Raw genomic sequence first — 144,179 nt, 5'->3', positions numbered from 1 at the left:
GCGGAACCAAAGATACTACAGAGTTATTAGATTGAACATAAGTGTTGTACAAAATTAAATCAAGACCAGACGTTCCTGAAACAACGTTCAAATTCATATCATCTAAAAATTAAATAGAATTTTAGCCTTGATTTTAGAACAATAGTTTATATCATTTGAAAGGTTTGTATTCGTCCAGTCAACTTTGGATATATCAAAATTACTAATAATCACTATTTCATAGTTCAAAAAGTTCACTTTGGAAACAATATCATTAAGATAGTTCATAGAACTTGTAACTGAATAAGTTGGATGAAAATAACAGCATGCAACTAATATTTTTCCCATTAAACGTATCAATCTCAATCCAAACACACTCAATTTCAAGTTCCAAGTCAAATCTCATTTGACAATTTATATTTGTTTTAACTACTAGCAAAACACCAGCACCTCTGCTACACTTATCACTAATATAATTCCTACCGGAACGAAAACATTTATAATTTTCTGGAAAATAGTCATCAGTATGTTGTTTATGATTAAACCATGACTCAGTTACAGCACTAATATTAAAAGAACAGTCGGCAACAGAGGAAAAAATATATATTACTTTTTGATCTAAGGCTTGGAACATTTTGATACAAAATATAGACTTCCATATTGAACTAATTATTGTTATAAACATTATTTATTTGATTTTCAGAATTAGTTGTTACAAGTTTGCCATAAAACGTACCGATTATTATGCCACTGGGTCAAGTCGTAGGATCATTAATAATCCCAAAGTCAGCTTCGAACACTTCAGCATTAAAAGAGGCATAGGTGTCGTATTTAGCTTTTAATCTAGTACATTTGACATGGGTTACATTTCTATCACTCACAATAGTCTCAACCTGCACTTTCTTTTACTGATGAATCAAATCTAATAACAAATAATACCCTTTTTCTACTTTTAGCAACCAAATCAATTTTGTCAGAACTACTACCAGAAGTCAACTTACCTTGAGTTTTATTTAAGCCAGTACTGAAATTCCCTCTATTATCTGTCCCTCTTAATCTTTTGTTCTCTAATCTCCTTTTATTACGTGAAATAACTTGAACCTCTTGATCTTTGTTCGCATCAAACTCAACTTCTTCCTGATTACAGTCTAAAAATTGTATATTCTCATTTCTAGTCAATTCTGGGAAATGATCAGGATCACTTATATTAACAACCTTAGGATTTTTACGAGAAGGTTCTACTGACACATTCCTCAAACAATAACAGGATTTATTCAAAACTAATTTATTAAGTTTTTCATTTTCCGAACTTAATTGCATTATTTCCTCTTTCAAACTTTCAAATTCCCTTTGAAATACTCTCTTCAGATCGTTCAGTTTATTTTCAAAATTTTTCTCCAAAGAATCTTCAAAGTTTGACTTTTCAAAATCTCCAAAGTTACCATCTTTCTGTGATCTTTCGGAAACCCTGTCACCTTGTATACAGTTATTACATAAAAATTCAGATAGCTCAATGGAACTACTGTCCATTTCCGAATATAATTCAACACATGCAAAATGACATTTTATTAAACAAGTATTACATTTGATGGACCTTTGTCTACCATAAATGGGCTAACTACAAAAAGGAAAATTCTCGCCGGTAGGAGCCATAATACATTGTCTATTGAGTAAGTTATATATTCATATATACAAGATAATTCTACACATTATTGGCCCTAATGTGAGAACTGAAAGAAATTAGACAAAGTGAACAAAATTACACAAAGTTACACAATATTCACAAAAATTCGCTTCTCGACCTGCATTAGGATCTAAAAAGGATCTATAATAATAATAATAATAATGATAATAATAATATTTTATTATTATTATTATTATTATTATTATTATTATTATTATTATTACTAATTTATAGGTTATATGAAGGTTAGTGAGAGTCCAAGATATCAAACCAACATACGCCGCTGATGTTGAGAAACATGGGGGAAACGTATACAGTGGTATAATAGAACTGTAGGGTGAAGGATTTTAATACGATATTCAAGTCAGATAGCGTGTCATTCTATAATATTCAGTCGCCGATGAAAGTAGCTGATATTCATGGAGTGTGTTCATTTATTAGAACAAGGCATAAAATCACTTTGTAAATAGTGAGAATAGTCTTTGAATGTAATACTCTAAATGTGCAAAGTAATTTTCAAATGAGATTGGTTCTACGTGTAGTCTATTTTGTAGTTTTCGCTAATGTTTGCTTTCAATGACTATGCGTAGGTAAGTAACATGCTTTAAGCAGTTGATGATTCCATCAATGATGAGAGCTATTTAATTTGGGTTTCATCGCATATGCCCATGCATTTGTGTAGACTGATAGAGTTTTTTGTTAGAACTAACGATGAGTTTTAAATGACTACATCATTGTATAAATTAATTAAATGACATGCTATAAGGTACGATTAATGCGCTGTACAGTATTCCAGAAGCATTGAAATGCATGTTACAGACGAACTGAAAAGTTTTAAATTTGATGGAAGAAATGACATGCCAGTGATGTGAAGGAGGAATAGCAGAGATGATAGTACTGAGCTCTGAGGAACGCTAGAACTTAAAAATGATATGTCAAAGTATTGATATTAATATAGGCAAGGTGGGATGTTAGGAAGGTTGGAATACTGTTGAGTTATGAGCCCAATACCTTATTGAAAACCTGTTCTAGATGAGATAGTAAAACGCATGAGGGACAAATGAATGATTGTTAATAGTAGTGTTTACTAGAAGAACTTGACGTAACAAGTTAATGATAGGACGGAAATCATTTTGGTGAAAATGACAGTATATTATTAGTATCGGGATGGTCACGAAGTCAATTGACAAGAAAATATTGGAAGGATTTAATATAGCAAGAAGCAAATTGACTTGCACAATAAGATTGGATCGCCTGTGAGGGTTTACTTGGCCGAGGAAAGAGTACCAAAACATGTACTAACTTGTGATGTTTTACACTTGTTTGTAGGTAGGTAGTACCATCGGATGTACATTGTTGTGCTGTTGGAATTAGGGGTGTTCGATAAGGCTGAGGACCTATTGAACTTCGAGAGTGAAAATTTATCGAATTGTCATCGGTTACTCGAAACCATTCCAGTATTTGAAATTATCGAAGTTTCGGGTATTATCGAAATTTCGAGTATTATCGAAGTTTCGGGTATTATCGAAGTTTCGGGTATTATCGTTATTTCGAGTATTATCGAAGTTTCGGGTAGTATGGAAAGTTCGAGTATTATCGAAGTTTCCGGTAATATCGAAATTTCGAGTATTATCAAAAGTAGTGATGGGCTGTTCGGTTACTTCACCTCTCCAATAATTTCTTCTTGCAGCCAAACTAGTCAAACAACATTTTTCATGTGATAAGTTATTGCAAAGTTTTATTTGTGAGAAGAAAGGGAAGCGTACAGAAAGCGATTGCTTTTTCGTCCGACACACACACAAACACGCACACGCACACACAGGAAGTTCAATTTCTTCCTGAATTTTATCTCTTGTTTGTTATTTGTTGACAGATATTGTATCAGTGTTGTCAGACATACGGTCGTAAACGTACAAATAGGGTAATTTGCTCTTCATACGATATAGTATACGCCCAACACCTCAACCATATTAATCGCGTACGGTGTTGCTAAAATCTTGTAGCAAAATTTTATTTTTAAACCAAATGTGTTATCTTCTGTCGTGTTTGCTTTCTGTTAATGGCCACTAGTTCACACATTGTCGCAATCAGATATGTTGATGCTTTGGGCGCGAACTCCCCCTTTAGCCTTTCAGTAAAATAAATGTTAGTCAAATCAGTGGCGATTTCAGGTAGTTGTTCAGGAGGAATATTCCCCCACAAACATATCTCTGTTCATGTTCTCCGTGGCTTACCAGTATTTTTGCTACTTTCACCCTCCGTGTATTCAAAATCTCCCGGGGCAGGATTACCATAATTTCTGTATATTTTTAAGAATGGTGTGTGTTTATTGAGAAGTTAAGAAAAGTCTAATCTTAAGTTCCAAAAGTGCTTATGCTCATTTTCTATACTTAAAATATAGTTTTAAATTATTGTCTTAATTATTTTCCTGAGTAAAGTATTCTTGCGAAGAACACCTTATCGCTATTTTAATTTTTTTCATAAATATCAGCACAAGACTGAAATGCAAGCCAAGCACTTGACCAAACATAGCGAAATTTCCCAGTCTTCCATTTTCCCTTAAATTTCGGGCATTAGTTAATCTCAGACAATTTTCCGGACACAGGCTTGAATCTAGGACGTATGGTAAGCCTACCGGGGGAAACCTTGAAATCATCACTAAGTTTAATGAAGATGAAAAACGGAAATAAATATATTTCCTCGACAGTGAATATACAGTGTAGCATATGTTCTATACAGTCAGTTTGTATATACATTATGATGAATCCACACACTAACGGATTCAGAAGCGTCGTTTGCTGAAGGCAGATTGCTTCCTGGACGAATATTGTAGGTTTTAAAAACGTAAGAGTTTTGCATCAATTCAGACTAACGTGGTGCATTATTTTATACAGTGTGTTTCAAAACAACACCGCCAACGTTTGGGATGCAATTCCTGACATAAGGTTGCATATTACCTGATTTTAGCGGATACCACCAGATTTTCAGGTCTTATATTCGGTCCCGTTTAATCATCTCTTAATCACGTAAAAGCACCCGCTTTTTTTGGATTGGAGAAAAATCTAAGACGTCTTGGTTGATAAAGCGTTGTTATAGTCAACGTAAACCGCTACATTTCTTTGTCAATCTCAATCGCGAATGGGCAGATGGCAGAAACAAGATGAACGTAGAAATTGCCAAATTATTACTACTGGTTTTGTACAATATGAGAGACGTATCATGCGTAGAATTTTATGATAAGATTTTATGCAATCGAGATATTTTTTAAAAAAGAAAAAGTTAAAGGGAATGAAAAATGTAAAAACATTTGGCATAATCAGACACATTTTGGTTCAACCCATGAATACTAATATATGATCTCATGGCTGCGTATTTCTTTGATAACATTCTGTCCAGTTCAACTGAACAAGTCTATGTTGTTACGTAAACTATATGTTCAACTAGTCTTTATATATTCAGAAATGATTGCAAATTGAACTACGGTATCCTTAGCATTTTATTTAGATTAGATTCATTATTAGTACTTTTTCTTTTAAAATGTTTATACTGTATTTCATATATTGTGAAACTGTGGTAATTTCGTATGTTAGTACGATTTCAAGTAGCAATCTTTAAAATTGATTAGAAATTTTATAAGAGATGGACCAAGACTTTTAAATATGTTTAACTTTCTTAAGATAAAAGTTTAGAAATTATTTTGTATTTCTTAGAGAGAAAACCGTATGAGCATCGGCCATATATTGCTTTTTTTTTTAAAAAAAAAAAACAACTTGTCTTAAAGATATCCTTATTAGAGATATCTTACTGTAATACTTACTTTACAATTCGAGACTCAAATTTGTTGAACTTAATAAAACATTAAAGGCAAAAACTAAATTTGCTTTACTTTAGTTTTGTTAGAAAAGTACATTTGAAGTGTCACTTAAAGAAATCACTAAAAAAAATTGTCAGAAGGATCGTCAGTATTTGTAATACCAAGTTCACATCAGTACTTACGGTTTAGAATCCCCCGCTTTTCTAATTTCAAAATATGGCAACCCAAAGTTATCGTCGGATGCCACATACAGACAGATAGGACAGCCTGTAATAGGGAGCTTTGTACCCAAAATTCTCAATGTTTGTTTCACGAGAATCTCAAATACTCGAAGGCATTCGTCTTCAGCCTTATCGAATTTCCTTACCTCTACCTATATCAGTAGCTGTCTCTATACAGAACTTTAAATTAAACCCTCGAAATCATATGTAAAATTATTTTTCTGCCTGTCCCGTTATTGGCGCAATCGGTAAAGTGACTACTAGTAGACTAATGGGGTCTTGGATTCCAATTCCATTTAGGTGATGCATGTTTTCTCTTCCTTTTTCTCTCTTCTGACAGACTGCTTAAACCATGTACAGATCTGTGGGGAAAAAAACTTTTCCTTCACTTCATTGCTAAGGAGAGAAGTTTTAAAATGAACATTCTTCATATATGTAATACATATTATATACAACTAAGATAACTTCGAATACATTGTTTCTTCCGAACACTCCGATAATCCCGAACTTTTCAAATATTCAAGCGACTCGACAAATGCGATCATACTGATATATTTCTGTATTTGCTGCTTTCAAACAATTCGAGACTCTCGAACAGTTCGAGTGTCTCGAAGTTGTCTAATGTTTCTTACATTTCGAGTGCCTCGAACAATTCGAGAGTCCCGAACATTTCGAGAGTCCCGAACATTTCGAGAGTCTCGATCATTTCGAGAGTCCCGAACATTTCGCGAGTCCCGAACATTTCGCGAGTCTCGAACATTTCGGGAGTCTCGAAAGTTCGATAATTCGATAAAATTAAAATTCTTTATTGATGCAACGGTTTTGAAATTTTATCGAATTGTTATCGAATACTCGATTATCGGAACAGCTCTAGTTGGAATACGAACAAACTTGGTTCTAAGTCTAAAGATGTGAACTTTTTTAGTAATTAGTAATCAGGGTTTAGCAAATTCCTTCAGAATGTCTTTTGCGTCCTAGCTGTCTGTTCTATCATCATACCTTTGATATGTACAGTCTGTTCCGTGTCTCGCGTAACAAATTCACGAGTGTAATTATACTAAAACCTTTGTGATTGTTCTTTTTAATTTCACCTGTACAAAAGAGTGCAATATTTCGTCCAATACAATTTTGCTAAAACGTAGTAAATGCAAAGTTTTCAATTTTGGGCAATTATTTTTTAATGAGTTTAAATACAATCTACACGATTTTTATGTTTAATTTACTAAATGTATTGTAATTTTCAAATGTATACTATAACTACTTTGTGAATTAAACCTTTCAATTTTGTAACGACTAGACAAGAGTTGAAACACTTTTACAGTAATGACATCATCTATTTCGAAAACTGCTTTAAGATTACTATGCTGTGCTGATGTATGGACTTAATAACAGGATACACCAGCATATGTTATGTTACTAATACTTTTCTCCTTCAGTTGGTACATAATTTAGGTTACGTTTTGTACCACAACTATTGTACTTATTATAGCATTTTACATGTATAATACAAAATGACATGAATATAGTTTATGTTCTAGTTTCCAATCCTTGCTTAGTGATATGCAAACACACGTTGATGGGTTCGAAAACTATATCTTCAACTAGAAAATCTCAACAGAGTGTGTCTTTTGGAGGGCAGGACTAGATTATCACGTTCTGGTGTTCTATGCTTTACTTCCGGACCAACTATCCAACAGAAAAATTGCAATATAATTCTAAAAAATTCTACTTACCCAATTATTTCTATTGTCCATTCTGTTTTTATACTTCAAGAAATTTCTTTTATTTTGATTGAGATTTTAGACTCCTGTTTCTAGTTTTAGGGTAACAAAACTTTTAAGTGAAATGGATAAATCATTACAAGATAAACAGTATGAAAAATAAATAATTGACGAAAAATATTAAAAGATAGAAGGAAGCAAATGTAGGTTGCATGCCACCACATCTTTCAGTTGTTTTAAATGCAAATTTCACCAGTGTTGCAACACTTAGCTAAGAACAACACAAAATGTTGTAAACTAATTTTTTATTATCCATTAGCTGATTACTGTAAAATAATAACAGTGTAACCTCAGAAGTATAGTCAACTGGCACTTTTTACAAATTCCCGTTCGAAATTGGGTAACTCGTGAAATAAAATAAGCAACAATATAGAAAGAAAGTAGCGTTTCTTTCCAAAGAATTTCTATAGTGCCAGGATACAGCTTCTTTCATGATACTGCAATTAATTCTCTTTGCATCAACTTGCACAGTCAACATGTTAATGTGGGTCTGCCGTTAGGTAATATGATAATTTAGAGACTATATGTTACTGGCAAGTAATGTATAATACTATTAAGATTTTCAAAAGAACAGACGCAACGGTAACACATATGTACGTCACAAAAGATTTTAAAGATAGTGTCCATGCTTGTAGATTAAGTATATTGAACTTGACAAGATTTACTCAATCACTTCATGGATCTTTCACTCTATTATTTGCAGCGATGAACTAAACTTAGATAGTTTAAAGTAGATAGATAAACTAGATAGAGTAGATAAAGTAGATAAAGTAGATAAAGACTAAATAGACTAAATAGACTAAATAGATAAAGTAGATAGATAAAGTAGATAGATAAAGTAGATAAACTTAGATAGATGATCGTAGAAATCAGAATGTGTATTCATAGCTTTATTACATACTTTATAGGTGCTTATGGCTTACCACATGGATTGCAATGCTAGTATTTGCTACTCTAGCAGCACTGTCTCTCTGGGAAAAGTACTTCTATGGTTCAGTAACGTACGAAATGGTAGGTGATGCAGGAACATTTAATTCCAACATTCCAGCAGTAGCAGTGTGTTCTGAGGGATACGTCTGGAACAGAACGTGAGTATGGAATCAAAATACATTCTGTTATACCGAATATGAATTTGCATATTATTTAATCAATTTCTGCTAACATAACAACTTTCTTTTTTAAAAAAAACATGTGACAGTGTACACTAGAATCCCGTTTCTCGAATTTTAACATCCCTTCCAGTAATTTAGTTGATTAAAATATAGCTAACCTCAATCATAAATTATGATTATAGGCGCATTGTATTATGCTACTCGAACACCTTCCATAACACGGTAAACTGATTCCAAGAAACTCTCGTGATATATTTGAAATACGATTCTCGTGCTATATTTAGAATGGATTTAAATTGAATTTTTCATGACCAAAGTTATGGTAATAGAAATTTCGAAAAGAAAAAAGAAACATAAACCATACATAAAACCCTTCAACCATTTATGATTTAGAGAGAAACGAAACAAAAATATTTCCGCATTAGTGAAAATTACTTCCTGATAAAATTACCGGCTACATTCTTTCAATCATCCTTTCTTCGTCTTTTATTCAATAGATCTTTGTAGTACTTAATTGTATTATCCAAGCTCTGTCTCTTTTATACGCTACTTTCTAAATTTGGATCGCCAAATATAACTTGTTATGTAAAGCCCCATAGAATATTTAGTACTTCTTTAGACCTGCTTGGCAGTGTGAAATATGCTTTGAAGGTTGGGATTCAACAAAATTCTAAGCAGAGTCATAACTAATTCAAAGAAACTGGCAGAAACACTGAAGTTAAGTCTATAATTTTAACATGTAGGGGAAATGTGAGTAAAGCAGCCATCTTAAATAATTTTAATCTTTTCAGTTCTATATTTTTTCAGTGCTATATTTTACCTGCTAACCAGTAGGTAAAAATTTTATAATGTACTTCCGTCCGTAAGTTTTAAGATATATTTAAATGAACTTGTTTTGAAAAATTTTTAGGGAGTAATTATTTATAATATCAAGTCATACAAAATGTCCTCTTTATCCGACCTAGTCGGACAAAATGTACACACATCCAAACAATGTCTGGCTTTAGAATGTCAAAAAAGAAAGAACTCATAGACCTACAACATTTAGTTTTATTTGTAGAAAATAGGAAGTAAATTTACGAAAAGAGATTATATAAGAAAAATGAAAAATATCATCAAATAGGCCTACCACAAGCCTACAATTAGGTCTATATTGAAATATCCTTTTAGGACACATTCGCAAAAATATCGCATAAAAGATATGAAAACTATAACTACAAGCCTATAATGAGAACTACTTTGTATCGTCCCATTAGGCTAGTTATTTTAACATGTAGCCTACCTTAATCCTCAAGGTTTGGGATATTCATCGTAGTCAAATGGATGGGTGAGATGCAACACGAAAAGAATCCACCTAGATTCCCCTTTTATGAGTCTAGACACATTCAAAACGCTTTTCACTACACTACAGTACTCAATGGGCTTAACTAGTTTGTTTTTTAAAGTAACGAGCCATAATAGTTTCCATTAATGTCTACAAGCGGCAAAATCATTCTAGAACAAAAAGCCGAAAATTTATGTAGGGAATAGTTTTCAATTTAGTCCCTCTAAACTAGATTTCAGTGAAATTTATTCCTTTTACGTTTCACCTTTTCAAATAACCACATTCATTTTTCAGTTGAACTAATACAGAGTCCACTCGCTCTGACCACTTTACCCGCCTCTGTCTCTGACCCCTTTGCCCGGTTGCACCCTTTACTCTACATTTCTTCTTTCGCTCCGAACAACAAAACTTAAACACTATTAGATAATAGAAAAATATTAAGACGTATTACATTTAATGATAAAAATATTATATAGTCGTCAAGTTCTATATAGTTGGGAGAAAATCATTGTCAAACTAATGAATATCCTTAGATCAACAATAAATAAAAAAGTTTTTTCATACAAGCAGAACAACAATTACATCTCTTTGTCTTCTAGATGTACAATGGCAACTAGCGCAACCAATTGGCCCTACTTGCGATAGGTGTCAGGTGTATACATGCGAGAAAAGTGCTGTTGAACACTTTATCCGCCCTGGCCACTTTATACTCCCTTCCCTTATATTTTACCTTCTCAAGAAAAGTCAAGAAATTTTTTTTACCTAAATATAATAACCAATCTCGTAAAGCAGAACCAGAAAGGGCATCTTTCCAAATTGACTTTCTTGCGTGTTTTTTTTCACCAATGTAGGTCATTTTTCACAGGACATTTTTCACCCATGTAAACGAACAAATATAGACAGAAATGAATTGCTAGAAGACTTCTTGCAAGACTTCTCACGAATGCTGACTCTAACAGCTACCCAGTGAGGACGCTTTTCTACACAATCTCAATTTCATTTATTGCCACTTTCCCGAATATGTTTCTGGTTTCCAGAATCATACTCTATTCCAGTGTCACATGGTAGCCGGGAAAGTTTCTCCAATTAAAATTAATGAAAAGCTAGCTCATGTCTTTCATTCCACAAGAACGTCTCAACGGACTAACCAAGTTGACAACAAAATGGGAAGTGTTCAACATCATAGATGTAGAAAATATATTAAGAGGTATTTCCAAGCACAAGGTCAGAAAAATAAAAAAAAAATAAAATCTGTATTTTAGGAGAACCACTCAGAAGAAAAATGTGCCTTCACCCTCCTCTCAAATGATTCTCTACATTTATCTTGATCTATTACGATCAATTTATTTATTTTGCATTTCTTTAAGTTTACTTATTTTTATTTGATTAAGAATAACTCGTCCTCTTATTTCTTTACAAGAACCATATAGTACATTTTTGTAAAGAGTTGGTCGTACTCTACTGAAGTATCGAAGAAATATAGCCTACTGCTTCGGGCAAAAGGACAATCTATTTTACGCAGCTAGTTTAAGCAGCAGCATGGCAGCGCGGAAAATTTTGTCCCTATTTTTCACAGGCTAAAAGAGAACGCGCAGTCATTGTGTCCAGGGAATAAAATGTAGCAGTGTATATGTTAGCAATTGAGGAATTAAATCTTGCGAAAGATGTGAACAAACGCGTGGCAATAGTAAAGCGCTATTGGTATACTAGCAAATGCTAGAACCCACAGCATTTTCTAGGAAAGGTCTTATGTAAACGAATACGGCTTAGTAGTTTAAAGAAAATGTAACCAATATTATAAATATGAATTAGAGCATACCACTTGACATTATAGTATGAAGGCAAACAGTGTGTATGATGGCTGAATTCGTGAATGTAATAGCTCGAAAAAGAGATTTGAGACTTTTGAAGACTTAGCACGAAGGCTACCATAGCGTATACCAAGTTACAAAAGAACATTCAAAGTGGTTGCCAAAATATATCTTACGGAAATCAGGTGAAACAAGAGGAAGTGCGTTAACAACAAATCAGAGAACGGACATTTTTCTGTGGTTACTGGCTGTTTGTTGCTTTGTTTCAATTGGGCGTGCTGCACACAATTGTAGAGAATGCAAATGTATGGATAAAATTTCAGGCAGGTAATTACAGCAATGTACGACAAGTAGCTTGGGTGGAGTTGTATAACTGAACACGTGCATTAGGTGCAAAAGATTGTACGTACATAATACTAGCATTCATCGGGAAGAATACACAAATTGCAAGAGAAATGTTACCATTAATATCCAAGTAGGTACTTACGTTTATTGGCGCCTAATGGCAACTATGCTTGGCGATAAAGTCCTTAAGAAGCTAGTATGTACAGAATGATGAATCAATACCAAAGTGACGCTGTACTATTTTGAACCACAGATATAGCATTTTGCCTAGGATGGTTACCACGTATGAAGAGCCTAACACACCCGAAGCAACGGAATATAATGTGTTATTGACAACGAGCGTATAATTATTGAGAGTTCCACTGGACAATTATAAACTACATTTCCTATTGTACAAAATGTCATATGTATACAATTACGAAGGTTCCTGCCGTAGTCGTAAGTAGTGTTGTGTTGCATAACGCAGCGTAAGGAGAAGAGCCTAGATAACACGAAAATCTTATGAGGATTTCACTAATTAAGCAGGATATACTGATGACCTTTACAGAATAGTAAAAATTTCCGGTTCGTTTACCCTTTTGTAAAAGATAACTTGTTTCTTTTGTTGTTGAAATTTCCGTTGCTCTAATGGAAGTAACGTTAGCAACTTCGACATCATCAGGTGTTACTTTTTCAGTTTCTTGCAACGGCGTTTTTACTTTCTTTAATGGGAGTTGTGAATCAGTGGTCCTGATCAGCCTCAACTCTTTGGATGCCGACGACGCAGTTCTTACGTCTGATATACCCATGCTTATTCTCACTACGCAGAATCGAAGATAGAAAATACTTCATTCTGTGTGTACCTTTAATAATAACTTTACATGTGTGTTGTACGGTTCACCTTCTGTTTAAAGCATTACTCTTCAGCCGAGACGAATTAACTATATGTAGAGCTTGTTTCCATTTGAAGACTTTGGGGCAAAACCCAGTCAAGTCCAAAAAAGTGAAAGTGTAAGGGTGAAAGCTTCACAAGGATTTCTCCTCATCCGATTTGTTTCACACTTGGCACCTATATACTAGACCGAAAATGATTCGACACGATTTTTTGGTTTCTTTCGAAAAATATGATAAGGGGTGCAATTAGTCCCTTTTCGAAAAAGATTCTCCTTGATTAAAAAAGCCACATTAAAGAAACGAAACTCTGCCGGTGCAAAGATGACTTCAAAATAGGAAATACAGGTTTTGTCATTTTTGCGAGAAAAGGGTTACAGGTGCATTGCCCCCTTCGAAATGACAAAGGACCCCACATAATTCTTACTGAAATTGGACTTCTGTGGAATTGCTTGAAGCCGTGATTTTTCGTAACAACCCAAGATAACGACATTCTGTATTTCGGTAAAATGACTGAAACCGTGATATGTTTTAGATATTGTGACCGTGAGAAAAAGTCTTAATGGATACAACCACCAATCACTGAGCCTTTTTCCACTATCATTCCACTATTTCCAAAGCAGCCGAAGATAGTGATATTCTTGATTTTGATTAAAATAACTGAAACTTGATATGTTGTAGATTTTGAGATCCTGAGAAAAAGTCTCAATAAACACAACTGCCAATCACTGACCGATTGGCCATTACAGGACCACATTTTGAAAACAACAGAAGGTACGTTATTCTGGATTTCGGTAGAAGTGCTTGAAACCATGATATGTTGTAGATATTATGATCCTGCGAAAAACCTCAATTTACAAAACTATCCGTGACTGACCGTTTGGCCACTACAGGATCACTTTTGTAAAAGAGCTGAAGGTAAGGGTATTCTGTATTTCGATGGAATTGGTTAAAATCGTGATATGTGGTAGATATTGTGATAGTGAGAAAAGTCTCAAGAGGAACAACCACCTATTACTGACGGTTTGATCACTATACGGCCACTTTTATAACGAGCGGGAGGTAACTTTATTCTGGATTTCTGTGCAATTACTTGAAACTGTGATATGTTGTACAGCGTGGTCCGGAAGTGGGCATACCACTAATTGGTGTTTTCTGACGGTTTGAAGTTTTACCCACATTTGTTTGGTAACATTGCTTAGCATTGTCTGGTAACATTGCTTGACACTGCCTGGTAACATTGCTTGGCATGGAGCACCAGGATGGAGCACCAGCACACTTCGCGATTCACGTACGCAATTACCTGAATCAGATGTTTCCTGGTCACTGGATTGAAAGAGGTTGTGCATCTTCACCAGCTCCCTCTGCCTGGCCTCCAAGAAGTCCCGATCTACCGACACCAGACAATGCCCTCTGAGGTTTCATAAAACAACTAGTAAGAAACACTGTTATTACACTACGTAGGTATTACGAACAGCTAAGGAACACGCCTTTAAATACATGAATCCGGAGTATCTCCGCAAAACATCTGCGAGAACTTAGCGCAGAATTCAGCTGTGTTATGGTGATCATACCAATGTTTGTGACTCTTCAGACTATTAAGACTTCAAGGTAACTGTGTACAAACATTCTATCATAACTAATACTATACTGTTGAAACTAAAGGGGGGTACGACCACTTTCGAATCCAGGGACGCATTTTTTAAAACAGAAGCAGGTAAGGATACTCTGCAATTTTGGTAGAATTGTATGAAACCCTGATAAATCGTATCCCACAACCCGGAAAAGGAGTGGGGTGAGTACCTCATGAGCAACTATCTGCCGTACATCGTCGGACCGATCGCTACTATGGCGGTATACAACGGATTTCGAGCGGGAACGAGGCGGGACATCGAGTCAGTTGAGTAACTGTAACCACTGGCGGACTGATGACAGTTTTGTCGGAGTATCCGAGAACGCGGTACTGCGACGGATGTAGCTTTCGGACCATACGCTGATGGCGGCGGTTGTCCGTCCTTACGGTCGTGTGGCGGGAACGGATCGGCTTTGAATTACCCTCAATTCTTCTCTCTTCGCTTGGTGAACGTCATTTGCTCTGGTTGTCATATGAACAGAAACCTCGGTAACGACTGCTGACCTAGGATATAAGGGCAACAGGTGGCAGCACAGTACTCATGTAACTATTGTCAGACAGTTCGTTGGCTTACAAAACTATTTTGTGACCGGTTACAGCAGAACATGTTACGTTATTTATTACTTGGTAAAATGTCAAATACTGTCTAAAGCTTTGCTCATTGTAAACAATCACCAATGCTATCAGTCGTTATACGAGGAGTGGAACCAGACCTCACCGATGAGGAAATTTGTGAGGAATTACATCAGGAAGGATTCCCTGTAAAACGATGTATCAGAATAAAGAACAATAACGGTGCAACATATCTTGTGCGGGTACTCACAGACCAGCCACAGTTGATCGACCAATTGTTGTCTAAAGGAGCATACATTTATAGACGACGCTATAAGGTCGAACCCTCTCGTACACTACCTCCTTTACCGTTACGATGCGAGAGATGTCAAATGTATAATGCACATCCCACATCCGAATGTACTAACGATATTAGATGTGGCTATTGTTCATTGCAGCATCCTACCAAGGATTGCCCCAATCAAAATGCACCGCCACAGTGCAGTACATGTCCTGAGAAACATCCGACTTAAAGCTACAGATGTAAGGCCAAGCCACCACCTGAGCCATCCAAACCAGAACTTGTTGCTCCCATAAGGTCTGCTGATCGTCCAACTCCACCTGCTAATTCTTTACTCCACCCTGTTACGGTTGAAGATCTGCTCCGCTTTCTTACTATTAGTTTACAGAACATCCACCCGTTTCTTCGCACTCACATTCTCAACCAAATCATTCATGCAGCTAAAATCTTGTTTAATCTTCAACTCAATGCCACCTATTGTGGACCAACAGTTAATTTTCAAATCCAACCTGTCGAAGTCTACGTTTAATATGGCTGCTTTCATTTTCTACCTTTTCTGTTATTTCGTTATGGCTTACAATTTATTATTTATGAACATCCGTTCTCTGCTGACACATCAAGTGCTGTTCACGCAATTATTACAGGAAGAACAAATTTCAGCGTTTGCGCTCAATGAAACATACCTGGCTCCTTACCTCCAATGTTACATACCAAAATATAATTTACTACGCCATGATGCTCCATCTGGACCGCGCTTATATGGAGGTACAGCTATCGGCATTAGCGCTCGTCTACCATACCGCACTGTTACGATGGCTCAAGCTTTCAATATTCCTGAGTACAATATAGCAACTATTTACTTTCGAGGTCGCACAGTCACATTTGCCACAATCTATGTTCGCCCAGGAAAGATTATCAGTTATGATTTCTTTCGTTTCATCGATACACAATCTCGGCATTATATCATCATGGCTGACTTAAATTTTCATAGTCGAACACAGCGCGACAAACAGCTTTTCCTTGACTTTATACAAACTTCCACAACAGGGGAATTTCACATCTTGCCATAGCCTACGAGACCAGCTAGCAATACAACTCCAGACGTAGTAATCACCTCGTCTTCTCTATCTCATTTTGTAAACATTACTGTACTGGACTCAATCGGCAGCGATCATGTTCCTATTAAACTGGAATTGCAATGTACAGTGAAGCCAACAAATCCTTTACCAGCTAGGAAAATCTATCTATATCATAAGGCTAATTGGGATCTATACCGATCCACCATCGTTGACGCAATTAGCGCACTTACTGTACCTACCTCGCAACATAGTCTTGATCACGTCATCACGGACCTCACTGCCACAGTTCAAGATGCAGCGGAACATTCAATTCCTTCTACTCATTTCCATCCGCATAAACCTGTCTTGCCGCCAAAGTATATTACATTAATTTCTGCTTCCCGTCGCGCTTATCGCGAATACCGAACAAGCGGCAACTTGGAGGCACTTCGCTTACATCGTCAATATCTCCGAATAACACATAACTACATAATAGCTTATAAGAAAAGACAGTGGATTCAAACGTGTAACACTCTTACCACAGAAACTCATCCCAGCAAATATTGGCGTAAGTTCCATCAACTTACTGGTCAAACGTCTAGCACGCCCTATCCTATTATTCACAACAATCAAGCTCTAAATTCTGACATAGAGAAGGCGAATATTTTTGCTGCATTTTTCCAAGATATCTTCACTCCACTTCCTGGAGGGTACACGCCGCAACGCCTTCAATCTTCGATCAACCGTCATGCTGATCCGACCTCCGCTCATTTACAACCATCTGACCACCATGTTCTGGAATCTAATAATCCACTTACTCAGGCCATAGACTCAGATGACATCAGAGCAACTTTAGCAACTAAACGCAGTACGGCACCTGGATTCGACTCCATTACATATGCTCTCATCAAATATGCACCTCCTTCTTTTATTCTGATTCTAAGTCATATTTACACTTTCATTCTTCGTACTGGCTTCTTTCCGCTTGATTGGAAGTACTCCAAAGTTCTTTTATTCCCTAAGCCAAAGAAACCACCATCTGACGTCCAGTCGTATCGCCCGATCCATTTAACAAGTTGTCTCTGCAAAATATTCGAACGTATTCTCGTTCGACGGCTTCACAGACACCTTCTACTGAACGATCTTCTGCCGATCCATCAAGCTGGTTTTCGACCGCATTTCAGTACACTAGATCAGTTATTACGACTTACCACGGCAATTTATAACCAATACAACAAGGGTTTTCCTTCCTGCTTAATTACATTTGATTTGGAGAAGGCATTCGATAAAGTCTGGCGTCCTGGCTTAATATACAAATTACATAACTATCTGCTGCCCGTATCTTATATACGCTTAATCACTACCTTCTTAACCGGACGTATCGCATATATTTCTATTAACAACGCTCTATCTCACCCCATTTTCTTACACTCTGGCGTACCTCAAGGTTCTTCTTTGTCTCCATTGCTGTACTTACTTTACGTTGCCGATCTCCGACTCACTCCTCACGTTCAAGTCTATCAATTCGCTGATGACACAGCATTTCTAACAACAGCTCGTACTATTCAGCGCATCAACAGACTACTGCAGCCAGCTATCGATACATTTGCCTGTTGGTGTCACGTGTGGAGACTCAGTATTAACTCTGCGAAAACACAATCTATCGTATTTCTACCACCTCGTAGACGATCCAGAGTGTTTCGCAATCCGAATCTATTACACATCCATGTGGACCACACACCCGTTCCTCTTTCATCATCTCTTACCTACCTTGGGGTGATATTTGACACGAAACTCACATGGACTCCGCATCTTAAGAAAATTGTTATTCAAGCCAAGAATAGACTAAATCTTCTTAAACGCTTAGTTGGTACAAGCTGGGGTTTACGACCACAAACTGTCCTCCATACTTACAAAGCCTTTATGAGGGCTACTCTAACTTATGGCCATACAGCTTGGGCCGCAGCCCCCGACAAATTTTACAAACAATTATGTATAATGGAGCGACACGCTTTCAGACTGGCTTATCGAATTAAATTACCAAGCCCAACCAGCTTCTCTATGATCTCATAGATTTTCCACCATTGCTCACCCATCTAGAACGGCTTCGTATCCGCTACATTATGAATCGTATTGGCTTACAACACCCCATGCTTCTATAGATGTACTACGCTATGACCGAGACAATGATGCACCACCACGATACGTCGATACTCCGCTCCAGCATTACCTCACATTGTACCACTTGCAGATGGATCCTGCCGACCGAGACCCAGAAGTATTTGCCATATATCATCCACGCCATCTGTCATCCTCCATATATCCATCATATGCACAGTAATCACCTACTAATATGGGCCTCTCCTGTCTACATCAGTTCCTGAATAGCCCCAGGAACAGAAGATAACTGCATCTGTTCACTAACAAAACCTAGTGTTGTGGCGTCCAGTACAAATTCATCCTCATTTTCATCATCATCTCAAAAATATTATTTCTTTGCATTGTTCTTCCTGTTACTCTTTTTCTTCTCTGTTCTTAGATTCACGCACTTCGTTTTCATGCACTGAAAATTTTGTTATTTTCTTGTTCCACATTCTTTAACCCTCCATTCACTTATTCTCTTTATGTTATTATTATTATTATTATTATTATTATTAGATTTGTGTCACCTGTTAAAATTTATCTCTACTGTATGTATATATGTTATTTACTTAAAATAATGAATGAATAAAGGAAAACCCCTTAGACCAACCGCAATTTTTGTAGCCTCTGCAATCCTAATACAACACTTTCCCGAAGAAAGGGCGCAACCCTTTAAACGGGTAGACGACTAAAAAAAAAAAACCTTCCACATCCCACCCATCGCCGGATAGGAATGGAATTTTTTTTTTAAATGGTGTTAAATCTTTGTATTTTAACCATGTATTGGTGTAAAGGTTTCAGCCATTAAGTGCCAATACGTTGTTGCCAAAATTGAAAGTAGATGGTTAAAGGCAGCATGAAGAGAAATTATTTTTTTTGGGGGGGGGGCAGTCCGCCGTGGTAGATCCGATTACGTCTTGCACATGGGAAAATACGTGGGGGGATTTCAGCAGCTGGGTATCGGCTAAAGGCGGGGGAACAGCGTTATTATGGCGGATACCCGGCCGGCAGGACGAAGGCTAAATTAGTGTAATCGAGCAGGTGGCCCGGCGGCGGCGTAAGCTAGCGGCTCGCCATTCGTACGTCGATGGGCCTATGGCGGCCCGCTGGCGGAAAGCTTATGGGGTAGCGGCCAACATCATTTGAGCATAGACAACATTGAGATGTTCATCTTGCGGGACGAAGGAAAACCCTGGAAAGCCCTAGACATTTTTCTTCAGGATCATGACATTTCCAACATATCACAGTTTCATTCATTTTCATCGAAATCCATAATACCACCATTTAAGGCTGCTTTTAAAAATATGGCCCTGTAGTGACCAAACGGTCAGTGATTGACCGTTACGCCCATTAATACTTTTTCTCAGGACCACAATATCTGCAACATATCATGGTTTTATTCATTGTTACCGAAATCCAGAATGTCGTTATCTTGGACTGAATTCAAAAAAGGGGCCCTGTAGCGGCCAAACGATCAGTGATTTGTTTTGCCCATTGAGACTTTTTCTCAGGAACATCATATCTACAATATATTACGGTTTCAGGAAATTCCACCGAAATTCAATTTCCGTAAGGATTGTGCAGTCCTTTGTCATTTCGAAGGGGGGCTTTGTCCTCTACAACTCTTTCCACGCAAAATGACAAAACCCGCATTTCCTATTTTGAAGCCATCTTTCCAACGGCAGAGTTTAGTTTCTTTAATGTATCTCTTTTAGTCAAGGGAACCCGTTTTAGAAAAGGGACCCTCTGCCTCCCCTTAACCCATTTTCCGAAAGAAACAAAAACATACGTTTCGATTTATTTTTGGTCTAGTATATAGGTGCCAAGTTTGAAGAGAATCGGAAGAAAACCATTGTGAAGCTATCTCCCTTACACTTTCACTTTTTGGACTTTACGGGTTTTTGCCGCAAAGTCTTCATTTGAACTGTTGCTTGAAATAAGTTCTGTGAAATTTATAAGATCTCGAATCACCGTTTTACTTCTAGACAATATGAACTGATTCTTTTTTAGATTCTTTTCCTATCTTCCCTTCTTCATTATTCTTACTAAGAAGAAACAAATCTGAACTATTTCCCTCACTCTCTGTCACTTTCTCCCTCTCGTCACTGAAAATATTTCTAGCCTTTATTTATATACCTACTGGGTTAAAGAGTGTAATCATAGTGTCCATATTATAGATAATTAAGATTCTTTTGCCTTCTACTCATCAAGGAAATTCCACCAACAATGGTTTCAATCATTAATAATGACGAAGTTGATTCACAACAAAAGTAAATAAACTTTATTTTCAGAAATTGCAACCAAATCTTGAAGAACTGTTCCTTTAACAACGAAGAACATGATTGTTGCACACATTTCTTTGCTATTCAAACGGACAAGCCCAATTGTTACATTGTGAACTCCATGCAGACAGGGTAAGTCTTTTTAGTACTAAATTTGATATATAAACTGGTTATATTAGCAAATAATTCTTACAAAATGCCATTTAACCATACTCAGTTCTCCCACATTCCTCTAATGGGATATCACTTGGTTACCGATAACTTAACATGAATGAGCTTCATATGATAATGTTAAACAAATGTGACAAAAATAGCATAATTGACAATATAATTTTGACATTAATAGAAAACGGCTGACATTTGAAAACAAACACTACGTATTTATCCTTCTTTTTACGAAGAATTGGTTTTCCGAAGTGACCCAGAAAATATCTCGTAGTTACCAACCTAAAGTTACCTTGTTCTTAATAAGTATCTGTTTCTTTTTTTGTTGTTTTGTTTTCTCCCTGAGGGAAGTTGAATACATTAGTTTCGGATTTTATCTGAAATAACAATAAAAACGTTTGATAACATCATTTTGTTAAAGAAAAATCGTTGCCTTTTGCCTATGCGAAATGGCAGCAAAATAGCTAATAGCCAACTGTCATTTTCTTTGAAGTACTATTCTCATATTCATTCATTGCAATTTTTTTTTTTTTTTTTTTTTGTTATTTGAACGTAAAAACTTCTTTTCAACTGTACGAAAAGAATTTGACGCACACATATCAAGAGAAGCTCATTCTTACGGTTATTGCATATGGTTATTTCTTTAGTTTAAATACAATTCAAAATCTTGAATTCAAATTTGCTTGTATCAAATTTTCATCACGTAATCTTAGACCTTAGCAAGTACTAAATATGAAATATAATATTTCTTTAAATTTACTTGCAAGTGTTCTTTTGCAGTACATAAACAATTTCGAAACACTGGAAAACAACTTCTTCACATTCATCATCATACAAGCAAGATGAAAATTAGATATGTAATTACAATAGTCGAGTCAAAATACGGTTTGACCTGGGCAAAATTGCAACCTTTATTTCACACCTGTATTTTGTTCAGGTACCTCACCTGATGAAAATATTCGAAATCCGACAAAATCGGACCACGGGAATACCCTCAAAAACGTTTCAAAATGGCGGACCATGGTTTTTCGAAAAAATCGTAGACCTTTACGTTGGCGGCTCTTGTAGCCCTTTTAATTGACACAGAACATAAATGATACCTCGTTGAAACGCTCATAGACCACAAATTCCAACGAAGTTACTTTTGTACCCATTATGCCCAAGCCGTAGAAGAAGAAGAAGAAAATCTATTTTTTGTTTTTTAATTGATATTTCTTTGACCCTGGCAACACTGTACGTCCTCATACGCCGGCAGGAAACTTCCTACGCGGACCAGACATTGGCAACAATAATATTAAAGAATGAAGGACGTAGATTCAACACTAAGAGAGATAAAAATTCGGAACCGTGGACCAAGGAGGATCACTGTATATTTTTTACTGTGGTCTAACTTCTGTTTCTTAGATCTAGCATCCTCCCTAAATGTCACAGAGACATGAAGCGTACCGCGTTAGAGAGCTTATGGAACCCCCTTGCCAACGACGTATCGTTTGTGCCCCCTGTGCCTAACCTGTAGAAAAAGAGGAAGAAGAATCCTTTAAAAAAATTGGAAAAATCTACACTTTTACCTTTCTTGGGCTCTGGCAACCCTGATAATCGTTCTACGCATGAAAAAATATTGTTTCTTTTTTTAAATTAAAGGTCGCTTTAATATAAGTACTATATATAAAACAAAAATATTCTTAACCAAAAGAATGGGAATAACGAAAGACCTTGGGAGGCAAATTACACATCTACATGGTCATTGCCTACGCTAACACTGTCCTCACCATATTCGTTTAAACAGTTAAAACATTCAGTTTCTTGGTATACACCACAAGCAATAGCAAATAGGTCATACCATAATACAGTGTACAAGACAATGCGTTTTATAGAAACATAACACCTATATATAAAGCAAAAATATTCTAAAGCAAAAGAATGGGAAGATGAAAGACTTTGGGAGGCAAATTACACAGCTACATCGTCATCGCCTACGCTAACACTGTCCTCACCATATTCATTTAAACAGTAAAACATTCAGTTTCTTGACACACACCACTAGCAATAGTATATGGAAGAGCATGGTTTCTGCAAGTACAATACGTTCTTGCACACCCGGTAGCGCAGTTGCATCCCATCAAACACGATGGTTGATGTGCCATATTTACGAATCATATACTCAGCAAATGATGCAGCGATATTGTCGTATGAACTGCCTTTACACCATGGTAGTTTATGTAACTGAGATCCTCCGTCTAAGACATACAGAATAATGTCTGGCTCCGTTTCCTCCCTGCTTGCTGAACTCTAGTATCCATGGGCCAGTGGGGCTTTGTCTGCCTTACGCATCATGCTGGGTGACTCAAATAAAGCTGGTGGATAGGCACATAATTCATGCGCTAAGGTCTCCTCTAAAGATGTGCTGCCTGCATTGGCGACAACTAACAGTCTTTGAAACAAAGGATTCGAATCGACGGAGATATTGCTGGTGATTTAAACACTACTCGGGGATGCTAGAGTTTTGACTTTATCTTCACGTTTCCACTTCACAGTGAACAGGTCTTTGCCAGGTAGTTTCTTCACAAGCTCTCCTCCAACTGAAAATAAATTATGGACGTTGACCGAGGAATCCACTGTGACGCCAGTGGCAATGTTTCTCAACGATTCGTCTCCGTCAAGTGGTGAAATGGGCTGCAGTCCAGCAAGAATTCGACGTATGTCACTGATATCACGTGACATTCTTGACGTTTCTGCTTCTTTATGTTGTTCGCTAGTGACATATGCTGTATGAGTAACAGTTTACATCGCCAGATTGTACTCGGAGTATTCTCGCATTGAGAGCACCCACATAGATCGTTGCATCTCCGACATTCCACTCCCAAGTGTTAGACCTCCAGTGGATTTTAGCGATCTCATCAGAACCTGCTCTATGACTAGATCAGAGGACAGCCCAGCCCAATAACGGTTGCTTCTTCTAATAACTTTGAACCCATTTTGAAAGCTTTCGTGAACTGTTGGATTAACCGATGGCAGCGTTAACATTGTTTGCAGGTACAAGCACGTCGACTTCACATAATTGAAGTGTCCTGCTGCAGCGAATATGGAAATGCACTCTGCTATAGCATCAAGGTGATCCTCCCAGCTTCCTGTTTGGTCTGCTGCCACAAATTCCCTTGCTGTAGTCAACATGCTCTGGTATGCAAGCCACAACTTACTTGATTTTGATGTATTAATAAGTTCTGACTTTCGTGCTTCTATTTTTTCCTCTGACTTCTTGAAGAAGAGGTGAAGAACTAGCTCCAGTTACAGTAATCTCACCCGACATCAGACTCTGGGAGAGAGAGTGAGCAACGTTGATAGTTATGTGTGTTCCGTTGTCAGTCTCAAGAAATACATTCTCCACAAGCAATGCACTTAATGCGAGGTCAACCATCATGTGCGCACGGAAGGCTGTTGCTACGGACTTGCCACTAACATATGTACAACCGAATTTTCTCCATAAACCTTATGCAAGATTTCACGTAAGCCTGAAACATCAATCAGAGAACCAATTGCTCCTAGAAGGTTCATCAGAGTATGAAATGAGCCCAAGAGGAGAACCGTGTCCTTAATACTGGTGTTATGTGCTCTGTCATCCAGGATACGTAAAGCTTTCCAAAACAGTGGTTGTCTAAGGTGATGATTGGTGTGACTATATTTTCTCGCAAGATTATTCAGGTACACTAAAGTGGAATAGAGGCATGACATTTCAGATGGATTGAGGTCAATAATCGGTAAGCAAAGAACAGTGGATTTCCCTGAATGATGAAGAGATGGATCTGCGTGAATGACCTGTATCTTTCCTGACCAGTTTGGTGTGCGTGACGGAAAGTGCCAGGAAAGTTTCCACAAAATATCCAGGGAGTTTTCGTCCGGTGATGGTGCTGTTACGAGTTCACAGTTGACCTTTTCAAGAATAGCCCTGGCTTCAGTGTATGCGTGAATGGGAACACTGGCAAGGGATTTCACATCAGCATCAGAGACGGGCTTTCGAAGAATGGTTAGACTGGTAGTAGTGGATGGAGTAATGACCGCCAACATGGAATACCATGGAATGTGCCTAAACCACTCAGCCTTTGGGGATTATGGTCTACATTATCCTCTCCAAAGAGGAGAGTTTGGTCTGCTGGCATGTACTTGCAGCACAGCGTTCAAACCGCTGCACTTCCGCGTATGAAGAGCAAAATCCCAGGTGATGCAGCGTGTCAATCAGGTGTTTCGATCGATAGTGATGGTGCAGCTGCACAGCAACACCTAACTGCAGAGGAGCTAACATATATCTTGGTCTGGCTCCTTGCATCAAACACTGGCCAATCGATGCTATTTTGATTTCATTGTCCTTTCCGGCAAAAAAAATTGGTTATAGAATAGTTTAAGGCTAGGTACTGAAGGAATTCCTGAATGGTCAAGTCGCTGGGTGAATAATATGTATCACTTCCAGTTTGTAGTTTGGATTTTATGTCACTTTTGATCAGTCGAGCTACGGTTTTTATTAATCTATTTTTTCCTTTCCACCATCATACTCTCGTGGTAAATCACGATATGCCCGTAGAATGTGATTGGCAGTTTCTCGAAGTGTAATGAAGTCGTTTTTTCCACCGTCACAAGAAATTATGATTTTTTCACCGAAGTACTCCATTAGTTGACGCTTCATGTGCCGTCTGTCATATGCAATGTGATCAGTCCCTACAAGAAATGTGCCCATTTTTGTAACAAGTTCTCCCACAGTTAGTTGCTCATCATCGTGCTCTTCCAAGTAACTACAGATGCGCTGAAATGCTCGGATTCTCTCATCATTTCTAGGTCGGCCAGGCCGGAATTTTTTTGACGCTGACTGATTATCGGTGCAGTATTGTTGAGAAATTGTTTTCAATGTTCGAAAGTTGATACTACATGATCTGTGATAGACACAAACTCCTGTACGAAGATCAGATGAGAAGTACTCAATTCGACCTCGGACTGTTTGTGACCCGGTATCGTTTCGTTTATTGCAACACTTTAAAATGCTGTGTGGCAATGCTTGTGTTTTCACTCGCACATTTTCTGATTTCAACACGTGACGGTCATCAAATAAGACAGGCGTTCCGCAAAAGAGGCAGTCACTGTTCCTGTTGAAGAACCCATCCGACGAGCGAGTAACTCGTTTTTGAATCGGCGATGACGCTTTTCTTTTTAGGGCAATCGCAATATCTTTTTTATCAATATAACGTGTTTGACAAGAGACATGAACCACCATACTTGTAGCGGCGAGAATGTTACTACCGCGAGCCTTACTGGCATTGTTCACTCCTTCACCTCCATTTTATTGAAGTGTGATGAGGTTATCGTCAGGATCTAGGCTTCTGCAGATGATACACAAACGTGTAAGGGAATCAGCCATGGTTCTTCAGTGCCTAGGTTCATGCAAGACTATGATATGTACAAAGGCTTATGGAACCCCATTTCGAAAGACGTATGATTTGTGCCCCCTATACCCAAAGATTATCAGGGTTGTCAGAGCCCAAGAAAGGTAAAAGTGTAGATTTTCCCAATTTTTAAAGAATTCTTCTTCTTCTTTTTCTACAGGTTGGGCATAGGGGGTACAAACGATACGTTGTTGGCAAGGTGGTTCCATACGCTTTCCAACGCGGTATGCTTTATGTCTCTGTGACAATTACGAAGGATGCTAGATCTAAGAAACAGAAGTTAAACCACAGTAATAAATATGCAGTGACCCTCCTTGGTCCTCGGTACCGAATCTTTATCTCCCTTACTGTTGAACCTATGTCCTTCATTTTTTAATATTATTGTTACCAGTGTCTGGTCTACGCGTGGGAAGTTTTCTGCCGGCCTATGAGGAAGCACAGTGTTGCCAGGGTCCAAGAAATATCAATTTTAAAAAATCGAATTTCTTATTATTATTATTATTCTACGCGTTGGGCATGATAGGTAGAAAAGTCACTTCGTTGGAATTTGTGGTCAATGGGCGTTCCAACGAGGTATCATTTTTGTCTCTGTGTCAATTAAGAGGGTTACTAGAGCCGCCAACGTAAAGGTCTACGTTTTTTTTTCGAAAAACCATGGTCCGCCATTTTGAAACCGTTTTTGCGGGTGTTCCCTTGGTACGATTTTTTCGGATTTCAGATATGTTATTCAGTACTAATTCCTGAATCGAAAACTGTTTAAACAGCTTCTGTTGCAATTTTGCCCAGGTTGAGGGTAAAATTGCTCTAGATTTCCTGGACTACAACCCATACTATATACAACGAAACTAAATTGAATCTCGTGGTCTACTATTTCGACGATTTAGCACGCTTGGAGAGCGTACTGCAACCCTTCGGCCTATTTGTTGGAATGGTTTCGCTCATATGTAGTTGGCCTGTAGTTCCTCACTTTTCGGACTAAGTCCTCGTATATACTGTGCACCGGCATGATTTGTACTTTAACTGTGATTCATGTAAACAATGTAACCTTTATTCTGTAAGACACTTGGATACACTACTTCGCGACAAGACTGAAGCTCTGTTACGAGTTACCTACTGGTTGAGGCGGATTGCTGCGGTGCTAGTTCTCCCATGGTCTGTAGACTGGTGCCCGATCATTTCAAGGCAGCTCCACTCCCGCCCATGCTCGCACTTACCCAGAATCTTGGGATTGGCTTTGATGAGCTACTGAATTTCATGGCATGACCACAGCTCGGTAGCCCCAGGCGAAGCACAAGGGGTTTTGCTCAATCCATGTCCTACCTACCTTATCGGTCCACGACAACCGCATTCACGTGTAGAGGTACCCAGGTCCGCGACCAGTCACAGAGGTTTGAAGGGCCATGAATATATTAGGGGGACCAAGTCATTAAAAATTCTCTTACAAATAACTAAATTGTGTTTTTAGTATCTACAATAACTTTTTAAGTTCTGCAGGGTTCACGGAAAGTTTAGAGAGCCATGCCCCTAGCCCCCCTCTGCTTGGGACTGGAGGGACTGGAGGTACTTCATACACGTCGAAATATTTCCGCATCTCATCCTGACTCCAATGATACGTGTGAAGTCACCATTTAAGCTTGACGCCAGCCCATATCCCACACAGCTTCCTCCGTTTCACTGGGATTTGAAACCGTTACACGGAAACTTGGGATTCGCACTTTCTCCCAGTCGTTGTTCAGTTCCCCTGCTGGAAGGATCTGACATTCCCCTTCCAGTAGGATCGTTCCAGTAATGTTGGACTTCTCTTAATTACGGTAGAGGTACACTGTGCTTTACCAGAAACAATGACTGAGGTAGACCTCTCTCAGGAAGACATATTCATTTGGGAGCAGAGGAGGCTTGCTCCCCTGATAGGTACACCCAGCTATATGATTCTACCTACTTTTTAAATGTTTAGGTACCATGCATACGTCTTAGCTAAGCTACATTCTGACCCAATGGTACGTGTGCACCACCATTAACTGGAACAACCGCATGCTACTTAGGTAGGGTCGTTCTGTCAATAAAGAACTTCCTCTAATTACAGCAGAGGTACACCGTACATAATCAGGTAATGACTAATGTAACCTATCTCAATTTAAGGACAGAGGTCACTTTGGAGCGAATGCTCCCCTGGTAAGGTCGTAGACCCTGCACCGATAAGAATCTTCAGAGAAGAAACCTGTGACGATGAGTCTACTATCTCACTTAGACCTAGATACAGCCACCTGCAAAGCGAACCAAGAGGAAAAAACGGGCATCTTTGGAATTTAAAAGGTGTTTAACGCTTGGGAACATACGTGAAAATAGATTTGTTTATTCGTGCGTCACAAAAGTTGATATTAGAATACTATAGTGCACTGATCACCAGTTGAATTAGATACACCTACCTAGTACCGTGTAGCACCACCTTTCACTCTGATAACGGAACTAACCACCGCAGCATGGACTGCTCGAGGCGCATGAAGTGTTGTTGTATCATCTCAATCCGTATCCCCTGCAAAGTCTCGCATAGAGCCCGGAAGTTGTTCTGAAGAGGGTCCGCTGCCCGAAGGCGTCGTTCCATTATCGTCCCAGGTACGATGTGATTGAGGTCCAGTGACCTTGATGGCCAAGAAAGTGTTGCCTGATCAGAGGAGTGCTCATTAAACCAGTCTGCTGCCATCATAGATCGTAGGCCGGCGGATTGTCCCGCTAAAAGAAGAGGTCACTTTGGAGCGAATGCTCCCCTGGGAGGGTCGTAGATCCTGCACCGGTAAGAATCTTCAGAGAAGAAACCTGGGACGAAGAGACCATTATCTCACTTAGACCTAGATATAGCCACCTGCGGGAATTTAAAAGGAGTTTAACGCATGTTGCAGTCGAGCAAATGACAGGGCATGGTCATTCAGAAGATAGCTAGCGTTCACCGGTGTGGGTGTGTCACACCTGTTAGAGGCCAATTTCATTCCAGGTAAACATACCCTAGTAAGAAATAAACAAAAAATATGATTGATTGAGTGAGATTGACGTTGACTAAGATTGATTGAATGAGGGAGGTAGTATAGAGCTAGTAACTTATTTTGATAGGCATGATATAAAGACAACTAATTTATTATAATTATGTATCACAAACTGAATATAAACTTAACCAACACCAAGGTGCCTATGAAAAGAATAATAGTATCATGATATCTTGAGAGGTTCACATTCTCGTTTACACTTTAGGACTGTCTTATGTGGTTTTCACTAAAGTTACTAACAGAGTTCTTGAGAGCGTACTTACAATATTATAGCGTCCATTGCAACCAGAAACTACACAACACTTTTCTGAAGTCACTGTCTCGAGTAAGCACGACTAGACACTAGGAGGCGTGTGGTTGACAGATCTTTAAACGAATTGACTAAATTGTCTAAGGTTTTTATAATAATTTCATTACACTTTCATTTCTACCTTTCGTGGAAACTAGAATTGTTTGTGAAATGATTTTCGTTTTCACTTTTCTAAAACCGTCTGTGTTAAAAACAAAGCATGTTGTCACTTCTATTTTAAAACGTTTTCACTCTCCTATATTGTTTTTGAAACTTGGAGATGATCCGTTAACTATATACTTCTATTTATTTGTTATTATTTTTTTTAAAATCTCAAAATGAGGAATGTCTTAGTAGGTGAGAATACCAACCACCACTGGCCTGCACAGTTATCTGCTGGCATGATGGATATATGCCTCGTGCTGTTGGCGACGCAACCCTAAGCGTCCATCGACATGTACTAATGTGAAACGTGACTCATATGTCTAGGAAACCATTTTCAACATTTCCACTGTCCAGTGGCAGTGTCCCTGAGCCAATGATAGATGTTGTTTCCTGTGGGCTGTTAGAAGGCGTAATCGCATGGGTTGATGGCTTCTGTGTCCCATGGCAAGTAGGTGGTTGTGGAAAGTGTGGCTGAACACGGTGTTGTTGTCCTGCATTGAACCTTTCCGCGATTTGACGTACTGCGGCCCGTCTATCGGCTGTTACAATGCAGGACAGTCGGCGCCTACCCCTGTCATCGAAATGCTCCTGACCACGGCAGTTTGCCCGTGAGGGTACGGTTTTGCTGGAAGCGAGGTACTCAAGATACACCCTTGACACAGTTGAATTTGAAAATCTAAGTGCCACAGCCACTTCCGAAATCGAACCACCCAATCATCTGGATCTCACGATTTGACCACGTATCAAATGCATTCAGGTCCTTCGTCTTGCCTATCATACACTTCACTGACACGGATACCGAAAATGGAAGTACACAGCAGCAGTACACACATGATGCTTTTTATTCACATGCACTGATGGAGCTTCTGCAGAGCGGTTTCTGCAATTGTCCTGCTGGCTTTAATTCAACTAGCGATCAGTATATATTTACTTTATTCAATGTGAGTAAGTAATAGTTGATTTTCATTAAGAATTATATGTACGCTGCAGCTTGGATGGATTGAAGATTTCAGTCAATTTCAGTACAGAAGCTATATGATACGGGAACGTAAATCGTAACATGGGATCCTAACCACATTAGCTTCCACCGCGAATCTAGACTAGTTATATTGTGCGAAATATCCATAAATTCCATATAGCTACAAGTAACTTCTGATTTTAGATGCACGTGTACATCTTCGTGCGCATGTCTTCACGACTGCACTTGAGTTGTTCAGAGGCCAAAACGATTAACAAAATTCTTTGTTGGTGCTTAGATCTACACATTTTTGACTTGGAAAAAGTACAATCGTTTCAGAGGCAAAATCGATTAACTCCATAGTTTAAGAATTTGTTACTAGAATGCGTAAACGTTCTGATCACTCTCATTTGAATACATTTATCTAAGTTACTAAAATGCTCACTACTGAAAAGCTTCGTTTGAAAGAGCAATCGGTTTGACATCTGAACAGCTGGCAATGTGTGTCGGTATTTTGCCCTGAGGGCATTCACAGGTTGAGATATAATGAAGGTGAATTTGTGTGGTATCAAGTCACGGGAAAGCGCTTAAAGTACTTTGAAAAGAATTTTGTAATATAGTTATGACTTACCTTTAATTGCTGTTCTCTTATATTCATAGCACTTTGATTGAAATAGTTCAGGTTACAAAATTTATACGAGAAGTGTAATATTTCATATGGGTTAAGTTCGAAAGATAAAACTTTGTATATGAGTTCCTCATTACATATAAATAGACATTCGTCCAGTGGTTACGAAAATAATGCTTGAAGAAGGATCAATTTCTATAATTGTATCCCAACAATGAAATCAATGCCTTCTTTGTTTATAGTCGCATCGCGTGAGAAAGACTGAAACTTCTAAAGTAAACTTCATATCATAATATCTACTTCAACTTGGGTTTATATTATGGCACATTGATTAAAAGGCATATTATAAGGAGGTTTAAAATTCATACTGTATACAGATGGTGATCAGAAAAATGGAAACACATGAACGAAGTTGCAACTTACCAGATTAATATGGTGTCGGGCCAGCTTTCGCCTTCAGAACAGCCTTGATGCGACGTGGGATGAGGCATAGAGGTCGTGAATGGTAGCAAGTGGAATTTTACACCATTCCTCGTGCAGGGCATCGGCCAGTTCAGTGAGAGATAATGGAGGTGGAAATCGTCGCCGGAGTCGTGTTTCCAAGACGGACCACAGATGTTCAATTATGTTGAGATCTGGGGATTGGGCGGGCCAGGGGAGGTGTTGCACTTCATCCCGATGTCCCTCAAACCACGCTGCAACAACGCCAGCTGTGTGAATGGGTGCATTATCATCCTGGAAGATGGCGACATTGTCCGGGAACAACATCCGGATCATAGAATGCAAGTGGTCTCCTAAAATTGCGACATAATCGTTGGCAGTGATTCGTCCGCTAAGTGTGACCACAGGACCCAATAAAAACCATGATATGGCGGCCCACAGCATCAACGAGCCGCCGCCATGTTTCACAGTTGGGCGGAGACACTGCAGATCATAAGCTTCTTTGGGCGTTCTCCACACATCAACACGGCCTGTGGTTGGGAATAGGGTGAAGGATGACTCATCCGACCATATCACACGTTTCCAGTCCTCAACGGTCCAAGTTACATGGTCGCGGCACCATTTGGGGCGTGCGAAAGCGTTATGGTGCCTGATGAGAGGTTTGGAAAGTGCAACACGACCCCGAAGTTCATGTCATGTAATTCGCGGCGGACTGTGATTGTCGAAACAAGGTGGGGGAGGTGCTGATTCAGTTCCTCCGTCACTTGCTCTGCAGTGGCACGACGGTTCTGCGTGACAATGCGCTTTAATACCCTGCGTGCCCTGTCACTCATGATTTTCTTCCGCCCACTGTTCCGCATCCTCGATGTGGTTTTCCCGTGTGTTGTGTATCCGTCATCACCTTCGACACTGTCCCACGCGACACACCTAACACAGTAGCCACTGCCGTCACACTCACTCCACATAACCGCACACCAACAATTTGTCCTCTTTGAAAATCTGAGAGGTTTCCCATTTTACACTACCTCCGTCTGCTGCAGCCACTGGACACTGCTGTTCCACTGCGCCTGACGTAGTATGGAGACCGACCTAAGACACCACTACCAGCGGTCCGGCGCTGTGGGCGCCACGACACCACTGCCAACCCATACATCTGACGTGTTGCCAACTACAGGCGTTTCCATTTTTCTGATCACCATCTGTATATATATATATATATATATATATATATATATATGTGTGTGTGTGTGTGTGTGTGTTAATTTGTCACATATTCTATGGTTTCATTTTTCAGTTTATATAATCCTGACGATGAACGTACAATTGCAGTAGATGAGAGTATTATACTTAGCTATGAAGTGAGATGGGACGGACAACGGATTTATGTATGTATAACTTCATGAATTTTGTAGTATGGCATATTGACATTAGTGCATAAATATGTCTGTGGTACTTTACATGGAACAACGTTGTTTATCTTAAGCTGCCAATATATTTTGACACTTCATAATACATATAGATATAAGATTTTTCCGTTTAGTATATTAAATAAATTAAATATTGTCATTATGAATAGGATTATAAAGGACAGTAAGGATTTTATCTTTCTCGTATTATCAATGACACAGTCTCAAATAAAACTGTACTTAAACCAAGCAACCACTTCCATAGAAAGGTTTATGTTTGACATTCTATTGAATGTACTTTTAAACAAGTATACTATGCTACTAGGACATGCAGCCAACACAAACTTACAATTACAAATTCTAGTGTAATTCAATTACCTTATTCTCGCTTCACTCTACTTTATTTTAGTTCGAAAAGCAATGTTTAAGAAGGGTCGAAATAACCGAAAGAACGAATGAAACATACATCACAAACGTTTTATTTCTTTAGTAGTAATGACGTGACCTGAGGAAAATTTGGACTTTGACCCCGACCTTTGTGACGTCATAGGTCAAATGTCAATGACCTTGGCCCGGGGTCAATGACCTGGGGGTACCTAGGACCACCCCTCTAAATTTTGGCAGGGGTACCATGGCCACCCCCTAAATTTTGGCAGGGTTACATAGGACCACCCCCTTAAATTTTGGAAATTGCCAAATCTAAAAATTCGGTATGGTAGCCTAGGACCATAGTATGTACCCCTATCAGTATTGGGTGTCTATGTCGTTCCCTTTCATGGGTAAAAAATTGCCAAAAATTCAAATTTCGGGGTTTTTGACCTAATTTATCCCCTTTGATGAGGTATTATTACTCTATATAGTTATATGGGCGTATACAGGGGTCCATTACCTTTCATAATATATGGGTATATTAATGCACCCCTTGAAAAATTTGGGAGGGGTAACTTGGCCCGGGAATGCGGCGTAGGATCGACACTGCGTAGCATCGAAACTGCGTACGATCGAAAAATTCAGCTCAAAACCTGTTTCGATCCTACGCAGTTTCGATCGTACGCAGTTTCGATCCTACGCAGTTTCAACGCTACGCAGTTTCGACCGTACGCAGTTTCGATCCTACGCAGTTGCCCTGAAATAATTTAAGTTTTAATCATGCTCTCAAAAAATATATATATTTTTCTCTCTCTTTAATTTGTTTAATCTGTGCAGCTATAAATTAGGGTTATATTCATGGACTCCACACGACCTAAACTGCGTAGGATCGAAACTGCGTACGGTCGAAACTGCGTACGGTCGAAACTGCGTAGCGTCGAAACTGCGTAGGATCGAAACTGCGTACGGTCGAAACTGCGTAGCGTCGAAACTGCGTACGATCGAAACTGCGTACGATCGAAACTGCGTAGAATCGAAACTGCGTAGATTCCAAACTGCGTAGGATCCACACTGCAGGTAGGATGGACAAGTTACAGGCGTATGGATTGAGAATCAATTATGATTTGTAATGATGACTATGTCAGAAGTGTAATACTAACTTTGAAACAGTTTCGACGGAATATAATGTAAAATAGTTATGTAATATGGAGAATTTAAAGTAATGAAGATTATGATGTATGATGAATATTGAAGGATAAGAATAATAATAATGTTTAACGAATATTTCGATTGTAAAGATATTATTTCGTAAAGGCTGTCAGAAAGTTAGAGAAACAAAAGTCAGATAAAGATTCATATGCTGTTCTGTGTGGACTTGTCTGCGTAATATGAATGAAAATTTATATGATTTTATGTACAGCTTAATGACCTAATCACCAGTTATTTATATGTATGTCAACAACGTTACAATATTGTACTTCGCTTTGGGAGTTTTTCATTTGTACACTGAACCTCAAATCAATTTATAATTGGAACACGTACCCGTGGGAGTAGGAGCATTTCAATGTATTCCGTTACATTTCACAAAAATATTTTTAACCGTAAAAGATTCGAAATTAAACTACTATTCAAATAGAGAATATAATTACGAAAGTTTACAATTATTACTGGAAATCAATGCTGTCATCCATTTTGAACATTTTAAAAGAACATAGTTTCTAATGTATTGAAATTTCATATCTTATGAATAGTTTGAAACGTTGTAAATAGTTGTAAAGAACCTGGAGAAAATTCATCAAAGTCCTCCTACAATGGGGAAGCCGTGTTAGACATGGAGTTAGTGGATGCAAATGGTGGCATTGGAAAAGTCCGGGTCTCCCGAGCACAGTGGTGATATCAGAAACTGGGCCCCAGCCATGAGGCTCCAGAAAAATGGGGTCCCGAAGTTTTGGGCGCGGGTTGTTTCTATACGCCTATTAAACATGGAATTGTATGTGGGTGGTGAAGTTGGAAATGTTCGGGTCGTCTGAGCACAGTGTTAACGTCAGAAATTGGGCCCTTGTCTCAAAGGTCCAAAAATGGTGTCCGGAAATTTTGAGCTTGGCTTCATTATATTTTTCTTTTAAGCATGGAGTTATTGGATACATATTGTGGTGTTGGAAAGCTCCGGGACCTGAGATTCCAGAAATGAGATCCGAAAAGTTTGGGTTCAGGTCTCTTTTATTTGCCTATTTAACATGGTGTTGTACTATAGTGTTAGCGTTTGAAAGGTCGGGGTCTATTAACGAAAGCGGTAATGTCAGAAATTGGGCCTTGGCCTCGAAGCTCCAGAAAATGTGGTTCCGAAATGTTGGGCTCGAGTCCACTCTATTTCTCATTTAAGCATGGAGTTGTTGCATACAGATGGTGACGTTGGAAAGATCCGATTCCCCTCAGCACAGTGGGGTCCCAGAAATGGAGTCCCAATGTTTTGGGCATGAGCCCCTTCTATACGCCTATTAAACATGAATTGTTGTACGAAGCTGAAAAACTTGTATCTTCCTATAAAAAAAAAAAAAAAAAACTGGAATCTTCCTTACAATTATGTATTAGATAATAATCTGAGCTCCTAAACACGTATAAAAGATACCGAAGTTATATTTCAGCAAAAAACAATTACCATAAAACATCTCTTTGCATGTGTAATGACTGAAATGTATTATAATTTGCTTCCCTCCCAAATAAATAAATAAATAAATAAATAAACGATTACAGTCGATAATCGTAAATCTGGCAGAATCTATTTTCCGAAATCTAAAACAAATCACACAGATTGTTTATTGCTTGTTCGAGATTGTCCACATTACATTTTCGGTCGCGATTGTACATCACATTTTCGGTTTTTCATTGTATGTAATTAACTATACCATAACAGAAATTCCCGCTACGAACAAATTACACGTTAGGTATACGCCTATGCGTCTCGTCTCGAGGACTTCTGGGCAGCAGTGGCTTAGTGGCAGAGGGTTCACACATGATGCGGGGCCCTGGTTCTATATCAACTTGCGCAAAGTGGGGTTTGTGGTGAACAAACACCGTGTGTGAGGGTTTTCTCGGAGTTTCCCTTTCCCACAACTCTTTCATTTCACCATTCCATTTATTCTCATCATCTGCGTCTCCTTTAGTCTACCCAGGATGACAGTCGGACATAAAACTTAAATATTGCATTTTCATTTTCACATTTGGAGACCCTGTATCTGTGTTCCTTGAGTGCCCCAAATGCTAAATAATAATGGGTTGGAAGGCCCATGAAGTTTAGTACCTGGTACACCCATTATCTCAACTTGCCCAAAAAGTTAAGGGCTCAGGTTAAGTTAACGCCCCAAAACTTTAGTTTTCACACCTTATTAACTATATTGGCCCAAAAGATGAAATTTGTTAGCCCATCGATCTTTATCTCGACTAGCCCAGAAAGTTGGGAGGCTCTGGTGAAGTTAGCCTCCAAATTTTCGGCGCCTATATCACATTAACTATGGGAGAACGAAAGCTGAAATTTGGTAGCCCATCCAGCCCGTAGACAGTACTATGTAGGCCATTCATTCTCTGGACCAGCCCAGAAACTTGGGGGGGGGGGAGCTCACGTTAAATTAGAGCCCGAAATCTTTGGCGCACATATCTCATTTACCCTTTCGGGACAAAATCGATTTTGGGGTTTTTGGTAGACTTTCAGTTAATGATTTATTGCCCAAACATTGTTAGCCCGATTGATATCGTTTACGTCTTGTATTTTAGAAGAGGGACATGGCTATTTTTTGGTGTAAGTTAGATTGCAGTGTTGCTAACGGGAGGGATTATTGAAAAAATGTAGGAGTAAAAATTTTTTAAAAAAATTCCCTAGCCGAATTTCATGATTTTTTCTAGCTGGCAACACCGAAGCCACATGGGTTCAAGTCACCTAAAAAGAATTTTCTGGTATGTTGACAAGGTACAGTAAAAACCTGAAGTCGCTGGCTGCCATACAAAGAGAGAAAGAAAAAAACTCTCTCATAATACACATGAAATTTTGGCACTTCTTACGCGTCAGAAGCAAAAATCAGCATACATGGTGGTTCACCGGCTTCCCTAATTATCCAATCGTGCTCCTCTATGGTGCGTTTTGTAGGCCAAGAATGATTCCAAACAGTTGTACGTTGGTTTGAATATAGCCAAGGACACTGAAATAATAGGGGGGAAAGGATAAATTTCCCAAAAATTTTTCACAAACAATTACAATTAACATTTTCTGTAGCTGGCAACATTGCTACCAGTCAGAAGCAAACAATTTTAAAGTAATCTTTGGCCCACCAATAATATATTCAGCTAGTATCATGATGATATCTCTCAAATTAAGCGTTTTTCCTAGAAAGTCAGTATTATCCTTAAAATTATGTAATATGGTATACTGTAAGACCGGAATTGTAGTGTCCCCAATTATCCAAGTGAAACTTTTTATAGTGCGTTGTGTAAGTCAAGGATGAGGCTTCCAGAATCTGGTATGTTCGTTCCAATGTAGCCAATAGAAGAGAAGGAAATAAGAGGCAAATTTTAGAAGGGAAAAAAGGGATTTTTTAACCAAAAAAAGTCTGGAAATAAATAGTTCTATGGCTGGAAATACTGCTAAAAGACAGATGCAACTATCTAAAAATAAACCTTAGCCCACCACTAATATATCCTGAAAGTATCATGTCGATATTGAATAAACGAAGCTAGTAATTAAAAATTAATAGATTATGGTAAATATAAAAGTGAGAAAAATCAAGGATTAGAACCTTAATACGAAAATGAAATGAAATCTTTGAGTTTCACGTCCTACGGTTATGCCGGTTAGGCTAAAGTAGACGCTGATGATGAGAAATGAATGACATGGTGGAATGAAAAAGTGGAAGGAAACGGGAGAACCCCGATAAAACCCACGCACACGATGTTTAGAACCTAAATACGAATTTATGGTGCGCCTCTTAATTACGCAATTGCAACGATCTGTGCCCAAGTTTGTTCAGTAAGGACCGATGTTTGACTGACGTAGTTCACTTGCGCTCGGACGTATAGGTACGGAATTATAAACATAAACTTCGAAAATTGACAAATCTGAAAATAATTTATCTTCGCATTGAATTTGGACCCCTCCTCCGAAGTAAATTCATGTGTAGGGTACGTACCACCGTACTACGATTTTTAATTTCAGTAAAAATCCCTTTGTTTTCTTGCCCCCAGGATAACTATATACTCTGCTAGTTAATATTTTCTAAACATTTGGAGTGATGTATCGTCATATGTATAGATTAACCTCTTGCACATAGAGAATGTTTCTTTTCCAAGATTTAAATAAAACTGAAATGTTTTCCATTTCCATACAGAATTCAATTCACCTAAGATGTCCAAAGTTTGTGCGCTCACCTGCTCAGACAATTACTTCCTCCACCAACGGTTGTGCTCGATGTGGCGGCCACGAGCCTGGACTATCGCCCTGCAACGCAATTGCCACTGAAGCATTGCGCGTAGAAGGTGTGTGAGGGGAATTGTAGACCACACCGCTTGACAAGCTTTCCAAAGCCCTCTATGGTAGTGGGACGCCTTTGTGTGAGTCCTTGTTTCAGAAGGCCAAAGGCGCAGAAATCCATTGTCTACGCATCTGGTGACTCCACAAGTTTGAACGAGAAGGGTATAACATACACATCAGTCTCCGTGGCCATACGCCAATAATACGCGACAGAACTGCGAACATTATGACTGGATGCTTTGACCATGTGGATCCACACCTTCTGGGTGTCCCTGCCATACAACTGTGGGATGCGTTCTGTATAAGGGTTCCATGATGTTCGTTTGAAAGTAGTCTGCATTTATCTTGCCCTCGAAATTCACACGATGCATTGGCAACTTCCCACTGGCGCAGAAACCTGCCACCATCATGAAGCAATTCGAAAACTTCTCGCGACATTCACGGACGGACTCGCCGCGGCTCTTCGCATCATGTGGTGAATAAAAAATGGCCCTGGGCTTATTGGTGTCATCAAGGTAGATCCAGGCTTCATCCAGAGTAACAACCCACTACCATTTGTCATCTGAGAGGTACTGTTCATACAACTTTCTTGAATCTCTCTTGAATGTACCTTGGTGATAACTTATGGCCCATCGCCTTATGTCGTGTTTTTTTTTTTTTTTTTTAATTTGCAAATTGTCCTTTGTGAATCAACACATTGTGCTCTGAGACTTTCTGCATGAGATGGCACGTTTGCTTTGGATTGGTGGGTTCTTCCTCACAACTGCTGCCCTGATGTTTCTCACAACGCATGGTTTCCTGGCTGGACTCCTTTCTTCTTCACTCTCACGACTTGATCTTGACATTTAGGGCCGGTGCTTTTACAGCGCTATTACCCTTCCTACTTCACACTTGATGATGTTGTTGCTGATTGCCGCACACATTTTCACAATCACTGACTCATTGCATTTTGCATCGGGAAGTGCACATATGTGACCTTCGCAATAAGGTGTCACTTTAACAGAAATACTAGCTGCTCACCACAACAACTTTCACAGCGGTGTACGTGACTCACTACTGGATTTACGGGCTACTGACTTGTGATTCCTTCTCCTACGCTGTGCTCGTTATCAGCTCTGTAAACCACCTTGGGTGAACTGACCTGTAGTATATGAAGGACTCAATGGGAGGGGTTACAAACCCCCCTCTTCGGTACGCCACTGCCTAGGTATATGACATATTTAAACGGGATGTGTTGAGTAATAGAAAAGATCTTTTCGCAAACTCTCTCTAATGCATTTTCTATTTACAAATTGTGGTTAGGTCATTATTAGGTAAGTAAATGTAGGCTCAGAAATATGTCTCCATCATGAGACATAACAAAATGGAACGAAACTTTATTCAGCCGGCCTGTACACGGCATTGAACCAGAAAACAGAAAGTCAGCACCAATATCGAATGGTAATATTTAAACTAAACACATGTGAGCATTGACATTCATTTATGAAATACTAGCTGAAATGCCCGGTGTGCACAGGGAAATATAGTTATAGGAAGGTCTCAAGGTATACTTGAACTTAATTTCTCCTTCCTGAAATATTTTATTTTTGACAAAGTTTAAACCACTCCCAATTGAACCCCGCCCTAGGATCCGCACCCAATAAAATTAAATATAGGCCTACTACAGTCTTTTCCAGACTATTATGTCCTTGATGAATTTACCTAGAAGGAACTTACATATTAAGTTTAATCTTCCTAACATAAGTATCTCGACAGATATTCTCCCGAGTTCGATCTCCGGTGGGGTAGATCCGCGTCTTACATAGAGTCGCTGCTGAAAGATGTATTCTATACATCACCCCACCTCGTAAGATATTATAATTTTTCATTACTTCTTACCCCCTTTTCCGTTTTTAACCTTTTCCTTCCCCTCTTTCTCCCCTCGCCGCAAGATGCGCACCAAAAATTCTGTATAGTCTACGTTTTCTTCCAGACTACGATATCTTTAATAAAGTTAGTAGAAAGGAGCTTATATATCAAGTTTCATCAACGCCTTAATCTTTGACCTTGAATATCTCAAAATATCCCCTCTTCAATTTATTTGAAAATATATATATATATATATATATATATATATATATATATATATATATATATATATATATATATATATATATATATATATATAAGTCCAATAGAGTAGCACCGACATGACAAATATAAAGATGGCACACCAGGGGCATCGTACAAAAAATATTTATCCACATCGCTGCATCACCGAAAATCACGAAAAAAGCACTTTAATGCATCTTAAGTACCATTTACTCTTATAAGCTTGAAAATTAATTTTACTAACAAGGGATGTAGCTGGACTCGGACGGAAAAATCTAAATGAAACCATGTAGGTTATATAAATTATTGGGCACAAAAACCGTGAGGTCAGCCATTCCCATGTAAAAGTCTGTGTTTGTCGACAGGCGGCATCTTTGTGTTCGGATATGGGGTGAACTAATCATCTTGATACGCCTTTATAACTTTTAAGCGAATAGATATATAACGCTGGGTTTCTGCACATACAAATATCAGCAGGGTGACATTTTCTGGCATACTCTTCAATACCACCAAATTAACAGTGTTGCCAACCCATCACAAAGTTATTTTTTTTTAATGGCACTACGTCAGGTTATTATAAATTTCAAATCTACATTCAAAGCAAAAACAAACCAAACCAAACTTGTTGTTCATTGTTGCAAACCGAGGACGCTACAGCAGCACCAATATTCAGGAACGTGAAAATTTTGGAGGCCTCTACAATACTAATAACTGAAGTAAGACGGACGGAACAGTTGCAAGGAATTGCATTTCCAAGGACTATTTCGAAAACAAAAATAGTGCTTAGATACGTACCATGTCTAATTACGTAGATTCTTTTTAAAGGTTGCGAGGATCATAATACTGTTTACGGCAATTTGATAATTCAAACCGTTCTGGAGGTATAATAATTATTGTTAAAGTTACCAATATTTCCTAAAATAACGTAGTCCTAGTTGCGAGAAATTTTGAAAATGACATTTTTCTTCCCGATCAAAATGTAATGTTGAAAAGCCTGTCAATAATTTTCAAAATGTACAAAATATTCCTCTCACACACAAATTCCACATAAAAGTTGTGCAATTCATATTTTCTTTTCTCAATTTAAAAAAAGCATTACATTTACCACATTAATAAAATATTGTTCACGAAACCAGTCAATTAAAAAAATAATAAAATTTACAATTAACCATATTTGCAGTGTAAAAAAACATATTTACAATATTTACCATAGCCAATTACACTCGGCATCATTGCTCATAATTAGGGATGCGCACGAGACGAGTCGAGACAGGATTTTCCTTACAATATTCGAGTCGAGACACGGCTCTTCTAATAGAGAAATATACATTTTTCGAGTCGAGACATCACTTTTACAGCACATTTTCAAGACGAGACAGCCACAAATCTTGTCTCGTGCGCATCCCTACTCATAATTCAAATACGTATTAAAGTAAAATAAATTGAAATGTCCCTTAAATTTTTTAAAAATCCACATAAAATATACATTCACTAACATAATGAAAATGGCAATTTAACATTTCAATCGTAGACTTCAAAGCAGCAAAAGCAATTTTCTTTTGGGTGAATTTAGGCACCCCAAGTTTTGTAAACACGTTTCTTGCAACATGTGTTTTAGCTCCCCTGGATCCTATGACCAAGGGGAGAACCTCAAATCGCTTGTTATCATGGACCTAATGTTTAAGTCTTTCATACTTAGTTATTTTCTCTTCTTTTGCCCTTACATCCATGTCATTTCCTTCAAACGTAATGATAATGTCAATTACATACTAACACAGTTATTCTCAACAATTAGGTCTTGTTTCAATTGTACATTCTCAATATCAAACTCTAGCTCTTTACCCGTCTGATAGCCTCTTAACGCGCAATGTCTTTCAATAATTTTAACAATCTGGTTATGCCTGACTATACGTCTGTTGGCATGATAAGTGATTTGGAGATACGCTCAATTTTTTGAAATTCTTAGAACCCCACTTCCTCCCCCTCTTCCCCATCGAATTTCCAAAAACCCTTCCTTAGTGGTACCCTACGTCATAAATTATACATACTGTGCACATTTCAAGTTCCTACCTTAAGCGATTTGGCCTGTACGAGGATAAGTCAGTCTGGGGGGGGGGGGAGGTTGTTCATGCAGAACACCAATGTAATGTATTTCTATAAAACTGCATATAAGACAAAACAACTGGAAGTTCCAAACAATAAGTAGAAGAGATTTAAATTCAAACAGATGTACTGATGCCATTAAAAATTAAAACAACATTACACTACTACAATTATCCGTATTTACAGTGATCTCCATATATATATATATATATATATATATATATATATATATATATATTTATATCAAAGGCGCCGACTCAATGGAGCTTAGGGGGACCGGAGCGAAATATGACTCTAGGGTAATTAGGGATGTCTCAGGGAATTTTTGTAAAAATATACTTCTGTATAAAGGAATATTGGACATTTTCGGTATTTTTGGCGTGGTTATTTTTGCACGTAGAAGATTGAAATTGTGCACAAACATTCAGCCCACCGAGTAGTATTTACCAGATTTTTTCAGATTTCTGCGTTAAAACACGGGGGTTAAGAGGGGCTAAAAGTTGAAAAAAGGGATAATTAGACCAAAAAATCCCTTTCTTCGGGATTTTCCCGCCTTAGATACACGATGGAGACATGTGAGTCATACCGTCTGAAAGGCAGTTCTATTCTGAAGAGAATGATGGGCGAAACATGACCCTAGGGTAATTAGGGATGTCTCAGGAAATTTTTTACTTGAGATCATGGTCTTTTGCGGTAATTTGGGGCATTGTGGGGATTCTTGATAAAATTTCTCCCACCCTTAGTATTCAAGATAGAAAGTTGAAATTTGGCACACACATTCAGTCTACCAAGTCTATTTATCAGATTTTTTTGAGATCTCTACGTTCACACAGGGCCGCTCCAGAGGGGCCCAAAGTGTGAAAAAATTCTCCCTCCGAAATTTTCCCTTTCGCATCAATTTTCCCTCTTCTGGTATATGATATGGGCATGCAAGTGATACCATTTGAAAGCCAGCTTCATTCTGAAGAGAATTAGGTATGAACCATGATCCTAGGATAAATAGAGATGCAGTAGCTGCTTGACTGAAAGTCTAAAAAATACCCCAAAAACCCCGGATCACGTAAGGGATAACAGACTTAGGGTTCAGAAGAATTACAAAGGCTAGAAACTTAACTTCTAAGAGGAAGTCAATAAGGAGTTTCCAACTACCTAAGATCAATTTCCTAGCTAGAGACTACACCGAAATGATTCACTGGAACACTGTTACACTTTCACCTCAGCCTTTGCTGCGGAAATTTACCGATCACAAGATTTGGTCACCGATCACGAGATCAGGTGAAACAGCGGCTGAGTGGAACTTTGATAAATTCCCGTGTCACACCAAAGCATTAGAACGATGCGTGTAGCTGGTAACTGAGGCGTCACAAAAAGTTGTCGGTTTCAATTCCAGGGATGGTTTTATAAGATATTTAATGCCAAGTTTTCAAGCAAATCATTTTTCAAACTAACAAAAGAAACTAAAGACAAGTAAAAGACTGTATTTCATTACAAACTTAAGTATTACACAATCAGGAAAAATGTCTATTTCAATGGAAATTTGTCTTTTTTAAGTGTTTTTATAAGTGTAATACGCTGCTAATAAATTGTAAAATGTATTCCTTATACATTTATTTATCTTTTCTATAATTTTCTCTATTGAAATATGACTATAGGAACTTGTTATAGAAGTTATCTGAATTTTCTCCATGTATTGGAAAAGTTACGAAAATCGTATATTTTTTTCAAGGTTTAGGGTCGTTACGCTACAGCCAGACGTAAAAAAAAAAAAAAAAAAAAAAAAAGAGAGATTTCTTTTGCATTTTATTTATCTACCATAGGGGCAAGTTTTCCGCAGAATAGCGTTTCAAACAAAGAAAAAAAAATATTTTTTCGGCCCACCCTAATATATGAGGGTCACTACGAAAGTTTTGAGATGTGAAATAACTTAGATACTTAAAATCAATTTAACACTTACATTTTCTCAAAGTATTCACCATTATACACTTTTGCATCCTTGAAAACCACTCTTGGAAGCAGTGTTGACAGTATTTTTCTTCAAGTTTTGAAAGTTCATTCTCGTAAGCCACTACAGCTTCTTCAGGGCTGCAAAATCTCTTCCCACGCATGCGATCTTTGATCCTGGGGAACATAAAAAAATCACACGGGGCGAGGTCAAAGCTATACGGTGGATGAGTCATAAGTTTGACCTCCGTAGATTCTAAAAACTGAATTGTGATGTTGGCCGTGTGTGCGGACGCGTTGTCATGATGAAGCAGGATCCCACGCAATCCAGTTCTTGGACGCCGTTCCCGAAGCTTCTGGAAGCTTCTGGATGGAAGTTCTTAGACACTTTTGTTAGGCAAACAGTGCTGTGCCACTGAACAGTAACAGTCCTTTGTTCTTCAAGTGGAACAGTTGCAACATGGTCAGATTTGGAGAAGAAAGTTGCGACCATCTTCTTCCCCCACATCGCGGTCGCTTCACTTTCGTGGGTGGATTTTCGTCTGGAAATATCCAAACTGTAGACTGGCGTATATTTTCAGGGTGAAATTGATAGATTCAAGTCTCATCACCAGTAACAATGTCAGAGACGTGTCGAGAATTGCCTCCATCAAATCTTGCAAGCATTTCTTCACACCATTCCACACGCATGCGTTTCTGCTGTTCAGTCAAAGTGTGAGGCACCCAACGAGATTAAACCTTCTTAAGCCGAAGATGATCATGAAGAATTTTTGTTCTGGCTGGCGATCCAATGTTCACTGTAAATTCAATATCCTTGAAAGTTGTTCGAAGATTTTCTCGAATCATTTGTTTCACATCGGCAATGTTTTCATCTGACACAGCTGTTGCCGGACGTACAGCTCTCTCTTCATCTTTAAGCTATGTCCGGCCTCTTCTGAATTCACCAAACCACCGAAAAATTGTAGAAGGGAGGGGCAGGAACCACCAACCTTTCAATTACTAGCCGCGTGCTCTTCCGACTTAGCCACGGATGCGATGAAGAAACCGTCGCTTGTAGAGGGATAAATTCTTGAGGTCTTTTGAATTTGGCTAATCAGAGTGCTCCTTTAACCCGCGTATATTCGACGATAACCGTTCGGGATAAAATCTGCTCGCCTTGTAGACCTAATTTTATAACAAAATGACGACTGTCTATTTACTTCATTTTATAGTTCTTCCATATTCACTTTCAAATGATCGGCGCCAGTTGCCATCTAATAAAGTTGATGCGTTTGTTGCTTCTAGTACACAACCGCTTTGAAAAAGAAGCAATAAATGCATCAAATGTGGGAGATGAATTTAGAATACCTAAATGATACATGCCTAGCACATCTTGTGCTGTTAGGGTTTCTTCAGAAACATTTTGTAAAACAATTGAAAACACATCGCGCGGTTTGTATTTTGAAATTTTGCGTATACTTGGATTTGTTTAAGTATTTCTTTCTACTGTGTTTGCCTGTAGCTTCAGTTCATAAGCCTTTATAATTAGATACCCAACATATTTGGCAATCACGCAGAAAACAACACCGAAGATTCTACACTTGTGTTAATTTAACACACAGGCTGTGTGTAATTTCAACTAGCGGCATTTGACACACAACTCCAAACGGAGAGTGAGTTGTTCTAACCACTTGTTTGTGTTATATTTTAACACAATCGTGCTAACACATAGGCATGTCGTTGAAATAATACAACGATTTTTTACAGTATAGGCACTTCCAGTAGAACTACAACGATTAAATTTGGCAAAGTTTTTAGCCTCCTGGGACTATATAGAAAATTTCCAAAAGTGAATATTTTCCATTTTTAGCAGCTTTAAAGAGACAAAAAACTGTGTAATTTAAATAGACTTTTTGGATGTACAAAATCTCATATTTTAGGTACCGTAATTGAAATCGGAATAAAAACTAGGAATTTTGGTATGTTAGTAGGTTTATGAGGCGCGAGGCCGTAGGATGAGAAATTTTGTATCTGGCGACAAATTCCCACCTACTTAAAACTAAACTGATTATATAAACATTCAATTGTGCCAATTGCCAAGTTCATAAAGAAATTGAAAATCACAGCAACTGGGTAAGTAAGAAAATGCTAATCCAAATGTCAATTGAAAGAAACGGAAGTCTTTTAAGTAAATATTGGCAACAACGCATTCTAATTTTAGAAATTGGTCAAAAGTTAGCAGGTTTGGAAAAAAAATACAGTTTTTTTTAAAAAAAGAACAAAACGCGTGTTTAAAACATGAAAAAAGTGTTTAAAATGTTTTAAAGATGTTTTAAAACACACACGAAAAAGTACATGTTTTAAACATTTTGAACAGTTTAAAATATGATTTTAAACATATTTCAAAATCGTGTAATCACGTATTTATTAAGACTTTTTGCTCTTTCAACCGATCTTTTCATTTATTTAATTCTCTTTAAGACTACACAGTGTTGGGTACAGAACATTTCCGTATAGATTAGTAATTCTCAACTTATTTCATATAACGACCCCTTTTATTACACCCTCTTGCCAGTGACTCTCATACAGTAAGTATTTTCTTGGATATAGTAAGCTTTTAAGGTAGATTTTAAAACTTATCAACTATAGAGGTTTCACACAATCTATCAATATACATGGCAAAACAAAAGTCCTCACCATCCTTGTGCGTTGAGAACGGGTTGGGAGAGAATGATGAAACTTGGAAGTGGTCTGACACATCAGATGGTGCTATCAAGCATCATGGCGAACATCTGTGCTTAGTATTCGAAATTTCAAATGCAAATGGTGTCATGTTACATGAGGGCTAGAATTTTACCAGAAATGCTGTTGTGCGGTTATTTTAACCATAAAGAAAATCATTTCGAGTTACCGCTTCTAAAAGTTTTGTAGTTATGCCTTTAGGAGCTAAGCTGCGTTTCGTGGAGGCGGGTGAGATTTTTGTTGCAAAATTTGATTACTATTTCATAACACTGGTGCTAATAAAATTATTTTATAATAATAGGGCAACGTTTTCGAAAAGTAATGTTTGAAGCACACTTCATATTGTGCTAACTTTATATTTTCTGCAAGTCTATTGAATTGGTTGTTTTATAAGTCAAAAATTTATTGACGAAAGGTAATATTTGGGGCGTTCAGAGCACAATAGATCCAAATCCATTTTCAATAAACTTCAGTTTTCCTCAGCAAATGAATTCTATTTCAAAAAATAATACTTCGCAGTCAAGAATCCAAAACAAATGTAACTAAAACCATGCGAAAAGGCGTGGGATAGTTTCATATAACAGCCGCTAGTAGGGACGTCAGTGGAACAGGAGGGCAACCACCCTCATCCGCACCCTGCATTTCAGATTTTGGGGACGGTAAGACAGTTTTAGAAATCTTTTGATAAGCAAAGTCCAACAGAATAAGCCTGAGGTAATTACACCGAATAAATACGAAGAACATACAGATGATTAAAACTGGGAAGTTGCTTAGGTCCAATTTCCTGAATTTTAAGCAGGCCCGAAACTCGAAAGTAGAGCCACCTTTGAAATCCTTGGGTAAAAAAAAAAAAAAATACAAGAAAGCAATATAGGCCTATAGCTCCTTACGGCCAATGATCAAAATCTGTATTTATTCGGTGCAAGGACTTCAATTTTTAAATGTTGGACTTTGCTAAGCAAAATGTTTCTAAATCTGCATTACTGCCCCAAAAATCTGAAATTCAGGGTAGAAGACGGATGACTTCTAAACGAACGCCCCTATCTAGCGGCAATCATACAAAATTCTAGATTCCTTTTTTTCAGGTAGTTTTTCTTTTTTTCATCTCGGATTCGTGGTTGTGAAAATATGACATTTTACGTCGATGTATTCTTTTGGACACATTGAGCATTTATGTAACGTAATTATGCATCATTGACTATGACATTCGGAGCTTGACTTGTTAATCATTCCAACGCTGCAATATACACAATACAAGTATAATGTTAATATCTTAAATGTATGAGCACGGAGGGGGAAGGGAAAATTAGCCCTCCTCCCCATTCCGTCAACGCCCTTGTCTAGCGGTTGTCCTATGAAACTCTAGTCCACACGCTTTCCCGTGGTTTTTGTTTCATTTATTTCATACCCTATGCTACGAAGATATTACGTTTGCTGAGCAAAAGTGAACCTTTCTGAAAATGAACTTGGATCCCTTGTGCTCTAAATGTTGAGTTGAAGCCAAATTTACCCTGCAACCCAAGTTTGTTCGAAACATATAAAATTAGTTTGTTTAGTTTGATTGATTACAACTTGCATCACTAGCAAGGCTATATGAGACAGGGCTTTTTTTTAAAGTGGGATCTGACCCACTAATTTTGAAATTTTACGTGGGATCGCAGTCAAAATCTATACAGCAAATTCCGACGCCTCGTGCCTCTATCCTCAAAAATTAATGTTAAAAGACTGAATATTGCACCCTGTAGCGTGGTACATACATACAAACAAACAAATTGAGATCAAATTGTCCCAGACCTTGATGTTCAGCACTAACGTTATAATAAGTATCACACTTGGTTAGTTACACGATCGACTGCCATACCTTGCGTTTCTCACCTGGTCTCTTCATACAAGCTATGCCAAGTTGTAAAGTTTCAAAGAAAATTTAGAACTGTGGTGGGGAAGAGGTACGAAATAAAATTTTCATAATATAATGAAAAAGATATTGTTGATACAAAATTAATTGTTACCTGAAGTTTCCAGTTGCATCTCAGCCACACCACTGACGTTAGATTCATCAGAAGCAATTTTCGGATCAACATTTTTACCATTTGTTTGGGTTTCCATTTTTGCCAAACATTGCATTTTTCATAATGATTTTCGTTCTTGGAACTAAACCACCCATTTCTTTCTTACACGTTTTGCAACAAACTCGTTTGATCGTTTACTTACCTGATTGAGTTTGAGTTACTCTAATAAATTTGTGCCAAATCATGTCCTTCTTTTCTTCACGTATAACCCATGTTAAACGATTCCATGTTGTACGGAGACAGAACTAACATGTGCTGTACAAACGAATGTTTGCGATATTTTAATTTCAGAACCTCAACGTCGCAGTGAATACAACACAACAGTTTGTTTCCGTGACAATTATTTTATTTATTTTTTAATATCAGTTCTATAAGTAGTCCAACCTTCGACTACGACACTTTCTCGCAAGTTAACTGAGAAGCATTTAAACAATACAATATACGTTAAAAATAAGGGGGAAAAGAGACAAAATAAATTGTAGATCACCAAATTGACCTGCTGTAGCCACGAGAAATCAAACCATCCACATGGGAAGAAAATAGTCTTCTGATTGGGGAGCACTTTTGGATAGTTCTCTTGCTCTGGAAGATTTTTTTTTTACGAACATAAAATAAAATGCAAATAACTATATGTTTAAGACAAGTCTTCAAAATACACGTGTTTAAAACAAAATGTTTAAAACAAAACAAAATTTGTTTTAAACAAAATCAATTGTTTAAAAAAGTTTTAATCATTTGTTTTAAATATTTTGTTTTAAACAAAACAACCCTGGAAGTTAGTAAATTTGGGACGAAGCCCAAACTAGCAAAAACTTGAACTAATTACATGAACCTTCGATTGTGCCACCTGCAAAGTCTATAAAAGAAGTGACAATTCACAGCAACTAGGTAACTAAGAAAATGTTAAGCTAAGTCAATTGAACTTAACGGCAATCTTCTGAACAAGGAATTTGCCAACTTGATCAGAAGTAGTGGCTTTTGGGGGGAGGCTTCTCCTTTCTCCCTGCTGAGACAAGACTTAGCTTTTTTGGTCCTCCTGAATAAGTCATAGTCCCCCAAGAAAAACTTCCTGGGTACACCCCTGTATGATTATTTAATTATATTTGTCGCTATTTTATTCGTCAGTTTCGTTTCTATGCAGTTTCGATCGTACGAAGTTTCGATCCTACGCAGTTTCGATCCTACGCAGTTTCGACCGTACGCAGTTTCGATCCTACGCAGTTTCGACGCTACGCAGTTTCGACCGTACGCAGTTTCGATCCTACGCAGTTTCGATTCTACGCAGTTTCGACGCTACGCAGTTTCGGTCGTATACAGTTTTGATCCTACTCCGGTTTTTCCCTATATAACTTCAAAAAAATACTATTACTTAATATTCTGTGATTATAAAATAATTGTTTTTTTATTGTTCGATCATATGACCTTATCTGTTTTCGATCCTACGCCGGTTTTAGTTTCGATCGTACGCAGTTTCGATCGTACGCAGTTTCGATCCTACGCAGTTTCGGTCGTACGCAGTTTCGATCCTACGCAGTTTCGATCCTACGCAGTTTCGATCGTACGCAGTTTCGATCCTACGCATGTAACCCACTTGGCCCACCCCTTAAATTTTGGAAATTAACCAATTTAAACATTGGATATTATAGTACAGGACCCTAATATGTATCATGATAAATTTGGGCGGTGCACCTCGTTTCCTTCTAGGGGTACAAAATTGAAAAAATATAAACGTAAGCAATACGTTATATCACGTGTTTGGTTTTTGGTCGATTTTATCCCCTTTGATGAGGTGTTATTATCGTATATAGTTATATGGTCATGTATAGGGGTCCATTACCTTTCATAAGATATGGGTATATTTGTGCACTCCTTTAAAAATTTGGGAGGGGTACCTTGGCCCAATCCTTAAATTTTGGAAATTGCCCAATTTAAACATTTGGTATTATAGTACTGCATCCTAACATGTATTATGATGAATTTTGGTGGTTCACCTCGTTCCCTTTTAGGGGTACGAAATTGCCAAATTTTAGTACAACCACGTGTTTGTTTTGGCTCAATTTATCCCCTTGGATGAGGTCCTATTACCTTATATGATTATATGGTTATGTATATTGGTCCATCCCCTATTATAAGACATGGGTATATTGATGCACCCTTTAAAAGTTTGGGAGGGGAACTTTGGCCCACCCCTTAAATTTTAAAAATTGTTCATTTTATATATTTGGTATTATAGTACTGGACCCTAACATGTATTGTTATGATAAATTTGAGTGGTTCACCTCGTTCCCTTTTAGGGGTACGAAATTGCCAAAATATAAACGTAAGCAATACGTTGTACAACGTGTTTGGTTTTGACCTAAGTTATCCCCTTGGATGAGGTCCAATTACCTTATATAGTTATATGGTTATGTATAGGGGTCTATTCCCTATCATAAGACATAGGTACATTTGTGTACTCCTTTTAAAATTTGTGAGGGGTACCTTGGCCCACCCCTTAAATTTTAGAAATTGTTCATTTTATATATTTGGTATTATAGTACTGGACCCTAACATGTATTATGATAAATTTGGGTGGTTCACCTCGTTCCCTTTTAGGGGTACGAAATTGCCAAATTTTAGTACAACCACGTGTTTGTTTTGGCTCAATTTATCCCCTTGGATGAGGTCCTATTACCTTATATGATTATATGGTTATGTATATTGGTCCATTCCCTATTGTAAGACATGGGTATATTGATGCACCCTTTAAAAATTTGGGAGGGTACGTTGGCCCACCTCTTTATTTTGGAAATTGCCCAATTTAAACATTTGGTATAATAGTATAAGACCCTAATATATATATCTATTACTATAAATTTGGGTGGTCCATCTCGTTCCCTTTCATGGGTACGAAATTGTCAAATTTTAGTACAACCACGTGTTTCGTTTTTGACCTAATTTATTCCCTTGGATGAGGTCCTATTACTTAATATGATTATATGGTCTTGTATAGGGTCCATTTTCTATCATAAGATATAGGTACATTGATGCACCCCGGGAGGTGTACCATAGCCAATCCCTTAAATTTTGGAAATTTTTCAATTTAAGCATTCGCTATCATAGTATATGACCTCAATATGTATCATGATAAATTTGGGTGGTCCACCTTGTTCCCTTTCATGAGTAAAAAAAATGCCAAAATATAAACTTAAGCAATATGTTGTTCACGTGTTTGGTTTTTGGCCCAATTTATCGCGTTTGATGCGGTCTTATTACCGTATATGTTTATATGGTCATGTATATAGGTTCATTTCATATCATAAGACATGAGTACATTGATGCACCCTTTAAAATTTGGGAGGGGTGTCTTGACTCATCCACTCAGTTTTAGAAATTATTTAATATAAGCATTTGGTATCTTCGTACAGGTCTTCAATATGTACCACTATAAATTTGGATGGTCCACATCGTTCCCTTTCATGGGTAAAGAACTACCAAAAATCAAATTTCGGAGGTTATTGACCCCTTTGATAAGTATTTAGCACGTTATATGGTTTATTACCTCTATATGTTTATGTTCTCTTTTAAATTTGGGAATTATCAAATAACAAAATTCGGTAAACGTTTTCTAGGACCCATTGGTATTCCTCTTATGGCCAAATATTCAAAATTTAGAGGTTATTGACCGGCTTTATTATTGAATAAGTACAGGATTTATTACTTTTTTCATAAGACACAGGTGTGTTTGTGTACCAATCTTAAATTTTGGGAGGAGTACATTTCTTATTGTCATATCAATAATTGGTAATTGTTCTTAGAATTGGGTGGTATCTCTTTCTTTGGGTAAATCATTGTCAAATATGAGTATGATCACGTGATCAGTTATTGACCTATGATGGGATTAGGAGTCCAGGACATTGGTACATTTAAACTTTGTAGGATAATTTGAGAATGCGTCATTGGTTTTGATTATTACAGCCAAATATAAACGTAAGCAATACGATGTAACATGTGATTGACCTTGATGAGGTAGTGTACAGGGATACATAGCTAACCTTATTGAATCTTATGACTCATAGTCTTAAGGAAATACATGCTACAACACTGGCAAAGTTATTGTTGATGCAATTTGATTGGGTGATCAATATCTTTCGTGCAATCTGATTGGCTGATCACTATATTTCGTGCAATCTGATTGGTTGCTGATTTTCAAATCTTTGCTGCATTCAGTTTTAAGTTTTGTTTAAAATTTAAAAATCTTGGTTTCGTTCAACATTTTGCACTCACTGATAAATATGATCAAAACCGTTTATGTGTTAATCGAATAATTAAAAACCGGATAAAGTTTGACGGTTAACCGTGAAACGTAAAATTTTTTTAGTTTGAAAATTTTTTGTTTGAAAGTTTTTGTTTGAAAACTCTTGTTTCAAATTTGTGTTTGAATTTTCTTGTTTCAGAATTTTCTTTGAAATTTATGTTTCAAAATTTTTTGTTTGAAAATTTTGTTTGAAAATTTTTAATTTTTTGTTGCAAAATTTTGTTTGAAAACATTTTGTTTAAAATTTTTTGTTCGAAATTTTTGTTTTGAAATTTTTCGTTTCCAAATTTTTTTAAATTTTTTTGTTTCGATTTTTTTTCAAAATCCTGTACTTATTCAATAATAAAGCCGGTCAATAACCTTTAAATTTTGAATGTTTGGCCATAAGAGGAATACCAATGGGTCCTAGAAAACGTTTACCGAATTTTGTTATTTGATAATTCCCAAATTTAAAAGAGAACATAAACATATAGAGGTAATAAACCATATAACGTGCTAAATACTTATCAAAGGGGTCAATAACCTCCGAAATTTGATTTTTGGTAGTTCTTTACCCATGAAAGGGAACGATGTGGACCATCCAAATTTATAGTGGTACATATTGAAGACCTGTACGAAGATACCAAATGCTTATATTAAACAATTTCTAAAACTGAGTGGATGAGTCAAGACACCCCTCCCAAACTTTAAAGGGTGCATCAATGTACTCATGTCTTATGATATGAAATGAACCTATATATATGACCATATAAACATATACGGTAATAAGACCGCATCAAACGGGATAAATTGGGCCAAAAACCAAACACGTGATACAACATATTGCTTATGTTTATATTTTGGCATTTTTTTTTACTCATGAAAGGGAACAAGGTGGACCACCCAAATTTATCATGATACATATTGAGGTCATATACTATGATAGCGAATGCTTAAATTGAAAAATTTCCAAAATTTAAGGGATTGGCTATGGTACACCTCCCGGGGTGCATCAATGTACCTATATCTTATGATAGAAAATGGATCCTATACAAGACCATATAATCACATTAGGTTATAGGACCTCATCCAAGGGAATAAATTAGGTCAAAAACGAAACACGTGGTTGTACTAAAATTTTGCAATTTCGTACCCATGAAAGGGAATTCGTGTTACTATTCGGTTCAAAATCTGTTGTCGTCGCGAATTCTATCGAGGAATTTGAAGCTTAAAATATATAAAACGATAATCATGCCTGTTGTTCTGTATGGTTGTGAAACATGGTCGCTTACTCTGAGGGAAGAACATAGACTGAAAGTATTTGAGAACAGGATCCTGAGAAGAATATTCGGACCCAAGAGGAACGAGAATGGGGAATGGCGGAAGCTTCATAACGAGGAGTTACATAGTTTATACGGTTTACCCAACATTGTTAGGGTCGTCAAGTCTAGGAGGCTTAGGTGGGAGGGTCATGTAGCTAGAATGGAAGAAAGTAGAAACGCTTTCAAAGTCTTGACTGGTAGACCCATAGGAAAACGACCATTAGGAAGACCTAGGCGCAGATGGGAGGACAATATTAAGATGGATCTCGCAGAGATAGGAATACAAAGTAGAAACTGGATGCAATTAGCTAAGGATAGAAGTCATTGGAGAGCTTTTGTGAACGCGGCACTGAACCTCCGGGTTCCATAGGCCATAGAGTTAGTTAGTTAGTTAGTACCCATGAAAGGGAACGAGATGGACCACCCAAATTTATAGTAATATATATATATTAGGGTCTTATACTATTATACCAAATGTTTAAATTGGGCAATTTCCAAAATAAAGAGGTGGGCCAAGGTACCCCTCCCATATTTTTAAAGGGTGCATCAATATACCCATGTCTTATAATAGGGAATGGACCAATATACATAACCATATAATCATATTAGGTAATAGGACCTCATCCAAGGGGATAAATTGAGCCAAAACAAACACGTGGTTGTACTAAAATTTGGCAATTTCGTACCCCTAAAAGGGAACGAGGTGAACCACCCAAATTTATCATAATACATATTAGGGTCTAGTACTATAATACCAAATATATAAAATTAGCAATTTCTAAAATTTAAGGGGTGGGCCAAGGTACCCCTCACAAATTTTAAAAGGAGTGCACAAATGTACCTATGTCTTATGATAGGGAATAAACCCCTATACATAACCATATAACCATATAAGGTAATAGGACCTCACCCAAGAGGATAAATTGGGGGAAAAGACCAAACACGTTGTACAACGTATTGCTTACGTTTATGTTTTGACAATTTTGTACCCCTAAAAGGGAACGAGGTGAACCACTCAAATTTATCATAATAATACATGTTAGGGTCCAGTACTATAATACCAAATGTTTAAATTGGGCAATTTCCAAAAATTTAAGGGGTGGGCCAAAGTACCCCTCCCAAATTTTTAAAGGAGTGCACAAATGTACGTATGTCTTATGATAGGGAATAGACCCCTATACATAACCCTATATCCATATAAGGTAAGAGAACCTCATTCAAGAGGATAAATTGGGGGAAAAGTCCAAACACGTGGTACAACGTATTGCTTACGTTTATAATTTGACAATTTTGTACCCCTAGAAGGAAACGAGGTGGACCGCCCAAATTTATCATGATACATATTAGGGTCCTGTACTATGATATCCAATGTTTAAGTTGGTCAATTTCCAAAATTTAAGGGGTGGGCCAAGTTACCCCTCCCAAATTTTGAAGGGGTGCATTAATATACCCATATGTTATGAAAGGTAAAGGACCCCTGTATATGTCCATATAACTATATAGAGTAATAATACCTCATCAAAGGGGATAAATTAGGTCAAAAACCCACGAAATTTGAATTTTTGGCAATTTTTTACCCATGAAAGGGAACGACATAGACACCCAATACTGATAGGGGTACATACTATGGTCCTAGGCTACCATACCAAATTTTTAGATTTGGCAATTTCCAAAATTTAAGGGGGGTGGTCCTATGTACCCCTGCCAAAATTTAGGGGTGGGCCATGGTACCCCTGCCAAAATTTAGAGGGGGTGGTCTTAGATACCCCTAGGTCATTGATTTTTAACCTATGACATCACAAATGTCGGGGTCAAAGTCCAAATTTTCCTCAGGTCACGTATTTACTACTTCTTTCCTTTTAATTTGAACGCATCTCCGATTTTAATCACTGCTCTAAAATATGCATATAAATAGATACATACATGATGTAATTGCAACATACATACATTTAACATTGTATTATGTGTGCACTAAATGAAAATTCTAGGATGTAATGAGTATTGTATAGAAATCAGAACTTGCACGGAAATTCATTCATAGAAGAAAATTTCATTTCTGAGAGCTTTTAATTCCGTCAACAGCTTTAACTCCTGTACTTGTTTTTCTGTTCAAACGCATTGCGGGGTTTACTGTAAAACGCAGCAGAAGAGTACTTTAGTTCGTTTCGTACAACGTTGTACCATTTTGGTTATTGGGAGTTTTATTCTTACGTATTAATATGATTTTGTACTTATATACGAACAAAGTTAATGTCTTTAGCAAACAACCACATCCGAAATATAAGCCAACACACGTAATTTACTTCTGTTCTTCTTATCTCTAATTTTTATTCATCATCATCATCATCATAGGTATTCTGCTTTTATTGGCAGGTCACTTGCCGCAGCTGAGAAGCCTCCATGCTCCACGGTCCTCCGCTAACTTTTTCGTCTTCGCGTATGATCTTTTTGTTTTTATATAATCCATTAATTGTAATCTCCTTCGCCCCCTCCCTCTTTTCCACCAACATACCCTCTAGGATGTTCCTCATGATACAATCTCTTCTTAGGCAATGTCCCAACCACTTTCTCTTCCTCTTCCTAATAATATCTGAAAGTGTTCTTTTCTCACCCGCCATTTATAACACTCTCTCATTCGTTTTCCGCTCGACCCAACTAATTCTTTCCATTCTTCTCCACACCCACATTTCGAAGGCTTCCAGTCGATTTTCATCACCTTTACGTAATGTCCACGTTTCTGCCCCATACAGTGCAACACTCCACACGAAGCATTTTATGAGTCTTTTTCTCGACTCTTTATTCAAAGTCCCACAAAACAGACTTTTCTTCCTCCTAAAATCTTCTTTCGCCATTCCTATTGTTGCTTTTATTTCTCGTTCGCACTTCATGTTATTACTAAGAATACTACCCAGATATCGAAAACTATTCACTTGTTCTATTTTCTCCCCTCCTACTTTTATATTTGACACCGACCCCTTCGTTCCAATCACCATGGCTTTTGTCTTTCTAACATTTATTTTCATTTCATATTCCTCAAATCCCTTTCTCATTTTTTCTAACATTTTATTGATTTTCTTTTAAGATTCTGCAACAAGCGCCTTGTCTTCTGCAAATCTTATGCATCTAATCATTCTACCTCCTACCGAAATGCCATCATGATCATGTAAACTCTTTTTCACTATCTCTTCTAGATAGACATTAAATAGTGTTGGCGACAAGGCAACATCCTTGTCGAACTCCCCTTGCAATTGCACTCTCTTCCGTCAGTTCTTCCCCTATCCTAACACTTACTTGTTGGTTCATGTATAAGTTTCTTATGAGTCTTCTATCTTTCCATTCCAACCCTATCTTCGTTAGAACTCCCAAAAACAATTTCCAATTCACGCGGTGGAAAGCCGTTTCTAGATCAATAAATGTAACATACACCTCTTTCTCTTTTTCTATAAATCTTTCACCGATCGCCCTTAATAATCCAATTGCATCTCTTGTGCCCTTACCTCTTCTAAACCCGAACTGCTCCTCCTCAACTTCTTTATTTGTTCTTTCATATAACCTTCTGTTCAGTCTTCGGAGCAGATTTTTAGCTGCATGAGATATGAGACTAATAGTTCTATAATCCTCACATCTCTTTGGGTTCGATTTCTTAGCCATCGGTATCACGATCGTTTTCAGAAAGTATTTTGGCCATTCTCCTGTTTCATATATTTCAATGCATAGTCGGAACAATTCTTCCTTTCCCTTTCTTAAATAGTAGTAAATTAATGTCTATATCTATATGTGTGTGTTCTTGTGTCTCTCTGTCTGTCATCAGCTTTTCTCGTAGAAGGAAATAAACAAGAGCCAAAAAAATTTCTTACAACAATAGATCTATACCAGATCTTATTGTGTACCAAGCTCTTTCCTCAAAATTCAGAAGGAGGGGGAATAAAGAATTACGGAGGACAGAATGTATGCATAAATTCAGACGAAAAACATTCAGGGCACCAGATTCGTTGTCAAATGCATAGTTTACAGGGTCACTGAGACGACTAGTACATTCAAATAAAACTTTAATCTCCATCGTTATGAGTCCCCTTTCAGAGTTGCTCTTCGGTATTTATAACAATAAATACAAACGGCCCGCTTGGATGCGAAAGGCTTAAAAATAAACATTTTTAGAAAGCACTATTACTTTCATTCATTTTTAGAGATGCAGATCCTTTAAAAGAATTTTTTGTAACCATAAACGATAAAAATAGCTAAATGGTTATGATTTCCATTGCCAAAGTAACAGAAATATTGAAGGACCCTCTGCAATAACAATGTAAGTCGAGTTACTTCGATTCCTGATAAAACATACATAAAGAATTCGTGTAAACTTACTTTCCTTTTCCGTCTGCTCTAGTGGGTATTCTGGGCTTCTGTTGTGAGAAAAATACAGTGCGTCTTCATCGAGTCAGCTTTTCCCGGTGCGGATAATAGAGGGCGCCACTGTCTGCCGCTAGTAGAGCAAGCAGTGGTAGATGCGAGAGGGCGAAGCGGTGTGTCTGAAACTTTGTTTCCAAGAGGCGGTTGAACTAAAGGCACTGATACGTAATCATATTTGACGATTTTGCTTCGATGGTCAAAATCGAGCAGTCGAAGAAGAACGACAGAAAGCGGAAATTACGTAAGAAAAAGAAAAATCGTAAACTCTGGCAAAGAAATATAGCAAAATCAGGGCGAAATGCAGTGTTTTGTTTCTTTCCTGGATGATAATATGGAAACAAAAATTGTGTTGCCAAAACTCTGGGTAGTAGAATATTCAAATTTTGAAAAATTCGAATTCCGGATATCCGAATTCAAATTTAAATCTGAATTTCAGATGTCGAATTTAAAATCCTACGTCCTGATTTGTAATTCGAATATGTAATCCGAATTAGGTTTCCGGATTAACTAGAAAATCGGGCAAGGAGGGATGAAAAAGCTTCCACGTAAATGTGTGTCAGTTTCGGAAAGCTATAGTAGTGAAAAAGTCTATTCGGTGCAGGCACCTTCTCTGACACCATTCTGTTCTTTCTCAAGAAACAAGGAAAGCGAGAATCAAGGATTCAAGAAAGAAGGATGTGGAAGCTCTTGTACGATTTGTTACTGTTGCCAGGCATAAGTTCTTTAATAACGTGCTGTATCCTGCTGATATTTTTGTCTCCACTCCCGGACTCTGCATCTGAATTTGACGTATCAGATTTGGAGTTTTAAACAAGGCTGTCAGGACATTACAGTTTCCAGTTATTGAAGCCTACAACGCTCAGATTATTGATATTTTTATCCTTGTGTCTTGCAATACATAAACGTTGTTACACAGGTCGTTATGCGTTCCTAGTGCCCTTTTCACCATTGCTTTAGATTATGCAATAACAGAGTAAAAGCCTACTTTTCCACTTTGGTTATGTATTATTCCACATTTTCGGTATGGGCCATTTTATGTTCCAAAGCATAGACCAAGCATAGCACCGCTTTTCTTTATAGGCATATATACACAGATTCACTCCTGTTTATTACCAAGTTGCACTTTAAGTTTATAATCTTTGTAACTCAAAACCTCCATTTTTCACTTACCTTGTTACTCAAGAGAGGCAATCTATTAATGTTATTCAGTATATGTTGATTTTCAGGTTCCACTCCTGGAAATTTTTCAACTTTACATTTAGACCAATTCACATCAAGTAAGTTCAAATGAATATGCACATAGGTCTACATCTATTGAATACCATGTGTATTTTGACATTAATATTGTTTTCTTTTTTATTTAAACCTGATCAATTGCGATATTGTTATTTCACAGAACAATATATATATATATATATATATATATATATATATATATATATATATATATATATATATATATATATATATATATATATATATATTGTAATACTAATGCAATACAAACAATGGTGAACTAGGAAATATTGAAATTTCACTAGACAATTTCCCTAAAAATAGACAGCCAAAACAATATATCAGTATACATTTTACATAGTACCTTACTGTTCCAGAGATATACAGGATGGCCGGTAATATGTTCAGTAGATGGCATCGCTGAGAACTGTTACAATATTTTACGTGTAAGACAATATTAAAGATCCACAATATTTTCTATTGTACAGGCTTTGTTTTTAATAGACTTAAATCTTATATTAACTACTCACTTAGCAAAACAATGCGTTTATTATGAAAATTAATGTGTAACAGTTTCGCTAGCTATCCACTTGACTGAATCAGAAACTATGAATACATAAAAACTAACATTTAATAAAAGCGAATAGTTCGCAAAACTGTTACACACTAATACAGTGTTTTCATAAAGTATGGACGGATTCAATTCGCTTATAATTTACATAACAAAGCTCATATTGAAATCAAATAAAGTGCAAACGGTAGCGGAAGGATTAAATTTTTACCTGTAATCTGCACCAGCTCAGTTCATTCACCGCCACACCTCCAACTGGGCTCCATTTACGTCCACACATTTGCGTAGGTGGCGCTGGAATCCACTCACAGCGTTCTGCCGTGTTTGATCCGAAATGCCAGCCACAGACGCCCTGATTTTGTCCTTTAAGTTCTCCAAACCACTTGGCTTTTTTTGCATAAACTTCCGTTTTCACAAGACTCAGAAGTCGCAGGGGGTAAGGTCGGGTGATCTTGGCGGCCAAGCGGTCGGGCCACCGCGGCCAATCCAACGGTTAGGGAATTTCTCGTCAAGGAACTCTCACCTTGATTGCATAGTGAGGGGGTGCTCCGTCCTGTTGGAACACGATGTCGTTCTGGATTCCACGTGCCTCCAGTTCCGGAATAAGGTATTTCAACAACATATCCAGGTACGAATCTCCATTCACGGTCTCCTCTTCAAAAAAGAACGGTCCAATCAGATGATCATAGGACACAGCGCACCAAACGTTCATTTTAGGGCTATCTCTCTCATGTGTCTCAAATTCCTTTGGGTTTTCCGTGCCCCAAACGCGACAGTTGTGTCGGTTAACCTTCCCGAAAACATGAAAGGTTGCCTCATCTGAGAACATGATGGCTGAAAGGAGAACGTCGCCATATTCCAACTGCTTGAGCATGGCGTCACAGAAGTTGAACCGGATGTCCAAATCTTCATCATGCAGATCCTGGACTATCTTGATTTTGTAACCTTTGGCCGTGATCGTCTTCTTGGCTATCATAGAACACGGTTGTCTGTGGAATTCCGAGTTCCATGGACCGTCTAGGAATCGACTTCTGTGGGCTGTTGATGATGCTTTCCCTTACCCTGCTTACTGTTGCAGGCGATGTGGGCGGCCTCCCACTTCGAGGACGGTCCAGGACGCTTCCTGTCTCCAAGAACTTAGCATGCCACTTTCGAATTGCACTCTCAGTCGTTGCCGGCTTTTTGAACTCTTTGGTGAACTTTCGACACACCAGAATTGATTATTTTAGCTCTGCGTACCACAGAACACATTGCGCTTTCTCTTTCACCGACGCCATCTTCGATGCGGTAAAAAGATAGTCTTCTCAGAGGAGTTTTTCATTTATTTATTTATTTAAAAGACACACACACCAATACAGTTTACAACTTACTTTTAACAGTCAACATTGAAACAACAATGAAAACAACAATGGATGGGATTTGGTAAGAAACTGACCCTTGCCCTCCCTCTCTCTCTCTCAACGTGTTCAGAGTTGCCGCTTATCTAACAGTGTTGCCAGCTAAAAATTTAATCCTTTCGCTACCGTTTGCACTTTATTTGATTTCATTATGATCATTTTTATGGAAATTATAAGCAAATTAAATCCATCCAAACTTTATGAAAACCCTGTACTTGTTTTACAATAAAAGTACCTGATTTGCTCACGGACTAGTGTGAATCATATTTAACTCAAATGTCTTATCATAGAACTTCACAATCTGGAAAAATAAATTGTTTGAGACTTTAACAGCATTCAAGTAATTGTAAATGATTAAAGCACGCTTGTGCTACCATGATGCGTTACGCTCGTGACTTCTATACACAAATCATGTTCATTTTGAACATTCCCTTTAGCAACGCTGTACTCAGCATGGGACCATGTATCTACCTTTCCCCAAGAGATGTGTGCCGTTTTCTATATTGCTTTAATTAAATATATTATCCTAGTGATCATTGTTGCTATTCCACCGGGACCCATAATAACACCAACGGTATAATGTTGACTATTCGATATTCTACACTATTTCAAGCACACCATTGTACCTTTCAAGCTAATTGGTGCTCTGTTCACCTTTATCTCTATACCCTGCTCTGTCTGTGTGTGTGTGTGTGTGTGTGTGTGTGTGTTTTTTTTTTGTTTTGTTTTTTTTTTTACCTTCTATAGTTCTCAAACGTTGAGATATCATATAAGCATATAGATGTTTTCCTTGCCTTCTTATAAAGGAATCAATCGCGGAATCTTAAAATGCATTAGCGTACCATCCTGTACATGCACATATCATTATAGTTTAGTTATAGGCGTTTGGTTAAACTAAGTTATTCACATGCACATATCATTAAGTTTAATTTCAGAACACATTGTCTTATGTAATCACAATATATAAACTGAAATAAAGAAAAATATCATTGATGTGACTAATGTAGCAATACCACTTCATTTGCAGATCATTGTGTTGTCAAAGTATGATGTTCCCTTAACTCGAGGATTTGGATCGTCTTATTCCAATGACGTTTCCTCTTTCATCAAAACCTACTATGCCGAGTTTCTTCTGAAAATAGAGACTGTCGACAACTCTGTTAGGACTCTTCCTGTGGCATCTAGAAACTGCAGATTCCCAGAAGAAAGAGAGGGCATGTGGGCATTTCCTTTCTACAGCTATTCTGCTTGTATTGCTCAGTGTAAAGTGGAGGAAAAAATGAGAAGGTGTCATTGCACAGACAGACTTATCGGGATAAATTATGGTAAACGTTTTCCTTGTATATTATACTTCAATTTTGATAGTGTAGAAATCACTCATTAAGTAAGCACAGCAACATATTTTAGAATAAGCTTTAATATTACATATTTAATAATTTATTCGGTCAAATTACGGATCATATTGATCACATTAATGAAAACTGAAGTCTAAGAACATTATGTATGGATTAACGTGGTTTATATGCAGCTATGAATAAAATAATTAAAAATAAATTACCTACCAGAAAGCAATGAAAAAATGTTGAAAATATATAGAAAATACAGTACAGCATAGGAGAAATATAATTTATTATGTAATTATAAAAGTGATTATATTTTCATAAATATGTAAGAACCTACAGTGATATATACATACACACACACACACACACACACACACATATATATATATATATATATCGAATAATATTTAAAATTTCGAAATTGTACTATAAAGAAGCAACTGGTATATGGTCGAGTCAACCTTTGGAACGGAGCAGGTGGTGCAGAGTACAGTTCGCATTTGCATATTGGAATAGTGGTCCCATGGTTGACGGTGCATCAGGTTTAAGGGCACATCTTAATATTCACTTTGTTGAATCTTTATAATAGAAAGTGGTCATTGGAATGTCAAATAACACAAAAAAGATTATAGTAAAAGTATTAATTTTACATATATGTTGCCATTTAAGAAATAAAACTATCTAATGAACTCATACTATTGACGAAATTCATTAGATAAAATGCTTATAGAAAAGCTCGAATTTATATGCGTACAGAATTATTGAATGTGTATAACGTGATGCTCCCAGTTTTACATCCTTTAAATTAACAAGTATCATGTAGGCTACTAAATAGCGTTACAAATTTGCATCAATTTCATTTACATAAATAGGTTATACGTATGTATTGTCATTTGAAGGTAATGCGCACGAATAATCAACGTGTTTTTCCTGCTTTACAAGTGAATATCTATGGCGCTAACGAGAGATGGAATAATGGAAATGACTCCCAATATCAGGGGAATACAGTTACAGTTTTTCAGTTACTGTCTTTAGTAAGCTTCATCCAACTGTTATGTGTATTGTGTGACAAAGATTTCATTTCATTTTCATTTTTGTTAATTTTAAAATTGACCTTCATTGAATATGGTGAGTTTGAAGAGAGAGAGAGGCCATGAATAAGAAATATCCTCTAAAATAAGCCTTTATTTAGGTATACAATACTCAAGTAGGAAAACTGACATCGCGCCCGTTTGGAGGAAGTGTGTGTAAACTTTTGACTCATCCCATATTGGTCTCCGGTCATAAGATCCCTGGACTTTAGTCAATTTTATTCTGTGGTTTAGTAAAGACGTTTGAGTACGCCTAAAGTTTCGATCATGAGCTTCTACACTAAAACTTATTCGGCGTCCGGGTAAATATTCGGGTTAAGGCTACTGTCTTTGAACCTTACACCAGTCGCTGATGCTTCAAATGGATGAAACATTGCAATTTCCTGTAGTCGTGCAAAGCAGTTGCTCTCTGTCATTATTCAGACGTCAATTACCACTGCAGTTTCTAGTAAGCTATTTTAATGCGCTTACTCACAGTTTTATTTGTACAGTAGTATTTCCCTACATCTACTTCGACGACGGGCCATGTTCCATACCTTAATATACTCCTCTCACTACGAAGTCGAATTCCTCTAACGTACCCCGGTCTACAGCTACTTTCCTTTGTGAGCGGTAGGCAACATTAGCTTTACGTTCTTCGTGGATTATCAATTTTGCCTTAATCCAATAGCATGTACTGATTGTTAAAGATGATAAACCTAGTTATCTCGGTAACATGACCATGCCCCCTTCTTGTCTGTGGGTGATTTTGTGCTTCCTCCGAAATACTTCTGCTGTCTGATCGGAGTTTCTTATTGTGCATTGTAGCTATTTGAGAATCAAAAATTGTGCCATTCTTCTTCTTCTTTTTGTGGTGTCTATTTTTTTGCTTCGAGTTCCCTACCTCTCTGTAGGTATAACCGTCGTGTGGCCACCGCTCTGCTTCTATTTGTACATCACTGAGTTTCAGAGGAACGCCATTCTGCATAATATTTTGAACCACTGTAAGAAGTACCCCTTCCTATAAAATGCCAAGGCAAAATGTACCTCCTAAGTAAATGCAAGTCTTTCGAAAAGTCAGGACATTTCTTCATACACAAATTATACCTCCTTTTCAAATTCCAGCAAATACAACGTGTTGCTGTATTCAACATGGTTTAATGGTAACAAAATACATAGCACTACACAGGAGGTATATCTTTTCTGGGGAATTTATGCCTTCTCCCAAATGTATATTACAACGAATAAAATTTGGCGGTATATGAAAAGTTGCTTAATGTTAACACTATATACTGGACACTTCTTACAGAAGAAACTTAAACACACTCCCATATAACAAAAAAATGAAAAATGGAACACATCCAAAGCCAGCCTAATAATTTAGAAGAACACAAAACGCTAAACAGGAATATTTTCTAACTTCGCAATTAGCTACCTCACATCTTAAAAAGCAAACACAAGAGTACATGAAGACTGACTTAATGTTAATGCAATACAAAATATTATAAAAACGGGATGCTCCTTACTTAATCAAATTATACGCTGTCCCAAATTCCAAATATTGCATGTTGGTAGTATTTCATACGTGGCTTAAAATTATCAAAATACAAAACATTATACAGATAGACACTTCTTGTCTTAGCAATTTATACACCCTCCCATATTCAAAAATTCAAGTTCCATTTGGAGATTAGAATTCAGTCTTTTGAGTAGCTATTTTGTATACGCAAGTAAACATATTCTGAAGTTTACAAAGGTTTTCGGTAAACACTGTTGCTCCATCACTTTCAAAGATATTGATTTAAAAAAAATATTTAAAATAAAATTAAATGTCCAATGAATTATCTCCATAACACCTGTAAACCTACTGCGATGCAAATATATTTAATAAAAGTTGAAAGTTAAAGTTTGAAAAACTTTAATTGTCACTTTTTAATTTAAAACTTTCAACGAAAATTCTTTTGTACAGTGTTTAAGAAGTGAGTTAAAAAGGACATCCTACTAATTCAGTTCTTTAGACTATTTTGAAAATTTCATATACTCAAAACTTTATAACACAAACTTGATTAATGTTATTTTTCTTATTTCCTTCAGAACATGATTAACAATTAACTTGACCCAATAAAATATTATTACAATAAAACAACAAGCACAATTGAACTGATCTGAATACTTTAATAATAAAGATATACAGATTACTTGTAAAATGAACTATCAGTGTAGTTGCAAATACACAATTTTAACACATTAAAAGAAAACATGAGTATAAAACAAGTGGTCTCAATGATCACATTTTAACTCCTTGTTACTATAGAAAAATATTTATTTTTGAAAATTTGAGATTTTTCAAGTGGAACGCTTTTTTCGATATTTCAAGTTGCACATAACCGATTTTCAAAAAATCGAAATGTTTGAAGATCACAAAAGAAAGGATGAGACTCTCAGATATCAAACTCAAGAAAGTGGTACGCCACGATGATATATCTAGCAAAAATTAAAGATGGGGCTTAATTTTCATTGAAATTTTTAATTTGAGAGTTCATAAATTGGGTTTTATTACAAACGTTTTATAAATATGAGTATCAAACTACACTTAATTGTATACTGACAAAAATGTACTATACTTTTAAAATCTACAATAATAGTGCAATTTGTGTACAAAAAACAAAGAATCATATATTTCGTCAGCAACCATCATTGGTTGATTTTATATGGGTTTATGTGTTAACAACACTATGCTTAGTTGGCACTTACGTTATCTTACAAAGATGAAACTAATATAGTTATCACTCTTTGGAACAAGTAAGAGAAATTTAATACAAATGTCAATATCGTAGCTACGTATGAAGACACCATGGACATAATTAGCTTTTTCAGCATAGTGAAAAATAGATGGGGAGAGACATTCAAAGCTTCACTGTGATATTATAAAACACGTATGGTATTTTAACTGTGATATTGTATTTTAACATTTGCTAACCACATTGGGTATAGCCACGAAGGATAAAGATTGTATGATTTATGAAATCATGGGGAGATATCAAGTAAACACAAGAGAAAAATAAACTGGTATCCATATAGAATCTCAGGAGTTGCATGTCTGATATTGTTTTGCATTGTTCTGTGGAAAATAAAACAACTCGAGGGATATCGAAGATTATAACAACTTTCAAAATCTCTATAACATAATAGGTTAGGATAGTACTAAAAGCTTATGTTCCGTAGGTTTTGCGTAATCACCAGATAAGTATTCGAAGATATTTTACATGCAAAATAAACTCATTTTAGAAGATAAATTTATGTCATTCGAATTGATATAAGGAGGTTTCTTTGTACTGCCCTTTATAGTATTTAAAGATCTTCTTCGTGGCTAAGCAGTTAGTGTACACGTTTCTGACGTATGAGAGCCGGGTTCGATTCCCAGAGAGATCTCATGTAGTTTGAATCTTACCTTAGCTTTAGGTACGCGACTTGTATGGCCTCGCTGCTTAAAGGGACGTTAAACTCAAGATCAAATCAAACCTAACAAGATATCTTTCAAATTCTAATTACGTCATTTGTCTTTGATGTAATACTAAACATTCATAAACTGTAAAGAAAAAATAGAAATAGAAATAAAATATGATAAGAAAAAAAGTATTATTGCATACGCCAGAAGTACCAAATTCTAGATTTTTTTAAATATTAGACTATCTATCTGCTCTTAACCTTATACCTAAGAACACTCGTTGAAAATTTGCTGGGATTTTCGGAGGATTTGGCTAGTAACCAATAATACATGAGTATTTTCAATGACTTCTTAAAGCGATCTGGGATTTGAATTGGATTCCTACATATGTATAAGATGAGTAAGTAATGACAACTTCAACGTTGATGCAGTTATTTTGATGGTTCTTCTTCTTCTTTGAAAGAGCACACTTTCTTATTGATTCCATATAACATACATTGAGATGTAATGATATTATTCGCAGCTATGAAGCAACAGCTAAAAGTAATAAGTTAATCGTGTTGATTGTCACGCATTAGTTCTATATAGATACTATAATTTTCTTGATTTAACTTTTTTTGTTTTAAGAAATCATGAGTTTTCTTTGGTTCTTATAGATTTTATTAGAATATAACTAGTCTCTTTGGAGTTATACTACGAAGTCTGTCAATGGCTGACAGTGTTATTATCGTTCTGAACCATCTTAGTTCAGTGCATGTTAATCCATAAATTTATAATAAATGTACTTATATTGATTAGTCTTCTTTAGTTTTAAAGAGTATAACTTCTCATAAGATTCGCATAGATTTCATCAGGTTCTGATAAAAAAAAATCGGAGCTACATTATGAAACTCTTTAATAACTGATGATATTAATATCATGTAGTGATCAAGTATAATTCAGTAAAGCATGGACCGATTTTTAAAAGTATTTGCTCACACATATTTCCTAAGTCGACCCATTTTGTAAGAAGTTATTCTCCTACTTTTAGCTTAGGTATGTACTTAACTAAGTTACTTGAGTGTTCCTTTTTTCTTTTATGTAGCCGATCTTTCGTTAGAAGTACTACGAGACCCTTCCTGAAATCAAAACAGATTTCTCTAAAAATATTTTTACGTATAAAGTAAACTGACAATATATAATTTAACAACACTAAGTGTATCATTCATGAGAATGCAGTACTGCAAATAAACAGTGATAATCGAGAAAAATAAAATCCAATTTGCAAGAACTAATATTGAATTCAATACTCACCTAATGAGATGGATTTTATTTTTTTCAAGCGTCAACCTTCATATGTCTGGATTAAAACTGGATAACTTCAGTCATAGACCTGGCTCGATGTAGAGTATATTCGTGTATTTATTTGTCGTATATACGGAATGAGAAAATGTTACCCTATAGAAATATATGCAGCAGTGTGCACCCTACATATGCAGCAGTTGTTCTTCAGTCATTTTTTAGAATTTTTGGGATAGACCTTGATTGGAATCAAAACTCAAATAATAGTAACAAAGAAAAGAGCAGTTTGAAAGTCAAATCACAAGAAAAGTTGATTAGTTGTTTTTGTTTGGCAGAAGGAGTCTGATTCTGGAAGTTCAGTTTTCATTCCTTCATTTTTTCATGACAGATCGGATAAAATAAACATAGTTAAGACGTCAGTGACTCTTAATATTTAATCATACTTCCAACAGCACTGCCAAATGGAGTTGTTCACTGAAGTCAATAAAACATCTCAGTATATAGGAGAAATTGTATTTTCCCTCCTCCATACGGTTGTATCACAAATTTAACTTCTTGATTTTAGCCTGTATGTTGCTTTGCACAGAAACCTCGGTGTCAGATACGATACCTTGGAGATTTGTGTTATAAGCAGTGGTGCTATTCAGTCGTTTCTCACCGGTTCGCTGGAACCGGTTGTTAAAATACCAGGTTATTATAAAATAAGTATCGGTGTTCACAGAACTCTGGAGATGTAACCACTCGACAGAATGCAACCAAAACTAGTAGGAGTATATTTGGGAACATGCAAAAGCGATTATTGTAGAAAACAAAATTATTTCCAATTTTCTCCACCAGAGGTAATCATGGCGCTTTACAACACCAAGAAAGTGCAGAGTAGAAGAAACCCGACACTAGTGATGCTAAATGACAAGAAAAGGTGAAATTACCACTCCTGTGGATTTCGTGGCATTGATTACCAATGCGATTACTGTAATACCCCGTGGTCAGGGGCGGATTTAGGGGGAGGGGCCTTTTGAACTAAAGCGTCCCTTTAAAATTATTGGATGTCTTACAAAAACGAACTTAAATGTTAGTCTTTCCTACGGTCTCTAAAACGCATGCTGTCTCCAAACATCCAGGAAATGATTAGTGTCAAATCTCACCTCCAGAGGCTATGTTTCTGTTCAGTGTTACGTACGGTCAGTGTGATATTGAAGACAAATGATATTATTGATATTCAATGACAGAGAGGCCGTAATTATGCCCATGTGCGACACGTGCATTGAGTTTTACTCATATTAAAAACCCGTAATGCAGTGATGTCTTATGAGCGATTATGATGATGTGGGGTCCTACGCAAAGGCATATCTTTGACGTGAAGGTCCTTGAGCAAGGAAAACGCATGCTAACTACTACCGTATGAGATGATGATGGCGTTCTAAGGGTGGGACCTACAGGTTAACATAGGATCCGACTCATGTTTCTCTTCACCAGAAATCGAACCCGGAATCAGTTGATCACAAGGCAAAAAGTATGGGAGGGAAAAAGAAGCAAACATCGGATCACCATCAAGTCACTTCTGGCACATAGTGGCCCCCAAACACGTATCAATGAAACCCATACTTGCGTTTACTTACAGCCTTTCTCATCATTTAGCATCACTAGTGTCGTTTTTCTTCCACGCTGCACTTACATGGCGTTGTACAGCGTCACAGTAACCTCCTGTGGCGAAAATTGAAACTAATTTTGTTTTCTCTTCTGCATGTTCCCAAATATGCTCCTACCAAGTTTGGTTGCATTCTGTCGTGTGCGTACGTCTCCAGCGTTCTCTGAACAGCGATACTTCTTTTATGATAACCTGGTATTTCGAGTTAGCAGAACTGCTTGTTTTACCCAGGCATAAGCACACATACGCATGATCTAACCAAGAGTAAAAGAAATAAGCCAAACAAATTAGTGAAAACGTCTCGGTACTTTTCCAGTTCGCTTGTATTGTTGTGAAAACAAACAACTTCCAATTGTTTCAACTCAATAGGCAGACAGATATTTGAATGAACAGTTTGAAATTTGAATATGAATTAAAGATTTTGACCACGATTCTGGGATTTGTGAATGTTATGAAAGTGATACGTATCTAAGGAGTCATCCACATATTACGTAACGCGATGGGGAGAGGGGGGTTCGGCCTTGCGTTACTAAATGTGATACGAGGAAGCAGGAGTTTAACGTCTTCGATACGTAACGTGTTTTTCCTGTAATCTTTATTTTTATTCTTCGGTTTATATACAATCTTTTATACAAATAATTTTAATCAGTTCTTTTCATTTTTATAAATAAATATTTATGATGTTTCGGAAAGTTGAGAACATACAGCCTGTATAAATTGAATCATGAAGAAGGGATTTGAAGACGCATGATTGGTGACGAACCCTGCGTGTATTATAATACAATAAAGCTCTATTTTGTGGCTATCGTAGCAATGCACTTACGGTACACGTTTTTCTGGAGTTAGTTGTTAGAGATCCTAACTATCGCTTAAAAATGTCCTCAAGTTCTCACTCGTATCCCATTTCTGAGAACAGATTTAAAACTTTTGGTTTGAATCATTACCCACTCTATTCTTCAAAGGGGTTTCGCACGTGAAACAGAAAAAGAAACATTTTCGTGTAATATTTTCCGTGACATAACGATCTAAGCAAAATGAGATATGAAAATCCGAATTCGTCGGATATTCATTTCATACTGAATTTTTTTATCTTTAGATTTGAATTGTCCACGAGAAATCGAGTTTATTCGCATTCTGATACTGATTTAGGACAAGAATAAGTTGAAAAGGGGTAAAGGGAAGTCCAAAGAAGATGGCCGAAAGCTTGTTCACAAGCAAGATGTCCCTGCCCTTTTACGTGTGCAACCACGTCGAATTTGCGATCTACGGGGATGAATACTTCTTTGTATAGTCAACGTCGGGAAACTTCAAATACAGGAAGCATCCTGGATTTCAGGAAAAAGAAGTCAATTCTCTAAATTCTGATTCACCTGCATCTTGCTGCAGCACTTCCTCCTTTGCAATCGTCGGTGACATAAGAAGTTGATGCAATCTCCTTCGGAGAACGAGAGTATGGAATATCGAAGAATTAAGACCGGTTAATTAAACAATCATATGGAGTTAAAATACTATTACGGTTTTACGATTTTATAATATTTTATTTATTGGTTGAAAAGCACTACAAAATATATTAGAAATAGAAGCATTTTCTAATGGAAAGATCTGTCATTAAAATTATTTTTTTTATTCTGATAACCCCCATAATAAGCAAAATTAGTGAAAAAAAAACAAAAATAGGAAAGCTTTACGTAACAAAGGGAGGAGGGGGTTCACCTTGCATTACGAAGTGTGACTAGGGAGAGGGAGGGGGAAATTTGATCAAAAACCACGTTACGTAATATGTGAGTGGTCCCTAATACCTATTACGTGTGTTACCTATCTGCAATACGTTGGGATCTCTCCAATGTCTTCATTAGTTCTCGAGACATGTGCCTTCAGAGCAATGTTCACAAAGTAAAGTGATCTTTTCATTGATATCTCGATCGATTGCTTGTCATGACAAATACTATCATTCCTCAAAATATGGCACTTTCCTGGAGGGGCATCCTATAGATAGATAGATAGATAGATAGGTATAGGGAGAGCAGCTCTCTCGTGGCTAAGCGGTTAGCGTACGCGCCTTTGGCGTGGGAGACCCGGGTTCGATTCCCGGCGAGAGCTCATGTGGTTCGGATTCCACGTTAATCAGTAGGTCCACGTCTCATATGGCCTCGCTGCTGAACGGGACGCTAAACTAAAATCAAACAAACAAACAAACAAACAAAGATATAGGGAGAGAGAGAGAGAGAGAAAGAGAAAACCGGTTCTTAAAAGATTAGAATAGCACCACTGGTTATAAATATTCAAAAGTTCAAATATAATATTCAATGAGTTAACTCAAACTAGAGTTAATTGGAAACAATATTAGTTCAGCCGAAAACCCAAACAATTGCAAAAGAACCCTATTCCGAGGCAGACAGTCAATTTATGAGTATAATAATAAGTGTTCCTGATTACTTTCTATTCCATTACAAAAAGCAGAAAATAATACGCTATGGAGAGTACAAACCCCATTAAAACTGAAAATTTTTAGTGCTTCGCCAAGAACGGTTTCTACTTTGGAGTGTATAAAACATGCAGCTAGTCTAGTTTATTAATCTGAATAAATATGACGAATCAGGTAGATTTACAATATGATAGATTACGTTCTCGGTGTTGAGATGTGCTTTACGTATGTCTTTAAGTCTCGGTTGGTAATTTATCTATATCTTTTAACTATTTTTCTTCAATTATCCTCAATTGGTTGGAACTAGTTTAATATACGAGTACAAATATAACAACTGTAGAAACATAGTAGGATAAGGTTTAATGAATATAAAATGTTTTGCAAGCCGCTTTATATCTTCTTTGGTAAAACGGTAATAAAAGTGACAAAAAACGAACAAATTTAAAAGAAGAACAAGAAACTTTAAAAACGCTTCATAAAGAAGAAAATAAAAACATTAACCTTTGAATTATAGTCAGTGTTGCAATACATAACAGTATATAATCTACCGAGGTAGGAAATCTCACCCTGTATAGCGTGTTTATATGTTAACTTTAAACCACGATTTGATATACCTCCAACTTCTGTTCGGTGGAATATGTGAGGGAAATATGTATGTTGACTTTCAGAAAATGCCCCCCTGTATAGTCCTTTTATATTGTCTTACAAACTTGTATTTATTAGAATTTTGAGTGGTACAGAATAGCTTAGGCTGGAAGTACCTCCTCTTTCGAAAAGAACTACTTCCACATCCGTAGGATTTCCGGCGTTATATAAGCTTTTACGCCTAACTTTTAGAGTATATTTTCTCAAAAATGGGCCAAAAAAGTTTATTTTTGAGACATAATAATCAGTATTATTGGGATTTCCAGCTAGTTAATTGGCTATTTAATATCCATTAGCACAAAGTTGTGTTAGCGAGTAACTGTCACTATCTTTTCTTTTTTTAAAAAATAAGAATTATTAATAACTTATAAGATTATTAGCATATTGAGTTAGATAATATCAATGCTAATAAAAATATGTGTATAGAGAGTTTAAGCAAAAAGCACTTTAAATATATTTTAAATGGTACCTAATTTATTTCAAATGTTTTTGACTTTCTTTCAAGACCGTCAAGTTCTGTGTGACAAGGAAGGAATGAAGTGCATTGATCAAATAGGAGGTAAGGAAGTCGATTTCTTTAAATATTTCTTTTAACATTATGACTTCCCAATATTTGTTTATTACTTTTGTAATGAAAATTTATGATTACCTGTTTATTACTTTTGTAATGAAAATTAAAATATAAATGTTCGAAATCGATTTATGTTTTACCATACGCAGTACCTGAATTTGAAATTGAAGCTAATAATACTTTTCTGTAAAAAAATGTATGTGATATTTTAACCGTTTTAAAGATACCCATTTCGCCAGCTGCTACTTTGATCAAATACGTTATTATTTTACAAGCAATATTTTATATGACCTGTGAGCATTTAGGATAACACTCAAACAAACCTTTTATGTAATTAATTCAACTTTTTGCAAGAACAATCCTCTTTTTGTTAATTTCCACGAACGATTTACAGTGACATAACTTATAATATGAGATGAGACAACTGCAAATCATTTTACGTCTCCACTGCTGGGGCTACTTCATAATAAAATATTTCGTACTCCGTATCACATGATACAAACATGAACGTATAAGTGAAACATGAAATAGGGTTACCAAAGTAAACAAACAAAGGAAAACTCTTACATGAAATGAAAATGTGATTTCGGCTCATTTCAGAAAATGTCTGTTATTTAGCCCCTCAGGAAAATGTGTATTTCTTAATACCTTTAGTTGTGTCGAATATAATCCTTTCAATTTAGTTGGTGAGTCATGTAATGGACCCAGCATTCAAATACAGTATATAGCTATATATTAGGGTGTCCGTTATATAAGGTAATTTCGTGTTACGATAAGCACACCTGCGAAATGTATTCCATGTGACCATAAACACACATTAGTCAAAAAGCAGCTCCTTACGAGAACGTTAAAATGTGCCGATTTTCCAGTGAATATACCGAAATCAAACTTGTATGAAGTTCGCCGTTTAAAGGCGATACAACTAGGCGATGTCGACTTGTCTCCAAAGAGCACGCTTGTGGTTTTGGTTCCTGTTAGGTTATTCAAGACCTACGCCTTGTACTTAATTTCTGATTATTATTAATTAACTGGTTCGCTTTACAAGCGACTACTAATGAATATAAAACTTCAATTCTCCATCTCTCCAGCTTTAATACTCACATTTACCTTTGGTACCTAGATGTACATTATCGTAACCACTAAGGTTCAGTAGGATTAATGCCGGTAAAACGCAAGCGATAGTTTTCATCCCGCCTCGTAAACGCACAAAAGTACATCGTAATCCAACACTCCTTTCATTACATGTCAATGATATACCACTTCACCCTAGCAAAACTGTCACTTATCTTGGCCTAATTTTCGACCATCATCTCACTTGGACCCCTCACCTCAACTCTGTTAAAACTAAGGCTTATAATAGACTAAATCTACTCAAGAGACTAACTGGAACTACTTGGGGTCTCTCTTCCCGGCTTGTTCTCAATACTTATAAAGTTTTCCTTCGGCCAGTACTTACTTACGGTTTTCCAGCCTGGATGTCCGCACCACCATCCTATTATAACAAGCTTGCAGTACTTGAGCGCCATGCTTTTCGCCTTGCCCATCGTATTTCATTACCTAGTCCCACCCGTGATCTATACTCTCTCATTACATTTCCTATTCTTAAATTTCACTTAGAAACTTTACGCAGTAACTTTCTCACTGATCGCTACTCCCGTCACCACCCACTGCTTCTCGACACTATGCACTACCTTTCACTGCACCCGTGCAGACCTCGTTACTACTATACCCCTTTGCACCTTCTTTTCACGCTCTACTGCTACACTTTACCCCCTAATCATCTTGACCTGGAACTCCTGGATGAATATCGTATTCATGCTCATCTCTCTCACATATTTCCTTCATATACTGCACAGTGATCTTCCTTTGTGACTAACAGGGCTCCCTCTGTCTTCATCAGCCTAGCGTCGCCCCTAGGCAGAAGATAACAGCATTTGTTCATTTAACTTTTCCCACGTGTTGTGACGTGCTTGCACTTCATTCCATCCTCCATGCCCATCTCATCTATCAATATATATAACTATCATACTTCATCGTCTGTGTTATGTATCTAGTACTATAAGTTTTTTTCTTTTCTTTTGCTAATTTTCTTATCGTACCTTCAATATGTTTTCTTGTTTTGTTGTTATATGTTTATATTATTACCTTTTCCTCTACCTGTATGTATGATTATGATCGCAAAGATCATAATGTCCGTTTATACTCATATGTATATTATGCTTTTAATAAATGATGCAATAAAATAATATAACTGTAGAAAATGTAACCTATACATCCCTTAGATCCTCTCCCAATATACGGCTTCCACCCTTTGCCTCAATATCCCATTCCTAAAAGAGGGCGTACCCCTCTAAGAGGTTGCTAGCTTCCGAGCTAGCTAAAAAAAAAAAAAAAAAAGGTTCAGTAGCATTAATATACTCTTCTACAATCTCATTTTTTTGTAACACATTATTCCCAACTTTCACATTTAACACAGCAATTAATATGTGAACTTAACCTAAGCAACTTTTGGCTGTTATTTCCTTAACTTACATTAGCCACTTAGGGCTCAAATCTTAACTTGAACAATGGTTTCACTATAAACAACTTAATACATATAATCAACATAACATAGTAACGCTATTCACATATTATTTAAACTCTTAGTCCCATTAAATACACTTTGTCCCATTATTTTCAATAAACACCTTGTCCCAAGCTTACACACCCGAACAGTTCCCAGCTGCGTAAACTTCAGTAGTAGTAGTAGTGAAGCATTAGGTCATGCTCCCAGCGTAGTGATGATAAAGATGTGTTTCTACTGAGGGAAATAAAGCATCAAATATGTGGTTGCAAGTTGCGATCAAGTACTGTCTGTGTTGTTTTTAACTAACGAGTATGTAAATTCATGTAAATTGCACACTGATTTCATATTTTGATCTGGTTGCTAGGATTCCAGCCCACTATGCAGTGTTGCCATCTTTTACAAATCACACTTCTCAGCTTTAACAAGATATCAAATATCTCGGTCAATACGAGACTTACCGATCTCTCATAACAAAGGGTTGCAACCATAGTGCACTAGTGACTTTCTCCGGTTATTGTACCTTTTCCACACGTAACTTTTCTCTTCTGTTGATTGCAACATTGCATTGTACTTTTTTCTATCTCAACATTTTCCTTCTGTTGATTGCAACACTGTTCAACGGACACTTCTAGACTTGGAGTCAGCTCAAACAGTTCCTATCAGTAATTAATTTAAGGTGTACAAAACGTTAGTACCTCACCCTCTGTGTGCGCCCCGGCATTTGCGTTTAACATATGTTTCCACGTTATTTCTCGAAAAGTTTTTAACACTTATTAGAGTTTGACATCTCTTCCATCTTTATTTTCATTGTTGATTCCAATGATGGTATCGAATTTAGGTCATTCGATTTACAAATACAACTTTCCCTTGGGTATACAACACTGTTCAACTTGTGATATTCGTCAATATGTGGGCTGGTGTCCTCGTTCTTTCTAGTAGCTTCGTGCAAAGTTTTGTTTTTCTGTCTCTTGTGGTTTCTCCGTTATCATGGTTGGGCATTGTAAATTATATCATTATTTGGAAATGTCATTTCATTACCTTGCCGTCGTCCTTACTTGTAAACGTTCTCCTAGGGAGCTGCTATTTCACTAATACATGTTTATGGCCACATAAAATACATTTCATGGTTATGCGTATCATAACACGAAATTGCCTTATATAAGGGACACACGAATATATATATATATATATATATATATATATATATATAACGAAAATAATTTAAGGCGTATTGCTTCCACAACTGCTGAAAAAAATATTAATGGGGAAGAATGTAAAGGTCTGTAACATGGTCATACGTCTGCGACACGACTGATCAAAATCTATTTCCCAAAAGTGAAACATAAATGTAATTTAGGCTCTATTTCAGTAAAATGCCAATTCAACTTCCTAGAAACAATAAAAATATTTATTAAAATTTTAATTTTCAGAAAGTCCATATTTCCATTTGCATATTTTTCTGCGGAACCAAAGTATTAATGCTTGCTATCTTAAGAAAAAGTTCCATGGTACGACGCTACAGATGCGGAAACAGAACAAAAATTAATGATATCGGAAAAATAATTAATATTTGATGAAGCTATACAATATTCGTTATAAAATAAGTTCTTAAAATATGACTGAACTGTGTAGGCATTATTTAAATTTGTACCAGATCATTCTTCATACTAAAAAAAGATCTTTGAAAAAGACGAATCATTTTTGAAAACAATGAGCTCGTTAAGTCCTTCTGATATTAAGAATGAATGGTAGTATCAGAATCAATTGACTATGGGAAAACTGCATGCATTCAACGTATTTTAAGACACTCTTTCTTTTTCTTCCTTTTAAGGGGTGCAACACATCATAGATACAGGTTATGTCACAAAAACTGCAAAAGATAGGCACTGAATGACAATGTCTAAACTAAAAAAAAAAAAGAAAAAGACAAGCATTCCTGTTTGTATCAAAACGGATATACGCTTGTGGTCTAATTCACAGAAGAAATTGATAGAAAGGCACCGATCGCGGGGAAGAGGAAGATATCAAGAGTTGCTACGCATAGCCCAAACCTTTTTCTTCCCTCTTTTCTTTTTCAAAAAAACACCGTAACCCGTTTTCAACTTTCTCTGGCCCACCAAACTCAGACTATTCAAAATGAAGAATAATAGAGCATTCTCCTAAATCCTATTATATATTCTGTATTATTATTGTGAGTAATGATTTAAAAAGTATTGGGATCATGAAAGGAAGATAGGAAAAGAAAATGAATTTGAGGTTTCAACGGAGCTATAGCTTTTATTTGACCCTATATAGAAGAAACTTTCTGTGGATGTCTGACTCCGTTAATCCCAATTTAAGTTATGTAATCCTGTTGTAAAGTCGAAGTACGTGGTCTAAAAAATAAGACTATGGGTCCTAAATTGTATGTTTTTTGTAGGTGAGGACTTAAGCTTTTAGGACTTGTGTCCTGTTTTTCTTTTTTTTTTAGTAAGGACTTATGCATTTCGTTGATTTACAACACTTCTATACTTAAGTATGCTCCATTCACTTGCTTTCTCTGAAATTTGCCACTATTACAGAGAAGTCAGATAGTACTGTAGTTAACAAAATGCTGACACGGGCATAGTTGATTAGGATGATAACACTTAAGTAGATTAGCAATATTCATCTCTAAACTTCTATTATTATGTTCTACAGTTATAACTTAGTTCATTGTAAGATTGAATAAAAATGTGCATGTTATTTTAAAAACAATGATTTATATTTTTTCTCCATGTCACTTACTGACTTTGGATTAGGATTACGAATTAGATGTTTGGTATTTAGGTAGACCCTATATATGGCCATGTTACCCTGTAATGTATGAGACATTACGTCCCTCGACCATCACACTACCAGGGGAATTGGGTAAGAAGAAAGAAACAGGGAATGGATGAAGCGATCTGCGGCCATTATATTAGGTCTAGGTATCTTCCCGACATTTGCCTGGTGTGACTGAGGAAACTCTCACTCACTCTCCCACACAGAACTGTTGGACAGAAAAAAAACTTTTCACACTTTTTCTACTGAGTGTCCCCAGCGAGAATCAAACCCTGGATGACTTGCATCAATAATTAGAGCTAATCAACTACTGTATGTGTGGTCATTTTAGTGACTTCGAAAACGAATAGTCATAGTCTGTGAAGAGAGGATAGATTTTTCATAAGTCAAGTTTATTTAAAAATAATCTATCCCATCACAAATACGAAGATCTTTGTAAGAAAAAAAAATCATTTCTACTTAACCCGAGTCAGAGTAAATACGAATAGAAAATATTACCGAACACCTCTTAAATGACTTTATTTTTATCTTTGTTAGGTATAAACATGTATATTTTACTTCTTTTAAAACCTCTTTAATGTGTCAATTGTGAACAATCCTATAGAGCTTCAGTTAATTTGGTCGTTCCTCAATCGGTCTAAATGAAAATCTCATTCTAAAGTCAACAGAGAAACGCCAATAAATAACGAAAAACATATGTTGAACTCGCCCCAAATATAAAGAAACTATTTGGAGTTAGAACCATATAATCTATTTAAATGGAATCAGAAATGACAAAAAAAAAAAAAAAAAAAGGTTCATTTTTTTTTCTTTTAAGGCCAAGGGACATAAGTAGAAAATAACTTCAAGATAGCCTTTAAGCGTTTATAAACGGAGGGAATACATTATTACTGAAAATAGATAATACATTAAACTGTTATTGAAAGTAGAATACCCTAGATTAGCTATTTAAATATATATTTCGCTATAATTTAAAAAACAAAATACGCTCAATATTAAGTAATATTGTGCACATTATGTTTGAGGCTTCCCAGCAATCCCCTAACATGGTATTGAAATTAGTGCTATGAGAGAGTGGTTAACTTCTAACCTTGATTTGGTAACTTTTAATATAAGTATTAGATGCTGCTGTAGTATGGCGTCCTGGCTTACCAAAGTCAAAATTGATCAATCATGATCAATTGCTCAATAATGATTAATAATGGTTAAGTGATGATAATAATGATAACTAATAATTATATATATAATAAAAGATATAATAAAGATGTGCTTATAAGGAAGAAATCAAAATTTTAATGTTTATATTTTAAATTTATACATGTAGTAAGAGTTCTATGTTAATTTTACAACTAATAATGATAATAATGATTAAAATTGATCAATAATGAGAAAGTGAACTTTTGCCCATTTCTGCCGGTTCTTTTAAAACTTATATTCCACGAAAATTTCGCAAAATATCTTCGACTAGCTATATAAAAGTATAAGGTATTCTTGTAAGAAATTACATAATATAATTTCGCATTGAATGACACGGCTGGCGTTGGGTTTCTTTGGCCCAATGAAACTTACTACAGATAAAAAAAAGTATCTTTCGCTTTGTTTTCTCAGCCTCAAGAAAATACACAGTAGTAGGGACAGCATTTCGCCCGCCTCGTCAGCAAAAAGTTTTCTCGCCTTGTAAACCACGCCTCTAGTCATGTGGCCCATGGCCACACCCTTAGCCCCCGCGCCTCCCCTTATCATACCCTCAATACGCTACCGCCCCTTCTAGCCACGTGGTATCATAGTCACACCCCCTCCCATAGCACTTCCCCATTAGCTCAACCCCTATGATGATTGGTTGATATAGGTCACGTTTCACATTACTATTAATTTCTTATTTTCTGATTGGGTGGTAGTAACAATACTTCACCTTTAGACTGCACCCTCACACTCTTAGACGACTAAGATGATCACCCTCCTATACTGATTGACCCGCCCTTAAGACACCAATCCACGCCTCCCTAGGTTGATTGGATGATAACATCTTTAAGCACGTTTCTCCTAGGTCACATGGTTTTAAGGAACATCTTTATAAGTAGACTACACCCTCACCCTCGTAGGGGACTAAAATGATCACCCTACACTGATTGGCTCCGCCCTCAAGACACCATGTGTTTGCCACCCCACGTTATGTCTTGAACTTCTATTACCCACCTCTCTAAGTTGCTTCGATGATGACACCTTTAAGCACATCCCCTCCTAGGTCATATGGTTTTAAGCATGTGTTATTATCCAATCAACTTAAGGAAATGGTCTGGGGCGTTGTGCGCCTCCCACATCTTCAAAAGGGCACACAGCAAACACGTGGTCATCTTCGCCGTCTACGTTTATTCGACCTTATGTTAAGCTTATTCAATGGAATATGACGTTGTAATGAAATTACGTCATGGATCATGTAAGTTGTTTTGGATAGTCTGTATTATGTTTCAGACATCTGTATAAAGCAGGAGTTATATCAAGTAGTGCGTGTGTATATATTTGATAAGGAAGAAGAGATATTATCAGGGTAAGTATTGAATAATAATAATAATAATAATAATAATAATAATAATAATAATAATAATAATAATAATAATAATAGTGCATTAGAATCTTTTGTAATTAGTGCACACGTCTTATTGGATTTCTGTTAGTAGCTTAAGTGACACGTTAAGTTGTAGGTGCACATTTGATATTGCATAAAAGTTCAACGTAATAATAAATAAAAGCATGAATATATTTAAGCTGTAAAGAAATGTAGCTGGTATTAAAAGACAAAGAAAAGATACGTGTTTGAGCATGTTTGATCGTTCGCTGAAGATTGTTTTGTCTATGAGTGGTGGGAACGTAGTGAGAGAAGTAAAGATTAAGTCTTAGCTAAAATAAATAAATAAATAAATTTTAATAAAGTTGAGGAAAGGAATTTAAGCTCGATACGTGGTGGGAATATAGGTTTAGTTCAAAGTACGTAGACTAAAACATTATAGACATTGAAGGTTAGATGTATGTCTTGCCTTGTATGTTGCTAATGAATGTATTTTTAAAAAAGGCAAGACAGGGGTTCGTGTTTGAACATGCTATTTAGTTACCATTCAGGTGTATGAAATTTATGTCTTTCAAGGAAGTCAATAATATTATAAATTTTGATATAACGTCCCACGCTCATTTCACATGCGAGACCTGAGTTCAAAGCCTCGACGCTGGAGTAGTGTTTTTTGCCTTTGTCCTTGGGTCTTTAGTTCGATCCCTTCCCAAGTAAGTTTGTGGTTGGCAACATCGTGTCCATAGTTTTCTCAGGTACTTCCGTTTTCTCAAAAATTCTAATTTCATCAATTCTTTCAACATCATTCGTTTGCCTTAATCATCGTGTTCCATAGCTTAGAGCGGTCACCTAGAGTTGAATTAAGTTTGGTCATATTGTTGTAAGTCTTACGTTTTATGATTAAACTTAAGTTACACCATATATGATAATAAAACGTGAACAGGAATCGAACAAACGACTCATCCTGACATGTATTAAAAACAATGAACGTATGTTTGTTCACGAAAAAAAGTTCTCTTAAATGAACGTATGTTTGTTCATGAGAAGAAAAAAAAAAACACTTTTCCTTGTTGTATTCGAAGACGGATGAATGAATGACATTGAATTTACCGTTAAAGAAAAAAGACATACAAACATTGTGTACTTCCAAGATTACAATACGAGATGACAATGTTGGCTGAACTCTGTAGGTTCATATTTCATTGATAATGCAACTCGTTCGTAGCTACTGCGTGTGTGTATGTGAAACGTGCTATTATCACATGAAGATGTTTGTAGATGTAAAGAGAGAGAGGCTAAGATGTTTGTCACTTGTCGTATGCGAATAAAAATCATTACTATAATATGAATGGAAATGTGTGTATGTGTGTGTTTTAACATTGATAATATACCGATAGATCTAAAAGCTTATCATGAATCGTAAATCTTTAAATATTTCATTTATTTTATTATATGAACAGAAATTCTGATAATACACATTAAAAGAGAGAGAGAGAGGGAGAGAGTGAGATAAAATCTTTCTGTTTTACGTCCCACAAATACGCCCTTTACGCTAAGAGGACACACGATTAAGCAAGTGAATGACGATGGAATAATAGATGGTAGAATGATAATGTGGAAAGAGAGTAACCCGAGAAATCTCACGGATATGATGTTATCCACCACAAAATTACTCGCTCAGAGATCGAACCAGGGACATTAAGCATCAGAGATAAGTACACTCTAAGAGAGAAAGAGAGATGAAATATTTCAATTTAACGTCCCACAAATATACCCTTTACGTTAAGGGGATACATGATTAAAGTCTGTACGGTAGACGATCATTAAAACAAATGAATGCTGCTGCAAGAACTGATGAAATGACAAAGTGGGAGAAAACGGGAGTACTCCACGAGTCATAAACTATCTCAGCCATGGATCTACTTTGAAGTGAACCTTACTTGAGGTCACGGTGACTCAGTAATAGAGCGTTTACCTCTGGTGCATGGGGTTCATGGTTTGATCGCTGCTAACACCACGTAAATTTTGAGGTGGACAAACACTGGTGCTCGGGTTTTCTCGGGGCTACTGCGTTTCCTAGCACTTTTCATCATTCCACCAAATGGAAGTCCTCCACGACTCAGAAACTCCCTTAGGGATCTACTTTGCTTGAGGGGTCACGGTGGCTCAGTGATAGAGCGTTCACCTTTTGTGCATGGAGTCCTTGGTTTCACCTTTGCTAATGCCTTCGGTCCTTACCAGAAATTGCGTCACCATTTCTTCCTTCATCATTCATTCAAACTCTTGGTTCTAACAAAAGACATTCTTGGTGCACATGTAAGAAAAGGAAACGATGCGAAAAACCTTAATGACCATCTCATTTTTTTTCGCTTTACACTGTAAACTAACTAAGCTGAAAAGATTTACACAATTCAAACGAGACGAAAAACTTCTTTTCTGTTGATTACGAATCCTCTAATAAAATAAGAAAAGAATACAGTTACAGTTTTCTAATAGCAAAGGCGAGCACTCTAAAACTGAGTTATCGTGCCACTGAAATCTTCAAATTCATTGATACATACTCTTTGAAATCAAAGTAAAGAAGACCATCATTTTATTAACTTGAAAAGAAGGAACGAACATCTCTAACGGCAAAGGTAAACGCTCTACCAATGAACTAACGTGCCCAGTACAAATAATTAACTCAAAGTTAATTTTTCTTTCATTTTATAATATTTCGTTTCCTTTATCATCCTTCATTTTCTTATTTTATTCATTCAAAACGTTACCCTTAGTCTCATATCATATCTGAAAAGTTATATTATCTCGTCTAAAATATTTTCTTATAAAAACCAAAAAAAGACCATCAAAATCATTCAAGAAACTAATATTCAATCTTGATCTTTAAAATTGTGTGTATACATCATTTGGGCTTCAATTCGAGAAGTAATCTTTCTCACTAACAATAGCTCACGCACAAGCACTCATAAAAGGGTTAATACAGAAGTGTGTTGCTACGTGTTTTTCTACAAATGATCATTACCATGGAAAAATAATTCAGAACTTTGCACACTTATCTCCTGTGTAGGGTTTCGTAGATTTATGACACATATTTAGTTATATGTCCCACGTTTTCAGTTTTAGGAGAGTCAGATGTTTTACATCTATAAAGAGGAAGGGGGTTGAAGGGAAGTCATTAATATTATATAAGTTAATGTAACATGTCTCTTTTCACTAAGAGAAACGCTGATTAAAGCAAGTGTGATGTTGAAAAATCTGATGAAATATGAAAGTGGAAGGAAACGGGAGTACTCCGTGACAAAGTGGCGGCTTTTCAAGTGAAGTCAATAATATTATAATAGTTAATGTAACATGTCTTTTTCACTGAAAGAAAGAATGTTTAATGCGAGTAAATGATGTTGGAAGAACATTTGAAATGCGAAAGTGGTAAGAAACGAGAATACTCAGTGATTTATTGGCGGCTTTCAAGGGAAGTCAAGTTGCATAAAAGTCGATGTAGGATGTCTTTCTCGCTAAGGGAAACGGCGATTAAAGCAAGTGAATGATATTGGAAGAACTTTTGAATCATGAAAGTAGAAGGAAACGGGAGTACTCCGTGATATAGTGGCGACTTTCAAGGGAAGTTATTAATATTGTACAAGTTAAAGATGTCTTTTTTTTACTAAGGAAGACGCTTATTGAACAAGTGGATGATGTTAAAAGAACTGGTGAAATATGAAAGTGGGAGGAAACGGAAGTACTCCGTGATTTAGTGGCGCCTTTCAAGGAAAGTCCATAATATTATAAAAGTTAATGTAATTAGTCTCTTTTGCTAAGGGAGATGACGATTAAAGCAAATGAATGATATTGGCCTTCGAAAGCTATGTTCTGTTGCCTGAAAGCAAATTATTACTGTAATCAATAACTAAGTCTTGTTTTGTGTCACTATCATCGTCTGAATAAAATATTGTTATTAAATTAGAGGCGATGTTTGAAACAAGTGACGACGATTTGAGTATTGATAGAATGATAAACTGAAACAAATCAGAAATACCTGGAGAAAACCTGCAAACGATGTTATCCAACAAAAAGTTACTTGGCCTGGGATCAAATCAAGAACCCCACGCACTAGAAGTACGCGTTCTACATGTGGATCACAATATCTCCGTGAGTTAACATGTCCGAATATCAATTTACTAATGCCATCACTTTGTTGAGTTTCAGGGAACACATATAGAAGGTCAAGTTTATTTCTTAGGTGGAGGGGCACGGTGACTCAGCGAAAGAGCAAAGCGCTAACATTTATTGCGTGCAGTCTTTAGTTCGATCTTTCCGAAGTACCGGCCTTGCGTGCATCGAGCCGATTGGCTCGCTTTTCCATCTTCGATGCCGAAAACCCAAGTTCGATTCACAGTTATTATACTAAATTTCGAAACTCATATTAAAACTGAAGGGACTCATATTTGAATTGCGGGTGTTCTTTTGGAAAGCGTTCATGACGATAGAAACAAAAAATGATGCTCATATTTAACATTGGAGAAGTGATCTTTCTTAGTTGCCATTTTTGACGAAAAGCGCTCACTGCAGAATTAGGGGTATATGAGTTTGCAATATAATGGTTCATCATCACAGAAACAAAAAGGAGAATAAAATCGTATTGAACATTGAAAAAGTAATCTTTGTTACTAGTCATATTTCACGAAGAAGCACTCATAGAGATACTAATACAGAAGCGTAGGGTATGTGAGTTGACGGCTCGTGATGAACCAGCAACATCAATGTCTCCTTTAATCCAGCGTGCATAATAGTTTCATCGAGTACCCAAGTCGAATTCGAACCCAAGACCATGATGCTGAGACTTTTCTAAACGAGACAAGATGAATTGTATGAAACGTTGTAATCTTCCTTATTGTTAGTAGCCATAGTTGACAGAAAAACACACATACATATGTTACTGCAAAACTGCGGATATATGAATTCGCAGAAATGGTTCCCCATCAGAGAAACAAAAAGGAGAATAGAGTCATCATCAAGGCAGAAACCAAAAGCAAGAATATTGTTCCTTTAATGAGTAATGCACGTAATTAAGATTCATAAGTTAAGTTTGTAGTTATGGAAATATTTAGAAGGAATGTAAACAAAAATTTGAAACTAAAAATATTCAAACAAAAAGTTTCAAATCAACATTTTCAAACTAAATTTTTAAAACAAAACTTTTGAAACTAAAAATGTCAGCAACAATACTTTGAATTTTAGTGACAATGCTCTGAGATCGCAAATACGATATCATAAAAATCAAACCAGAATTTTCAAACTAAAATTTAAATGCAAAATTTTCAAACTAAAAATTCCTAACCGAGACTTATATGCTAGGTACCATTTCGGCATTTGTCTGGTGAGCATGAGAAAAAATCTAGGAAAACCGCATTGAGGATATCTGATTCGAAAAAAACTTTTACATTATCCCATCGGGAATCAAACCCTAGGGTGTTTGCATACGGCTTATTAATGAATGATTATACAGAGTTTTTGTTACATCCCATTATTTATAAAGTATGAATTTAGATAAAATTGTTTTTTTTTTTAATATTTAAAGATTTTAACTACGCATGAAGATGTTCGTAATATTTTCTATTTTTCAAAGCTGTGTTGTCATAGCGGAGGGCGCGGTGGCTTAGTGATAGAGCGTTCACCTCCGGTGTTTGAGGTCCCTGGTTCGATCTCAGCTCGCGCCGTGTGTACTTTGTGGTGCACAAAAACCGTGCTCGTAGGTTTTTTCGGGGTTCTCCCGTTTCCTCCTACTTCCTTCATTCCACCATTTCATTCATTTCTCATAATCAGTGTCTCCTTTAGCCTAATCGGCATAAACGTGGGACGTAAAACTGAAAGATTTCATTCCATTTTGTTCTCATTTTCAGTCACGTCACTTAATGTCTTCGTTTCTGATTGATTGATAGTAACAATACTTAATACGTTTTCACTACACATTTACAGACCAACATAAAATTTAAATTTTATTTTCAAATCCCACATCGTCCAAGACTGTTGATGTAACAACACGTGCATTTTTATCTGTGTCACTTGATAAAATTTAGCGTCTAAGTTATCGTTGGAACGAATTTGATCTAAGTCTACATGATACTTGGAACATTAAATTTTTGAGATTTTTATTTACAGGCCTGTTTACAATTTATTTTTCGAAAGCCTTTTTATATAATATCAGTGGAATGGTTTTTAGACCGTATTTATATTTTCAATTCCTAAAACTACACATGTGAATCATATTGCTGTACACGAGAATTTGTTACGCTCTTTTATTTATAAATTATCCTAACAGTGCTAACCGTTTATCTTTAAAGATATATATGATTTAATAAAAATTTTACACTATACAGATTTAGAATATATGCAATAAAAATGTTGTTTTAGTAACGTCAATTCTTTATATTTAGAATATAGTTAGCGTACATGTCGCTTGAAAGTCCAGTGTGAGAAAAATGTTTATGTGTACAATAAGGATTTCACTGTCACAAATATTACATATCAACACAGATAGAAAAACATTCCTTTATTGATGTATTGTTTATGATCATAGTGTCAAGGAATTCATTACATCCTATTATTTATGAACTACTGTATAATTGTAGATAAATTTGTCTTGTTTTTTTTTTTTCAATATATTAAAAGATTTAAACTACACATGATAATATTTGTAATATTGTGTATTTTCAAAGCTGTATTTTCTTTGGTTTTCAGGCACATCAGTTATTAATTTCTTCGTTTTGATTGGTTGATAGCAACAACACTTAATAGTGTACAAGTTTTCAGACCTACGTAAAATCTAAATTTTGGTTTCAAATATCACATCGACGAAGACTATTGATGTAACAAGACGTGCATTTTTAAAAGTGTGACTTTCTAAAATTCAACATCCAGTAATCCTTGGAATCAATTTGCTGTAAGTCTACAAAATATTTGGAATATTAACATTTTGGGATTTTAGCTACAGACAAGTTTATAAAATGTTTCGAAATCTTTGTTTCTTAACCCTATATTGCGCAATTTATTAATAGTTTTGGAGAAAAATCATTTAGATGTGTTTCTTACTTCATTCGCGTATCTAAAACGAACTAATAACAAATTTTGACTCACACATTTACCATATGACATCAGGCGGATTATGTATTTGAATTAACATTGCGCAACTATGAACCTTATTTGTTTAATTTTTCATTGATATCCAATACAGAATTTCTTTTAGACGTTACAAACTATCTTAGCACATAGTACTGTGTAGATTTTCATAAATGCTTTAATAAACAATGTGTATTTTAAGGTATGCTGAAACACAGTACATTTAATCTGAAATTACTAACATATCTTTCATGGATACAATGAAGTCACACCTATTGTGTATGGAATGGCAGTAAAGAATTTTTCTTTGAAGTGAAACACAATGCCGTAAGACATGATATTAGTAACTTGGCGAATTCTATAGGACGAACTCCAATACAATCTTGTCCTTCGTATACGAATAATGGATATGAACATTACGGTTCCTATAAATATTTCTAATTCTAACTTAGTTAGTTCCAAAGGTTTATTGGGGCCCATCTGGTTAGAATATAAAATGCTTTCACAAACGATCAACTCCAGATCAGCACTGGAAACATCCGAAAATATTCAATTGGAGTTTTGACTTCATTTGGAAAAGGCAAACACGATTTCCTATTGTCCTGAAGAGGTGGATCATTTCTTGTTATTCTTTTCGATTGGGGCTGACAACTGGCAACAGTTGTAGCCTGACTGGAATTGGCATTTACTGTCTCATCTGTAAAAAAAAAAAAAAAAAAAAAATACAAACGATTCAATCAATTTACTAATCTGAAAGTATCGATTTCAATGAAATCAATGCAAAATGCTCGAGTACAATAGTTTTGAACATATCTTCTGATCCATTGAAGTTTCAGATTTAGAATGCTATTCTTCATTATTCTTCAGGAGTCTAGAACTCCTTCTAAATCATCATCGCTTACATCAAGCTGCTCATTATCACTGTTATCAGGTGTTTAGGTATGGCTCGACGAGTCGTTTTTTCGAAAATATATTTTTGCTCATCTTTTAAAGTAATATAAGCATTTACAGTCTTCAAGAATCTTTATCGGGCAATAAATCGGTAAGTAATACAAAAGGGTAACAGAAAGGAAAGAGTGACAGAGGTTTTCAAAATAACACAAAATCGAAATCAATACAGGAAGATGTCGGAAATGACGTTACGTTTAGTAACTTTTCAACTTCGGATTATTTTCATTCATAAATTAGCAACACTGAAAGCATACACTGCACGCAAAAATGCTTTTTATGAGCAAACACAAATTCCAACAAAATTCAAAGAAAAGAAGTTAAGAAACCAACATTTCAAACTTTCCATTAGATCTTTCGAAGAAATGTTTGATTCTTAGTAAAAGAGGTTCGTAGTTGGTCAATGTTAATCAGAATATACAAACACATTTTGGACGATCAAATACAAAACGAAATTAGTTTTATAAGTTACAGGCACTCAAAATAAACAACAAACACCTACCTAATAGAAAAATATTTTTTCAAGCAAAAATTTCCCTGTTTTCGACTCCTCTTGCTTCAAAAATAAGCAAAGCAATGTGTTCCACGCACGCTGTATCCGCGCTCGCAACAGAAACTGCTGGAAAAAACTCCTTCCGAAAGGGAAGCAATTGTGAATGATTATAACAGATGGCACGGCATAAAGGAAACCACCTGAAACAAGAGTGGCACCATCTACGGTATGCCCTTCAAAGTACCACCCTCAACATGGTTTGTTAATTTGGATTAACACGGCGCAATATAGGGTTAAAATCAATGCAGTGGTTTCTATACTCTGTTTATTATTTTGAATTTATAAAACTACACACGAGAAACATATTGCCCTGTCTGAGAATTTGTTACGTTCTGTTATCTATAAACAATATTAAAAATTTTCAGTAACGTCTGATTATCAACTTTTAGATTTGTAAAACGTGCATGGGAATAAATTCTTTTGCTCTCGAGAATTTGTGAAAGTCAGAATGGGTTTTTTACACCAAAGGCGTGTACGCTAACCATTTAGTTCTAAAGGTGTACGTGAATTTGATAAAAGTTTTACACTCTACGATTTTAGAAATCACAATAAAATTTTATTTTGTTAACGTTAATGTTTTATATTTACCGTTTAGTTTGCGTACTCATCATTTAAAAGACGAATGTAATAAAAATGCTTACGTGTACGCCAATAGTTTTTCTGTCACAAAGATAACATCTCAATACAGTTTGAAAACAATTTCATTTACTCATGTAATTTTATGATTACAGAATCTGGGGGTACTTACAAGTTGATGTAATAAGTAAGATCTTTAATAAATTAAGTCCTTGGTTTAATAAAATATAACAATAAAGCATTTTAGTGACCATTGCATGGGCAAGGTTATTGAAGGAACCATAAACCATACATTCCAGCTGTGGCACTATTTAAGACATGGATTTAGAAAAACTTCAGTGTTCAGTTTCCTGTATGATAACAATAAAGCCTCCGATTTACCAGCATGATTATTTCAAACGTCGAATCGAAGCTCTCAAGAGGAATCTAACCAAAATTGCCACGCTAATTGAAAGAACTTATCGTTGATGTAATGAATAACACCGTTGTTAAATAGAGGTCCAGGGTTTTATTTCTAGTATGACAATAATAAAACTTTTTAGCATCTATTTCAGCAACCGAACTATTTAGACATGGAATCCAAAAAAAATCTCGCTTGATCTCGAGTATAAAAAATAAAACTTTTAATATATATATTTCAGCAACCGGATTATATAAGACATATAATCCAAAAACTGTTTCTGGTTTCATTTCGAGTGTGACAGCAATAAAACGGTCGTTTTAACAGTGCGGCTATTTGAGCACTCAACAGAATTAAAGCATGGTTTTTAAGCTAATTAAAAGTTATTATCGTTGATGTAATGAACAACACCTTTGCTCAACAGAGGTCTAGGGTTTGATTTTTTGTATGAAAACAATAAGGCTTTTTAGCATCGAAGTTTAGCAACCGAATTATTTAAGACAAGAATTTGAAAAAGTTTTGGATTTGGTTTTAAGTATAAAAATAAAACAATCGTTTCAGCAATGAGAGTATTTAAGACGTGAAATATGAGCGTCCATCGTTAATCAAACTCAGGTCCTTCATACTAATTGCACAATTAAGAAGTTAAATTAAGAGTTACGATTTACTCTCTATCATGAGGTATGTTATTAATTTAGGATTTTCTTCTCTCTTTGTAGAAAAAATTAAATCAACGCTGCTAAATTCCTTTCTTGGTGCACTTTTATCGTAATTATACTTGTTCGTTTTTCCTTTTTCTATCATTGCTGAATCGGGTTTTACGAAGATAATTGAAATAGCTCGACACTACACACCATACAATATTGAGGGCCGAATGTTGGAAGTCTAGTTTAATGATCCCCCCGCCGGAGGAGTATTATTGAGTGTGCACATAACAGTTTTCAAGCGATGCTGAATCACTTATTGAAAAATATCAGCGATAAAGCTATGGTAGGCTTGACCGTGCTTTCTCCCTATAATACCAATAAACCATCCTGAGTGAGTTTTCGTTAGGTCCGGAACTTGATACTGGAAATGATATGGCACTCGTTTGAAAGAGTTCTGCAGAGGAACTATGCTTCTCCTTCATGAATCATTCACCGTCCATTTTCATTGAGTGGATATTCTACACGGCTATGGCCGTTTACGACAAGGCGTACTAGAAAATGAAGACCTTCTACGAAGTAAGAGAGAGAGATTGTGCAAGCAAAAAATGAAGATTCTAAATGCTTCTCGTACTCCCTTGTAATTGCTATTGGTCTTAAGAAATACAAAAATGTAGATGTGAAACGTTATAAGCAATATCAACACCAATCTAACTGTGTCGTAAACCAAGAAGTGGTTTCTATATGTGCCCAGTTAGGAGTCAGTTTAGAACATGATACCAGTGTGAATGAAATTCTGCAATTCCAGACACACCTTAAAGACTACAAAATTACAGTGTACACCAGTTTTTTCTAGTCAAGATATCATGTACGAGGGGTCCAATGATAAAAATCACACTCCCGTAAACTTAGTTTGTATCGCTGGACATTTTGATATTATTCAGTTTTGGACAACTTGCTTTTCCACCAAATTCTAGTGTGAAGTCACAAAAATATGATCAGCGTAACAGACATGTAAAAAGTTGTCCTGTAACATGTTCGAGATGTTTATAAAGACATTTATGCTACAAGACTCAACCTTTGAGGCTATGCAACGACTGTAACCGTGAATTTTATGGTGAAGGATGTTTGAACTATCATCGACATGCATCATATCATCAAGGAGAACCTCTCTGTATAACGGTGAAGCAATGTACCAAATGTTTCAGGATATATTCTTTTATCCTCAGTGGACAATGCACTCACGATTGTAATGAAACATTTTGTAATGTATGTAAGAAGTTCGCTCCAGTGTCACATCAATGCTTCACGATTCCTGATCAGTAATGTTTGAAACCTGGTGTATCTTTGCTTATGCATGCAAAGAAAGCATTATTGATTTTTTATGATATAGAATTCATGAAGGATAAGAAATTAGTTGGACAACAAGATTGTTATGTATGCCTTGAAAATTACAACATCCAGCAGTCTGGCAGTACTTGTGGACCTCGACAGCATATATTTCAAGGAAAGGATCCAATTTATGATTTTCTTCAGTACTTTCGGGGCTGTCGTCCGAACATCAATAGAATTGTATGTCTCGCACGCAATGCAAAAGGCTATGATGGACATTTAATCCTAAAGACTATGATGGGACAATGTCAGTGGAAACCTGCCGTCCTGTTGAACGGAACCAAGATACTAAGTTAACACTAAATAACTTGACATTCATTGACTCTTTGAATTTCCTACCTATGGCACTAAGTAAATTGTCAAAAGCATTCAATTTACCTGCAAGCAAAGGCTATTTCCCGCATTTCTTCAACACCAAGGAAAATCAAACGTATATTGGAACACTTCCTGAAACGAAGTTTTTTGGTGCTAATAAATGTCCGTCGAAGAGAGGAACGAGTTTATGCAATAGTACATCGAAGATCGTAATGGCACGTTTCATTTCCACAAGGACATTGTCAGCTATTGTATTCAAGATGGCAATATACTACGTCAAGCATGTGTTTCCTTTACGGCGTCATTGGAAGGAGACACAAAAGTGAAACCTTTCTCGGAGACAATAACGAATGCAAGCGCTTCAAATTTAATATTCCGTGGAAATTTCCCTAAAAGGAATACGATTGGAAACCTACCAGCAAATGGTTACCGATGGAGAAGTACTCAATCAATTACTTCAATTCAGTGGTTGGTAAACATAGAGAAAATAGAAGGGAAACAAATCCTACATGCAGCTCGACAAAAGAGGTGTTTATTGCAGGATTCTGAGTTGATGGTTACTATCGAGATAACAGGACGTCAGGAGAGAACATATATGAGCATGAAGGCTGCTTTTACCATGGTTGCAAAGTATGTAAAACTACAGTACGTAATCAGCTCATTTACGACGATCATGAAGACAACATGGATTTCCGTTATGAGCACACCTCACGAAAAACTACAAGACTACGTGAATAGGCGTACATTGTTCATGAAATGTGGTAGTGTGAAATTAAGCAACTCCTGAAGCAAAACTCAGCAATAGCAACGTACCTCAGGAGTCGCCCTTACATGAATCGCACCCCCTTAAATCCGAAAGATAGCTTCTTTGGAGGTAGAACGAATTGTGTAAAACTGTACCATGAAGATGGCGAAAGGCAAGGAGAAAAATAAGATATTTGGATCTTGTTAGTTTATATCCTTTCATCAACAAATGGGGTAAATACCCTGTAGGCCACCGAAGAATTTATATACAGGTATATGAGGAAATACCAGCAATAAGTAAAGTAAATGGTCTGATAAAAATGAAGATCCTACCATGTCATCACCTCTATCATGGTCTCCTCCCATATCGATGTAACAAAAAACTACTATTTCCTTTATGTGGTGATTGTGCTGAAGAAATAAATCCTGCCCCTACAGCAACATGTACTCACAACGATCAGCAGCGATGTCTCACAGGAACACGAGTGTCGTACGAATACAAAAAGCAATAGAACTGGGATATCAACCTGTGGAAATCTTTCAAATTTGAAACTAAGATATTGAACAGTATGATCCAATCACCAAAACAAGTGGTCTCTTCACTGACTATATCAATACGTTTCTCAAATCAAAAATGGAAGCTTCTGCATGGCAAAGTACATGCATCACTGAAGAAGGTAAAACTATATATATACCATCCTTGAACGTGAAGGTATTGCTATAGACCCTGTCAAAATTGAAAACAATCAAGCACGACAAAGTTTGTCCAAACTCACTTTAAATTCTTTATGGGGGAAAATGGCGCAACGTTCAAATTTTAGTCAAACCAGTATTATTGATCAACGAAAAGAATTGTATGAGAAACTAACCTCCTCCAGTATTGAAGTACATCAAATTTTTCTAATTAAAGATACATTGTTGTATACGTTCTGGGAATACAATGAAAATGCCCCAATTCAAGATCTCAACACCAATCTTGTTTCTGGAGCATTTACAATATGTCAAGCATGTCTGGAGCTATACAAGTACTTGGGGATGTTGCAGGACGTGTGTAGTACTTTGGCACGGTTTCTGTAATATTTAGGGAAATTTCTGGAGAATAAACCGTCGAGACTTCAACGTTTTTAGGCTGTATGCCAGATAAAATGTTAGCGTACGGAGAACGGGCTTACATCAAGACGTATGTTAGTGGATTACCCAAAAATTACGGCTTACAAGTATTTAATCCTGACACAAATGTCACCACGTACGTGTGTAAGATAAAGGATTCATGCTAAGCTATGAAGCTGAACAACACTTCAATTTGAACATGTTAAAAAATAGTTTCCAATCAATGCCGTGAACAAGTGACAATAACGATTCCAATCAAAATATGTCGTAGAAAAGACCAACCTTATTTACCCGAAAAGAAGAAAAGATCTACAGCTTCAAGTATACAAAGCAACGTTTCAGAAAGATTGACTCTCTTTGGTATTTTACGCTTTCGTACGGGTACGAGAAAGAAGCAAACTGGAGCATGCAGATGAAGATGAAAAACCCGATGAAACCATTCCCCACATAAATAAAAAAAATCATTTTTCCTTTCTACTTTAACGAAACATTAGCAGCAGCAGTAGAAAAAATGTAGAGAACCATGTGGTACGTTCAAACTCCTGACAAGGATGCCACAATTAGTGATTAGCGGATGACCACACACATGTCGTCTAAGTTTTCACCGAAACATAAGGCAGTAGCTGCAGCACTCGGAGAAATGTAGGCTGGATTTTTTTATGTACGAAAGCCGGATGTTATAAGAACTGCCCAGAGGACGATGTCGCATCCGCCTTCTATGAGTAAGTTTTATTTCTTTCTTCGTGTAATAAGAACAGTAACTGTCTTCTTCTTTCAAGATGGGTGATAAGATAGTGAATTGTTTCAGGAAAACAATTTCATAACGAGCGTGTACAGTAACATTTGTTTCTTTCCTTTTTCCTTTACATGATACGTCTAAAAACATGATGCGTCCAGCATGCTTGCCCTTTAAGAGACACCCTCTTGAAAATAAAGCAGTAGCTGTAGCAATCGGAGAAATTTAGTCAGTATTTTAGCACGTTGAAAACGCGGATATTACAGGAACTGACCAGAGTATGATGGCAGGTCCATTTTGTACGAGTAAGTTTTATTTTGTTCTTTTGTGTGATAAGATCTATAAGTTTTTCTTCTTTCAGGATGTGTGATAAGAATGATAATTACTTGTCCTTCTTTCAGGGAAACAGATTGATGATGAACATGTAAAGTAACGTTTGCGTCTTTCCTTTTTTCTTTATAGGAGACGTCTAAAAGCTGATGCGTCTAGTTTACTTGCCTTGAAAAAGTCTTTATTATCATTCTTACATAACTATCTCAAAGAGGATACGTCTACCTTACAACTACTTCAAGATTTGTTATCATTCTCACAAAATTATGTATATATTGTATGAGAAAAAATCGAACACTTTTCGTTAAATGCAACTAGTTGAAAATCAATATGTTCTGTTATTTCTTAAAACCCATTTTGTCAGAATATAAATTTGTTTTTTCTTTCGTTCCGAATAATTTTGATTTCAAAGTTTTCAATTTGAAATTATCTATTAGGAAAATATTAAATTATGATTGAAAATATAATTTATAAATCTTTGCTTGTCAATCTTTAATTCAAAAATTTTGAGTTCAAAGTTTATTTAGAAAACTAAGTCTAAAATTTGGTTTGAACCTTTTAGTTTGAAATATTGAGTTTCAAAATATTGGTATAACAAATTTTAAATTTGATTTCTTGGAAAACAATTTGCGAAATTTAGTATAAAAAATTTGAATTAATTTGGATATTTGAAAAATGTTAGATTTATTTGTTTGTACGTTTCCGCTTTGAAAATCTTTGTTTGAAAAAATTTTTTCAAAGCTTTCAAATTTTAAAAAATCTTTAAAAAATTTTAAATTTTAATTTTGGATTAAAAATTTAGTTCAAAATTTTGTTTGACACTTTTTAATTTGAAAAATTTAATTTCAAATTCTCAATTTGAAAATCTTAATTTCGAAAATTTTAGTTCAAAATATTGATTTTGAAAATGTAGGGTTTAGATTTTTTTAATTTGTAATCTTGTTTTGGAAAAACATTTGTTATATTATACATTTTTTGAGTATTTGAAAAATTGTTTGAATTATCGGTTAGAAAGTTTTCAGTTTGAAAAACAGTATGAAATTTCTTGTTTGATTTTTATTTGAAAGTTTTTATTTTGCAAATTTCCGTTTGAAATTTTTAGTAGATAATTTTTAGTTTCAAAATAGTGTTTGAATTTTTTTTTTGATAATTTTCACATGCACCGGAATCGCTATGAAAAGATTCGGAACAGTTTAGATAATATCAGTGTGATTTTATTTCAAAATTCACCCGATCAGAAACGAAAAAAATAATGAATAATACCTCTATCAACCAATCGGCGCAACGGTTGAGCTACCAGGGGAAGGTTCTCTTACTATCAGCCAAGCAGCAAGTAATGTGACATGTGACCTCTATCAAACAATCAGCGTAGTGTGTAGTCTAAAAGTGCTGCTTGAAACAATGTGACCTAGGAGGGGCGTGCTCAAATGTGTTATCCTCTAGTCAATCTACTTAGGCGTGGATAATGGAAGTGGGAGGGTCCGTTACTTTCAGTCAATCAGAATTGAAGAAATTAATCATTAATTCGTTTATCAATCAATCAACGTAGTGGTGAAACCAAGGAAGAGGGTCTGTTACTATCTACCAATCAGAAACAAAGAAATTAATGAGTAATGCATCTATCAACCAATCAACGTAGGCGGTTGAGCTAAGGAGCAAAGGTTAGGGGAGAGTTAATATGACGGAGCTGGGGAGAGGCGGGGAGAGTGGTTAGGGGGTGCGATGGAGGGGTGGTTAAGAGGGTGTTGCCATGGTACCATTTGACTAGAGGCGTTCTTAGAAAAATAGGAAAATTTTTTGCTGGCAAGGCGGGCGAAGTGCTGCCCCTACTACTTAACCAAGATTCAGTGGAATCTGCATTTAAATTTTGATTATCGTAGTCAATTTGGATTTGCAAATCGTACTGCAGAAATATTAGTTAATAATGTCTGATGTTATACTCGTATTATGTACACTTAGCTAAAGTTTAAGTCCACGTCTGAATTTTTCGAAGTCCCTTAAGATTGGGAGTTCAGCCACTACCTCCTCAAAGTAATTGGAGGGGAATCATAGAAAAGAGTGTAGTGAAGCCTTCCCAACACAACTTGTTGATTGCTGTTTGAAATACTCGTATTACATTACTTAATGTAGTGTTAGTTTCAGAGCAAATTACGTCTTGGCGAAACCAGAAAACTTTTCAATTAAAGTATATATAAGCGTTTTAATGCAAAGAAAACCTCATAAAAGCAATGAGGATTTAAGGAATTCTTATACTGAAAGTATAAATACCCGAAAAAAGTGGGAATACAATACACCGGTACATCAACTATTTATTGATTTTAGAAAGGCGTACGACTCGGTTAGGAGAAAAACCTTATACAACGTTCTTACAGTACTAGGAATACCGAGAAAGCTAATTAGAGTAATTAAGATATGTTTAAATGAATCCCAAAGTAAAGTCCGGGTAGGAAAATTTTTGTCCACGAGCTTTCACGTCGAAAATGGCCTGAAACAAGGAGATGCGTTATCGCCACTATTATTTAACTTCGTTCGGAATACGCTATAAGGAAAATCAAAGATAACAACCATTGCCTAGAGTTGAACGGTATTCACCAGGTTATGGCATATGCTGATGATGTAAATTTAATAGGGGATGATAGGAGAACAATAGAAAGAGATGCAGAGATCTTATTAAACGCTTGCAGGGACATGGGTTTAGAAGTAAATGGAGAGAAAACTAAATACATGGAAGTGCGTCGGGACCGTAATACAGCAAATTATGGATGCGTTAAAATATTAAATAATATTTTTGATAAAGTGGATAGTTTCAAATATCTAGGATCAATATTAACAGAGGAAAATCATATTCACGAAGAAATTAAATGTCGACTAAAAGCAGGGAATTCGTGTTACTATTCGGTTCAAAATCTCTTATCGTCGCGAATTCTGTCGAGGAATTTGAAGCTTAAAATATACAAAACGATAATCATGCCTGTTGTTCTGTATGGCTGCGAAACATGGTCACTTACTCTGAGGGAAGAACATAGACTGAAAGTATTTGAGAACAAGATCCTAAGACGGATATTCGGACCTAAGAGGAACGGGAATGGGGAATGGCGGAAACTTCATAACGAGGAACTACATAATTTATATGGTTTACCCAACATTGTTAGAACGTTAAGTCTAGGAGGCTTAGGTGGGCGGGTCATGTAGCTAGAATGGAAGAAAGTAGAAACGCTTTCAAAGTCTTAACTGGAAGACCAATCGGAAAACGACCATTAGGAAGACCTAGGCGCAGATGGGAGGACAATATTAAGATGGATCTCGCAGAGATTGGATTACAGTGTAGAAACTGGATGCAGTTAGCTAAGGATAGAAGTCAGTGGAGAGCTCTGGTGAACGCGGCATTGAACCTCCGGGTTCCATAGGCCATAGCGTTAGTTAGTTAGTTATACTGAAAGTACAAGTGAAAGGTTGTTTCACAGTGTGCACCGATAGTTTTCCCTTCTTGCTGGTCTAGTGACTCGAGCGTACGCCTTTTCTGAGCATCGTCCCATGTTTGATTCCCATTGGAGGAGCCATTGGAATTTTAAATCTCCTTGAAGTTTCTGTGACTGTGTCCTTCTTTTTAATTACGTTAATATAAAAGTGAAAATAGTAATAATTAGCAAACTACGGTTACTGAGGGTTGCTCGATAAACCAATTTATTTTCTTACTTTATTATTTTTAAAGAAGGGCAGCCGTGGGTTTTATTTCTTCCTTTTTGTTGTGATTTAAATCTTGTGAACATGTTTCGTGTGTTTTATTTTATTTTTTAAACGTGTTTTATTTTTTAAAAGTTTCTACTATTCTAAGTTCACAGTTTCTGGTTTTCAAATTCATTTCCTTGTTTCTTTTCTCATAAAAATTCATGTATAGAAAGTCGGTAACTGATTGACGTTTGTATGAGACGATTTAGCAAACACCGTCTAAATGAAGAATCTGAGCATCTTATTATTTTCTTTTTTAAGAGTACGTAGGTGCCAATAAATTGTTGCTAAAATGGGTTATATTATTTATTCTTCCCACTGTACGTATTGACGGTGGGATTCTAGGAATTTTCCCATGAAAAAATTGTGCAGCAGAATATATATATATATATATATATATATATATATAGATATAGATATAGATATAGATATAGATATATATCAAAAATAATGTATGTTACGCCGTAAAACCCAGTACAACCACACATTGAAGAAGTAGCTAGGCGTGTACGTGGGGAAAGTGTTGTTTGTGATGCTATATACGTATACATGCTATGGTTGGCCGTAAATGGATTAATTCATAGGGAAAATGTTCGATTTACAGATTGATGGATCTCTTTTGAAAGACGTGGTGGACAAATATTTACTTAGTTGTATCCGTGTACAGTGTTTTGTAGGTCTTGATAGATTGTAATTTGACTAAGCAGAGCAATCTCATGGGTGGACTAAGATGGACATTTTGAATGATTCTACATTTGAAAAGTGATTATGAAAACCGCATCAAACTTAAACCTATTGATTGCTCGGATTAGTGTTTAAGTTCCTTTATCAGCACCGAGGGTGCATTAAACGGAAAGACCACCAATGTCCTACATGCGCAGAAAGTTCAGGCGTTAGCTACTGACTACTTAAGATGATCACATGGTCTTATTGTTTGACGTAGAATCCAAACAGTATGTACTCTTGCAGAGAATCAAATCCATGATTTCCATGCTGTGGGCGATCTAAGCAACTGTTGAAGTTCCTTCCCAAGATATTGTGCTCCCATAAAATGTAGTCTTTCAGTTCTGTCTGGTATTTTATTAGTAGGTACATAACAATTAAAAAAGAAGAAATTACAGGTAGTCTAAATCAGAGTTCTTGAGTCTTAATTTACTTGTACTTTACTTTGAAACCCATAATTCATTTCGTTAACTTCAAGTTTTCGATTCTAGGATTAAGCAATTTAGAAATATACAATGGTTCGTTTGTTGATGAGAGTTTAACGTCCCTTGCAAAAATGAGACTATATAAAATATGATTCTACAGGATAATGTTTATATCCAGACCCATGAACTCCTGCCGAGATTCGATTCCTGGCCTCCCACGCCAAATACGTTTACACTAACTACACATTCACGAGAGAGCTCGCTAAAAGCATACGAGGGGTGTTGGGAAAGTTCATTTCTAATTATCTCTATTTCCTTTTTTAGGTGAATGAAAAAATCTGCCCATAAAGACAGCATATTTAAGAAGATGGATAAGATTTCAAGGGAAAACGTCAAGTCACCTGGTCACCAGAACCTCCACAAATGCACAAGTTGGGCAAATCTCAGAAAACACTAATTTATAAGAGACGTATGATTCGTTTTTTCATTTGTAAGAGAGTCAGTGTTAATTAAATTCATAAAAACTTGGTGGAAATATATATGATGATGATGCACTGTTGCATCGGCGCGAAACACGATGGATAAGCTGATCTAAGTGTGGTAAAACAAACGCCGAAGATGAGCCTAGGAGTGGTTGACCAAAAACAGCAACTTCACCTGAAGTCATGGAAATTGTACAAAAATTGCTAATGTCCGGTTGACGGGAAAAGACCAGAGGAAAGCGGAGGGACTAAGGATTTATATTCATAGTGTTTGGGATATTCTACACCAACACCTTCGGCTCACAAAGGACTGTTCCACATGGGTTCCTCACAATTTGGACGCTTGGGTTTTATGGATGGAGGTAACTACTTATAACAGCATATTGTGACATGAAATGAAAAATAGGTCACTGGAATGACACAGAATCTAAAGAACAGTCCATGCAGTAGAAGCATCAGGAGTCAGAAGCTCCAAAAATTCAGGGCAAATAAATCGGCTGGCAAGGTTATGGTAACTGTTTCCTGGAACAAGGTAGGAATTATTTTGCTATAAGCTACATCAAAGGGACATACCATCACAGGAATTACAAAAATTGTTTTAAAAAACTTGAAAATTTAAGCCGACCAGTTCAGAATAAACGACGGAGAGGTGCAAATTCTCGTATTTCGTTTCTTCATGAAATGCGTCTGCACACACATCCCATCTTGCGCAAGCTGTTATCACAGAACAGGGAATGACTGAACTTTCCCACCAACCTAAAGTCCTGACCTAGTCCCAAGTGATTATGATCTGTTAAGTCATTGGAAAAAATAATTCAGAAGCCAGCGATTTTCAAGCGACAATTAGGTAATGTATGCTGTGATTCAGTTCTTTGACTCCAAGGAGAAATCTTTTTGGGTTACTTGAAACAAAACGGACGCGATGTGTAGAATTAGAAGATAATTACATTGAATAATACCAAGAGTCTCTTTCCTCAGCTCATTGGTTTGTTTGTTAGCCCTCCATAGACATGACTTTCTCAACATCTCTCGTATAATGTGAGTGGAAAATTTATTCGCCTTGGTTTCTCTTCAAACTTATTAATGATTCGTTGATTTGTATTTGACTTTAACAGTGAGCAGAGACGCTATTTACAATGAGACCTACACTTTAACCAGTGATTTTTAGTAGTTTCGCTTGAGGCTCTCTTATTGAGAACTGGGCTTACTCGTGGCTATATGTTTCATTGACAGAGGTTCGTGTTTCATACTCGGCAAAAGTTCCTGCATTTCAGATCACACGGTAAGCTGTAAATCCACGTCTCATATTCCCTTATTTCCGAAAGGGATTTTAACATTCAATCCAACCATCTAGAATTGAACTCAGAACCTTGTCCATGTATGCGCATCAGACACTTTCAAGAAAACAGCCACTTTAATTTACTTTTTAAAAATATATATATATATCTTCCGTTCCCCATCCCATGCGTTGTACTGTCAAAGTGAAATGATGACAACCATTCTATGCTCGAACCTGATCTATGTTGAAATTTTGATTGAAATCGGTCCGGTGGTATCGATTGAGAAGATATTTCTTGTATATAGTTCAGTAAGAGTATTATATTCCTTACTTTGAGATTGCTTGTTCAAGATGGATATTAAACCCCTTCATTGAAGAGGTCATCAAAGTAGCTGATCTAGCCCACAAGTTCTTGACAAACTAATAAAGTTATCGTGCTACAAATCCTTGCAGTTGGTTTAGTGTAACAAAGACTTGGACAAGTTCTGGCTGAAGAGGAGAGAAAAATATCCTGGAGTGCTACCTGTGCATTAAAAGTAATAATTCAATTTGCTACATCGTACCTGTACGAAAGTGTTTTTTTCTTTCATGGTAAGCACTAAAACAAAGATAAGAAATAACTTATCAGCTGAAAATGACTTGATAACATGCGTCAGGAAAATTGAACTTGACACTGCCGCACGAGTGAAATCACACCATACTCACGGTATCTAATTAGCTTTTAATTTTAATTGTATTTCAATATCCAGATTTTGTTACATTCCTATTTTCTGGTATTTTAATATACAGTTCTCATTAGTTTCATATCATACCTCTTTCATTTAAATTAATCTTTGAATTACTTTGCATATGTTGAAAATGTTTAGTAGACCTATTTTTGTTGTTCTTAACAATATGTATAAAAATAAAAATATGGCCACCAAAACAAAATTCAAAATAATATTTCAAAATAGTTCCCAGCATTAGATTGTAATTATATTGATCTCTTCCGCTTATCTTCGCGATCCCTATGAAACACTCTCACGACTCCCAGGTTGAGAAACTCTGATATAGAAGATATGAAATTAAAATATTATTTTGAAATCTTGATTGTATTGTGTTTTATATACCAACTATATATATATATATATATATATATATATATATATATATATATATATATATATATATAGGTACTTGGTGGCAACGTGAAGTTGATCTATTCCTTTTGTAAGAATACGTATGTTAGTATCTAACAGAATGGAGAGAAAATAAATTCCCTATAAGCACAGATCCGAGGTTCGTAATGACCTAGGTTCAATTCTGTGGAATTAGTTTCTCACAGGAAATGTATTTATTTTTTTCTCAGAAATGTGCATACATGTTCACTTCTTTGGCAGTAGCTTTATTTTTCACTAAATCTTTTACATTTCACTAGATCGTCGTTTAGGCCTTGTGGTTTCATGATTGTCGTGTCTGGTTGAGGACTCTAATAGTCACTTCATCCCAAAAGAGTCAACTGACCTCGCTAAACTCGCATCAATAAATCACACAATAGTAAATCTACTGAAGTAATCATTAATATGGTCGAATACAGTAAGCACCTTTTACCATTATACGATGTTCAACATAACACTAAACGGTCCTGCTTTGCCAAACCTTACACGTAAGAAAGAAAGGTGGTACTTATACCAAAAACTTTAATTTTCAACACTAAATAATATCTTGCAAAATCACCAGTGTACACTAAATATAAATCTTCTAAATTCGATATTTTCACAAACTTTAATATTAGGGGCATATATATTTAGAACAAGAATGCTTTTGCTTGAATAATTTCATCATGAAGCAAAATGTAGCTGCTTAAGTAATTTCCTTCAACGATTGAAATTATTATTAAGTCATACGTTTGTTGTAATAGTCAAGATTATTGGTTATTATTGCCAACGTACATCGATATTTATTACAAATAGGTGCACTATGGATTTTTTCGACTTTAAGTTGTGATTGCACCTCGTGTGTTTGTGTACTAAAACGGATATAGACACCCGTCTTAATACTTATATTGTTTTGCAGATTATCTCGAACCAGTAAACACATATGAACCGAAAGACAAAGGACTAAACTGCAAATGCTACTTGTCCTGTGTTCAGGAAGAGGTTTTAGCGGCAACTGCTATAGCGTAAGTTAAAAATATATATCACGTATGCTATCCCTTCAGTTAGTGCATTAATCACTAGACTTCATTGTGTTTCTGTTAAAGATAATTAACAATATGGTAATATATCACGAGAAACAGAGGTTGGCTAATGAAGTGTATTTTTGACTTTAAAATCATTCTTTGAATTTTGATGTGAAAAACAGTTATTACAGGAAATAAAAGGAGGAACTTGACATGTGCATACCCATATATCCTGTATATGTCTATCAAATCACAATATTCAACTTAGTTTTAAATAATTTCTACAGGGCAAATACATCAAGCTCTTCAACAAGAGGATAACAATTATTGCACAATCTACCCCTTTCTTTTCTATTTGTAAATCGTTTGTGAGAAACGTCGGTTATTCGTCTGTTAACATACATGCTCATAAACAGTGTTATTTGAAACGCCCACGTAAAACTAATTATTTTAAAGTTCACTACCTTCAATTCTAAATCAAATTTCCAAAATAAATACAAAATACTGTTTCCATAGTACATGAAAGTCAATTTTGCATTTAATTTTGAACGTTTCTGAAGCAAGGGAGTAATTCATTTCATCATTTATTTTCAGTAGTAAAGCATTGACCTCCTGGGTAACGTAGAATATAATCAAACGTTCTTGTACCGGAAATAGAAAGGTGAATGCTGAAATGCCTTGCATTCCGGTTATCTGCGGAAACAGAATTTACAGAACCCACATGAGTGTTACCCTGCTCAAGCCTACCCAATGACTTAACACTTAACTCTCTACTATTGGAACTTCGTAATCATTTATATCAGATACAAGTGTAGCACTGACATATTCATCTGTCGCTCTGCATCCTTCCTTTCACTTTAACATATATCAATTAAGGAAATTAAAATGTAATTCAAGAAGATTCCTTTGTTTTCTAAACACTTGAAAGAGCGTTACTTAAACATGCATAATTATTTATTAAATTTCAAAATTGTAACGTGCATTTAGAAAGATTTTTTTCTTCCCTCACAAGAGCATTTCTTTCTTGGACTGTTCTGAAACAGGCATGGAGACAGGCAAAGGAGACAGGCAAAGGTAAGAAAGAGCCAAACCATAACATTTGAACAAAGGATGCCGTATGCTTTGTTATTAAATCTGTCATTGATGTTAATAAGAGTATCGCATTAACATAAATAAAATATTTATTCGAACCTTCCTCATTCGTGACGGGAATAATTGTCATAATTTTGTTTTATAAGAAATACTTTGTTTTTAATAATTGGTAAATAATGTGGCTTTTTGATTGTGTTAAAGCTTCCCTTATTGTAGTTCAGTTTATCTAAGAATTTTACATTAAGTTATGAATTAGCGTAAACAATAGAAATGATAATAATAACTCATTGTTTTATACTAGAAAGAAATAAAATAACAGAGAAGATAAATTGGGACATAGCACTAATTCAAGTAACAATTGCAGAAAATTATTCAGCATTTCACTGTTTTGATTACACTTATTTTCAAATAACTAGTGGACAGAACGTTACTAGCTCATCACGATGAAAATAAAAGACTAAAAGTTACATTCTGTGTCACTACGACTCAATATTAGAGTGAATCATAAAAACAAAACCCAATTTAGTTTGGTCAACTACTGTTAAACGATGAATGAGTTTAAAAATGAAGAATGTCTGATAAGATTGGGAAGTATTATAGTCGTGTGGCTGTGATGTGTAAGATAATAAATTATGAAAAATATTATAAAGAACTATAATCAAAATATACTGGAAAGCGTATATTCGTTTCTGTAAGCTCTACAGAGTTCAACATTTATGACTTGTGAATAAGAGAATGCAGTGTTCCTTTACGATTTCATTTTGTTAATATGACGAGCAATCAAATATTCTAAGATCGTATGCGACAATTCAATGTGAACATGCACTAAACGAGCTAGACTAGAGAATACGTTCTAGTATGGAATGTATATAAAAGGGTATTATGAAACTCTGAGCATGCTATAAAAGTCAACATTAATTCTGTCCATTCTGAGGTCCGTGTTAAATGAGGAGAAAAAATTCTGGAAGTTGCTTTGGATTTCTGGTTTAAACATGTAATATTTTACGTTTGTCGTTTTAAAGATTAAGTCCATTTGTTACTTAATATCTAATACTAAGAAGATGTGATTTCCATCAAGTTCTGGACCAACTCTAATGTCTAACTAGTTCTCACTAGATTGGAAGAGTTTTAAGAACGTGGATCTTATTATAATGTAGTGATGAGTTACATCTTACACAACTGTGTCGATGGTTATTACTGTTCTGCTCTACGGTTACTGTTCTAGAATTATAACATTTCTCTTAATTTTAAATTTCCAAGAACTACGCAATGTACAGAGTAAATTTACTGTATTTATAGGATTACGTTGATTCGTTCTACACCCTACTACAAACATCATAGCTATGTTACCGGTATGAGTAAATGTTATAATGCCAGATAATTTATTTTGTATGTCTCCTGTATATAATATTCGTCAGTGAAGATAGCCGTAATGTTTGAAGACTGTTTGAAATAGAAAAAAATGTTATTTTACTATACATGGAATATGTTATTATGCTGTGAAAACGTACTAAAATAACATATACCTTCGATAATTCGATTACATGGATTTTATAAATTTATGTTTTGTGCCAGACACAGTCGGAGAGTATCTCCAGGTTCAATACAGTACGAGATCAGATGTACATCTCCCATTAAGATTATGATTTACTGAAGTGTGTAATCATAGTAAATTACCTCGAATAATTTATTGAGGTTGAAGTTATGTTTATGTAGACTGCTTTCTGGAGACTAACTCTAAACAAATTATACTAGACCCTTATGAATTCATTTATGTGCGATAACTACTTTTGCGTGCACACTATGATTTAGCAGCCTATACGATGTACTATCAAACCATATTTACCTACAGGTTATAATTGTAATTCTTCGAGTCGCACATTTGATATACGATTCTATTTGAAATCTAAAATGATTTAAAAGGATAACATCATAACAACAAATAAGGTTAATTTATTATTCATCTGTGTTACATGTCTTGTCTATAGTTGCAATGCGAACTTTAATATCAACACAATGTAGTAGGTTGATTTGCTTTCTTGTGTGTAAAACCAGAGTAATTTATGAAAAACAATTGGAAATTAATAGTGTACTACATACAAGGATATTTATATAGTAGTTACACAGGCCGTTTGTTTCTGCTAGTAGGTTGAAGATCTCAAGGAACAAAGTAGTATCGGATTTCCAATGACAGTATTGCAAAGTTCGCGACGCGATAAATTACCTTGTTGAAATACAAAATTTAATTGATCAGGAAGTAAAGCAGAATGTCGAGCATTTTTAATGTCGAGCATTTTAAATCAGATTTTAATGCCGTAATGTCTATTACAGTGTATTATTTTAAGTAATGTCAAGTATTTTTGTGATATCAAACTGCGAGTTAATCTATAGTTGTATTGGAAATAAGGCTGAAAAATTTGGGGTGAAAAAATTATTATAATGGCAAATGGATTACTTTTTTTAATTTGTTTGTTACGTTAGTTTCAATAGAAGGATACCATATTACTTTAAATTGATATTTGAAGGCAGTAGCGGACCATAAGTTCATCAAGCGGGATTTCACGCTCATGTTGTTTTGGTATATTTATACATATTTCTTAATATGATAAACGTTTAGTTTCTCATAATACCTTCTTCAAAGGTTTATGAAACATTAAAACTCCTATTTCAGTACTCCAGTGCTTAAAGAAACCGTCTTAAGCTTTTATAAATTCAACTATATTACTAGGTTCCTATACTAATTTTTTCAATGACAGTAATATGCGGGTCACTGAAAAGCAGAGATAATATGTTGTTTTTAAAATCTGTACTCTTTAAAATTTTAGTAGCCTACCGTAATCGGCCACAGATTTTGGAAGTTCTTCTTGTTTATGATATTTGTATAGTATTGTGATACTTTCTCTGCTGCAGAGATACGTTCGGGGTTAATGTATAATAAGATAGGGTATGAGCACATGGGCGCCGTTCTTGGGGATGTAGGAGACCGAGGTCCCCCAAAGTTTGTTTCTAGTTCCGAATTGGTATTAAAATCGTCAATAATGCTTTGTTAGACGATATGCAAAAGGAAAATCCCATGAATGAACCCACTCAATGTTAAACAGAAATTGATACCGGTAACATCTCCATTTGTAATTATATTTACTTCAATAAGCACTATCTGTTCACTAAAGAATCTAACCTTCCAGGCTCCAAAACGGTTACGCCCCTACTGCAAAAACCTTTACGTCAAGAATCCAGATATTTGTGATAAATTAAAGACAGAAAATTGTAGTCATTTAATATTGAAATCTTTTCTTTGTATTGAAATCTTAAAAAAAATATTATTCTTTCCCACTTTTTCTTCTGGATCACTGTAGGCCGTAGAAACAATATAAATAAGATGAATCACACTTTGGAATCTCCCTCATTTCCTTTTTGAAGTAGACCAATATTTCATTGACGTCCATAATTGTGTTCATGTTTAACTTAACAACTACCACTATTCATGTACTTGTACCAGTTTGATAAATCAACATCTTATTTTCATCATGTGCATATCGAAACGATATGTGCATTTTTCATTATTGGTATTAAATTTACTATATAACCTAATTCTATGTAAAACAAAGTAACTGTTATCTTCTGCTCAATTCTTGCAATTTCAATAATATCAACAGGGCCGGATCTACGAGGGGGGCAATTCGGGGCATTTTCCCCGGGGCGCAGCTGGTTGAAAGCATGTAGAGAGCGCCATTTCGAGGCAAGATTAACACTGGCAAGTTTGGAAGGCCGTATGAACGATGATGAAATGGTTGATTGAATGAAGACAGTGGGAGGAAATCTGAGCTGAAAAATGTTCTCGCAGCATTTGATGAAATTATAACCACTTCCTCTAATTCAGAAGTCAAATCAGTTGTCAAAAACTTAATGAAACCAATCAAAGATCTGATATTTGTAAATTATTTAGTATTTTGGGACTCAGTTTTGCATGAAATAAACGTAGTTAACAAAGAAATACAGAATAAGCAGTGTTTCTTTCAGAAAAAATGTTCCTTCGGGGAACACTTAATATTCTGAACGACACATATTATTTTCACACGCTACTATTCTATTTATTATTATATTATAGACGTATTATTTTGGTCTTCTCCGGAGAGCAGTGCACCCCTAGAAACATGTCTGGAAGAAACACTGAGAATAAGGATTTGACATTGCAAAGGTCTCTTGATTTGCTATCTGATCTTTTGAACACAATCTCTAGGTTCAGAGTTATGGATTTGACAGATATCTGTCTTAAGCGAAGGTTACTGTTAATTTGATAGATGTGGAATATCAGTTCAGAGAAAAGTGTATCTTGAGAAAGAAGAGAATGTCAGGAGAGGATGAAGCAACACTTTTCACTGAAGAGGATCGCCTTAGACAATCTTTCTTTAGAATTGTTGACCTCTTACGGGAAGAACTTTTTACTAGAATGGACAGGCTCAAAGAAGTACGCAAGAACTTCAGCTTCCTCAGAGAAAGCTCATTGTGTGAAATGTCTTCGGAGGACCAGAAAAAATAGTGCGCGGATCTCGCTTTGAAATACCAAGAAAATTTGAATGCTGTAGAATTATGTGAAGAAATTGAGAGTCTTAATGACTAGGCTGCTGTATTCTTGCCGGACCTCAAGAAGTGCACCCCAAGGAACATACTCGACATAATTACGTTCAGGTATTCAAAGCATCTGTCCAAACGTTTCAGTGTCTCTTAGAATTTTTCTTATCCTTCCATGCAGTGTGACAGCTTGTGAAAGAAGTTTCAGCAAACTAAAACTCATTAAAACATCTCTCAGATTTGGCAACATTAGTTACAGAGAACAAGGTTGCTCAACCAGAGCGCATGTCAAAATCAAGAAGGGAATTATATAGAATACCGTTATTAATAGATACTATAAATAAAAGTAATTGCTCTCTATATTTTTTTACACATAAATGGATGTGAAAGTGTAACTATCTGCCTTAAACTTAAGCATATTACTAAGAATTATCTATACACAGGAGGAAGGCCCATACATAAAGTGAAGCCAATATACACATGCGAGAAAAAAGGCAATAAAGACACACGAAAAGGCAATATGCACATGAGAAAAGCCAATATATATATGAGAAACGCCAATATCGCATGAGAAAAGCCACTATCACTTGAAAAAAAATCAATATACATAATTATCTACGTACAGGTGGAAGGCCTCCACATAAAGTGAAGCCAAGCACACAACTGAAAAACCAATATACACAAAAAGGTGGAATCCTAAGTAAGTCAATGAAGAAGAATTTTCTGAGCCAACAGAAGAAGAGGAAGCTGCAGGTTATCAAGTTAAAGATCCGTATTTATAGGAAAATGTTTCCAAATAACTAAGTAGGTTCTGTCGCTTTTTCACCCAGCACATTCGAACATCGGCATGTCACCTACCAGTAAGACGTACCTGGAAGATCAAAAATAGTCCCCATCAGCATCGACGATCTTCTGCCAATGTTCTGGAAAGCCATGGATTCCATCGCGGTAGTACTTGGTGAACCGTGAAGCGAAAAAGGAATCAAGTGCATTTTGCAACTTTACTAGGAATTTGAACTGGCATCCTCGAAGGTGATTGTACAAGGAATAGAACCGGTGATAATTAGACTGTGCAACGTCCGGGGGGTATGGTGGATGCAAGTATTTCCCATCCAAGGTATCCGAGTCATCTTAGCCACGTGGGACTTTGCATTGCCCTGTAACAGGAGGACCTCTTTGCGATTTAGAAGTGCTGGCTCCAGAGTTTTGAGTTTTTCTTGAACACAGCTCAACTGATGACAGTACACAGTTGCATTGATGCTCTGACCTGTAGTTAGCAGTTCCCGATGCATGATGCAGCGAGCAGTCCACCAAACACACAGGAGGACCTTTTTCTGGTGCAGGGCCGGTTTCCGCCAGTTTGGAACCGGTTCATGGGATGCTAACCAATGATAAAGGCGCCATGGAGCTTCGTACAGGACCCACTTGTCATCACATGTCAACACCCTCTCCACAAATGGCTCCTTCCTCAGACAAGAGAGCAAAGAAACACAGGTGTCTGTTCGCGTTGCCATCTAGCCCGGAGTCAAATCATGTGGGACACATCCACCCAACTTTTAGTACTTCCCAAGTTGATAGAGGTATTGCAGAGTGATTTCCACTCACACTGAATTGTAGTCAAAGTTCCTCATATGTGTGGTCACTTATCGCCTCAATTACTGCCTTAAGATCTTCATTTGGTACGCTTGTTAGTGTTCTGACACGTGGTGCGTCTTCCCGTCCTTAAATTTGTTAAACCACTGCTGCACTCTCCGCATAGTCACGACAACCTCTCCAAAGACATGGCATATCTTCCAGTCCGCTGCAGCGGCGTTTGACCCTAGTTTGAAGTGGTACATTATACCACGCCCTTGTGACGCTAAGTGGAGGTACTATGTTTACTCTGTCTTTACGCAAGTTCACGGTGTAACTGAACTGTCACAACAACGTAGTATGTTGTATATACCCATACCAATAACCGAACTTCGTCTTTTCTCCATTCACGTTCAACTCACGGTGTGAGAGCCAATAGAACATAGACCTCCACAAAAAACGACAGAAGTTTCTTGGTTATCTTTATAGCTTGTTTGAATTGTTATGTACTGTATTTGTTTTCTTTTTTATATTACAACAGTAATATTTGCGTTAAAATCTGAAGGACATTTTACAATAGGTCCCAATACATGTATGTAACAAAGTTGCATCTTCTACAACTATTTATTTCTTACGAGGAAAATCTTGAGAATTTTGTTTCCAGTATAACAGAGTATTTTATTTTCGAAATAAATGAGCTTCAACAAAAAACTAGTTTCAGAAGTTTTAAAAATAAATATTTAATATAGATAAAACGTAAACATTGCATAATGTATCAATTTGTTTCGATTAAACGATAAAATGACTTTTAATACTTTTCACTTTGCAACTTTTGGATACGCTGCGTAATTGACTTCAAGATTGTATGCAATGGCATATTTATGATTTGGGGGAGATTTGTCAATTTTGGTCCACGTAATGTGAAAATTCTGCAAGATATTTCAATTACTTTAATATAGTAAATAAAATTTCGAGGGGACTTAAGCCCGGAAGACCCCTAAATACCCCATTGCTTGTATGTGTACACAAACTTCAGTTAAAGTTATAAACGAGAGAAAGATGACAAACAGTTTAAACTTTTTAAAATATATATTTTAAGCTTTGTTCCAATTTCCGACAAAAACTATTTAGTCTTGGGAGGAAGAGGGCGCCAGAAAAACTTCTTTGCCCCGGGCGCAATATTTCCTAGATCCGCCCATGAATATCAATACGTATAAGCAGACTCCTCTTCCTTTTTATCTAATTTTCAGATATAACCTCACTATGTGTTTCTCGTCTCACATGCTTTCCCTGTGGATCCTATGTAAATAATATAACCATAATCTGCAAAATTTTCTCAGCAAGAACTTCAGCGTTCTCTAGTTTCTAATAAATGACTTCTGTATAAAACAGGAAACTTCTTCACATAAACAAGACTAATAATCGTATGAAAGTTTACAGAACACAACTTTGAATTATAACTTATCTTTCTAAGGTATATATAATATTATCTCTTTAATTGTTCTACAAAGATTTCTTTCTACATGCTTCCTGTATGCTACTTTCTGAATGTCTGAAACTGTACAATGCAGGAATAGGCAGAGAGTCTACTTGGTACAATTGAACTCTAAAACAAATGAAGAGATCAGTATCTTCTGATTTTCTGAAAACAAACAAATTGGTATCAGCCTCTTCATAGTATGAACAGCTACTCGACTTTTGAGTTTTTATTATGAAATAAATTTATCTTTTTTCTGCTGAAAGGTAAATTTGGGATAAATTACGTTGTAATTCTCAACCTTAATAGCACTCACATTTCATACAAAATATTTTCAAAATGCAAAATATTTTCAAAATGGCAGAAGGAAACTTGGTAATATATAAATGTTATTGCACAACGTAATAATTATAACGCACTCAACTCAGATCAGTGCGAACCAGTACTTAAGTGCGAGTCATCTTAAGAGACTGTTAGAATTTTAAGTTGTGACTATTATCAAAGAAGTCAATAAATTGAACATTTGTAAGTTTCTTCTGTGCGTGATCTGTGAATCCTCATAAGAGATCCTAAGTAATTATGAAAATGTATATAGCAGTGATAAACGAATGCGAAATAGAGAAAGAATTAATAACAAACATAACTCGTGAAAGTAGCAGATAACGTTAACATGAAAGCTTACAATAGATATATCACGCGAGAGCGAGTTACGTTAACGTCAAGCAATACCAAAGACAGTGCGGGGTCCTTAATTAAAAATGTTCCTGTGTTTCAAAACAAATCTACTTCTACTAGAGTAATTTCTATATCAAGCTTTTCTTTCACTTTTATTTCGTAAGTGTGGATTATAAGGATTCGTTTCAGGTAGACATCTGAAATATGGTACATACATTTTAATTAAAAATTAGGAAATAAAGTGTTTCTAAAAATTCCGCTCCTGACAAGGGAACCTTCCGAAAATGATAGTTGCAGTGAAAGATGTGACCTATGCCAATTGAAAGAGCTGTAAAAGAGATAAGCATTCCCAAAAAATTAGCTGCCCATAGCAATAGGTTCAAGAAATATAAGGAGTGGAAGTTCGGGAAACAGCAAGGTTGGACAAGGGGGAAAGTGCAAATTCCGCAAAAAAAGAAAGAAAGGGGGGCACGGCAAAATACAATGCTGCCAAGTGATGTATAGAAAGAGACTTGCCACAATATGGAACAAATGAAGGCCACCAGTGGGGTTAACAGTGTTGCCAACTGCAATGAAAAGTACATATTTTGCAAAGAGCACTATATGAAGTGAGTGCAATATTCAGTGTCAATCTGTCATGTAGAACATAAGATATGACGTGTATAATTAGTGGTACAATCTAACAAAAAAAATAGAAAAAACAGAAGTACGAAAAATACGGAAAAGACGAAGTTGTCCATAATGCGCCACATTTGATCACGAGCTGTGCATATTAGAATGAACAAAGCAAGAAGCACCAACTATGCAGGAAACCGACGTACCTAGAGTCTAAAAGAAAAACGAGTTCCAAAGTTGGCAGCACTGACCATGAAAATCCAGACAATTCTAATATAGTTAGGCCACTCGCTTCACAAAAAGAAAATTCCGGCAACAGGAATTAGCCTTCGCATCATTTGTACATGCTCGTCAACATTGTACGTACAATTGTTCGATGAGACAATGGTCCAAACAGAAGATACATTTGCAGTGAGCACAGCGGAATACTGCCAATCCGTCACACATGGTAAAATGATCGCCTGTGAATGTCTCGAAACAGTACTCTAGAGGTGTCGGAACCTTTGGTGGTCTTTCTATCACATATCCACACCTGTAGAAAGCAAACATAATCAAAGGCTTGATCTGCTGTGTGCTGCTGTCTGCGGTACTATCACCGCCTATATGATATATCCAGAGTGTCCCACCTAACTCTGCGACTGAAATAATTTCAAAGCGAAAAAAATGTGACACATCCAGTAGTGCAGGAATGTACCCATGTCAGCGAGCGACAAACTTCTGTGAGACGCAAGTGCCCCCAAGTCCCCCATCATAGGACCCCAGGGGCCAACTTCAAAATTTCAAATAGCACCATCGGTCGAGTTATATTTCTTTCGATAAATCTTGGAATATGCAACAACGCATATCAGAAATATTCACTATATGGGATTTCAAAATGTCCGCCAAAAATATCTACTCGGTGACAAGAACAACGTGCATTTTTGTCGGCCATTTTGAAACCCGTGTTTCATATAGCAAATGCTTCTTATAGGCGGTGTTGTATCTATCCAGAGAAATATCATCCGCCCCCTGTTCCCATTTGAAACGTTGCGTTTGACCCCTCGAGCCTTATGATGGGGGCCCTGGAGGACTTGCTTCTTACAAAGTTTTCTTGGCCCTCGACATGAGTACATTCCTGTGCAATTGGATTTGCAACATCTCTTTTCGCTTCGCAGCAATTTAAGATCACAATGTTTGATGCCATGTTAAGACACAACATATATTTGTGGCGGCCATTCTGAAAACCATGCTTCATATAGCAAATGTTTCCTATAGGTGTTGTTGCACATTCCATGATCTATCGAAAGAGGTACCACTCGGTCCCTGTTACCATTTGAAAGTTTGAAGTTAGCTCCTGGGGCCCTATGATGAGGTCCTGGGGGCACTTGCCTCTCACAGACTTATCACCCGCTGACATTGGTGCATTCCTGCACAACTGGATCCGTCACATTTTTGTTCGTTTCGCAAATCTTTCAGGTCACAAAGTTTGGTGAGACACCCTGTATATTCCCACATACGACTCAACCATGACACTACTTATATTATCAGTTGTTGGCTCAACTCAACCATTTCATGTTCCCCGACTTGACACTGCCTCAATTACTCCAGCATTGATGCACTCCGAGTAATGCCTGCTGCCGGAATTTTCTTTTTGTGAAGGGAGTGGCCTAACTATATTAGAATTGTCTGGATTTTCATGGCCAGTGTTGCCAACTTTGGAACTCGTTTTTCTTTTAGACTCTAGGTACGTCGGTTTCCTGCATAGTTGGTGCTTTCTTGTTTTGTTCATACTAATATGCACAGCTCGTGATTAAATGTGGCGCATTATGGCCAACTCCGTTTTTTCCGTATTTTTCGTACTTCTGTTTTTTCTATTTTCTTTTGTTAAATTGTACCACTGATTATACACGTCATATCTTATGTTCTACATGACAGGTTGACACTGAATATTGCACTCACTTCATATAGTGCTCTTAGCAAAATATGTACTTTTCATTGCAGTTGGCAACACTGTTAACCCCACTGGTGGCCTTCATTTGTTCCCTATTGTGGCAAGTCTCTTTCTATACATCACTTGCCAGCATTGTATTTTGCCGTGCCCCCCTTTCTTTTTTTTGCGGAATTTGCACTTTTCCCCCTTGTCCAAACTTGCTGTTTCCCGAACTTCCACTCCTTATATTTCTTGAACCTATTGCCAAGGGCAGCTAATTTTTTGGGAATGCTCATCTCTTTTACAGCTCTTTCAACTGGCATAGGTCACATCTTTCACTGCAACTATCATTTTCGGAAGGTTCCCTTGTGAGGGTCAAAAGTTAATCACTTCTATAGTATCAACATTTCCTTTTTGTTTATTCAGAAAATGGATAGTCTAAAGATCATAAGTTGGAGGTGTGAAATTCTGTATATAAGCTCTTAATTTAAAGTAAAATTATATTTGGGAAGTCTCTTTCTAAGTAAGAAAATTTTGATATTTCTTAAACACTCCAATTTCTCTTTTTTGATTCAGGTGTTAAATATTAAAATTTGCTTCCTCCAGGTGCCTTCTTCCATACACAAATTTTGTTGAGAATAAGCTATTTACCATTTTGTAAGTTCCAGATTTGAAGGTGAAAATGAAGGATAACTTCTAGAGTAAGCAAACTTCCGGTTTTATATATAATACATCTTATTCTTCCTTTACGCAGAAAGGAATAGTGAGAGCTGGGTGGCAGCTACAGGACTAAGCCGTCTTCCGACTATTTGCAGCTTTATATCAAACTTCCAATTGTTTGTTAGTTTGTATGTCTGTAAAAACAAGGTGAACTCAATCCAGCCTGCAGAAAAATGATATCGTTCGTTTGTCTTAATGTTCTATATTCGGGAATGAGTGATATAATTTTACTATCATTTATTTTCTTATATAATGATTCCTCTTGTACGGCATATTAAATAGTTAGTTTCTAGAAAGATTATCTTTCTATAATGTTTTCAATCTAAGAAAATGATTTGACTATGCTGCATTAAAGCATAGCGTCCCTTTCAACACCGAAGTTACATGTGACCTGGCTTATTGCTTAATAAGGACTCCGAGCCACAGGAGCTCCTCGATGGAAATCGAACATTGATCTTCCGCGCAGAGTAAACGTTAGACCCAGGAGGAGAGCAAGTTGTAATTACTTTAATATGATTCATTGCTTTGATACATTTATGAAATATTTTCATTCAAACATCAATGGTCTTTGTCAGTAAATTAGATTTTGAGTAAAAAGAGAAAGCTTTTGTTGACTGGAATTGAATTCATTTTATAATTAGCATTGGTAGCCCAATCCATTTTACTGTCCATTAGAAAAAGAACTTATGTCTGTTAGCCGCTTCTGTTCATTTTTGTTCCGTTACTGTTAAATTTCTGTTGATGATGTACGATCGTCAATTTGATATCATGTAGTGTGCATATTTTTGAATTTCCTTTTCTTCATATTACTTGTATATTTATTTTCATTCAATGTCCTTATGATGTGTTTCTATTAGGGACTGCGCATGTTGCTCTGTAACTAAGTGAATGAATCTAAATTTTGCTTGCAAATAGACACGAGAGGTGTCTAGGGTTAATACGTTGAATTAGAGTGTGGAAGTCAGTGTAGGTTTTTGAAACCAAAAGTGTACAAACTGTCATAATCCAATGTAAATATTTTTAAAAAATACTATAAACATTAACTGAATGAGGGCAATATAAGGAAAAACTTTCAAAATGTACTATAAGAGCCTGTGCAACGTTCACCTGTTCCTTTTGTTTTCAACCACGATGTAATTTCACTAATTTGTAACGAGATAAGTTAAATTACTAATTATCTAAAAAAACACGTTAATTGTTCGCTGTAAATGTTAGCAAAATATGTTTATGTTGAAGTACTTCCGGAAAACAATTTTGAAGATATAATGTGTATTTTCAGATGTACACAAAATAGTTTTCTTTCTCGTACCTCAATTATGATAAGTATTATGATCAAAAGTTGCTAATGAGACTGAATATGGTTCACAATATTTTGATTATTTAAAAGATATATCTTCGAAACTTGCATTCCTCGATATAAAAAGTAATATATGCAAAAATGTAATATATATTACGTTTTAAATTCCTTAAACTCGTTTCTACGAGTCTAGTTAAGAGCTGCAGCTCTCTTGTCCGTAAGCAAGAAGACATAAATAATGATAAAGATAACAACGTGAGGGTGATACGGTTATTATAATGCTTCAAATGCCTATAGAAAACAAGTTATGGAACACGTTATATTAAGAGAATTTGATGACATTTCCGAGTTTTTCGAAGTGCGTTTCTTTGGAAGTTATTCATTTTTATGTGTCTAAAATATTTACTATAGTATTCAAAGTAATATAAATTTCAAATACAGTAAAAGACTCTAAAATGCTGAAGAACAGTATCGAGCTACAGGTATCGAGTTTTAAAGCTATGTTATTTTTATTCGAATATATTGTCAATAAAAAATTATTTTGAATGCAATGTTTCCGAACTCAAAATACACCTTTTAGGTATACCATATTATAGTGATAACTTTCTACAAAATATGAATTGCAGTTTTCTTATTTTTAAGGACTGGACATCGTGTAGAGATAGGAGAGTACAGCACTCAGACATACGTTTTGAGACTAGGAAGAACATTGAAACGAATGAGGGTTATTCGAGGAGTTGTAGAGATAGCAGGTAACGACGTCATATTTGAAATACTGTCATCATATATTATTTACTGTACAATTTTAAATTATAGATTTAATGTATCACTTTTACCTAGGTCAACCACATTGGAAAAATGGTCATAAGGAAATGGTTTGTAGTGTGCATAGAATACATGAAAATAAGTTACTTCTGCGAGGAGCAAAGGGACATTTGTTCAGAGAGTTGCATTATGTCCAGCTATATTTATAAGTTTATTTCATACATATAAATAATATACCTTTCTGTTTCGTGGAATTTCCCAACTGGGATCATTATCACTATTATAAACCTCTACATCAATCTTCAGGACTGGGCGACGTGACTTAACGGGTGCAACGTCAGTTGTATTTTTGTTCAGATGTTTTAATCCTGTATAGTCCTCTCTGTCCTTAATCCTTTGTCTTCACACAAACAATCAAACAGGATACTGTTCTACCTCGTGGCTTTTCTTCAATCCTTCACTTGACGATAATCCTTTCTCTGGATTTTTATAGACCAGTTAGCCTAAAAAACTATAGTATTATCCCCGAAATGCGAGAACAAATGCCTTTAGACATATTTAGCTCTTTGTTTATAGACTTGTTTGTTCGTTTATGCGTCCATACTATTCCTTATATCCTACGTAAGTACAAGGTCTCAAATGAGTCGACTCTTTTTTCTAACACTAGTGCTGATGGTCTAGTCTAGAATCCGTAGAAGAAGACAAAGGATTACATAAAATGTATCTGTGTACTTAGCGTTTTTTTAAGTATTACATACTTCACTCAACTTGGACAAGGCCAAGCACAATGTACGTCTTGTTATTCCTTTATCATAGTCTGTATTACAACTGATAGTTGAAATTGTCTACTGTATTACATTTATTCAAACAACTTCCACTTTCGTCCTTTGTTGATCTATCAACTACACAAATTCAGACCATTTTTAGGCCAAATTTTCAATTGCTGTTATTTAATCCCCTTCTGATCGCTTTCTATTACTACCGAAAAGACTTTTCTTACAACTAGGCGTAAATTATTGACCTTCCTCCTCCCACCGACTGAAATGTTACAGTCACAAGAGCGTGTACCTTACTTGTGATACTTTAACCGTAAATGTTGTAATTTTTGAAAAAAGTAATTGCTTGCCTAACAGCTCGGGATACATTAAGATGGATTACTATTCTTTTTCTGTATTTATACCCGCAGCGTTGCAGATATAGTGTGTGTATCAAAAATATTAAATTATGTAAGACCACAATTTCGAAAAGTACTTCTCGCAAAGTTTATTCTTGAAGTTAACACATTCAAAGGGCTATTTGTAATTAAGAAGTTAAACAGTGAAATACTGAACTCTCTAGCCCTATCTATTATTTGCCTTTTGTTCAAGCCCGCTTTTCCCTTAGATTTTACTTACTGAATATAAGGTTTCAGACATCGGTTCAAAATTTGAGATGCATTTCATAATATGTACCATTAGAGGTAATGTCCGATATTAAAATGCCTTCTCAGCCACTCACAGCGCTATCGTAGACGTAGATGGATGTTCGGAGTTTTGGAGGATAATATTCAGTGAGTATATTGTCCTATCTTAGATGAATGTGCGCTATTCCAACCCCACGTGTGAATAATTCCATTGATCCCTTTAGTTTTTATTACAAAAGTTGTTAGAAGTGACGATTTTTCCATACATATTGTTAAACGTCTTAGCTCGCTATCGAAGTTTCATAATTTTCCTAATATAAGACACTGTATCTATATAAAACTATGTTAACTGGAATCTTTCTTGAAAATAAAAACAACCTTGTCCATATATGGAGACAAACATCATGATCTTGTTGGTGACGAAGCATATCTATTGAGTATAGCTGCTTGACAAAAAACAGATAATTGGTAATCATACAAATAACGTCACGCATTGTTTTATTATGCATAATGTTAATGACACCTAATGGCGCGTGCATGAAGCCTTGTCAGTCGATTTATCTTTACTTCGACGAATAGTTGTGTATGTGCTACTCAAAAATGTCTTAATATGAGCAAAGCTGGATTCAAATTTGTCACAAGCTAACTTACTGTTTTCATTCACGAGAAGCAGTTGAATAGTGCAAAGAACATGCAAATATTATAAATTGTATAAGAGAAACTGTTAACTATGTTTCATTAGTGCTCGAAGAACGTATTTCAGTTGTTAGTTTGAGGGAAGACAGTTATTATTTGCGTTAAACCACTAAGTGATTAAGCGGAACTACGCTTCGGATTCGTGAAAGCTAGTCACAAGGTGGTGTAAATGTTGCACGGAAAGTCGCTGTTCGTCCGAAAGCGAAACAACTTCTTTTAAGGACAAGTTCACTGGAAAAATAAGCAAATGAATAGTCATTAACCACTCCGGAAGAACCAAAAAAACTAAGGAGGAACCATTTCCGAACAGTATCTTTTATGACGGTTGTCCTACAAGTTCAGATCCATGGTGTTCGACGTAGGATTGCGGTAAATATTAAAGAAAGATAATATTTGGCCAAAATTAAAATAAAATGAAATAAAGACTGCAATAATGAACAATAAAAGAAAGCACTTTGGATCGAAGAATCTAAATTTTAGTTCTCTTCTTCCGATGCTAGAAGTTTGTGTCTTCGTATCCCAGATCGCTTTTATTGAAACGGTGTAATACCTACAGCAAAACACAGAGAAAATTGTATCACCGTTTGGGGATGCTTTGTAGACCACTAACTTGATAATTTAGTACGAATTAGAGGAATAATGGACAAAAAGTTTCACAAAGTTTTAATGAAAGGTAGAATTCCATCAGGAACGCGGATTTGGGGACAGTATCTTCAGACTACAACAGAGTAACCACCCAAACTTTCCTCCAAGCTATGCAGTAAATATATACAATGCAAACAAGACACATACATCTCAAACAAATGGAATAGTCACCATAATCACCTTATTTGTTACAAACTGCTCTTGTTTATTTTTATTTATCAACACAAAAGGCAGATGGCCAATTACAGTGTTGAAATATTACAATTCATTTGACAACAGCATTTTCAATGCTTTACAGGACATTGTACATATATCAATTTGATCATGTTTATGACATAATGTGTTATACAAAGATCATGTTCTCCAGACCGGTGACCAGCATAGTGCTGGTCCTGGCCCTTTTGCAATAAAAGAGACCTGTATTATTGGTTCTACTACTAACTCAAGGAATATGGAAGTATAATGAAAATATGAAGTTAAACAATCGAATTTATTTTGAACAGTTTTAAAGGAATACCAAATCGGCAATATAACGCCTTTGTTCTAATGAGTAAATATTAAAATTGTCTATCAGTGTACTATGACTTTCAAGTGAGGAATACACTCCAGTGATTTTGTATATCAAATACCATAGAAATTTTAATTGGACTCTTGCAATTTGTTGGCGATATTTTTGTTGTGAGGGGTTCCAAATCACGTCAGCATATTACAACTTGGTGCGTACGTATGAATAATATATTTTCAATAGAGATTCAATATTTCTGAATTCCTTACTACTTCTAATTATGAATCCTAATAATTTAAATGCATCATGAGTAACATTTTCGATATGTTCAATGAACCTTAGTTTAGGATCAAATGTAACACCCAGATCTTTAACTGTATTAGGTCTATTTATAGAAGTGTTACTGAGCTTATAATCATACTGAAGGGTACTCTTGTTTCTGCTGAATGATAATGCATTACATTTGTGTATGTTTACTCCAATTTTATTAAATGAACACCAGTTCGCAATATTCTCTAAGTCATCTTGTAAATCAAGACAATCGTGCACAGATTCTACCTTGGCGTATATCTTGAGGTCACCAGCGAACAATAATTTTTCACTTTTATGTATATAACCTGGAAGATTATTGATAAGTAATAAAATAGTAAAGAACATAGGTTGGAGCCTTGTGGAACTCCTGACAACGCAAGATTCTCTTCTGGTTTAAATTCTTTATACACAACTGTATACTTACATTCACTCAGATATGATGGAAAAAAGTTAATGAGGGCTGAAGGAAAATTATAATGATTTAATTTGTTTAGCAAAATTTGATGACTTACTCTGTCGAAAGTCTTTTCCAAATCAATATATATTACGTCAACTTGGCATCCTTCATCTAGCGAGTTAGCTATAAGGTCAGTGACTAATGCTAGATTAGTTGTTGTCGATTTGCGAGTAACAAAGTCATGTTAATAGATTGAATTGCTAGTTTAACATGATCAATAATGCGTTTATATATTATTTGTTCAAATATTTCCGCAAAAATACATAAAATTCATATAGGCTAAAATCAGTAATTTTACATTTATTATCAGATTTCGTTATCGGACAGACAAACGAGGAATTACATTTATTAGGAAAGATGGAAGTTTTAATGGAAATGTTGAAAGCAATCCCTAGGGGATTATTAAATATATCAATACATCCTTTGATTATATACGAGGGTATCCATCAGATCCTACAGCTGTTCTGGACTTTAAATTTTTTATTATTATTTCAATTTCATGTAAGTAAATTCCAATAACACTCAACGCTCCTAGGAGTTCGTTACCGTTACTTAATAAGATGTTTGTCATATTCAGATTCGGGTCTGATGAAGAGGGAACAAATACAGAGGCGGAGTATTATCAAAGGTTGCAGCTATTTCGCCATTACGATGGAGCTCCCGCCCTTCAAATTTCAATATGCACCCACGGGGATTTTTAGTCCTTTTTTTTAAGAAGTCCCAAAGTTCTTTAGGATTATTGTTAATATTTTCTTCTGAATATTGGATAAATCAATTATATGCTGCCTTGATGCCTTTCTCAATATCCTTACGCAATTCGTCAAAGATTTTATAGAAGTTCAATGAGTTTGTAAGTTTATACTTGCTATGTACTTCGCTTTTGGTTTGATTTTTTGAATAACTTCCTTCGTGAACCAGCAGGGATAATTACAATGTGAACTCTTATTTGGTGGGACATTCTTATCAAATATATTATAGATAATATCATAAAAATTTCTTACTAAATCACTAACGTTATCGTGGTTTTTAAAGCAATTTCCATCTACCAACGAAAGTTCTTGATACAACTTCAAAACGTCTGCTTCCTTAAAGTTGTATCCGGAGATGTTACTCTTGTGTTTTACCTTTACTGTCGACTGTTGTTTGATGTTTATTAAATTGGCCGGATGATGCAGGATGATATCTTCTATAACTGAATGATAAGATTCTCTGCTGGCTCAGACCTCTTACATATTTGACAAGACTAAATATAAGGTTCGATTAAATTTATTAACAAAATTCTTTAATAATTCTAAATTGTAATAAGTCATAAAATTATGTAAATTTTTACATTTAGGTGAACTGTTTTCAAACTTAAAGTTACTGGAACTTATCTCTGACAGACTGAAGTCACGAACCAGAAGAATCGGTCTACTTTGAGGAGAGTTAATTTCAATTGCAGTAAAATAAATCATCGTAACACTCAATATTAGATTCGGGTGGGAAGTACACTACACTAATAAATATTGTTTAACCCCTACGCATATTTTCACCAAAAAATTCGTAATTTTTATCTAATAAACACATCTTTTATTTGGTCAGAGCAGATATAAGGATCCCCCATCTTTTGATTTGACAGTTGTGATGGTCTTTCGATCTTCCCTTTAAACTTTGTAGCTGTTATCAAACAGTTCAGAGTCATAATGTGACTCATTAATCCACGTTTCTGTAATTGTGATCAAATCATACTTATTCAATAATGCACCATAAAAGAAATCATTCACTTTGCCACGCAAGCTATGAGAATTCTGATAATATATTTGAATAGTTTCAGTGTATGTGAATGGCCAGTTGTTTTGAATGATTCACTTGGAAGTTGAGACGACAGTCCGTAAATAGATACCAAGGAATACTGAAGCTCTACGGAAGGCTCTTCAGGTCTACTGTAGTTAAATAGCTTCGCAAAAGTGGATAAATTAATTGAACAAATTGCTGAAATTCTAAGTTCTTATCAAGAATAAAGCTACATATTTCATTGACCTGACAATATTGTTCAGTGATATGATTAATTTGAATTTCGAGTTGGAACAACGAAAAAATTAGAGAAAAGTTAAAAACTCTTTCGTACTAATACTTTCTCAGATAAAAAGTGACAACAAATCTTGATAAATGATATCGCTGGGGGATTACGTCATTAAGGATGAAATACATTAACATATGTGTTTCTAACCAATTAGCAAATATTGAGGGCGATATTAACTTCACTTGAAACTTTCATGTCTGCTTCTCTTGTTTATACATTCCTATATCCGGTTTTCCATAAATTATTTCATTGCACATTTTTCATTCTTCGGAAATTCTGCTGTCTCTACGGAAGTTTTACGTTGATAAACAAATTCTAATATCTTCTTTTTTTGGCAAAGTAGTGTGTGAGAAAGCTCCCTTCGTTTAGTCAGCCTTTATTTAATTTGAATTTGATTTGAAATACTGCACTTTGAATAAATGATAAAGAATATATGATTCAAATGAGATCACAGAAAGTTCTTTGCAAAATTTGTATGTCCTAATTGGGCCACCTTATTACCTAGAATACATACAAAGTATTAAAGATTGTAGTTAACATGTATGAAATAAACATCTATGAAACTTTACGTAAGAAAATATAAATCATAAAATATCGACACTTAGTCACACATGGTAATGCATACGGAATACATAAAATAATTTTCTGCATAAACTTCAGAAAATTTTGTGCAGCTGTTATATATAAAGAGAAATAACAGAACTGCGTAGTAAAATTTAAACAAATCTCTTTCCAAGAAATTGGATAACTAGAAACTTTTCCTAAAAATGTTCATCAGGCAAGAATTAATGTATTTTCCAATCATGGATGTAAAACATTCCAAACTTCCAACAATTGCATATGACAGTTTGTATTACTTACAAGTTATATTTGTTTTCTCACTTACATTTCTAATATCGAATTTGTGTAGGTTGATGTAAAGATTACAAAGAAAAAATATAAATCGGTTGTTATTGTACACACTCAAAAAATATTTCCACATGCTGATATAAACATGCTTTATCAATAGCATAATTCTGGAAAAGATGTAAATCAATTTTAAACATATTTGAAGTAATCAAAATATGTTTATAGTTGGCATTATATTGCTTCTCCTTTTACAATACTAATAGTCTTGAATATGAATACATAATATAGACGCCTGAGAAAGGAGATTAAATGGTTCTTATTATAATAATAGAAATATATTATTGTCATATCAATTTCAATAATTTTCCAATAAATGATGTTTTATATAATATTTGTACTAAACATACAACCCTCCTTTAGTAACTTTATAACTGTAACATGGAAATACGTGACAAAGTATGTATTATTTCGATAAACTTATGTCTACTTGACATAATAGAACAATATTCATATAGTATCTTAAATGTATGTTGTACCTAGTAGCAAAATTTTATTACATATATCCTTTTACAGTCATAATCTCCATTACTTATATATAAAACTTTGACATATGCCTATAAGAAAATGAACTATAAGATATATATATATATATATATATATATCTTTATTGCACGATATAATAATTACTTCGAAGTTCGTGAGCGAACAGTACAATACACATATGGAATATCCTTCGATGCACTAAATGCTTTTATGTATTTGTAAATATAAATTTCAAATAAAATCATACTATTAAATGTATAAGATGTCAAAACTACAACTATTGACAAATATTTCGCAAGTTAGAAGATTCATCTAGTGGAAGTAAATATAATAATGTTAATATTAGTTCATAAATTTCAAATTAGTTTCACAATATATAACTATCTGGAGTTGTTCTTAGTTAAGAGAGATCGTTGTCAAAATTTTGTAACTTTCCGTCTGACTGAGATTAATTAAAATGGCTAATAAACACTAAATCCTATAAATCTGAATGCCTGTAAATCTGCCATCAGTTTCTAAAATAAATTTTAAATACAATATAAAGATTCAAAATTCCACACTCGAATAAAAGGATATTTCTCTTTTCAAATGCTAAGAAACAATATTATGATTTTAATCTTCTTTGACTGAAAATTTCCTAACGTATATAGGTACTTAATTATTAATACAAAACAATATAATAAAGGAAAAAGTAATAAAAAATCAAAAATATATATTATAGCTATACGGATGAATTTGTATAATACTTAAAATTCACAAAAACTAATAAATAATTAACATTATCAAGCCTGTCTTAATCCTCTTCCTAATAGTGAACAAAAACAAGTAAATAAATACATTAAAAGGGAACTCAGTAAAGGCTCCTTGCGAAGAAACTACAGAGGTGGACTTCCAACAGAATTTTTGTACTCTCGTCAATTCAATCAATTAGCAGCTCAAGAACCAGTGTTTGTAATTAAATGTTAATGTCGAACTTAAACTGTCAACAAAGATAAGTGCAATAAGGAGAACTTGATGCAAAACGAAATGAATTTTCAATTCCTACTTCAATCAGATATAATTGGAGAATCCTGATTAGCTTTGAAAATTTTAATTTCTCCCTAAATTTATGCATAACTTTTCATGTATTTTAAAACTTGTATATTGAATTCGTCAAACAGATTCACTACAGTCATTAAATATGCTTCGTGCATTCTAAAGAATTTAAGCGCTAATGCACTTCCATGAATCGGAACTCATCAAGGACACGTATGAACCTGAATTACACAAATATTCTATTTCATTATCGCATAATTTAGTTTTCATTTTAGAAAATATGGAACCTAATTTTAGAATGATTAACACTTCTGACCAGAATATATACACTTATTTATTAAAAACTAGAATACAGTGTAAGGTTTCGGTAACTTAACATTATCTTCATCAGACACTAACTCTGATGTGATGAAGATAACATTAAGTTGACGAAACCGTTACATTGTATTCTAGTTTTTAATAAATACGTGTATATACTCTGATCAGAAGTATTAATTGTTCTATTAGTGAGTTCCAGAGTCGTGATGGATAGAATCTGATTTTGTAATGACGAAATGATCGGCTGAGTCAGCATCAGATTCACAATCGCTTCTAGCTAAACATTGTTATTACTTTTGCATACGTAAGCGTGAGCGAAAAAATAATATTGATCTGAATATTTGTTCGAGTTTATATCACTGACTATTCTTTGACTCACAGAAGCCAGTTATTGGTTTTCCGAATCACTCTAATTATTAGATCTACATCTATTAAATTTGTTAAAGTTACCATTCTATTATTATAATGATTAGAATTTTCTGAATTATTTTGAATATGTCTATTTTCTCTAAAAATTTGTTCTGTTCCGCGAATTTTTATTATTTGGTCGCTAGAGTTCTGCAGGTGATTCTTCCCGACTATTTCTGTTTCTATAATCATAAGATTCTGGACATAACTGGCTGTTATTATTTTTCTGATGATTTCTATTTTGTAGTCTAGTGCGTTCGTTCCGCTTACATTTTCTGTCGGTATGATACACTCTGTGGTTTTGATATCTACTTTGATAACGGCATTTCTTACAATTAGAACAAAAATAGTTCAGTTTCTTTTCATTTGACTAATTTTGCTACCGTGATTGTTGCCTTGTTTATTTCAGCATTCCCTGTCTAGAGTTCATCGCATATAAATCATCTCTATTCGTTTTATATATATGTTTCTTGAATATTGGTGTATCCAACAAGAAGTATATTTTCTTGCAACCTATGCAATAACATTGGCATGATACATTTAAAAGTCTGTTTTCCGATAATTGTGGAATCAATTCTCTGAATCAGATGAGTTGTGAGTTTATAAAATCATGAAGAGAAGCATGCATTTTAGGGTTAGAATGAGTGCTTTTACAAATTGCTAATCTATATAAGACACTCGCTTTACCAGAGAAAGCGTTAATTAATGCTTCTAGCAACAGTATAGGACTAATACAAATAAAGAATACTTTGGAGGCAAAACATATAATCAATGTTTAAACTTCAGCACTTCTTCGGAAAAATATTTTATAATTTATGCTAACAACAGTCAGAAACAAATAATAATAATAATAATAATAATAATAATAATAATAATAATAATAATAATAATAATAATAGTAATAGTAATAATAATTCCTGTCCTAAATTATAAAAAAAATTTAAAACAGCACAAGTATGATATTTATTATTATACTTGATTAATTAATTTTGTTCTTGATAACAGAATTCCGGTAGTGCACATGAATTACAACTAACTTTTTCTTGTATGTTTAAGAATTATAAGTTTTTCAGTTGCAGAGCTGAAAAGCTTATATTTATTGAGTTTTAGGAAAGTGTTTAGTAAAATTCTTTTCCAGTAAAGTCCAAACAAAAAATTTAATGGCGTAGAGCTAGGAAATCTAAAACATGTAGAAGGTTTTAGGAAAGGTCACAATACCAAGTGTGATCTACATCGGTAAATTTTGTTAAATTTGTACTACACATACTGTTCTTAATTAAAGAAAAAGAGTAAAGAACGAAAAGTAAAAAAATATATACATAGCCAGATTATGTAAGTCATAGACCTACAAGTTCGTTTTAATAACCCTTACTGAAAGGTATAACTTACAACACAACTGCCAGATAGGTTATACATCTGTATACATAGAATTTCATTAGATGTTACTTTCTTTTTCGTATTTAAAATGATTAAAAGATTTTATCTATAATGAGCTTGAGAACTATAAACTATACTCTCAATCCGTGTCTCCTTTCTGTGTTTCAGTTTCCATCGGTGGAGTGTTTGGACTTTTCGTAGGTGCCAGTTTATTAAGTGTTGCAGAAGCAATTTATTACTTCACAATCCGACCATTCTTTGTATTTTGTGAAAGAAGACGATATAGAAATTTGCAGTAAAAATTTCAGCTGTGGTATTCCAAACATGATAGCGTCAATTGCAAAAATTAGAGGTTCGAGCGAATATAATGGCAAACACCACTTCCCTTGAAATTGAATTATTAAATGGAATATGTTATGCTTGGACTTGAGAAGAACATTTAGATATTTTAATTTCGGAAATGTACCTGCAGATAGCAGGGGAAGCTTGTTTGGTATGTGTTATTGCATTGAGCTCGATGGAAGTAACTTTTTCAGTTCATTCGAAAGTTAGAAAATGGGACGTGCCATTATGTTCACCCGAGACAATCAAATATTACGATGGATGCTAGAACAACGTATCTTGTCACTAATTTCACATATTATCCATGCATAACGTTTAAAATAATGCTAAAATAACACCTACGAGGGAAATCCTGATAGTAACGAGCACCCCTTTTTATGAAGCAAAATTTAGGTTTATTGAAGAAAAACAAACGACATTGTAATTTATACATTTTTTCTTTATCTACGAATCAATAAAGTCTCCACTTCGTTGTACGCATTCCTCCTACTTTTCGGGAATTCTCTAAGTGTTATTGTCGAAGAATTTCATTCCGTCTTCTCGTTCACAGAGACTCGATGTTCATTTTCAATTGATTGTTAGCTTTTGCTTCATATATGATCATCTATAAAACCGAACAAATATAAGATGGAGGCTAAATGCAGGAACAAAAGGGAAAGTAAGGCATAATTTCTAACTCTATTTCTCAGTTTCCACCTGATGGAATTTGATGTGTTTACACGTATCAGCGAGCATATGATTTTCCTAAGCTGAAAAATTTCAAACACAAAAGACCCATCTCCATTAAAGTCAACAGTTGCCAACTGCTACTGTAATTGTTAGAGTGTGCACCTTTACGCACATAATTCAATTAAAATTTGGAGAGATATGAAACATGAAAGCATTATGCTGATTCGAATTTGATTTCCATATATCCTTTGTGCTGAAAATGAACGCTGAACTCCAGAAATCAAATTAAATCAGATAATGATGTAGAAAACTTTGCTAGCAGATGATATTCTATGCTTTAATTTTTGACATCGACGTAATATGCGCTGTTCTATGCCCTGCTTTTTTTTTTTTTTTTAGATTCATAATGGTAGAAATAGCTTTCATCACTGGTCACAATGCTCAATAAGGCCCTTCGCACAATACAACACTTCGTGTGTCGAAGAGACGCCACACTTTTTTTCTGTGGCAGGCTTGTCGCGGGATAATGGATTCCCATTTGTTACAATGGATGTGGCGCGGGACCTTCGCACACTACGCTACAAGCGTGATACTGTAGCAGGCTTGTCGTGGGAACCTGACACCTTACACAAGCTAATACTTTCGCACACTACCCGATTTTGTATGTTGAAGATGCGAGACAGCGAAACAATTTGTCTTTCAAGATACCAGATACTCACTCTAAAAGATGAGCTCAATGGAAGATTTCGACACAAATGATTTCATTGCAGAATTTCAGAAACAACATAGTATATAGCTTAAGTGGAGATTCCTATAGGGTCAATCAATACGAAGTGGTTCAGAGGTGGTTGCTGGACCATCTCCGAAAATTATAATAATTTCAGTATGATGAATCTTGTGTATGAGAAGGTCAATAACATCATTCATGTTGTCGTATGTACAATCATGTCCAAAATTATTGTCGCATTTTATAAGTATGTTGTAGAAATATAATTTGATAACGAATTCGCTCGCTATTTCTTATAAAGTTAGCATGTGTATAATCAGCAAAGCCATGTATGTGGCAAGTTTCATATCAAAAGAGCAGGAAATAAGAACAATAAAACGAAAATAAAACTTTCTTGTCCATTTCGCAAAATTTTGTTTTACTCGTTATAATTTTCGTATTTATAATTGTTTTCGTATGAAATTAATCACAAATATGCATTTCCCGATTATACACATAGTATCAGTATTTAAAGTACCCTGCAAAATCATTATAAATTTATATTCTTACAAGAAGATAGTTATAGATATGCGACAATCATTTTGGACATGAGTGTACAAGTGTTCCTATCGATGGAGTGCTAATTTTTGCATTTGCAAGCGTTTACGAGAACGAATGTTTAGAGGAGAGACCGAGGGACACGAAGAATATAAACTTTTTTGTCTAAATAAATATGCAGTGTTGCAAACCAATACATGAAATAACAAAAAAACTAGAGAAAATTACACTTTTAAAAGGGCTGTATTTTGGAATGGCATAAAGCGAGGGTTTCATAAGTTTTGTGCTGAATACTATTGCATGTAAAGCGTCTGTAGAAATATTCAAAGATATTATATTACTTTCCCCGTAGATTTATGGGGGTCCGAAAGTTGAAGTTTGTGATTTTGATGCCATTTTGGGGCGTAATATCTTAGGAGAGCAAAGTGCTAAATATTGCTGCTTATGCCACTCTATGTGAATAAACTATTGCAAAAAAAAAAAAAAAAAAAAAAAAATCATGACTAATATTACGTGGAGAAAAAGTGAGGATATAGTTAAAACGCGAAGAAAGCACCTACGTGCCGATGGTCGTAGCCGGAAAAATGTGAATGTTTGGGTATGTTTCACGATAGATCTCAAAAACTATGAATGGTGGATCAATTAGGTCCGCTTTTGTTTGTGTTCAGTTGCTCAAAAGCTTGCGAGTGGCGTTTGTTTCATCTTTCTAGCTCCATGATCATTGCCACGTCTATATGGTGAGGAGGTAAGCTCCCCTTTCATCCGGGACTCCCATCGTCGAACTGACCACGGTATGATAACACTTAATGTATAACCAAAGTGATATGGAAACCCAGTCCCAGATACAGATGGAAAGACTAGCCTTTGGCTACTTGGGAACTCCGCCCTTAGACCCCCATGTTCTCTCGGCCTACGGCTTCGAACCTCTAAAACTTACAATTCTACAAAATTTCAAGTTTCTTTTCGTATTTCTACTATCTATAAGATAACATTTTGTATCACAAAAAAAATTATTAACATGGGAATTACTTCATCCCCAGTAGACACCTTAAAACCTAAACATTCACGTTTGGCAATTTTCCTGTGGGTTAGTCCCGGTAGTCTACAATAATGCCAAATTTCATCATTCTAATCCTGCGAGAAGTACCAAAACATTTTGGAGTGTAGAAGATGTCCCATATAAATAACATTGAAAGAGACTTTCAGTTCCCCATAAAACCTGTATGCGGTTGAAAATCTTTATTTTTGGTCATTTACTTAACTAACGCTAACGGAAACACACAAACATACCGAATTTAAAGTTTTCATTCCAGTTTCAAGTACTTAAAATATGAGATTATAAGTCCCCCCCCCAAAAAACAGAGAATTTCTTCACCCTCCCTTTAGACCACCTAAAAATGAAGAAAGTTATCTTTTGGCAATTGTCCTTTGAGTTAGCACTTGAAAGCTACAATTATGCTAAATTTCGCCTTTCTACGTCAACCGGAAGTACCATTTTATTTTATGTCAGTTCATGTAGTTTTATATTTAGTTAGGATAGATCTAACACAACATTGTGAACATATTAACTTTCGTAACTTAGGTTGGATTTCAATATCACTTTGCTGATACATTAAGTGCTTTCATACCGCAGTTCAGTTAGAGGATGGGTGACGTAGGTGCAAAAGGGGCTATCCCCCTTGCCATATAGACGTGGCAGTGATCATGGAGCTAGAAAGGTGAAATAAACGCCACTCGCAAGCTTTTCAGCAACTGAACACAAACAAAAGCGAGCTTAAATGCTCCACCATTCATAGCTTTTGAGATCTAGCACGAAACATATTCAAACATTCAAATTTCTCCGGCTGAGCTCCTTCGTGGCTAAGCGGCTAGCGCACGCTCCTTTGGCGTGGGAGGCCCGGGTTCGATTCCCGGCGGGAGCTCATTTGGTTCGGATTCCACGTTAATCAGTAGGTCCACGTCTCATATAACCTCGCCGCTGAAAAGGAACGTTAAACTCCAAATCAACGCAATTTTTTCCGACTACGACCATCGTCACGTAGGTGCTTTCTTTGCGTCTTAACAATGTCCTCAATTTTTCCTCCATGTAATATCAGTCCTGATTCTTTTTTCTCTTATTTTTCTGGAAAAGTTTATTCACATACAGAATTACTTTGTGGCATAAGAAGCAATTTTTTGCACTTTGAGCTCCTGAGATATTACGCCCCAAAATGGCATCAAAATTACAAACTTCAACGTTCGGACCCCCATAAATCTAGGTGAAAATAATATCGTAGCTGTGGATATTTCTGCAGTCTCTTTATATACAATAGTATTTAGCACAAAATTTATGAAAACTCCACTTTATGCCATTCAAAAATACAGCCCTTTTAAAAGAGTAATTTTCCTTAGTTTTTCTGGTGATTTCATGTATTGGTTTGCAACCCTGCATATTTATTTAGACGCAAAAGTTTACATTCTTTGTGTACCTCAGTTTCTCCTCTAAACATTCGTATTGCTTTCGTGTTCGTCTGATTCGTACATCCTGAGCAACTGTAGTTTTTGTAAACGCTTGCAAGTACAAAAAATACCACTGCACGGACAACAAAGATGTCCGCCATTGAGGAACACTTGTACATATGACAACGTGAATGAAGTTATTGAACTTCTAATGCACACGGTTCGTCACACTGAACCTTTTTAAAGAAAATTTCGGAGATGGTCGAGCAAGCATTTTCACAATTTTTGGACAACTTCAGATGGACAGACTCTATAGGAACAAAATTGAAAAGACAAAAGTATTGGAAAAAATGCGTTGAGCATTCAATAGTGGATTCATGGATATACCATTGAAGGAAAAGAGTCGTATCGATAATACAATGCGTGTTGTCATTTTGTTCTTACATTTTTCAAAGTTCGGTACTAAGCCAATGAACTGCTTGGTGGAAATTGAGACATAAACTACATTTTTATCTTTAACCTTTTAATTACGCAGCCTTTTTAAAAAATAAATCCTGGGATACGGCGCCAATTTCTGCAGTTGCCTAGTATGTCTCCTTAATAAAACACATGCAACTGCATATATGTGATACACAGAAAGTTAAAAAACAATTAGGTGTAGTGGGCAAACTGCAAGGGATCTATAAATAGTTACTTCGTATCCCAAGCCTTATTTTTAGGTAGCTAAATATAGTTACTTCGTGTCCTAGAGGTTAATATTTGAAATTAGACTTTAAAGAATAGCACAAATGACCAGGTATTCCCAAATATATTTTACACATTCACGAACTTTGATTCCCCAGGCCAATATGTAATTTTATAACATTTCGTTATTTTTTATATGTTCTGTGTGTTTTATATGCATACTGTACTAAAATATGATAAATAATTCAGTTAGGCATAACGCTTCCTGAGTGCCTCGTGGCACTCCATAATGAAATTTATAAGGAGAGGCCGTGCGGTATGAAAATAATACCTCATGTAGTCATTGGTGGATTTAGCAATATACTGATTAAGCCCCGGATTTAGTCCGCCACACAACGGGGACCTCGTCTGAATCCATCCTTGTTCTGGCTACAAAAAAGGTGTCACATTCCCGAGACACGTCAAGTAAGATCTAGCGTCTGTGGCATCGCAGGTGTCGAATATCAGCTACGCGACGACAGCTTGTGGCACGTCTTCGACAAACTTAGTCACGTAGTGTCCGATAGTCTTAAAATTTTATCTTCCTTTTTACGATATTTTTATGTTCTTAACGGGTGACCTGTATATATCTTTTTTTCTAACAATATCAGAGAAAATTAATTCAAGACACTATTGGAGTTAAATTATTAAATTACTTTCTTTCCGTAAAAGCTGTTTGTGAATGACTGCAAATGTTTGAACTATCTTCTAACACTGCTATTATCTCTATATGCACCCTCATATACACATATGAATCTCAACGCTAAGTATTTTCTCGTTGACAAAAACTTCAACCAGAGCACATTGTAGACACAATACATCATTGTCAGCCATTTTGAAACAATCGTATTTACTCACACGATAGAAGTAAATGGCGCTACTTTACTTCGACACATTAGGTAAAATCTGTAGATTGTGATGATCATATTCTTTGCATACAATGGTGGATGCTCCCTACTATCAGTGATTCACCTCATAATAGAAATTATATTGGGTTCATACATTTTTAATTATTTATATGTTCATAGGTAACATGAGTGTGTGTGTGTATATGTGTGTATGTATTTGTGTGTGTGTGTGTGCGTGTGTGTGTGTGTGTGTGCGTAAACCACGCAAGATATTTCATTGTATTTTTCATAATTAGTCTGTTTTGCTCAAAAGCACAATGAGTCTTGAGAACTCTTGAAGTATGATATGAATCATTAAATTCTTCATTATTAGTCTTTTTATAAATATATAGACCCTGTGTGTAATGTTGATAGGAGCTGTGTATTTACTGTAGAGTTGCCAGGCTGAACTAAACTCGTCCGGAAACAGTGATATTTATCTAATTGAGAACATCATTAGCAACTAAATATTCATTTTTTCATCTGATAATTACTGATATTTCTAGCATATACATCCACTCTTACTAGCTAATAATAAAGCAATTACTACAATGGGACTTTGTGGAAAAACAAAATCATTTTTAAGTTTGTCTGAAAACAAACTTTGATCGTCGCATGTTCTATTGACATTTTGTTTCTGTCTTGTGATCATAAAGCATTCATTACACATTACCTTAAACACTCATTTGACATGCGCATTTCTCAATGTTGTAGCGAGAATATACTACGTTATTTTGAACAAGTTATGTTTACCTGCGTTTTCCTAAGGTAAATTCTATTATTAGGAATATTTATTATTATTCTTCTTGTCAAGGTTTGATGTTCTATATTTCAAAATAGAAAAATCATAGTACATTTCTTTCCTTACAGGGCTAGTTTTATGATTCATTCCCTCTTAGGCTAAATGACTATATGGGAGGAGTAGTGTCCCCGCGCTCCAATATAAGTACAACAATGAAAATAATGTAATAATTTAAAATGCAATAATGAACGTTTACTAAATTCAAAATATAATAATCGTAACTAACAACTCATTTCAGTTTCTAAGGTATAAATATCATACAGTTAACCCTCTATTTTCTCCTTTTGTTTACAAGATATATCGCTTTATATTGAATTATATACACGAATACTAAGTAGCAAACAAGGTAATTTTTACTGGAAGTTTCCAGTGTTTGCTAATTAAAGATTAATTGTACGTAGTTTACTGGATAAGCCCATAGATTGGTTAGTTAGCTCAAATAATCATAAAATGTATAACAAACCCGGAGACAACGGGCAATCTTAATAGAATGGATCATTTCGTATAAAACCACATTTACAGTTTACCAAAAATCGCCTTTTGTTTCAGAAATTGAATAATAAGTTTTCAGTAGAGTTGTGTCTCAATTAGCAATTCGCACATTAAGAATATAGGATCACTACACAATTAATAGTGCTTGATCATACAGTTCACAAATGAACTAATCAGAGAAACATAATGATGTATCACAATTTACTAACTTTTGAGAAAACTGGAAATAATGTTTACCGTTTCCATGCAATTCGATATGACACATAACAAACAAGTTTCTCTTGCCCTTGGTAGGTATATTTCGAAAATTAAAATACCTACATATTGTTTTATTCTTTAATCCTAAATCACTCCACCTAATAAATCCATTTCACAGAAAATAACGTTTACCACTATGCATAGCCGAATCTATCAAATGCACATATAAGAACAACATCTATTTTAGTGTCCATAAATTTTAACCCTAATTGTCGTCTTGTAATTTGTAAACTATAAAATAAGTTTGTGCTACTGTGATGGTGCACTTACAGTAAATAGTTATCACTTTGAATAATAAAACTCTTTCTGTATCGTGAGTTCTGAAAATGGAGGTAATTCGTCATTAATAATAAATAAATGTAATTGCCTACATTTTGTTCCCATGAAACAAACATATGTGTAAACTCAAGAGGGCGAGGGTGGATCGAAAAGAGGGCGAGGGGATAGTTTCCGACAATGCAAAATATAGCCTAACTGTTCGAGTTATTTCAACGACATGATGCAGTAGGAGTATTATTTCTGTTAATATACTTGGTCAAATATATGGTCTAAGTTTATTATTACTGCAATTTATCTAATATTAACAAATGTTACAACAGGTTACACTTTGCGTTTCCTTTGACCCTTGGAAACTTTTGCGAAATAAGAATATATAGGCTATAAACCTCAGAAGTCCATAAGTTTAATTCGAGTAAGCAAACTACTGTATAAGAATTCTTCAAGACCTCTTTTTTTTTATAACAGGGCCCTCAATATATGAAACAAAAGTACATTAATATAACAATTTCAAGAATAAACAGACATAACCTATATAATTACATTGGAAAAACGGCTGTCGACTTTATGTGGAATTATAGAGGTTTTACAGATGTTGTAGATTGTACAGAGGTATTACTCAACGATAGGAGATTGAGGGAACTCAAAATTATGAAAAGAAACACGCAATTTTCTTCATTTAAATCTTCTAAATACTGCTTATGCCGCTCTTGTTCCACCAATAGCACTAATCGTAAAGCTTTTAATGCATAAAGATCAACATGTTGATGTTCCTTCCTTTTTTCATTTCAAACTGAGGAAACAAGGAAAAAGGTCTGAATATGTTGAGTTTTTCTTCATTTTCGAGCAACAGAGAAAAGACGAAAGTATGGTTATCGTAAAAATGTGAATTCAATGTTTAAAAAATTGAATTCCAATTTTGCAACGAATTTACACGTTTCATGGTTTCTACGAAACGAAATGGGATTTCTGAAATTCGTTCGTTCTTCCAAATATAACGTGTTTAATTTGTAGAAACGGATCAGCACCAAATGTTAAATCCGTCTTTCTTATGATCTTTACATTTATTAATCATACTCTAGACTATGTTACATGTATGTTTGCACAAAATTTTATAGAACTCGTCAGTACTTGAAACAGATACAACACTTAGAACAAAATCAATGATCTTGTTTTAACAACTTGTGAAAAATATATAGTCTGTGTTTGTGTTTAACATCTGTTACATACAATAGAAATTTAATTGTTTTTCGAAGTTGCACAATGAGCTGCTTAGATATTCAACTATTCCATAAGATGTGTTGTTTTATAATAGTAGTTTGCGCAATAATTTGACTACTTAACTTTTCTTGTTAGTATTTTTATATACAAATTATATTTGTCACGCGTAATTATGAGTATCACCATCTCTTTTAATTTATCCAAATTATCCTGTGTAATTTTTAGCAGCAGAAATGTTTACAAAGAAGGAACTGTCATCTATTCAATGACTAAAATAGCTTCTTACAGCTGGTGTGTTTCGATTATTTTGTAATGATTCTTATGACATATTTCTGTGTTTAGTTATACTGAAATTCTGGGAAAGAAACCCAAAAGGCAATTTCCTATTTCATTCCAGAATAGAATATGCCATAATGCAGGAACATAATTGATTGAAGATTCACTATAGAGACTAAAATTCGTATTAAGTGTTTATCCTGGCCTAATTTTTGTTTAATTCTCCTACGTGTTCCTAACATGAAAATTTATCATCTAGAAACATGCGTAAAAATTTTATGATGTTGATAAATATAAATAATTCAAAATTTATGGATATCTTCGATAGTTTATGTGTTATTCTGTTAGATAAATCGTATTAGAAACACGTTGTTTTATCTGCACTTAGTTTTGATTTATTTGCAGAAAACTGGTGCGTAAGTTGTCATAGTGTAAGATCAATGCCTTCTTGCAAAGTACTATTCCATGATTAGCAAGAAGGAGTGCATTATTTTTTCTATATATAAGAATAGATCACTAAAATACAGAAGAAAGAGTATAGGTCCTAGAATTGATCCTTTTCTATCTATCTCTTCATTTGAGTTTATTGCGTACAGAGTTTTAGCGTTTCCGTTCAAATGAAGAATTTGCACGATTTGTCTCGGAAAGTACAAGTATTATCATGACCAATACAAAGCAATACCCCAAATATCATATTTTTCTGTCTTAGCGAAAAGGATATAATGATCTGCATAATCAAAAGTATTTGTAAGATCACAACATATGCCTACAGGAATGATGTTTCCATCAACAGTAAGATACTTATCTATTTTCATGTATCGCAGTAATTATGGATTTGCCTTAGTCGTGTTGGGGTTCCAAAATTGAATCATGTTCCTTATTAAAACTTAGTAGTTATCTACATATTAATATGTCAACAATTTTTGGAAAAAATAAGAGAAAGTGAAATTAAACGGTATTTTTTTCTATATCATTTTTGAACAAGAGTTTGATGACTGAGAGTTTTATTGCAGAAAAAAAAACTTTACTTGTGAAAAGAACTCATATCCGTTAATACAGAACTCGTTCGTGATTAAGCGGTTACGGTACGCGTCTTTCGTCTTTGAGACTCAGGTTTAATTCCCTGCAGGAGGTCATGTGGTTCGAATTCCAAGTTAGTCAGTAGGTTAATGTCTCACATAATATCACTGCTATTCACATAACTCAACTCCGTTAATGCAGTCACTATAATATGGACATATTTCATACAAAACTATGAAATATCATTCATTCCGGCGAAACTTTTATTTTCAAATTTACATACTGTTTTCCTATTCTTAGTAGAAAGTAAGAGTAAAGGACAACGGCTTACTAATATATTCGAGTGACTGTAGTCTACTTGTGACACTTGTGGATAGATATGTGACGCGTAGCTTTCTTTGCAATGGTAGAGAAATGATTATTGAAAAACTCAGTACCGGTAACGAATTATGGATCATTTATAGTAAAATTTCTGACTTGTATACGTAAATATAATTTTCTCTTAGTTTCATTTATATTTCGCAGTTCACAGTTTTTCCACGACTCTTTTCATTTATTAGATGCATTATTTACTTTATCATTCTTCTTTTTCTTCATTCCTGACAAGCAAGTATTTCTTCAAGCTCGAATCAGCTCCACCCTTCTTTTCCAAGCAGCATCTCTGATGTTATTTGATCTTGCTCCACGCCGTAGGACTAACACGTTCCGATCCCAGGGGGCACTATGAAAACTGACATTC

The 144,179-nt window shown here is 35.7% G+C and overlaps 2 protein-coding genes across 2 annotated transcripts in view; both read left to right on the top strand.

Moving 5' to 3' along the window:
• LOC145692442 (pickpocket protein 28-like) overlaps window positions 1–821 on the top strand; it is a 207,021-nt gene extending 206,200 nt beyond the window's left edge. The window contains exon 9 of the mRNA XM_081767750.1: window positions 683–821. Within this exon, the coding sequence (XP_081623876.1) occupies window positions 683–821 (139 nt within the window). The remainder of the gene's footprint in view (window positions 1–682) is intronic.
• A 29,487-nt stretch (window positions 822–30,308) lies between these two features.
• LOC145692441 (sodium channel protein Nach-like) lies at window positions 30,309–133,211 on the top strand. Its single transcript, XM_081767749.1, has 6 exons — window positions 30,309–30,440; window positions 64,474–64,771; window positions 75,812–75,865; window positions 107,363–107,468; window positions 122,040–122,149; window positions 132,940–133,211. The coding sequence occupies exons 1-6, from the start codon at window positions 30,309–30,311 to the stop codon at window positions 133,068–133,070; spliced, it is 831 nt and encodes a 276-aa protein (XP_081623875.1). The 3' UTR covers window positions 133,071–133,211.
• The last annotated feature ends 10,968 nt before the right edge of the window (window positions 133,212–144,179 follow it).

The sequence above is a fragment of the Thermobia domestica genome, chromosome 8 (assembly GCF_964235325.1).
Source record: "Thermobia domestica chromosome 8, izTheDome1.hap1.1, whole genome shotgun sequence".
In the NCBI taxonomy this organism is placed as follows: Eukaryota; Metazoa; Arthropoda; class Insecta; order Zygentoma; family Lepismatidae; genus Thermobia; species Thermobia domestica.
The sequence above is the reverse complement of the archived record's forward strand: the minus strand, read 5'-3'. Positions and strand labels throughout refer to the sequence as shown.

Excerpts from the sequence above, each read along its gene's own strand:
- LOC145692441 (XM_081767749.1), top strand. The coding sequence starts at position 30,309 with ATGTCTAGGAAACCATTTTCAACATTTCCACTGTCCAGTGGCAGTGTC. Across the intron at positions 64,772-75,811 it reads ACTTATCGGGATAAATTATG|ACCGTCAAGTTCTGTGTGAC; the intron begins GTAAACGTTTTC and ends CTTTCTTTCAAG. Across the intron at positions 107,469-122,039 it reads TTAGCGGCAACTGCTATAGC|GACTGGACATCGTGTAGAGA; the intron begins GTAAGTTAAAAA and ends CTTATTTTTAAG.